Below are 144,179 nucleotides of genomic sequence, written 5' to 3' on the forward strand. Positions count from 1 at the left end.
CAGGCGGATTGGTGCAGCGACTGCCCTGAAGCAGGCATTGTACAGGTCCATCGTGGTAAAGAGAGAGCTGAGTCAAAAAGCGAAGCTCAAGATTTACCGGTCGATCTACATTCCTGCCCTCATCTATGGTCATGAGCTTTGGGCCATGACCGAAAGAACGAGATCGCGGATACAAGCAGCTGAAACAGATTTTCTCCACAGGGTGGCTGGGCTCTCCCTTAGAGATAGGGTGAGAAGCTCAGTCATCCGGGAGGGACTCAGCGTAGATGAGTTGTTTTAAAAGCAACACTGAGGATAAAGATTTCATTCGATTTAGTGATTTGGAGTGACACGGATGGTTTGGTGTTTACTAAACTTGTAAGGGTAAGGATTTAATGTTATGTTACTATATCAGGCACGTTATCAGTTCATTGTTCATTGTTCATGTAAGGTTAGCATACTGTACAATTATTAAGCCTGTTGTTGCTTCTATTTTTATTGCCTTTCAAGATGACATGTCTGTTCTTGGTGTTGGACTTTTTCAAATAAATTTCCCTCAAAAATGCAACTTATACTCCGATGAGACTTAAATATGTATTTTTCATTATGCATTTTATTACTGGTGCAACTTATATTCCGGACCGACTTATAGTCTGGAAAATATGGTATATTTAATAGTTTGCTTTTAAAGTAATCTTTAAGTAAATTTTAAATAATTTTAATTTGAGCACATATTTTAAAATATGCACAAAATATTTTTAAAAGCATGTTTCTTTTGTGCACTTGAGCAAATACATATTTTGTTCACTTAAAGTATACTTTTATTTAACATTGAAAATAATCCAGTCCTTGATAGTTTTCTTGTTTAATTTTTCAACTCTCTTCTGGTTTGTTTTTTATTTTTTGTAAAACTTTAACTAAAAGTACACATCAACCACAGGCAAGATACAGAAACAACTAGACTACAGCAAACAAATGACTCCCAATTAGTTAACGATGTAGCGTTAAATTTTGGTTGGGAAATATAAAACTTTTCTTACAAAATATTATACAATACTGAAATAATAATTAATGAAATTAACTTACAGACAAAGAGTGTCCAAGGAACAAACGTGTATGAAGGTCAGTCGAAGACACAAAGCCTACTGCTGCAGGAGTTCTGCTTGTCTGACCAAATTAAATACGCAAACAATGTCCACTTGGTGACATCTGACCGTATTTAGCCAGTTTTGTGCTTTGAAAACCCAAAGTCATACAATGAATTTATTTATGTTAAATGAAATTTTTAATTTATTTACTTAAAGTAGAAGTAGGTGGAAATACTTTCCTCCAGTGAGGTATGAGCATCTTGACAGCCGAATCTCTGAATGGTTCTCTGAAACAGAGCGTGTTGACATGTCAATAGAAGGGGACATACAGTAGATAGAGACATCAGAAGCAGTCTCACCTCCATCCCTGTCAGATGCTCCTCTGTGGATTTCATGAAGAGGAGTTCATATAGTTTGTATTTCAGAATAAGACTGCACAAAAATGTTTACAGAATGAGTTTAACAGTATAGGGAATAGAGCAAGGAAAAGTCAAAAACTGGATGCATATTTTGACCGTCATCTTGGAGATGAACCAAATGTTTTTGTTGGCAGCAATTGAAGCCCACCAAAACTGCCAGCACAGACAGGTTCCGGTGTTCTGTCAGACCGTCATGCTTAGTACAAACTGACAGCTATATCTGTCAGACAAGTGTACACTGTCATTACCATGTGGTTTTATTTAATCGGCAACATAGAATCATGATGTAGATTGTAATACTCTTCATTATTAACAGCTGTATGACATCCTGACTTAGCGTTTAACTTCTCAGACCATCATCAAGCAACGGGGGGGCAGGTTTTTCACAGGTATATTTTGTAGTTGACTGCAGGTTTAGCTTTAAATAGACTTTGAAACCATCACAATGCATGTATGTCTATCTAGTTATCATTGAAAACAATTTATTGACTTATATTTGTCGTAATTTGTCACATATGCTGAACTGACAGGTCCTCCGACGCTCGGACTTCTTAATGCGCCTACGCAGGCATGCATACTCACTGCATGTATGCTATTCTGACAGCACATGATGATCTAATAGAACACCTGGCGAGTTACAGGTAGCAACTCTAACATTATTCAGTCACAATGTGTGAGTTAACTGTAGACTGACTGTTATGCTTCTCCATTAGCCAGTGTTTGCACAAATAATAACCACTCAGCATATTTTCACCTAGGTCGTGGACCCCGCCAGGGTTGTCCACTCTTTCCTCTTTTGATTATTGTGATTTATACTTACTTAATATATACTATAAGTAGTTAGACATAATGCATATCTGGGAAATATATCTTAAATTGAATGATCAAAGCACCAGGGTATTTGTAGAAAACTATCCAGATTTTGTGTGTGTGGTTTTGGAGGCTCTATGTCAGGGATGTCAAAGTCAAATACACAGAGGACCAAAACACCAAATTTGCTACAAGCCGTGGGCCGGACTGGTTCACTGTTTACTAAAACATATTAAATTAAATGATTGCACATAGCCTATTGAACGAAGACCTAACACAGTGTATATTATTTAATAATTAAATGAATAAAGCGATATTTTCTTATGGAAACCATTTTTCAACAGGCAAACAGACAAAAACAAACTTACTTCAAAGAAAATATGTTCTGTACGTTAAAAGAACAAAGCACTGTTTTATTATGACTGAGTAACCGCAAGGGAAAATATTTCCAACATGCAAACAGCAAAAAAAACAAATTTTGAAAAACTAAATGTTTCTTAAGATAAATACATAAATTAAAGTGCATGTAGTATAAACTGAAAATGCATTATTGTGCTCCTCTATGATGTCCATACGCTTGTCTTTGTCCATATGTTTCTGAGAAGCTTGATAGTGACTGCTGAGATTCTATTCTTTTATCACAGCCAAACTTTCTCTACACAGAAACACACAGGCACTGATGGCATAGTTACTTTAATCAGATTACTGATTACTCCTTGAAAAAGTTACTTATATTACTAATTACTTGATTTGGAAAGTAACTAAGTTACATTAAAAGTAACTTTTTTAGTTACTTTCAGCAGTTGTTGTTAGTTAGCCTAACAACAATGCTCCGCCACCTGTGAAAATCACATCGATCTTCGCCAATACTTTATTGCAAGTTATTTTATAATAGTAACATCAACAATATGACTCCACTTATATGGTTGAACAGAAGGGGAGATTGTTTAATGGTTACAACAGTACAAAAAGAAAAAAAAAACTTTGTAATTTGTGCATGTTTTTGTGTTTCTATATTGTCTGAAAAACTAGGACTTTAGACCCCTGTCCCGCGCCCCAGTCTCCAGGTTGAGCACCCTGCGTTAGCTGTCAGCGCAGCGCACAGATCTCCACCTGCCGCTCCGCATGTCAGATAGCTGCACAGATTTGTGACACTTATCTTAATATTAGTAAGATAAGTGCAAGTAATGGCATTTAGATGCACAACTTTACGGATGTTCATTCGTGGCTGTTTTCACGTTTATTGTGCTGTTGATATTAGTTTCGATGTTTGTTATTTTCTGGAGCTTGACGTCATTCAGGGGTAAAACTTGACATGATCAAAGACACAGCGGGACGGATTATGAGTCTGACTAAAACTGACTGGATGTCAGACAAATTCTGGGTTTATGTCTCCTAATTAAGCCCAGAAACCACAACCAGCGACTCATTAAATCTACAAGAGACTTTACAAAAAAAAAAACAAGCCCAAAGCCGCTTATAATAATCGCACTTGGTGAGTGAAACTCAAAATAGCTGCTGTTTTTCCAGTAACAAAATGCGCTTCTCCCTCCATTGTTTCTGTTTCTGTCGCAGCTGATACTGCCGCATAGACTCTCCCAAAGCCGCGGAGAGGAAGTCAAATATAGCTACAAGAGAAAAAAGTAAAGCAAAGTGATTTCGACAAGTAACTGTAGTCTGATTACTGGATTTGAAATAGAAATGTTAGATTACTCGTTACTGAAAAAAGCTGTCTGACGTCAGTGACGCGTTACTGACGTTATTGCACACAGGTTTGTCTTTTACCTCCATGAACATGAACTCTGCTCCCCACCTGGCTTGAAAGCCTCTGTTCTCAGCGTCCATTAACCATTTAGACATTTTTGAGGAGGGGAACCTTAAAGTTGATCTCTGCTCTGATTGCTGATGAACAATGAAGCCGCTTGTGAGCTGCAGTGACTTTGCGGGCTACTGTTGCATTGTGGGGAATGTAGTGTTGGTGCGTGCAAAACGTCAGATTCTTATAGTAATTAAATATCATCCAGAGGGCCACAGACAATTAATTCACGGGCCGGATGCCTTGACTTTGACATATGTGCTCTATGTTGAAGATAAGAAATAAAGACACTTTTTCCTGTATTTCTGTCTCTGCTCTGGGCTCCCACACACTGAGCTGTTAGCGAGTTGAACGCTTAGTTCCTCCTGTTTCAAACTCTTCTCATTAATGTAAGAGTTAAAGAACTAAATATAATTGAGATATTTGCTATCTTCAACAAAAGTCTATCAAACCAATGCAGCCAGTTTTGTTCATTTTGATTTCCAAGGCATAAAAGGCAGTTCATCATTGAGAAGTGAAAATAAATAAAAGGTGTTATATGTATTTTGCTTTAAGTATTTTTTTACTGGAGGCGTTTTAGGGTTAGTGTTGCAGAGCCACAGTTGTTCTGCTGTTGCTTCTCCTAAAATTTTGGACTGATTCTAACAATGGCAGGGGTAGACGTAAAAGTGTATTTTTATTTTTTTCTTTGATGAATGGCAGATTTGTATTATTTGTTTATTTCACCTTTTTTATATTGATATTGTTTTAATACAAAGATTATTTGCATGATTTTTTTTTTTTGGGGGGGACAATTCTACACTTCACCAAGGTTGGAGTGGGCCCAAACCCTCTGTAACCTCTCTGGAATTTCTACCTCTGGGCATCACTGCTCTACAGAAATAATTTATGTAGATCAGTACATAAATTATTTCTATTAGTTTATGTAGAGTGTTAAAGTTCTGAAACTATTGTGACTATTACTAGAAATCATAAATATGGCAGTGATGTGGGTAGAGTCTATGTTTTTTAAAGTTTGGTGATCAGTTGAATTATTTAATTTCCCTTTAGGATCAATAAAGTATTTTTGAATTTGAATTTGACTGGCTTGGTCATGCTTACCTTTTTGCAACATAGCATATCAGTGCTTTGGCTTCATCATTGTTCAAAAGTGAAGTGCCATCTTCTTCAGAAGAAGCACAGTGGCAGGCAGCAGTCATGGCTTTCATGAACACCACCATATTATCCACTGAACTCATCTGTTTTTCTGAGAAAGGAAGGAGAAGCACAAATAAACTGTAAGTCTATTAGACTTTTTTTTCTTACCAAAAAAAAAAAGTGAATGTTAGAAGTGTGGATACAATGCAACTCATCAGCTTGAAGAACCAACATTCTGCATTTCCCACCTCTTAGATTTTCCAGCAGTAGATGGAGTACAGCCATAGTGAAAGAGATCTGTGTGGGGCTAAACTTGGTATCTTTAGCCCACCAGAATCCAGACAAATAGTACTGAAGGAGGACAGCCTCTCTGATACAGGTCTGGTGGTTTGTGAAACCCAGAATATTCTCCATTTTACTAAAAACAGAGAGTGGACTTAGATTACACTGTAGTCGTGGTAAACAGTCAGATAACACTGCTAAAGCAGAAGGTTAGTGTGCTAACATTCCCGACTTGATAAAATAATCTTACAAAAACACAGCCCATCTTACAGGGAAATGTGTACCACACTCAGCACAGATGTTTCTGTTCACTGTTCCAGTCTATTGCTCATGGTTGACTGCATTTTTTCCAGCTTGAATCTGGTAGATCGTGGTCTCTATCAAATGGTAAAAATCAGTTTGAGGAGTTTCGGTCAGGCTTCAGGGCTCATCACAGCACTGAAACAGCATTGTTGAAAGTTACAAATGATATTCTCTTGGCTTCAGATAATGGACTTATGTCTGTTCTAGTTTTGCTAGATCTCGTGGTGCTTTTGAAACAGTCAACCACAATATTTTCTTAAAACCAGGGGTGGGAGCCTCAGGGGAGCTGGGAGAGCGGTGGGCACCCAGCCCGGGCATAAAGGGTGCCTGAACGAATAGGATTTCAAGGATCCAAGTTGACTCATGGTTGAGTTAACTTGGAATCAACTCGGTTTTTAGCAATATGTTTAAACAACATATTGCCAAAGACGTTACAAGACCGACTAATTGTTCTGTAAAATGTTGAAGAAAACGTTGTGCTGGCTTTATTTTCACTCTTACATTTAACTCTATGACACGTGGCTCATCCACGTGTCATATATTTTTTAAATTTGACGCCAGCTCTCCACCAACATCATCATCAGTCACTTGAATACAGATGGCAAACAAGGTAGAGCATTTTTATGGACTAAGTAGCTTTATAGAGCAGCAAAGTGAAAAGGATGGGGAAAAAATATTCATATATTTAACTTGCCCCTGTACCTTGCATTACACTTAACAACAGTTGAATCAGTCAGCAGCAGCTCTGATCACCATACCAGTATAAGTATGTTAAAGCTGCATTATGTAACTTTTATATGAGATATTTATGAACATATTTGTTAGAACTGTCAATATGTTGTGACAAGTATGATATGAGAAATTATCTGTGAGAAACAAATTGAACTCCTCTGCCTTCTCCCAGTAATATCTAGAAACAACCAATGAGAGGCAGGAGGCGGGTTTTAGTGCTGTCAATCACAATCTCATGTGGTTATCTGATTATCTGTCTCATAGCAAACTGTCACAACATGGTGACAACTTCAACAAATATGAAAAAAGTTAATTATATGTAACTTATATCTATGTTATATACTGCAGCTTGAACAAAATACAACTACATAGTATTATTGAGAAGTCAACATTGTTATATTTTGCACATTGCCTGTGACTGTTTCTGGTTGGGAGAGACATTTTAGTAAGCTTAAACTGAAATGATAAATAAAAATTTGAGCAACCTATTTGTATACTGTTTGCCGACTGTTGGATTAAAATTCACTAGCAGTAATTATTGTGGTAGTATCAATGTTGGACCAAATAAAGCAAGGCAGTTGCAATCCTTTAAAATTGTGACGTTTTGATGGGTTAAATAGACTGAAGAAACAGTAACAGCAGTTGCGCAGGAGGGGCCCACTTTCATTTTTTGTCATGGGGCCAAGATTCATGGCAGCTCCCTTACACTGCGACACAATGTGCGTGCCACTGCATGCCTGCTTCAACATGTCGATAATAAACCTAGCATCAGCAGTTGGAGGCTGCTAAAGGCTCTGAGTTTAAATTGATAAAATGTCAAAATGATGGTGCCGTTTCATCTTTAGTGACCAGTAGCCTGATGTTTCTGTTCTTTTGGTTTTTATACTTCACGTTTGATGGATTTCAGAATGACAGTCACTCTCTGTGGCGCCAAAGCTTGTAAGCCCTACTGTTGAAAGCACATCTATGATGTAAAGTTATATTACTTAATATAACTTTATTTAATATTTACTTTAATATTTGGGTATGAAGAGCCAAGTCATTAGCCCCAGCCCAGGTTGTTGTGCTAGTGCTTAGAACAGCTTTAACATGTAGGTATCAAGGCAAACACAGAAGGCTGGCTTAAAAATGAATATTGCTAAAATTAGAAATATTCTGTCCAAGAGTGATGCTGAAAACTAGTCCATGCTTTTGTTACTTTAAAGCTGGACTACTGTAATTCTTTACTATCAGGAAGGCCACAAACTACAGGTAAAAACTTTCAGCTGATCCAAAATGCTGCAGCAAGAGTTCTGATGAAAATTAAGATCATATCCTCCTATTTTAGCTTCGCTTCATTAGCTCCCTGTTAAACACAGGATAGAATTTAAGATCCCCCTTCTCACATATAAAGTCCTTAATGATAACCTCTATCATTCAGAGATCTGATTGGTCCATATGTGCCTAAGGAGGAACAGCTTATCCTGCTCTCTCTCATCCTTACTGATGACAACTCTGCCTGTGAATTATTTTTAATTTTAAGGTGACAGTTTTTATAGTTATTTTTACATTATTGACATCTTAACTGGATTACTCCAAACCTAAGGACTGGGGGATTTTCTTACTTTTATTTTTACCTTACTTTTATTTACCTCCAAGTTAAACCAGGGCAAAATGCCTCCGGCTGACCTCAAGGACATGAGCAGTTTTACAACGACTTCAGTTTATAGAAATGAAGATTAAGCTACTGGAGGTGAACTTTGAGATCAACGCTACCTGTGGAAATGAAACAACTCTTCCTCAAATCAACGGAGAGGTTGTGCGCCCTGCACCGAGCAGCTCACCCTGGAACACTCTGGGTGCCAAGCCGAAACGGGAATCTCGCACTGCGGATCCGATGAGACGACTATCAGGTAGAACCCCGCACACGAACGAATCAGCGTGGCCGGCTCTGAGCCGAAACCCACCTTCAACTTCAACACCTGCTCCGCCAAAGAAAGACAAACAAGCAGCTGCAACCAAAACGCCTCCACCGACCCCGCTGACCCCGCTCCCAGGGACAAAGCAACCAGCAAGAGCCTCAAAACATTCTGACTCTGTGGGAATCCACTGAAAAAACAGATTTTCTGCACTCCAGCCTGAGCCTCTGAGTGAAACTTTGCCTTCAAATATCAACAATGAGGCAAGACCAACACATCCATCCCCCAAAGCTCCAAAGGACAAATGGACCACCAGGAAAACAAAAGATATCCCAAAAGTGCTTATTATTGGAGATGAGGCAGTAAAGGGAATCAGTGATGTTTGCAATCCCAGGAAAAGAAGAGTGATGTATTTTCCTGGTGACACTGTATTTGATTTAACCAACAAACTGCTCTCTCTAACCACTGATCAGCCAGATATTGAGACTTTAGTTGTGCATGTTGGAGCCAACGATCTGGCAAAGCAAAAGTCTGAGATTCTGAAAAAGGACTTTAATATTCTTCTGAACACTATAGGAAAATTAAAAATGAAGTTATTTCTCAGTGGTCCATTCCATCACCTCAATGGGGAAATGAAAATTCTCCAGTCTGCTCACGATCAACAAATGGCTGATTAAAAGCCGCACTACCAGCTCAGTGACCTTCATGATAACCTCTGGATCTATTGGCAGCGCTTTCTCCTTTTTGTAAGAGGAGGATGCAATCTTAATAAACATCGGATAAACATCGGATAAAGCTACTCACTGCAAACCTTTAGGACAGCAACAGGATCATCATCGTCAGAGAAGAACAGGCTCAAGGATGTCTGACTAGGATGGAGCCCGCCGCATATCAGGAGCATAATATTCCAAAACAAGCTGATAAATCGACTGGAGATGGAGCGACTCCTTCCCCCCTCCCTCTCTGCTCCTCCAATCATTCACAGGATTCAATAGATAAGAAGAAATGTCTTCCGGATCAGAGTTTCTTAAATTTACAGATGGAATGAATCAACAGATTCACCTCAGCACATCTCTCCTTAGCACTCACGTAGCAGACCTCACTACATTTAAGATCCCCTGACTTCCCAGAGGATCCATCACTCTGTTTTTCTGAGGTCTGAGGCCGGGGACCAGATATTATCTTTACACCTGTCTCCATCCAGAATGTGTCTGACCCCGGGTTCTGCAGAACAGGACATTACCTGTCCAGATCACTACAAGAAAATTTACAAAAAACAGAAATATGAAATACAGCGGTCCTAATTCAAACCTCAGACTAATTCCCTGCCTAAAGGAACCTCAGTCTGAAAATCTTCTGGCCTCCAAGCCACTTAAAGTAGCTCTTTTAAATATCAGATCACTCTGTGCTAAAGCTTCATTAATTAATGATTTTATCACTGAGTATATTATTGATGTTATGTTTCTGACTGAAACATGGTTGAATGACAATAATGACCAAATTGTACTAATTGAATCAGCGCCTCCTGACAACAATTTTTTAAGTGAGAATAGAAAACAGAAAAGGAGGAGGCGTGGCTTCTATATTTAAGAAAAACATAAACTGTAGTAAAATTTCTTTGGGTCATTTCACATCTTTTGAGTATCTTGGAATTCAGGTTAAAGGCTTCAAACGAACTTTGACACTAACTTTATACAAAACTCCAAATATGTGGAAAATTTCTTTACTTACTTGAATGATCTTCTTCTCTCATATGCATTGATTATGATTGTTTAATAACTGTTGGTGATTTCAACATTCATGTGGACAAACCCCAAGACACAGGAGCAAAAAAGCTCTCTGATATTTTAGAAAATGTTGGTTTAACACAACATGTCACACAAGCAACACACACTCAAGGACACACACTGGACCTGGTTATCAGTAAGGTTGTGAATATTTCCAATGTCTCTGTAACTGATGTCGCCCTGTCGGATCACTTTGCTGTTATCTTTGAAGGTTCTTTATCCTTTAATCCACTTGGACAAACAGCTACTGTCACAAAACGTTCTTTCACAGAAACATTTAATCAAATCTACTCTTCCTCCTCACCCTTAAGCTGTAATGATGTAGATAAGTTGGTAGATGATTTTTCAGGCTAAAGTTTTATATATCATTGATTCCATTGCCCCAATTAAAGTAAAGGTTGTGTCTGGTAGGAAGAAATCTCCATAGAGAAAAGCACAAACAGTTCGATCTGCAAGAGAAGTCTGTCGCAGGTCAGAACGAAAATGGCGTAAAACTCCACTTCACGTTCATAACGACATCTATAAAGAAAGACTACGTAACTATCACTCAACACTAAAACATGCAAGGGAGGCTTTCTTTGCAGATGTCATAAACAAAAACATCAACAATGCTGGAGCTTTATTTGCAACAGTTGACAGGCTCACAAACCCTCCTATGACGTTACCACATGAATCCAATCTAATGCTGATGGAACAAGTTTTCCAGCTTCTTTTCAGAGAAAGTTCAAAAAATCAGAGGATTAATCTGCACATCAACTCTAAAGCCAGAACCATTGCTGTACCCAAACAGAACAAATACAGGAAAAATGACCCATATTCAACTACTTCATTATAAAACCCTAGAAGAAATTATAAGTCAATTAAGTTCAAGCTCCTGCTGTCTGGATGTCCTACCCACACATTTCTTTCAGAAAGTCCTGCCTGTTATTGTTACTGATCTGATCCAAATAGTAACACATTGCTTACATCAGGTGTTTTCCCCCAGGCTTTGAAAACAGTAGTTATTAAACCACTGCTAAAAAAGAACAATCTGGACAAATCACTACTGCAGAATTACAGGCCGACCTCTGACCTCTGACCTCCCATTCATCAGCAAAGTTATTGAAAAAACTGTGTCAACAATTAAATAGTTTCCTCATGATGACCAACTGCTTTGACTCTTTCCAATCTGGTTTTTGTGCTCACCGTAGTACGGAGACTGGCCTAGTCAAAGTATTCAATGATATCCATATAAATACTGACTGTGGGAGAACCACAGTGCTGGTTCTGTTGGACCTCAGTGCAGCTTTCCTAGCTTTCCTCTGATGTTTATCCACTACGACAATGTCTGGTTGGTTCGCCATTACCATTTTGTCTGTCTGGATCTGGAAGTCCCACAGGATCTTAGCTCTGGCGTTCTCCACCACCTTTGGGGGTGTTTCCCACTTTGATCTTGGGGTTTCCAGTCCATATTCTGCACAGATGTTTCTGTACACTATGCCTGCCACTTGGTTATGTCGTTCCATGTACGCTTTCCCTGCCAGTATCTTGCACCCTGCTGTTATGTGCTGGACTGTCTCAGGGGCCTCCTTGCACAACCTACACCTTGGGTCTTGTCTGGTGTGGAAGATCTGGGCCTCTATTGCTCTGGTGTTTAGGGCCTGTTCCTGGGCGGCCAGGATGAGGGCCTCTGTGCTGTCCTTGAGTCCAGCTTTTTCCAGCCATTGGTAGGATTTACTGATATCAGCCACTTGGGTTATTTGCTGTGGTACATCCCATGTAGGGGCTTGTCCTCCCATGATGGTATCTCTGGCACCTCAACCTCCGTTCCCTGTTGTCTGAGACATTCACTGAGCACATTGTCTGTTGAGGCTTTGTCCCTGATGTATTTATGGATCTTAGTTGTTTCGTCCTGGACAGTGGTTCTCACACTCACTAGTCCTCTGCCTCCGTCCTTGCGGCTCGTGTACAGTCTCAGGGTGCTGGATTTGGGATGGAACCCTCCATGCATGGTTAGTAGCTTTCTAGTCTTAATATCTGTGGCTTTTATCTCCTCCTTTGGCCAGCTGATTATTCCAGCAGGGTATCTGATTACTGGCAGGGCATAGCTGTTTATCGCACGGATTTTGTTCTTGCCATTGAGCTGGCTTCTCAGGACTTGCCTTATTCGTTGGAAGTATTTAGCTGTGGCTCCTTTCCTTGTGGTCTCATCGAGGTTGCCATTTGCTTGTGGTATACCTAGGTACTTGTAACTGTCCTCTATGTCTGCTATTGTTCCTTCTGGGAGTGAGACCCCTTCTGTGCGGATCACCTTCCCCCTCTTTGTGATCAGCCGACCACACTTCTCTAGTCCGAATGACATCCCAATGTCCGTGCTGTAGATCCTGGTGGTGTGGATCAGTGAGTCGATGTCTCGCTCACTCTTGGCATACAGCTTGATGTCATCCATGTAGAGGAGGTGACTGATGTTGGCCCCATTTTTGAGTCGGTATCCGTAGCCAGTCTTGTTGATAATTTGGCTGAGGGGGTTCAGGCCTATGCAGAACAGTAGCGGGGACAGAGCATCTCCTTGGTATATGCCACATTTGATGGACACTTGTGCAAGTGGTTTGCAGTTGGCTTCAAGCGTGGTTTTCCACAGCTTCATCGAGTTTGCAATGAAGGCTCTCAGAATCCTGTTGATGTTATACATCTCTAGGCATTCAATGATCCAAGTATGCGGCATTGAGTCATAGGCTTTTGTAATCGATCCAAGCCATGCACAGGTTGGTGTGTCGGGTTTTGCAGTCTCGGGCAACTGTGCTGTCTACGAGGAGTTGGTGTTTGGCTCCTCTGGTATTTACACCGATACCCTTCTGTGCCATGCTCATGTGTTTATCCATGTGTTTGCTTATCTTGGCCGGTATGATGCCTGACATGAGCTTCCAGGTTGTGGAGAGGCAGGTTATTGGTCGGTAGTTGGGTGGGACTGGACCCTTTGATGGATCCTTCTGGATTAGGATTGTCCACCCTTCAGTTAACCATTCAGGGTGAGTCCCACTTTGTATATATATATATATATATATATATATATATATATATATATATATATATATATATATATATATATATACTGAAATTATGTTTATTGTACTAATAGAAAATGGGCAATATGCATAAAAACAAAATTTGACAGGTGCAAAAATTTGGGTACCCTTATCATTTAATTGATTTGAATACTCCTAACTACTTTTCACTGACTTACTGAAACACAAAATTGGTTTGGCAACCTCATTAAGCTTTGAACTTCATAGCCAGGTGTATCCAATCATGAGAAAAGGTATTTAAGGTGGCCGATTGCAAGTTGTTCTCCAACCTGGATCTCCTATGAAGAGTGGCATCATGGGCACATCAAAACAACTCTCATGATCTGAAAACAAAGATTGTTCAACACAGTTGTTTAGCGGAAGGATACAAAAAGTTATCTCAGAGATTTAATCTGTCAGTTTCCACTGTGAGGAACATAGTAAGGAAATGGAAGACCACAGGGACAGTACATGTTAAACCCAGAAGTGGCAGGCCAAGAAAAATATCAGAGAGGCAGAGAAGAAGAATAGTGAGAACTGTGAAGGACAACCTACAGACCACCTCCAAAGACCTGCAGCATCATCTTGCTGCAGATGGTGTCACTGTGCATCGTTCAACAATTCAGCGCACTTTGCACAAAGAGAAGTTGTATGGGAGACTGATGCGACGGAAGCCTTTTCTGCAAGCTGAGTCGCTTGAGGTCTGCAAAAGCACATTTGGACAAGCCAGCTTCATTTTGGAATAAGGTCCTGTGGACTGATGAAACAAAGATTGAGTTGTTTGGTCATAAAAAAAGGCGTTATGCATGGCGACAAAAAACACAGCGTTCCAAGAAAAACACTTGCTACCCACTGTGAGATTTGGTGGAGTTTCCATCATGCTTTGGGGCTGTGTGGCCCCAAAGCATGATGGGGCCACATCATGCTTTGGGGCATGATGTGGGGCATTCCCGGTACTGGGAATATTGTTAAAGTTGAGGGTCGCATGGATTCCACTCAATATCAGCAGATTCTTGAGACTAATGTTCAAGAATCAGTTACGAAGTTGAAGCTACGCCGGGGATGGATATTTCAGCAAGACAATGATCCAAAACACCGCTCCAAATCTACTCAGGCATTCATGCAGAGGAACAATTACAATGTTCTGGAATGGCCATCCCAATCCCCAGACCTGAATATTATTGAACATCTGTGGGATGATTTGAAGCAGGCTGTCCATGCTCGGCGACCATCAAACTGAACTGAACTGGAATTGTTTTGCAAAGAGGAATGGTCAAAAATTCCTTCATCCAGGATCCAGGAACTCATTAGAAGCTACAGGAAGCGACTAGAGGCTGTTATTTTTGCAAAAGGAGGATCTACTAAATATTAATGTCGCTTTTCTGTTGAGTGCCCATATTTTTGCACCTGTCAAATTTTGTGTTTATGTGTACTGCACATTTTCTTTCAGTCCAATAAACCCCATTTCAATATTGAAATGTTACTGTGTCCATAAGTTATTGGTTATAACAAACTGAAATAGTTATTGCAAACATCCAAATATTTAGAGATGAAAATAATTTAGATTAATAAGGGTGCCCAAACTTTTTCATATGACTGTATAAAAAATTCCCTTCTCACCCACCGCAGGTGGTTCTTATCCTCTGAGCTCTGGTCCTCTACCAGAGGCCTGGGAGCTTGAGGGTTCTGCGCAGTATCTTGGCTGTGCCAAGGACTGCACATTTCTGGACTGAGATGTCTGATGTTGTTCCTGGGATCTGTTGTAGCCACTGCTCCAGTTTGGGGGTTACTGCCCCGAGGGCCCCGATGACCACAGGCACCACTGTGGTCTTCACCTTCCAGGCCCTCTCCAGTTCTTCCCTGAGGCCCTGGTATTTCTCCAGTTTCTCGTGCTCCTTTTTCCTGATGTTGCAATCACTTGGTATTGCTACATCTACCACAACAGCTTTCCGCTGTTGTTTATCCACTACGACAATGTCTGGTTGGTTGGTTCGCCATTACCATTCTGTCTGTCTGGATCTGGAAGTCCCACAGGATCTTAGCTCTGGCGTTCTCCACCACCTTTGGGGGTGTTTCCCACTTTGATCTCGGGGTTTCTAGTCCATATTCTGCACAGATGTTTCTGTACACTATGCCTGCCACTTGGTTATGTCGTTCCATGTACGCTTTCCCTGCCAGTATCTTGCACCCTGCTGTGATGTGCTGGACTGTCTCAGGGGCCTCCTTGCACAACCTACACCTTGGGTCTTGTCTGGTGTGGTAGATCTGGGCCTCTATTGCTCTGGTGTTTAGGGCCTGTTCCTGGGCAGCCAGGATGAGGGCCTCTGTGCTGTCCTTGAGTCCAGCTTTTTCCAGCCATTGGTAGGATTTACTGATATCAGCCACTTGGGTTATTTGCTGGTGGTACATCCCATGTAGGGGCTTGTCCTCCCATGATGGTATCTCTGGCACCTCAACCTCCGTTCCCTGTTGTCTGAGACATTCACTGAGCACATTGTTTGTTGAGGCTTTGTCCCTGATGTATTTATGGATCTTAGTTGTTTCGTCCTGGACAGTGGTTCTCACACTCACTAGTCCTCTGCCTCCTTCCTTGCGGCTCGTGTACAGTCTCAGGGTGCTGGATTTGGGATGGAACCCTCCATGCATGGTTAGTAGTTTTCTGGTCTTAATATCTGTGGCTTTTATCTCCTCCTTTGGCCAGCTAATTATTCCAGCAGGGTATCTGATTACTGGCAAGGCATAGCTGTTTATCGCACGGATTTTGTTCCTGCCATTGAGCTGGCTTCTCAGGACTTGCCTTATTCGTTGAAGGTATTTAGCTGTGGCTCCTTTCCTTGTGACCTCATCGAGGTTGCCATTTGCTTGTGGTATACCTAGGTACTTGTAACTGTCCTCTATGTCTGCTATTGTTCCTTCTGGGAGTGAGACCCCTTCTGTGCGGATCACCTTCCCCTCTTTGTGACCAGCCGACCACATTTCTCTAGTCCGAATGACATCCCAATGTCCGTGCTGTAGATCCTGGTGGTGTGGATCAGTGAGTCGATGTCTCGCTCACTCTTGGCGTACAGCTTGATGTCATCCATGTATAGTAGGTGACTGATATTGGCCCCATTTTTGAGTCTGTATCCGTAGCCAGTCTTGTTGATAACTTGGCTGAGGGGGTTCAGTCCTATGCAGAACAGTAGCGGGGACAGAGCATCTCCTTGGTATATGCCACATTTGATGGACACTTGTGCAAGTGGTTTGCAGTTGGCTTCAAGCGTGGTTTTCCACAGCTTCATCGAGTTTGCAATGAAGGCTCTCAGAATCCTGTTGATGTTATACATCTCTAGGCATTCAATGATCCAAGTATGCGGCATTGAGTCATAGGCTTTCTTGTAATCGATCCAAGCCATGCACTGGTTGGTGTGTCGGGTTTTGCAGTCTCGGGCAACTGTGCGGTCTACGAGGAGTTGGTGTTTGGCTCCTCTGCTATTTACACCGATACCCTTCTGTGCCGTGCTCATGTGTTTATCCATGTGTTTGCTTATCTTGGCCGCTATGATGCCTGACATGAGCTTCCAGGTTGTGGAGAGGCAGGTTATTGGTCGGTAGTTGGGTGGGACTGGACCCTTTGATGGATCCTTCTGGATTAGGATTGTCCGCCCTTCAGTTCATTTGGGCTTCCAGTCGCTCATGGAGAGCAGTGAGTTTCTTTAGCCAGTAGGCATGGATCATGTCAGGCCCTGGTGCTGTCCAGTTTTTCATACCTGAGACTCTTTCTTGAACATCTGTCACAGTGATGGTTACCGGGGCTTGCTCATATATATATATAAGAACCACCCGCGGTGGGTGAGAAGGGAGTTTTTATATATATATATATATATATATATATATATATATATATATATATATATATATATATATATACAGTTAGGGCCAGAAATATTTGGACAGTGACACAGGTTTTGTTATTTTAGCTGTTGACAAAAATATGTTCAGAAATACAATTTATATATAATATGGGCTGAAAGTGCACACTCCCAGCTGCAATATGAGAGTTTCCACATCCAAATCGGAGAAAGGGTTTAGGAATCATAGCTCTGTAATGCAGAGCCTCCTCTTTTTCAAGGGACCAAAAGTAATTGGACAATGGACTCCAAAGGCTGCAAGTAACTCAAAAGGCCTTTCCCTCGTTAACCTGTAATCAAGTAAGTAGTTAAAAGGTCTGGGGTTGTTTCTAGGTGTGTGGTTTTGCATTTGGAAGCTGTTGCTGTGACCAGACAACATGCGGTCAAAGGAGCTCTCAATTGAGGTGAAGCAGAACATCCTAAGGCTGAAAAAAAGGAAAAAATCCATCAGAGAGATAGCAGACATGCTTGGAGTAGCAAAATCAACAGTCTGGTACATTCTGAGGAAAAAGGAATTGACTGGTGAGCTTGGGAACTCAAAAAGGCCTGGGTGTCCACGGAAGACAACAGTGGTGGATGATCGCCGCATACTTTCTTTGGTGAAGAAGAACCCGTTCACAACATCAACTGAGGTCCAGAACTCTCAGGGAAGAAGGAGGAAACCCAGCGTTTGGTGATGTCCATGGGTTCCAGACTTAAGGCAGTGATTGCCTCCAAAGGATTCGCAACAAAATATTGAGAAAAAACTTTTTTGTTTGGGTTATGTTTATATGTCCAATTACTTTTGAGCTCCTAAAATGTGGAGTGTTTGTAAACCATTGTGTACAATTCCTACATTTTCTATCACATATTTTTGTTCAACCCTTTAAATTAAACGTTACAATCTGCACTTGAATTCTGTTGTAGAGGTTTCATTTCAAATCCAATGCGGTGGCATGCAGAGCCCAACTCACAAAAATTGTGTTACTGTCCAAATATTTCTGGCCCTAACTGTATATATATATATATACAGTTAGGGCGATGTGTGTATTGGCAGACACACATCGACACACATCGACATCGACAAACTGAACCAAACAGCAGTCCTATGTTTGCGTCATGGTGGAAAAGCAATAGCTAATTCCCAGCACTTGTCCCTAGATGGGCACTTGAATAAATTATCACTTATTGAAGTGATAATCATTTAAAATAGCACAACATAATGTTGACAACATCTACAAACAAAAAAATATAGTAAGTCAATAATAGCAGCAAAATCACAAGAACAATAAAGGCTATCATTTGTCAAGTAATATATTACATAAAGTCCCTCTAATTAATTAAGACATTTACTGGCACGTTTTCTTGTTTACTTTCTGTTTCCAGGTTAACCGGGTTACTTACTGCAGAAGCTCCTCGGCGTTGTGTTCCTGCAGCTCCTGTATTAGTTGCACTGGCAGCGCGTCCCACTGAAGGAACTCTGCTTCTTGTTTCTGTCAAACAGAAGCACTTTTTGTATCATAAGTAAAATACATCAGCAATTCAGCACCGCTACAAACATTAATCTTAATGGATATTCATACCTCTTCTCCGGACATGTTAGCATTGCGGTGGTCATGGCAACGGGCAGTTAAATTGTTCTTCCTCATTTAAAGGGGAACTCCGTTTAATTAACAGTCTTTGATTGTTCGCTATTTAGCAATAAATTATTTTAGAAATAAATACATTTTATTTATTTAATGTTATTATTAAAAAGCAGATGTGTTGTCTTGTAGAAGTGCTTGATAACAAACAATTAGTGACAGGAGATTTAAAAAACGAAACAGTACCATATAGCTATGTAATACCAAAGTAAAAATGTTTAAATGAGTAAATTAATCTGAATTTATTGAAATATTGAAATAATCAAAAACCAAACAGCACAAATACTGGAAGATTTCAGACGAAGGAAGACGTTTGGAGATGTGGAGCCCTACCTCGGTCTAAAAGGTTCTGTCCTCCGTCAATGTTGTCTTGTTGCAAAATGCAACATTGTGTATGTTTGTGAAATGCAAAAATAGTTTAAAAGTGCAGGTCGCCAGAAGGCTGGCTCTGAAATAAATCTCCCCCAACACCTCCCAAGTCGTCCCTCACTGCTCTGCGTCACATGCGGCGCATCCTCACAGAAACCGAGCGGAACCACTTCCATTCTGACCTGGATTACAGAACGCGCTGTGGAACGGGGAAGACACGACCGCAGGTAAATTCCGCCTCTGCTTATCGTTATAAGGCAGCATCTTTAAAAGTAGCATCTGAGCCTGGGCAACAGACCTGCTCCTTTTTTAGATAATTGCCGTATTAAGTCAACTTAGGTGTCTTAACCTAAATGGAAATAAGAAAAGCAAAACGCAGCAAACGCCATGCATCCATGCGTGCTGATTTTCCTGCTTTCAGTCGTTTAGCAGACAGATTTCACTTTGTCTGTAAAGCATGCCTGTATTCTTAGTGTGAACTAAGATTTCGGTATTCTTAGTGTGAACTAAGAATACAACTATCCGCCTACGCTCATGTGTCACGCAGAGCTCGATAGAAGATAAAGCAGGCATGGATGTTCTGCCCTGACCGTCCGGATGGAGTCAGGAGAACAAGGCTGAAGCGGAGCCGCTGCGCTGCACGAACAGCGGTAGACAGCCGGAGACATAAGACCAACTCCCTGCTGAGACTCTTCTTTTCCCATGGATCTGGTACACGCAGGTTAGGGAAGGGCGTGGCGCAGTGGTTCTCAGTTCACAGCTCAAGTGCAACTTTGTTAAAGCTGATGGTAAGTATCTATGTCTTTTGTAACAAGCTCAAATTATATCATAAGAAGTAGAAGATCCATTCCGAACATAGGCAGAGCATCAGACCAGTGTCTTAATGAGTCATTTCTGTTTGAGTGTTTCCAATGAAGTTATCTCTACAAACCATTAGCTGGTTTCTTGGCTAATGAAGAAACCAGCTAATGGTTTCTTCATTAGAAACCATCTGCATCTCTGGTCTTGATGCAGAGAAAAGTAGCAGTAAACAAATCATACAAAAATGTTTTTTTCAAGATTTCGGGTGAAATTTTGGTTAAAGAAAATAATATACATAGTTGATTAATAGCATTACATCTTCCATTATTTAATCAATTTAAAATGTCTCAAGTAGACATTTTAAATTGCTAAAATTATGCAATGATTAATTACCTCAAAGTAATATTAAAGAGCTTAATTGTAATATTTTATAATGTAGCTGGGATTAGACGCAGTCACTCTGGGATCAGAGTTGTCTTTGCAGAAAAGTTTTTTTTTTAACCTCAACACAAAAAACTCTGCTTGGCTCACACTCAGTGCCTAACTGTCCTCAGCAGAACAAAGCAGTGCAATGACTCAAGGACACATTGCTGCAGCAAACAGAAAGGGGAGGGACGAACCGCTGTCAGCCTCAGACCTTATATGGAAATGTGACCATTGTACTCTGGAAGTGTAGGAGGCGCTATTTCTTATATTATCTACGGTCTCCCATTTTTATTTTCTTTTTTGATCTGTGATATAGCTTAATCTTTAGGAAAGATTTTCATTCCCAACATGTACTTCAACTTCTCTCTTTTATTTACTTCAGCGCAGCTCACAGTTTTTTTCAATATACTTCTAAATCTGCTTCTTGGTCGCATCTTTTCGGGCCTGCTACTGCCTCTACCGGTATGGGGGTGGTAATACAACTAATATAATTACGTCACTAAGGAGGATACCACAAAGTCTTTATTATTTACTATTAATTTTGCCATTACTGGCGATTTAGAAGATAAATTATCTTCTAAAACACCATATTTTTCCATTTTCTTCAGGATGTAGAGCTAATTAGGTTGTATAAAAAATATACCTTTATACATTATAAATCATATCTATATATCTCCACCAGTTATATGAGGAACAAAAGAAATAAGACATGAAAAACATAATCAACTATAATAAAATACCATTTACAATATATATATAAGAAATTGAATTGAGCAAAAGTCAATAATTAACAAATTAATTAGGTTCACAGACAAATAGCCAGGTTGTTAAACAGATACAAGCAATAATTAACATTTTTATTTTTACTGTGCCATGTATATTAGTCTGAAACATTTTGTTGGTAGAGTCTTTGTAACAGCCTTAATTGGGTAGTGTCTCTTTAGTCTGTTAGTTCTTGGGATGAACTTCATGACTCGCACATAAAGTCCAACAATTCATGTCCCACCCAGAACAGTAATTATCGATGACAATCCCCCATTTCAGGATGAACCCTGTGAAAATGACTGTGTGGAGTATGATCTTGAGTGTGGAACGATGACTCTGCAGAACACTCCAAAGCTCTCACTTAAGGAAAAAGTTGAAGACGCTAACTTAAATTCTGCAGAAAATGGAGGACTGTTAAAGTTGCTAGATAACTACATAGATCTGTTTAATGGTCACTTAAGTCGCTCTTCTCTGGCAGAACATGTCATCATCACCGGGGGTTGCAAAGCCAGTTAACCTACCACCTTACCATACCTCCCCAGCTAAAACACAAATCATTGAAGAACAAGTACAAAAAATGCTAAAGAACAACACCATTGAACCTGCATCTGGACTGTGGGCAGTCATTGTGAACTCTTACCCACTCCACTCCTACGAGTGGATGAATCATTGGACTTTTTATCAAGAGGGAAGTTTCTGACAACATTGGACCTTGCTCAAGGTTACTGGCAGGTCCCCATTGCTGAAGAGGCTAAACTGTTCTGTTCTGACTGGCCTGATTTATAAATTGTGTGGAGGCAGTGTATCTGGATGATATTGTTGTCACATCACCAACTTTCGAGCAGCATCTACTTGACCTTGAGGAGGCCCTTTGCAGGCTTAGATCTACTGGCCTTTCATTGAAACTGAGAAGATTACAGAACTCACCTTCCTCAGCTACCGCGTTACACCATCTGGCATTCATCCTGACTCTGACAAGGTGAGAGCTGTGACTAAGTTTTAAGTGCTAACCACGAAAAAGTCAGAAAGCCCTCTTCAACTCCAGAAAAAGAATATCTGGCTGTTATCTGGTTTAGGTTTACATGTGACTATTTACACTGACCACAGCAGCCTCAAGTGGTTGATGCCTCGGCCCATCCCCCTGGTAGCCTTGCCAGGTTGTCTCTCCACCTTCAAGACTTTGACTTCAGCATCATCCACAAACCTGGAAAACGTAATAAGGTGCCAGGTGCCCTTTCACGTAACCCCCTCCCAGATGTGAATGAACCTATAGATCTTCCTCCCTATGCCATGATTGGAAACATGGATCTCCGGGCTCTGCCTTCTTTAATTGTCTCGGACCATCCTCATGTTCGTCAGTTGCAGTTGGAGGACCCAGTCACAAGCACTTTGCTCCGTCAATTCGAAAATGACCAACAGAGTGAGGAGGATAACCAAGATCTGCAAAAGTACATTGTACAAGATGGACATAGACTCTATAGTTCATTGATCCAAAAACAGAGTGTGGTCTTCACCCATGTAAGCAGATCAAACTTTTTGCTCCTACTGCACTCTGTAGTTATCTGCTCAAGTACTACCACGATCATCCTAGAGCCAGACATCTGGGAAATGCAAAAACTCTGGCATGCTTGAGTCTCAGATTCTTCTGGCCAAACATGAACTCTGATACAAAGAAATATGTGGTGTCATGTTGTTCATGCCAAGCCAACCCAAAGAAAACCAGCAGGTCTTATGGTCTCAATTGAACCACAGAGATCATTGGAGTGCACGGGTGTGGACTACATCGGCCCACTACCCCGGTCACAAAGGGAAAATGCATAAATCCTTGTTTTTGTGTACTATTTCTCCAAATGGATTGAAGTGAGCACTGTGAGGGAAGCAACAGCTCAAGCTGCTGTTAAGTTCATCACCGACATATTTCTCTGACATGGTTCTCCATCCTACCTTATTTCAGACATGGGAACACCTTTCAACAGTGAACTGTTTGAGTATGTTGCGTCACCACTTGGAACTGAGCACAGACTGACAAATGCCTACCAAACATGTAACTGAACATATAAATCACATATTGTAAACAGCCATTAGAGCATATATTGAGGATAAGCACACTTCCTGGGACAAATATCGTCCCGAGATCTGTTTTGCACTGCATACTGCACCTCACAAGAGTACAGGTTTGAGCTTATCAATGATGCTCTATGGACGAGAGTTGGACACTCCCTTGGACCTCATCACTCAGCCATCCTGGGAAGCAATGGGAATGAGACTTCTTACTCACCTGAGAGCGTCGATTTGGGATGCTCATGATCATGCTCGTTTGGTTCTCACAGAAAATCATTCAAGGCGAAAGCATTGCTACAATCTGAGACGGCGCCCAGTCTCTTTTAAAGTTGGAGATTTGGTCAGAGCAAAATTACAACCAAAGTCAGATGCATCGTCTAACTTTTCTGTAAAGCTGGCACCTCTCTACACAGGTCCCTACCGTATCTACAAAAGGATGTCCAATGTGAATTATTGTTTTACCAAAGCAGACACTGGAGAGAAAGCTGGAGTTTTTCATGTTGCAAACTTTCAACCATTCTACACCTGGGCTATAGCTTCATCTGACAAATATGCAAAGCGAAAGGGTTCTGCAGATTTGGATTTCAATTTTCCAGACAGCAGTTTGCCCCCTGATCTTTTTTTGACCCAGAGCCTGTCTGTGATATTGTTGACACTGCTATTGTCTCTCTGGGGACATCCCAGCTGGTCCTCTGTGGACCAAAACTCTATTCAAGACACTAACACTGCTTTGGAGACAGATGTTAACATTTCACCCCCTGCTGACAATGAGTGTGCTGTTGGTGTTTCTTATAACTTTAGAGCAAGATGTGTTCCGAGGGTCACTACTGACTCGTCAGTCTATAGGTGGACCAATCATTTTCATACTTCCAGGTTTGACCTGAAGTGACCTTATTTACATTTTATGTTCATTGGTGTTATGTGACTGTTGCTTCAGTTTTATGTGGATCATGTTTAAATGTTTCTCACATATTATGCTAATTGTTCTGTCATTCTAAAAAAGTACAAAATGGGAATTTCATTTTGTAATTGTCCTGAATGGCCCAAATTTATTTTTGTTTTACAGTATTTGTCCAAGTAGACATTCCCTTTGTTGGAAACTGTCATGTATGCCGGTTTTTTACTATTGTGCTGTGTATTCCCTGTTTACTTTTAGCAGCTTACCCATGCATGGAGGCTTATTATGTATCGACTGTGCCTTTGCTGTGTACAGCTGAGGGCAGCCTTTTTTGACTGGGGGGAATATGTAACAGCCGTAATTGGGTAGTGTCGCTTTAAGATCGCTCATGATGTCACAAGTATGCGCCGTTGCTTCCCTGTGAGCTTGGGAGAAACGTGCTACAGATCACTACACGGACTGAGATGGACATGGTAGCTCCCTAATTTTCAGTAACGTTACGGGTTGTATTTTTTTCATGTTTGCTATTATAGCAGCTGTTCAACTGGGCTTTGTAAGGTTGGTGAAGAGGACAACACTGTGGAATTCTTATATATAGGAAAAAAATAAGGTTAAACTATTTAATCTTCCAAGGTGGAAAATTTTCTTTGACTCTAAAACAATAAAAAAAACCTCAGTCATATAATCACAATATCAACAATTTGTGCACCGAGTAAAACATTTAGCATACTATAGGTAAATATTACCATTTAGTTTGGCTAAGAAGAATTTTTGCACCGTCCATAAATTACTTCTCGTAAATGTTTTATGTACCAGAGGAACACAATAATGCCTTCATGAGCTCAAATGACACATTTTACCTGCCATTGGAAGTATTCTTAAAAGATTGTCTGTTAGTCTGCAGCTCATGTGACCAAACCAGCTGAAAAGATGAAAAGTTAAAACATTCAACAGTTAAACTTGAGATGAGTTAAAACTCGTTAAAATGTTAAGTTTTAACATTCTAACTCAACAACCTCTACACATTTAGAGGTTGTACACGACCTTTAGTTAGGCAACCCCAAAATCACTGGGTCTTCTAAAAAGATAGTCTTTGAAAATGGAGCCATTTTCAGGTCTAGCTTATGTCACTTAATTATCTCTACTTCCCAAAGAAACTGAAAAGATGGTGTTCTGTGAGGGACTTTTATCTTTTACGGTTTCAGTAAATCCAGAATTCATAATAAATGATAAAGATTTTGCGGTAAGTGTTTAAGGTAGGAGTACCTTGTGGTACTTTGCTAACCCTAAAACTGTCTTTATGTTTTATTGTTGAATATCACATACACACAACATGGCAAATTGTTGCACAACAACTTCCTTATTTTTAGCATTTTCTTGTACCTACATATAATAAAATATCTAAATATCAATGTATAAATAGTAGTTACCACCTTATAGTTATAACCACCTTATAGTTAGTATAAATGGTAGTTCCATAATTTATACTTAAATGTCAAATTCTCACATTAAATTGTATAGAGTTTACAAATGCATATTACAATGCTGTGAAAATTCCAATGGAATTTTTTTCAATGGCCAATTTTGTCATCATCCTGGGTTGTTTAGGTTTTTGTCACTTTCATGTTTTTCTGTCATCAGCTTTCATTTCAGCATTAAATTTTGAACAGTATTTTCTTAATAGTATTTGGGTTAGCTCTGTTGTTCATTCTTTGTGTTTAGTTAGTCTTTGAAACAGTACAATTATTCAACCAAATTTTATCACGTGGCTACATTGTAAAGAATTGTTACAAAGTGTTGTTTTTCTTTTATCTTATAGTAGCAATGCTACTGAGTTATATTGGTTCAGTTATGTAATTTTATTTGTTTTTCACATTTAAATATGTTCAGGTCGTTGGTCTGGGGTGCTGTACATTTTGACCACCAGAGAGCAGTGTTTCAAGGTGATTACTGTTTCCCAAGGCAGGGAAGAAAATACACCTGTTTTTCTTCCTGTGTTGCTATGCAACGCGCTGAACTTGGACGTGAACTGTACGTGTTTTATCTGCAAGAGATAGTTTTGGCAGAAAATCGGTAAATATATACATCACTTGTTGAAATATGTCGGTACATTCTCATTTATGTAATAAGCAGCCAGTATTTTAATAAGATGGTGTATTTCTGAAACGGATGGTTCAGGAAATCGTATGTATGTGCAGTGCAGAGCGGCCATTTCCTGCACGTGATAATAAGATGTCCGATCATCGGTGTGCTCCAGCATTAAGAGTGAATGAGATGTTAATGTTGATAAAATAAGTCATATCACAATTCCATGTGTTCTAAATCAGTGTGGTGTAATGCAGCTCTGATTTAATGTATTTTGTTTGTGCAGCCAGAGGCCACTGCCTTATTTCTTTTCTTTTCTATCTTTTATTTGCTTTTTGTGCATTTTCTCTGTTATTTTGGAGACATAACATTTTTCAACAGTAGTTATCTAATGTTTGGTACACATAAGTTCTGATTTTTGAACAAAAGTAAGAAACAAGAGTTTTGTTTCATCTGTCTCAACTGAAAAAAATATCTATATACTGCACATTAAGAACCCCAGTTCTTGTGAGGCTAAGTATTTCCCGGTCTACAATCACTAAACCCAATTTCAGTGTTACTCCTCCTTGCTTCCAGTGCCATACTCGCACTCGTCTTGTTCCTGCCTGATCCCATCACTCAGCAACACCAAGGCTGTTTTGTAACGGAGGCTATTTTACCTTCCCAGGTAAAAGTTGGAACTCGGAGATGGGTTTGACGTCAAGTTAAGAAGTCTGGATTTTAATAATTGTTTGTGGTCCCTTAAAAACATAATTTTAAGCTTAACTTTCCTTAAGTAAACATCACTTTTAATTTGTTTATATTGTCAGGTACTACATGTACTGTTGCTTTAAGTATATTTGTGAGTCTTGTAAACATGTTTCCACCACATCTTGCAAGGAGCGCAATGCTCCTCATGTTCCATGCAGTGGCCATGTTGAATTGCAAATGCCATCTTACAAGTCATAACTGGAGGTAGTCAGAACTGTTCCTGATTTCCCAGTGGGAGATCTGACTTTGGAGGGAATTCCAGTTGATTGGGTAGTAGTACAACTGAAATGCAGCATAAGCGCCTCTCTTTCACTTCATATCCTTGTGGGATCAATAAATTCATTTTGAATTTGGTTTCACTGCCAAAATTTTTCAGTTTTTTTTCAGTTGAGACAGAGTAATGTGATGGACTCTGACTGGAAAGGCTGAAGGTTTGACTCCAGGTTAACACATATTAAAACCTGTGCTGGGTTTTAATACCCCTGCTATGTTGGGCGAGGAACCCATTATAACTGCCTGCAGTTCTAGTTCAGATCTTAAAATCACTTACAAAATGTTGTCCACAAGGCTTGAAAAGATGAATCTTCATAATACAGTCTGCCCTGAGCAGACTAGATTTATTTTAAAAATCAAGACCAGCTTGACCAGACTATAGTAGATGACTGGCCAACTCATAGAATTCTGACCCATAATGAGAAAGAGAGAGAATCTAAGAATGTGAATGTCAGAACACTGCCTTTTTCCAGCCTGGGAATGACCACCTCATCTGATGTTCCTGAACTTTAACACATTTCAATTAATCAGCATATCTGTTTTAAAAGCCTGGTGTGAAACTATGATTTTATTTTATTTTATTTATTTTTTTTAATACTTAGCCTCACAAGAACTGGGGTTCTTAATGTGCTGTATATAGATATTTTTTTCAGTTGAGACAGATGAAACAAAACTCTTGTTTCTTACTTTTGTTCAAAAATCAGAACTTCATACAACTATGAAGTGTTATGGAACAATAGGTGGACCACTGTGTTTTTGGATTTGACAGAAAATTTGAAAACATGTCGAGGCTATTATGTGTCGATGTTGTTGGACGACATCATTGACAATACTTAACACCAACTATATAGACTGACAAAAGAAAAACATAATAAAATAATTTTAAGTAAAAGGTGTACAATTTTTTAGTTTAGATATTTGTTTTATTTTAATTGCAATTTCTCTGAAACCCACATTGTACACTTTTGTTTCGTCTTCCACCGCTTTAATATAAAATAGAAATCCAATTTACAAATGAATTGCTTGCAATCCTTCATCAAATAGTCCTGAATTAAACAGTTCCTAGAACCTCAATAGCAGAACTCTGAATGTTAGGTGTTGATATTCCAGCAATTAAAAAGAGGGGAAATTCTCTGAAATGTCTTCTACTATCAGGAAAAATTTCAGAGCTCCAGTTTCAGTTGGTGGAAGGCCTTAATTTTCTAAAGGCTGGGTTTATTCATCAAAGCAGAGGTATCAGCCATAAATGGAATTAGATTGTCTTGCAAAATTACTCCATAAATGATCAGTCAGCTGAGGAAAATCAAGTTCCTCCCTCAGATCTCTGCTATTATGTGTGTCAACTCCTTTCTTAGTATGTGTATGTATGAGTGTGTATCCTGCATTTTATGGAATCTGAGAGCATTTAAGCAGTCATGCTTAGCCTAATTGATGGTTTATTCAGTGGAGCAAGATGAGAAGCCCCATTTTCATGCAAAGATGTGGATGAAAGGGAGAGATAATAGGATCTGTAAAACACTCAGGCTTGGAACACAGAGGAAAAGTAAGTTGACACGATTAAGACAAAGCCACCAGCATGCAACTATTCTTTGAACAAGCACACTGTCTTTTTCCCACTGAGGGAAACCTACATCATTTCTGGACATGCACATCACTCTGTGTGTGATGTTGGTTTTGAAGAAATATTGGACTCACGTGCAAAACATTATTAGAAGAAGGAGAATTTAAGGACCTTTAATAAATTGAGAATTGTGAAGAGATGTGCCCAGGAGTGGAAATGGTTCAGCGGAGCGTTCAGGGACGGGGGAGGGGAGAGTTCACTGATTCAGCAGAGGACAAGTGGCAGTTCTGGAAAGCAGAGGCAGACAGGTAAGAGGTGATCATGATAATGAGAAAGCCTTAGGATATGATGTTCTTATAGAAGAGATGTTGGTGACTGGATGGAGGATTCAGCCCAGGAATCCTCCTGGCCTCTAGGCGGGAACCTGTATGAGCAGCCGTGTTAAGGTGTTGTGGGAGGTAGAGATGGACCCTTTGAGGCATGTACCAAAGAAAAAAGGGGATGTGTCAGATGAAGCCCCGCTTCGATGCTTGTGTCTTGCTGAAAATCACGTGACTGACAACAAACAATGCCTCGCATTCAGGGCCGGCCTAATGCACAAGTAAACTAAGCGGCCACTTACAGCCCTGGGGCACTGAAGGGTTTCTAAGTGGAACAGATTTTTTTTTTTTTTTTTTTTAGTAAAGATTTTGTTGAGTTTATTTTGTTCCCCAACCTGCAAGAATCAACCAAAGATACAAATTACTTTTCGGCAGAAAAGGGGAGAAGAGCTCGACGCGGAGAGAACCGCTGCCAAACGCTGTCTGAGGTCAACTCTGTCGGCTCTCAGTCCCCAACTGCCTTTTATTATCATGTGAATACACAAAGAGGTTGGCTTTCTCACTCAGACATGCAAACAATTGACCAATACACTATCCTACAGGATGTTCTGGAAGTCTTCCGTTGATGTCCCATTGTTGGGACACAAAGATGACCACTCTCAGGATACAGATAGAGATCATTGTGGCTCCTTAACACAGAAATGTGTGAGACATTTCCAACCTTCAAGAGAAAACTCTAAAAGACAGTTAAGAATATACAATAAAAGAAAGGGAAAGAAAACAACACACGGAATAATATGAAAACATAACCATTCAAATGAAAGTAAATGAATTACGATAATAATTTTCCTAACAGATTTCCATGGCATTATATTAACACAGACATACAACTTCATTGTAAGTTGTGATTTTTTTATTTTATTTACAATAATCTATATCATAATGTATGTTTTGCTATACATTATCATAACATAAATTATGTTATGATAATGTATGATACTGTGCAGTGGTAGGTACCTCTCTGCACAGTAATGTGAGCAGTGCACATCCAAACCACAAAAGCACCGGTAGAAGATAAGTTATGAAAACAATTTTGCAAAAGAAAGAGAAGAATAGAAAAAAAGCCAAGATTAAGGAATGTTTTAATGTGTCTGTTATTTACCAGAAAGATGTGTGTTATTCTACATTCGGAGTCAGAAGAGTCGCTTTCAAACGAAAGATTTCTTTGCATTTAGTGATTTGGAGTGACACGGATGGCTTGGTAAACTTGTTAGTATGTTATTTATGCTACAGTTATCTGAATAACTCTTAATATGTTATGTTAATATACCAGGCACGTTATCAGTTCATTGTTCATGTGTCATGTAACGTTAACATACTGAACAATTATTCAGCCTGTTGTTGCTTTTATTCTATTTTTCTTGCCTTTCAAGATGACATGTCTGTTCTTGGTGTTGGATTTTATCAAATAAATTTCCCCCAAAAATGCGACTTATATATGTATCTTTCTTCTGTGATATTCTTGGGTTGGAAGAATCACACAGAAAACATGTGGATTTTTGTCATGGAACGAAGGGAACATACAGCCACATCAATACTGATTTTCAGCAAACACATTGCAATAAATTGGCTGACTCAGAACTATACCTGGAACTGGTATATAGGTATTTCTTACCAGTAGAGGGCAACAAACCACTCTATTACATTCCTCCCCTTTTAGATTTCTACTGCAACTAATAAGTAGGGAAGAATGCATACTAACAGCAAATAAAATATCCTACTGCCTTCACTAAGAATTTACCAATTTAGGCTTTACTAAATCCTTATCAACTCAAAAATCACTAGCAGTAACTAAATTATACTTTATACATTTTCAAAGATTCAGTCTCTTTAGAGAAACTCTGTGTCTTACATTGTATCTGCACTCTGCTGATGGGCTTTGGGTTGTTTTAGGGGTAGATACCAATAGTTCTTCTGTTGTCTGCCCAGGTGATTCAGCAGGACAACACAGTCGCTGATCTCTTCGGGTTCCTCCATGAGAACTGGGGAAGACATAACTGGAGATTTCCCCACAGCTTGTTTCCATAGTAACATGTGATCAACATGGATGGTGCGCGTTCTCTGTCCATTTTGTACCTGATAAGTCACGCTTCCCAGTTTCTTCAGAACTGTTCCACTTCACAAATACTCCTCTGAAATTTCAGACACGAACAGTCTCTCCTTCTGAAAAAACACGTAAAGGTGGAGCTCTGCGATCATGATGTTGCTTTTGCTTGAACTGTCTCTGTTTAATCTGTTGGGCCAGTTCAGGTTTGAGAAGACTGAAACGGGTTCGGATCTGATGTTTCAGGAATAACTCTGCTGGTGTGCAACCTGTCACAGTGTGTGGTGTGCTGTGATACATGATAAGGAAATTTCCCAATCAATGACTGAGTGGCAATGTAGCTTTCCCATCACTTCCAGTACGTTTGTCATTAAAAATAATTTCAGGATTTGTACTGATCTCTGCTGCTCTATTTGACGCAGGGTGACATGCAGGAACAGCTGTGTGACGGATCCCCTTTAATTCCAAAAACTTGCTGAATTCTTGTGATACCAACTGAGGTCAATTGTCTGAAACAAGTTCTTCTGGAAGTCCATATAAGGAGAATAACCTTCTCAAAATTTCAATGGTATTATGTGATGTGATGGATGCCATTGGGAAAACTTCCAACCATTTTGAATGACTGTCAGTGACCACTAAGAAATAGTGTTTGTCCATTTCAGCAAAGTCAATGTGAATACGTTGCCATGGTCTTTCAGGCCATTTCCACGGGTGGAGTGGTGCGACCGCCAGCAACTTCTGCACAGTGTGAAGTACATAATTCAGAGACTGAGGTCCAGACAAAAGTCAGGGAGCAAAACAATCTTTAATACATCTGCAGACGGAGAGAAAGAAATCCACTGCATTAGGCACAAATTAGGATCCGCTCTGAGGAACTCAGAGTTGCATAGTTACTTTATTCATCTCTCTTTACTACCGAGGCGGAGACTCAATCTTCTAAGACCAAACAAAAGAAACAAAGGAAAACATACGAAACCTTGTATGCTCATTCACTGTAGTGTCTATGGGAGGTGAAAACTAAACACTCTATCTCCATGCAGGGAAGGTCACGGGAAAAACAGCAAGTTCCCAAATAACTGTCTGGGGAAGTTCAGCAACCCTGGAAACTTACTGCAGTAGACACATCTTGGTTCATTAGTTTGTACACCTTTTCCAGCTGCACAGAAAAACACCTTGACTGTGATACAAAGAACATTACATTTATATGACACATAAAGGAAGACTATTTAATACGAATAAAACCTCTTCACAATTTGACACCTTTGGACCAGTTCTTGTATGTCACCATCACACCCTGGCCACCACAGGTAACTGCGGGCGAGAGCTTTCATATGCCTGGATGTTCATGATGCAGGTCTTTCAGCACTTTCTGTTGGTAACTTGGTGGGATGACAACATGCTGTCCTCAAAGAACACATCCTTGTTCTGCTGACAGTTCATATCTGCAAATGAAATAAGGTATGCCCAGATAGAGCCTCTTTCTCTATCTGGGCATACTTCCGCTCAGCATCGGTTAGCGTTCTTGATCCAAATGCCACAGGCTTTTCCTCTCTGTTTTCCAAAATATGAGAAATGACTGCACCTACCCCATAAGGTGAGGCATCACAGGCTAATTTCAATGGCAGGTGTGTGCTACAATGCACTAACACTTTGTTCTGCAGCAGTAGTCTTTTTGCACCTTCAAATGCTTGTGAGCATTCTGTTGTCCAAAACCATATTTCATCTTTTCTCAACAAGTTGTGGAGAGGCTGAAGGATAGTGGATGGATTGTTTAGAAATCTACTGTAGTAATTCAGAAGACAGTTCAGTGACATTGGTTGGTTCTGGTTATGGCTGCAACTTTTTTCTCCATGGGGTCCAGTCCATCTTTGTCAATCCTGTGTCCCAAATATTCCACACTAAGCTTGCAAAGGAAACAACACTTTGCAAGCTTAACTCTCACACCATGCTTCTCCAGGCGTGTGAGAACTTCTTCCAACCTCTGTAGATGTTCCGTCTCAGATGAAACAGTGATAAGAATATCATCCAGAAAACAGGTGAAATGATCCATCCCTTGAAAAATCTGATCCATCACAGACTGAAAAAGAGCAGGAGCGCTGGAAACGCCATAGCTGAGGCGAGTGTACTTGTTGAGGCCTTTGTGGGTGTTGATAACCAGATATTTCTCTGACTCTTCATCTAACTCCAACTGTTAGTAGGCATGCAAAAGGTCCAGTTTACTGAATTCAAACTGACGAGCCCCCATATGTCACGCCCCACCGGTAGGCAATGACAAAAATTGGGAAACAGACAAGCGAGAAAATGAAGAACAATCATTTAATCTGTTCCAAACATGATTCGGAAAACTACACAGCCAGTCAGAGAGAAGCGTGGACCGATGCTGCTCGCTCCGGTCTGGTCCGGAGGCCAATCAAGCAGGCCGATGACTGACTGAATGTCAGTATTTAACAGCCTCCTGGTGCATTCAATTAGCAGCTAATCCTCTGCTTCCTGAAAAGAACAAAAGAGTAAACAAACTGTAGACTGGAGACATCTGGTGGACAGGAGGGGATCGTCACACCGTCCCCCATAAAAATGGAGTCCCTAATGGAACTCCAAAAACACAGCAATCCAGCTAAATAACTAGGTGACATTCACAATACTGAGCCTTACCACAATCACTCAATCCCACCTCACCCACTGGAGAAGCCTATAAGAAACTTATAGAGAAGGGAATGAAAATTAACTACGTAGTCATTAAATCTAAGAACAAGGTGCTCTGGACAAAGCATCTGCCACAATATTATCCGAGCCTCTAATATGGCGGATATCCAGGCAATAAGGCTGCAAAAACAACATCCACCTCATTAGTCTGCGATTCGGACACTGCAGTGAATGCAAAAATGTTAAAGGGTTGTGATCAGTATACACCACCAGGGGAACACTGCCAGAATCCAAATATACTTCAAAATGCTGTAAAGCCCAAATTAATGCCAATGTCTCTTTTTCAATGACAGAATAATTCACCTGAAAATGGTTGACTTTTTTGGAATAGAAACTCACAGGTCGCTCAACCCCATCATCATCTTGCTGAAATAAAACAGCACCTGCACCTACATCACTCGCATCCACATGCAGGTTAAAAGGATGATCCAGTCGTGGAGCTGCAAGAACAGGGGAAGAACAGAGAACAAATTTGACATAATCAAAAGCTTCCTGACAGGAAGCTGACCAGGTGTACTTCACCTTATCCTTCAGCAAATCTGTCAATGGAGAAACCACAGTAGAAAAGTTCTTACAGAAACTGCGGTAATATCCCACAAGACCCAGGAACCGCTGGAGTTCTTTTTTCGTAGTTGGTACAGGATACTGCAAAATTGCAGTTACTTTGGCTTCCACAGGACGTACTGTCCCTTGCCCCGCCACCTTACCCAGATAGGTAACAGTAGCCTTAGCAAACTCGCACTTCAACAGGTTAATGGTCAGGTGTGCTTCAGCCAGTCGTTCAAACAGCTTCCGTATGCGAGTCAGATGTTCTTTCCACGTATCACTAAAAACCACCACATCATCCAAATATACGGCACACCCCTCTAGTCCAGACACCACCATGTTCATGAGACGCTGAAATGTTGCCGGTGCATTTCGCAATCCGAAACTCATCACAGAATATGAGAACAGTCCAAAGGGAGTTATAAAGGCAGAAATCTCTCTGGCTTTCTCAGACAACGGAACTTGCCAATAACCCTTCAGTAAATCAAATTTACTGACAAACTGAGCCGAACCCACCTGATCAACACAGTCTTCCATGCGTGGCATAGGATAAGCATCAGATTTTGTAACTGCATTTATTTTTCGGTAATCCGTACAAAATCTAAAACTTTTGTCGGCCTTCTCCACCAACAAACAAGGTGATGCCCAGCTAGATGCAGAGGGTTGAGCAATACCATTATCAAGCATGTACTGAATTTCCCCTTCCATAACCTTCCGCTTCTCTGCAGATATCCTGTAAAAGCGTTGGCAAATTGGTTGCGCCTCACCTACATCAATGTCATGTCTGATTAAGTGAGTTCGACTGGGCACATCACCAAACAAACAATGATATTCATTCAACACAGCAGTCAACTCAGCACCCCTCTCCTGAGACAAGTGTGCCAAAAAAGAATCCAAATTTCTCAGGACATCAGAATTTTTCAGCCTGCCAGTCAACAAACTCTCATCAGGTGGAATTACTCCATCACAAGAAACCCAAACCACCTACTGTAGCTACTGAGCGAGTTTTAACCCGTGCATCCTCACCCTTAATAGCAAATGCCTGTGAATCCCGGGTATAATATGGCTTTAGTAGACACTTAAGGCAAAGTTGTGTTGCCTTCCTACGCCTTGGTGTTGATAGCAGATAGTTTTGGTCTGACAACTTGCGCAGAACTGTAAATGGGCCTGTAAATTTAGCCTGAAAGGGGGAGCTGACAATTGGCAATAACGCCAATACCTGATCACCAGGACTAAAACACCGACGTTCCACCTTACGGTCATACATGCGTTTCATTTTCTCCTGAGAAGAGGTCAATTTCACCTTAGCCATTTCCACCCCCACATACAAGCGATGCCTAAAACCATTGACATAGTCAATTAAGTTACCCGGAGGTTGTGAAGGACTCACAGCCTCATGCAACAATTTAAGTGTCCCTCGCACTGCATGTCCAAAAACAAGTTCATTTGGAGAAAAACCAGTGCTCTCCTGCACCACCTCACGAGCAGCCAACAAAAGCCACGGTAAACCATCCTCCCAATCCTGGTTTAACTCCACACAGTAGCTACGCAGCAACGACTTAAGGGTCTGATGGAACCTCTCAAGAGCACATTGACTCTGAGCATGATACGCAGAAGCCTGATTATGTTTTATTTGTAAAAGCTTCAAAACTTGGGCAAATAAATGAGACGAAAATTTTGACCCTTGATCAGACTGGGCAACTTTTGGAATACCAAAGATAGAAATAAACTGGGTCAAAGCCTACACCACATTCTTGGCAGTAATAGTACGGAGTGGATAAGCAGCTGGATATCTTGTTGTCTGACACATTACTGTCAACAAATAAGTACTCCCAGCCTTAGAGCGTGGTAAAGGACCAACACAGTCAATAATAAGATATTGAAAGGGTTGCATAATTACCGGAATTGGATACAAAGGAACTGGTTTAATGTTCTGGTTTGGCTTCCCTGCCATCTGACATGTATGGCACGTTTTAATATATTCAGACACATTTTTTTTCAACCGGGGCCAGAAAAAATAACGCAGGATATAATTATAAGTTTTGTGGACCCCCAAATGCCCTGATCGGTCATGGGAAGTCCGCAACACTTCACTGCGAAATTTTGAGGGAACAACAGTCTGCCAGAGTGGACCACCAACAAAATCTTCCCCATGTAACAGCCATTTCCGCACCAACAATCCTTCCTTCAACACATACCCACTGGACACAATCTCTTCCTCAGCGACAACCTGATCAAACAGATGACAAAGAGAAGGATCTGCTCTCTGCTCCAACATCAGGTCACTAAGAGAAACAGACAAAAGAGAATTGGGGACATATGTAGAGAAAAAGTCACTTTCCTCTGCTCCAGTACTTTCATGATCAGGGATAGCTGCAGAATCAGCACGGCACATAGCTCGCGTCACCGCACAAGCTGTAAAAACCTCAGGGAAACACTGAGCACTCTCATCCAACTTCCCTAAAACAGGAGAAGAGGTTACTATGGGTGCAGGTGGTGGACAATCAACCCACACCCGGCCACCAGCCAGATCATTGCCCAAGATTACCTCCACTCCCTCAAGAGGCAGGGCAGGGCGCACCCCCATGATAACCTCTCCTTGAACCAATCCACAAGTCAACATCAATTTATGCAGTGGAACTGGTTCCACCGAAAGCCCCATTCCCCGCATTAAAACATGGTCTCCAGTGTTGGTTTCTTCAGAAAAGGGTAATACAGAGCTCACAATATATGAATTAAAAGCCCCAGTATCCCTCAAAATTTTTACTGGCACTATAGCATCACTCCCCACAATGGACACATGGCCATCGGAAACAAATGGTGAAAACTCCCCATGGTCCGAAATGTACGTCCGTCCTCTCTCCACCTGCTTAGAAGAAACAAAATTAGCATGATTTCCAGAGGCAGCAAAAGCAGCAGATTTCACCTGAGCACTCCGTTTAGGACATTCACGCTTCCAGTGGCCCCTGGCTTTACAATAATGACATATGTCAGTTGGGTCCAAATAAACATGTCTACTTGAAGTCCTTTCTGACCTACTGTTCATATCAGAACCAATGCCTTCCTCCTTTGCATGACTCCCCACAAAAGATTGATTGCTGCTCCTACAACCAAAATCATTACCAGTATGATAGCCACGACCACCCCTGTGTAGGAGAACATACTCATCTGCTAACTTAGCCGCTTCAGCAGCTGTCTTCACATTATGTTCACTGATGTATACAGCAATATGACTCGGAACAGAGTTTTTAAACTGTTCTAAGAGAACCAAATTACAGAGGTCCACAAAAGTAGTAATTTTTAAGGAAGCACACCACCTATTGAAATGGATACTCAGCTCCCTTGCAAACTCAACATGGGTTTGTTGTCCCCCCTTCTCCCATGTCCGAAACCTCTGTCGGTAGGCCTCTGGCACCAACTCATAAGCTGTTAAAACAGCCTTCTTCACAGTGGCGTAAACTTTACTGTCATCCACTGAGAGAGCAGAGTATGCTTCTTGCGCTTTGCCTGTGAACACACACTGTAAGAGCAGTGTCCGATCAAGATCAGACCAACCTCTACTATCAGCAACCCGCTCAAACAGGGAGAAAAATGTGTCTGGATCCAATTCCGAAAACTGAGGAACTAAACACAAATTATTTCCAACATCAAACGGGCTAAAAGTTCTGCTACCGAAAGCATCAAGGGGGGCGTGGCCATCACTAGTTGAACTCAATCAGCGTTCTTCCAACTCCAGTTTTTTCACATCTAATCTTTTCTGTTCTATCCCGGCCTGCAGCAAAAGAAGCTCCCGCTTCTGTTCAAAAGTCAAACTAGTGTCAAAAATGTCAGTGTCCAGCCAAGTCCCACCAGTAGCCTGCAACTTAGCTGGTACTAATACACCGGAGTCTGTTAGGTTAGCTTTAATAATAGCCCTGATACTGTCCTTTGACCGCTTATCACTGATCTCCAATTTAAAATGTTCAGCAATCTTTAACAATTGTTCACGTGTGCAGCGTTCCAAGCCCTCCTCAGACGGACATCGCAAAAAATCATCAACAGCAGCCATAATTATTCTCACAACACCTGAATTCCAATCTTACAAATAGCAATCTGAGCTCCCACAAACCCAAAACAACCACAGCGTCACAGCGACCCCGTCCCTCTAACTGCCTAACCAGAATCTAACTAATCTGCCCCCTAGTCTTCGGGTGTTACCGTGATGGGTTCTTATGCACTGACGCCCGAGAGTTCGGAAAAGCAACCATTACATGGCGACTCCCTGCAACTCCGGATGTGCACCCGAGACAACTGCTCTACCCACGTTCACACCACACTAAAATCCCCCACAACAAACTCCATAAGGGAAGTCGTTGTTAAGCCTAACAGGGACAGAACCACCGCGACTAGCTACGATTGCATATGAGCGATCCCTCAAACTGCTACACTCTCTCAACAGATGTGCAATGGCTGCTTCATTCACCAGATCAAGCTCATCAACGTCCCCCAACACAACAGAGTTCACAATCAAAACACACTACCTGACAGTAGATCTCCAATCCGGATTCAAACTGACGAGCCCCCATATGTCACGCCCCACCGGTAGGCAATGACAAAAATTGGGAGACAGACGAGCGAGAATATGAAGAACAATCATTTAATCTGTTCCAAACATGATTCGGAAAACTACACAGCCAGTCAGAGAGAAGCGTGGACGACGCTCGCTGCCGGGGGCCGGAGGCCAATCAAGCAGGCGATGACTGACTGAATGTCAGTATTTAACAGCCTCCTGGTGCATTCAATTAGCAGCTAATCCTCTGCTTCCTGAAAAGAACAAAAGAGTAAACAACCTGTAGACTGGAGACATCTGGTGGACAGGAGGGGATCGTCACAGGCTTAATACAAATTCTGACCTTAAATCCCTTGATGCAGCCTTGGTCATCTGAAAACACTGCTTGATGGCGTAGGATCACTTCCTGTAATCCTGGTTTTGCATCTTTTGGCACTAATACCTTGTGTACTGTGAAGATCTGTTTCCACTTTAGCTGTAGCTTCTTTAACCAGTTTTGTCCAATCAAGGATGGTCTGTTTCCCTGAACAATGATCAGTGGTAAAATAGTCTTTTACCATGCCATTACTGGTACAACTACATAACCATGAACAGCGATGCTTTGGCCTGAGTAGGACTTCAACTTTAAACCAACTGTTTTTATAGGGAACTGGGTGAGATGTGACTGGTAATACTTGTCACTTATCATTGACACTGCTGATCCTGTGTCCAGCAACATGGTGGTGTTTTTGCCTCCAAGTAACACGTCAACTGTGTAACCTTTGTCACTGGAAGCGACAGAATAAACTTCAAAAAGTTCAGCTTCATCATTTCTTGTTGATGCATCGTCGTCAGTTTCCACATATTGAGTTTGCTATCTGTTTTTTTTCATTCCTGCAAGCACGAGCAATGTGTCCTATTTTTGCACAAACTTGACATTGTTCATTTCTAAATCTGCAGTCGCGTGCCAAATGTTTTCCACCACATCAATAGCATGGTTGCTTTGTTGCTGTATCTTTTTTAGACCCCATCCGGCTCTTAATTTTATTTTTTTCCTCTTTTGTGTTTTGTCCCTTCCACCCTCTTGTAGAAAAAATGGAACATTTGTCAGGGCATTTACTTGGTGAGGATCATGGTGTCCAGAAAACTCCATAGTATTCTTGGAAGCAAGTTCCATGCTCACGGCAATCTCACACGCACGTGAAAAAGTAAGATCTTTTTCTGCTAGGAGCTTGTGCTGCACAGCCTCCGAGCGCAACCCTCTAACAAAACGATTTCTCAGCGCCTCATCTAAATATTGTCCAAAATTACATGTGGCTGACAACTGCCTCAAGGCGACAACGTAGTCTGATACTGGCTCCCCCTCTTTTTGGTTATGTTTTTGGAAGTGAAAATGCTCAGCTATCACCACTGGTGTCGGCTTATAGTGTGTTTGTAACACTGCAGTGAGCGCTGCATGCTCCATTGTGCTTGGTACTTTCGGAGACACAAGATTCTTTAGCAGCCCGTCTGTATCTACTCAGATCACAGAAAGAAAAGTGCAAACCATCTTCTCATCCGGAACATCATTGGCCAACATCGATTGCTCTAAATGTTCCAAATATGACTGAAAATATTCCTTCGATTTATCATATTCAACTACACGACCCACGTGCATAGCCATATTAGCTTCTTGATGCTAAATCTTGTAGCCTTGAAAATAAAAACATACGGTTGTTTCCCTTACTGCCAAGCTCATATCTTTTATGCTGTGGAAATCTTTATCATCCTCGTCAGCAGTTGTGATATTCTTGGGTTGGAAGAATCACGCAGAAAACATGTGGGTACGATGTCTTATTATCGTGGAACGCAGAGAACATACAGCCACATCAATACTGATTTTCAGCAAACACATTCCAATAAATTGGCTGACTCAGAACTATACCTGGAACTGGTATATAGGTATTTCTTACCAGTAGGGGGCAACAAACCACTCTATTACATCTTCTTTATTATGCATTTTATGGCTAATGCGACTTAAACTCTGGAGCGACTTATAGTCCAGAAAATATGGTACACCTTATTTTTTGATGCTAAGAAAAATGTAACTTTGTATGCATTGCGTCTTAAGTTGGGGTGCACCGATTGCAGTTTTCTGGCTGATCGCCGATTACCAATCTCTTAAAAGCCTGGCATGCCACTTTTGATTTTGGTTGACACCAAGTTTTGTCTTAAATGTCGCTAAATATAGCAAAAACCTTGCTGAGTTTGCAACAGGGCCACTATTGTTATCTCTAAACATGCAGACCTGACCTGGTGGTCCGGTCTATCAGTTAAACCTCTCTCATAGCAGAGCAGAAGAGAACAGTGACTCATTTTTAAACCACTTCTGAGGTAGATAAGATCGGTGGATACGATTGGCTTCACATGCAAGTATTGGCCAATCAATACTTGCAAATTTAAGGTAATCAGTGCCGATAAATGGGCCAATGAATGTATCCTATATTCTACTGCCATGAAGGATATAATGTAAATATCAATGTCAGAGATGCAATAATCTTAGCAGGTGTGCAAGAATGATCAAATAACCTAACTGTTGATTGTGTCCAGTCCACATTATTAGCAGAACCAGAGGGCCCCAAACCCAAACTCTGTTTAGGGCCCCATGGAGTCTCTGGCTGGCCCTGATCACATTACATGGGACACGTGACTGCTTCATTTTGTGTAACAGTTTTCAAAATAAAAGGACGATGAGCCAGCCTTAGAGTATTGTACAGAATAGGCTGAGCATCAGAGGAGAGAGTTTGTCTTCAGCAGTGGCTGAAAAAAAAAGGTACATTTACAGACATATTTTATGTTTTGGCAATTTTGATGATGGTACCAAAATGTAAAGTTTGTCACCTTTTTTCTCAGTTGTTGACTGCATGGTGTTTTTAGACTATATTTCTGTTTTTATGATATAAAGCACTTTGAGCTGCATTGTTGCTGAAATGTGTCACTGCCGTGGAAAAAACTATTTTACAAAGCACTGTCAGGTGAAATCACTCAATCAGTTTTATTCATCTATTGAGCTTGTAGGACAATCAATAATGAAGTAGGTCAATAATGAAAAGCTTTTCAAAAATGAAAAGCTCTGCAAGGCAGGAAAAATGCATGAGTTGTATAGCAAGGCTAAGGAATTCAAAACAAGGGGCGAGACAGTGATTCTGATGCAGCTGGAGGAAACCACTTCCGACCTTTTACATGAAACCCAAATAGTTCTTTTGGTGAGAGTTCACAAGCATTTCATATAACATGAAATGCTGACGTTAAATTTAAATAAACTTGACTGAAATGAAGTCAACAGGAGTAGAAACTGTGATATTTGAGAATACATTGAGATGACCACTCATCTCAATGTATTGACCTCAGTCTTAATTGGTTTTAAGACTGGGGTCTTAAAAACAATTAACCCATCTAACCTATACAAATTCTCATCCTCTGGAAATTTCCACTATTAATATATTATATTATCAGACTTGCACAACAGAAACAGGCTTAAAGATGTTGGAAGAGTAAAATTTTGAAATTCTGTCTGTAGCAACAAGCACTGTACTCCTAAAACAGCAAATGTCTTTAATGTCAAAGCAGTCTGCGACAAACGGAAACACTACTGACAGTCAACATACACCAGAATTAGTTTGACTACAAATGGTTTTAATAACTAAAAATAGATGACAGTTAAATAGGCTTTATTTGACTCTCCTGTTACTAAACATGGATTTGACAAAAGCATTATGACAATTTTACAAATACAAATCTTTTCAATCAATCAATCAAATTTTATTTGCATAGCACATTTCAGCAACAAGGCATTTCAAAGTGCTTTACATCATAAACACAAAGTCATGCAACATAAAATAAACAATACATTCTTACATATTATTGCAAATACAATTCTAAACCTGTGCATTTGTCGTTGAGATTTAAAGGAAGTCAGGGTTTCTGCTGTTTTACAGTTTTCTGGAAGTTTGTTCCAAATATTTGGTGCATAGATGCTGAAAGCTGCTTCTCCTCTTTTGGTTCTGGTTCTGGGGATGCAGAGCAGAACCAGAACTAGAACCTGAGAGTCTGGAAGGTTGATACAACAACAGCAGATCTTTAATGTATTGTGGTGCTAAACCGTTCAGTGATTTATAAACTAACAAGAGTATTTTAAAATCTATTCTTTGAGCTACAGGGAGCCAGTGGCTCAAAGAATAGATTTTAAATTTATAATTTCTTCTAGGGTTTTATAATGAAGTAGTTGAATACGGGTCATTTTTCCTGTATTTGTTCTGTTTGGGTACAGCAATGGTTCTGCTTTAGAGTTGATGTGCAGATTAATCCTCTGATTCTTTGAATTTTCTCTGAAAAGAAGTTGGAAAACTTGTTCCATCAGCATTAGATTGAGTTCATGTGGTAACGTCATAGGAGGGTTTGTGAGCCTGTCAACTGTTGCAAATAAAACTCCAGCATTTTGTTTATAACATCTGCAAAGAAAGCCGCCCTTGCATATTTTAGTGTTGAGTGATAGTTACGTAGTCTTTCTTTATAGATGTCATTATGAACGTGAAGCTGAGTTTTACTCCATTTTGGTGCTGTTCTGTCTGCAAGACCATTGCACCACCACCAATCTAAACTGTTGATACAAGACAGGATGAATTTGTTGATGCCAAATTCTGACTCTGCTATCACAGCAGAAATCGAGACTCATCAGATCAGGCAACCTTTTTCCAATCATCTATTGTCTAATTTTGGTGAGCCTGTGTATATTGTAGCCTCAGTTTTCTGTTCTTAGCTGATAGAAGTGGCACCCGGTGTGGTCTTCTGCTGCTGTAGCCCATCCTCCTCAAGGTTTGACATGTTGTGCATTCAGAGATGCTGTTTTGCATACCTCAGTTGTAACAAGTGGTTATTTGAGTTCCAGTTGTTGTTCTAAAAGATCAAATCAGGTCATTCTTCTCTGACCTCTGGCATCAAAAAGGCATTTACACCCACAGAACTGCCACTCTCTTTTTCCATCCATTCTCTATGAACGCTAGAGATTGTTGTGTGTGAAAATCCCAGTAGATCAGAAGTTTCTGAAATACTCTGACCAACCCATCTGGCACAAATGACCAGGCCAGTCACTTAAATCATCTGATGCTCAGTTTGAACTGCAGCACATCATCTTAGCCATGTCTACATGCCTAAATGCATTGAGTTCCTGCTGTGTGATGAGCTGATTTGACATTTGCGTAATGAGTAGTTGGGCAGGAGTACCTAATAAAGTGGCCAGTGAATGTGTATCTTAGGTCAACTATGCTGCTGCTGTCAGGTTGTTGTTATATTAAGGCCTGTTAAGTTCTAATGTAATTAGATTTGAATAAACCCCTTGATATCAGTGTTGTTGTTTAAATGGTTATAACCTTTCATACTGTTTATTTCAGTTAGATGTTGGTAACTAAAACTTTAAATTTAACATAAATAGATCTCTTATGTGCACCTGTTCTCCAAACATTTTGAAAATAATTAACTAATTTCAAGTGTGATTTTTTTTATTTTTATTTTTTTATTTACCAGGATCTAAAGAGAGTGCTGTCCTTCCCCCCATACCCTAGGGATTATCTACATCCTGTGGTATATGCCTGTACTGCTGTCATGCTGCTGTGTTTGCTTGTCTCCATCGTGACATACATTGTACACCACAGGTAAGAGTCGTTCTATGACTTTTTGTTTTTTACCCAAATGAGCTGTTTGCATTATCAGAAACATTAGCTTAATTGGAATCTTCAAACTGCATGTTAAATTCCATCTCAAAGTTAAGAATTATTTCCATTTAGTTGGGTGCATTACCAAAGGCCCTTTCTCCCAGGAGGAGATTTTATAACAATCAACAAATTCAAACTTTCATATTTAGTGTGTTCAGAATAAGATCAAACTGCAAACAGGAGAATGGAATAGTCATATGAGCCACTGTATATTGAACAAAAGGCAAAAAGTACGAAACGTGAACCCAGAAAAGAGCAGAGCAGTGTAAAACTGAGTCAATGAAAGCAACCAGTGAACAGTAATGAATCAGAAAGGTAGATATACAGAAGAGGGAGTCAAGGTGACAAAGGGACTAATTAGTACAGTGGCCAACAGGTACAAATTTGCAACAACCTGCAAAACAAACTTCAAACATGTTAAAAACAAAAATGCAACAGAAAGGCACTCCAAAAAAATGCTTCAATCAAAAAACTCTGTAATCACAGGGAAAAGGAGCAAGAGGGTGAAATGCTGCAAATAGCAAGAACACACTTAACCCTCTCCAGGCAGGTGTTGCAGATTTGCAACAACTTTAAACAATCTTTTCAAGTAATTTGAGCCTAAGAGGGTTAAAAAAATTAATTATAGAATAGAATTCAACTTTATTGTCATTGCATTGTCACATGTACAAAGCAACAAAATGTAGTTTGCATATATCCAGAAGTGCTATACAGGATATAAATATTTATTAACAGTTGTACAAAGAAGAAACCCCTTGATATACGTATCTTGATATTCAGTGTTGTTGTTTAAAAGGTTAACTTTTCATACTGTTTATTTCAGTTAGATGTTATAGAGGTTTATAGAGGTGCTATAAATAAAATGTTTTGTACAAATACAAATATAAATATGAGAGCTATGTACATATTATACACATTACACAGATTATATGGAATGTTCAGGAATATGAAGAATGGATTGTATATATATTAGTTGTTTTATAATACAGGATAAATAATGGCAAATTAGATTTATAGATTATATGAAGATTGTATACAGATCGTGTATGTGAGGGGAACAGTCCGAGGATGGGGGTACAGTCCTTATAGTTTGTGTCCGGAGGCGTTCAGGAGCGTGACAGCTGTGGGAAAGAAGCTGTTCCAGTGCCTGGTGGTTCTGGTCCGTGGGCTTCTGTAACGCCTCCCAGAGGGCAGGAGAGAGAAGAGCGTGTGTGCAGGGTGAGCGAAGTCCTTGGTGATTTTCCAGGCCCTTTTCGGACGCCGCTTCCTGTAGATGTCATTGATGGCAGGGAGCATCTTAAAATAGTTTTCTTACTGAAAAACATCCCAGGAAAGGAATTAAAGTTATCGGTATTAGAAGAAAAGATTGGCAAAATTTAGAAGATACCTGGGTCAGGTTGGGTGCGGATGCCTGGCTGGTAAGACTGCATGTGTTTTTTTTGTGGACAGGCAGACAGACTTGGTGTTGGCCGGGTGGTTTGGCAGACTTTAGTTTTCTGCCCCTACCGTCACTATGGGGATGTAGACCCAACTGATTGGGAGATGCAACTAGCTGTAATGTGTGCTGTGTGGCAGAAACACAGCACAACTGCTATGGTACTACTGACGTTTTGCTTGGTTTGGTGATGACCATAACGCTGGGCTTGGTAATGGATGTGTGTGGAGCTTGAGTTGCTGCTTCAACAAACCCACTGTCATCTGGACAAAACAGGCAGCATGGTGAAGATCATGTTCTTTGATTTCTCCTCAATTTGGCCTGATCTGCTCTGTGACAAACCCCAGAAGGCACATGGAGGCCTCAACAATCACCTGGATCTGATTGTTTGTGAGACAAGAATAACACAGGAGAACCACCGGGGACTGTACTCTCACCATTCCTTTTCACTTCTTGTACACTTCAAACTTCCAGCACAATTCTGACTTCTGTCATTCATGATGGCTGTCTCATGTCAATGGTGTAAAAGTTGGGTTAGGGCATTGTGAAAGTTGTAAAAGTGCAAAAGTTGGGCATACTGAGTGCAGATGCTTTGAAAACTGGTGGACAAATGACTATAAAGGCAAGGTGTAAATAGGTGTAAATAGTTACAAAGATGCATTTCGTCCTGGAGAGTCAGCAAACTGAAGGAGAAATGATCAGGTATTACACATTTAAGCGATACGACAGTTCAAAGAGCTTTACATTATGAAAACGTCACACAGACATCAGATATGAAACAAGCAGCAAACATTACATTTGATCAAATTCCATAATCAAATTTGTTGAGCATTGTTCCAGTCATGGCTAATCAAAGCAATGTGCAGGATTTTGTAGAGGATTAAGTGACTTCAGAGCAGTGTTCTGTTTACCTGTGCTACCCATGATTCCATCCTACTTTGTTGATGCTACATACTGCTTACTCAGCAGATTTCTTATAAGTACTTTCCACCTGTGGAAGTTTGATGACCTTCCACAGTTCATTCAACTGTGGAAGTTTGATAAATTTCCACAGAACGTTCATTTTATCAAAAGTTACGGTAAGCTTTATTTAATTTATTTTATTCCTGGCTTTCATTAAGCTGCTGTATTCTTCATGTTTTTACTTTGCATGACAGGCAGCTTATAGATGGCTATAGTTTGCCGACTGCAAAGTAATTACTACTGTAAACAAGTCATTGTTAGGCTGTTAATCAGGGCTATTTTGCCCCCATATTTTACACTTTTTTATTATTAAACTTTGCTCAATAAATGTTAGCGATACTATGTGGGATTGAAGCTGTGTAACAGGCCTGTAATATCAGTGTATATTAATCATATCCTATCATTTCAGGAACACAATGACCAGTGCAGTTCGGTGGACACATTGTGGTTTCACTGCATTTGATAAAGTCTGTCATACAATGTATTTATGGGCAAAAAAGAGTTGCAGTGATCTGTATTTGTCTGTGTTTAATTTAATTCCAATAAAAACGTGTTTCTCCTGTCTGATACTGTTTTATTCTTACAAACATCTTTGTATGTAAAATACAGGATATTAGGATATTCTAGTAAAAGGAGTAGTACATACATCTATAGCTTTTCATTTTAAAGATGTAAAATATTCGTATAAAGGAAAGTGGTCTTCTGGCTTCGTCATGTAGCTATAGAAATTATTCCAAAGCTAAGCTAATCTAAGCATAACTCCTAAGCTTCCACTTCAGTCCCTTTACTTAAGTAATGTTATCCAATATGCATATTTAACATTAACAACCCGCTATAGTTTTCTGTTTGTAAACATGATGGTAGCAGTTTTGGACGAATAGTACTGACAGATGAACTTGGCTATCTATTCGTGCTATGGTTGAAAAATCTTATAGTCAACACCAAGAAAGAAAACCTAAAGATGCTGCAGAAAGTTTCTATCATCCAGCAGGAAAATGTTTTTGGCAAAGAAAAATTTCAAATAAAATGTTACTAGTTCGCACAGCATTTGTAATAAAGATTTTTGCTTGATTTCCACAAATTTTTTATAATTGTAATGCTTACAATCCACATATTCAGAAACTGTAAATAACTCAGATTCACAGCAGCAGACCCAGAAACAGTGAAATGATGAGTTTAATGGTGAAAACACGACACAAACACAACAAAAGTCCAAAACCCAGGCAGCACTGCTGAGCAGAAGACAAGGGCTCATCACAGGTAGCAGCTGGTATACAACTGGACAGTAGACGACACACTAAGAACACACTGACAAACGACTAGGACCCAACAGAGACGGTGAGACACAGGTGACATTAAATACACAGGAGGTAATCAGGGAACGAGACACACCTGGAAATAATCAAGGGGGAGAACTCAGAAAACACAGAAACTCAAAATGAACACAGAAAAAGACAGAACATGACAGATTTGTATTCAAAGTTTTTAGTGGTATTCTAGGTTTTTTATTTTTCCAATAGAATTGAGAAATGCAAGTGTCAATTGATTTAAACCAGTTTTCTGTAGAAATAATTGGGAGTGATAAAGAATAGCTAATTAAGATGTGGAAGTGCCTTCATTTTTATTGTGGATATATGACAAATGAGTGAAAGTGGAAGTTTGGTCCAGTACATTAGGTCACCTTTAATCTTTTTAAGTAGTGGGATATAATCAAGAGCAAATAATTCTGACAGCCTGGGGGAAATATTTATTTCTAGATATATTGTGTTCCCCATTGAAAGAAGTATTGTAGTATTTTGAGATGCAGTGTCCCATGCTCCATCAGATAGTAGGAGGATAATGGATAACTGGGAACCATAAATGTTCCCAGTTTATGGTCGAGTCTGAAATTTTAGAAAAGTAATTTATGATATTAAAAGTTTCTTCAAGAGAATAATATGCATCTTGTAAAAATAAGAGGATACCATCCTCTTTTTTATGTTCAATAGCTAAGTCATGGATTCCTTTAATTTTGCTATTTTTCCTTATTTCTACAGCAAGCGGTTCAATGAAAAGAGCAAACAGAGAGATCATATAATTCCACTTGTGCTTAAATGTAGGTCTTGGTGCAGTGTGAAGTGTTTTATCCACCTAATAAACGACTCTCCAAATCCAAGTTTTTCCAATATCTTGAGCAAGAATTTTCAGTTGACTTTATCAAAAGCTTTCTCTGCATCCAAAGAAACTATCACAGTTTTTGCTTGCTTTTGGTGGGCGATATTAAGTTAAATAATCTGCAGGTACTATCAACTAGACATAGGTCAACATAGTTGACCTATGTCAACTAGGTTTCTTTTTTTGATAAAGCCAGTTTGGATTTGGATAAAACCCAAATCCAAACTATTCTTGCTGCAAGTGCTTTAGTGATTATTTTTAAATCTGTGTTACTTAAAGAAACAATGTTATGCCAGCTGTGTTCATCATTGGTGGTATGGAAGAATTAGATTTCATTTCATTTATTATCTTATAGAAAAGTGGTGATCACATGAGCTAGAATTGTTTGTAGAACTCAGCAGGAAATCCATCAGGTCCAGGTGATTTGTTGTTGGGCATTTTAAGAAGTGTGTTTTGAAGAGAGTGGAAGCTCTAGTGTATTATTTTTTTTATTAAATAAATGAGGAAGAGCCATCTCTTTTAGGAAGGATTCTATTTGAGTATCTTTTGGATTATTAGCTGGTGTCTATAACTGAATATAAAAAGATTTAAAGATATTATTAATTTCTTGAGGGTCTTGAACTGTTTCTCTTGTTGAATTTAAAATGGCTGGAATGATGGATTTTTCTTTCTTATGCTTCAGCTGATTCGCTAAGTATTGACCAATCTTTTACTACACAGCAAATTGTGAAGTGTATATGTTACACTTTAAGAGTAAAGTTTACACCAAACTTGGTGATCATTTGGGTCCAAATTCCCAGTGTTGAAAGAACATTGGGCATTGGAGTTAAAAAAAATAACCCCGGAATAGTGTGCAATTCTAACAATTTAGGAGTATAAATGAGCTCTTTTACCAATACATTTTGACTCTTTCAAGACTGATAGAACAAAAAATAAAACTCTGTCAGAGTGTCTAAACTATACGATATAGAGTATAATGTACCATGGAAAGGAGAGTTTATCCATCACCAAAACACAGTTTTAGCTTTAAAGAGTTGATTTTTGACACTTGTATCATTGTGTACCATAGCTCTAAATGCTCTCTTACAAAGATACATTAAAAACATTAACACTTATATTAAAAATAATTACACATGAATGAGTGAACAGAAAATGCAAGTATACTTTATTTTAGTTTGCAGCATTATACGTATAACAGTAACTGAAGCAAATTAAAGGACATCCTTAATATACAAATCTCATTTTAAATTCCAGAATTCTCTAAACTTCTAGCACTGAACTGCACCATGGTCATTAGTGATTATGAACACAGACAACCCCAATTAACAAAATATGAAAGAGTAAAAAAATAGTACACTAAATAGCTTCAAAATAGTACACTAAAGCCGTATTGTATAATTTTTTCTACAACATACACATCTAAGTTTTTCAAACAAGTTAATATGAAACAGAGTTTTTCTAAAACCTGACAGAGCAAATCTTGTCTCAATATCTTCTACAACAGTGTGTACACAAGAACCACATACACATCATTCCTCTCAAAACCGTTTTTTGTCTTAAGGTCAAAAAGTTAGAAAAATGCAACTAGTCAACACTCAGCAGAGAACCATGAAACAAATTTTCCTTCACCACATAGTCGGAGCGAAAATGTTAGCCAAAACTAAGAGTTTCAAAGCATTTGACACCAAGAGAATAATTCCCAGCAAAAACAATAATGTCACCGAATTGACAAAATATTAACATTCCCTCTTCAAACTTGGAACCCACAATGAGACCAGGACAATACCCCATGCCATCACATGCAACCCAATTCAAAGTCACAATTTATGTCAGTGTGCAAGAAAACACCTTGCGGTTGATGAATGACTTTTTCACTCTCTACAAAATCAATGCAGTTAAAACTCCCAGTGGTATGCGATTGCGATCTGTTTTGGGAGCATCAGTGCACATACTGTTCTATAAAGCTGAAATTTAAGACTTAGCTTTGCAGGGAATGAGTTGACTATCCACAACTAAATAGTAGTCACTGATGGTGTGATGCTCCAACTGCTAAAACATAGTTGGGCTGCCTCCCCTGGACTGAGCTTGTCTTCTCTTCAAGGGTGCGACATGACAAAAAAAAATTTCAGTGGAACGAAACTAAATCAGATAATAGCTTTTCAACTTTGCAGTAAGCTAACCGTTCCCTAACCCTAACCCAGCCTCCATTAAAAATTTCTGCATTTAAAATGTCTACATTGGAATGGATAAAGGCTTTCATGGCGTTATATTGACTATGACTGGCACTCTTAAGGTGTCGTAAGTTGCATTACAATATGAAGTAGTAACTGTGGCACTGTTACCAGTTGGTGCTAGATTTCAACAGCAACCGGAGAGAGAGCGGGAGAGAAGGGCAAACAGAGCGAACATAACATTGGGGGAACTGAAAGTACAGATTTTGAGAAAAAAATAGTGGAAATATTGATAGTATAACTACCTTGTGAAAAAAATCCACTAGAACTGATAAATTTTTCTATCTTAAGTCGACATTTAGGTCGACACCATCTCTGGTGGCACATTTATTAAACTGGCACTAACATTTGGTCAAAATTATATGTACAAACAAAAATTACCTGTGTTTTTTGTTGTCTGAGAAGATGCATCGCTCTGTCCACCAACTGGTTAATCCCGCTGAAAAATAACTGACACCAGTAGGTGATCCTGTCCCAACATGGGAAGTATTTCTAATTACTAATAAACTCTAAAGTGTAAAAAAAACCAACAACTCTGCATACTCAAAGTATGAAAAAGTAACATTCTTGAATTTGCTGTATACATTGGAAGTTATTATATTTTCGTTGCTGAAAACAAATGATTTTATGGATAATTAAGTTTCCATTGATGTTTTAAATTAGTTAGATCCTCCTTAATTTGATCATCTGGATTTGTATTGTAAGAGTTAGTAAAATAAGTTATTTGTTTTTCTACATTTCTATTTGTTTTTTCTTGTGTGATGAATACGCTATTATTTTAACTCTCAATATTGCTTTTTCTGTTTCCCACAATAAAGATGTTGCTTTATTTCATCCCAAGAAATAATGCCCTCTCTTTTTTCAAGTATAGTTAAGTTAGCTGGTATTGGACCATGCTGCAAATGTAGATTCTCTCCAAATACTGACCCACTTCAAACAGTTTCTTGATGTTCAATGCTTCATTTCACACAAACTTTTGTGGACTGCTTTACTATTTTGATTTATTTGTATGTGTGCATTACATAAGTTGTTTCTCACATCTGGGATAAATTAGTTGTCAACAGATTTTCTAGAAATCAATCAACTGAGAAAATGTTGACATGTTCAATATCTGAAGTATCAGCTGTATACATGTTTTGTTCAGCATTTTTAGAATCAGTAATAGTAAAAATTCTGATAAACCCTTAAAATTGCAGCTACAATTCAACTACTTCAACCAAATTGCCTGTTGAGATTACTGTGCTCAGGTCCAAAAACCTCTCCTATTAAATCAGATGTAGATTATAGGTATGTGGACTGCAGTCTAACTACATGTTTACTTTACATTCTTTATTCACTGTTTCCAGTGTCATCCGCATCAACAGGAAGGGCTGGCACACCCTCCTCAATTTCCTCTTTCACACAGGCCTGACATTTGGGGTGTTTGCTGGAGGCATCAATCAGATCCACTTTCCTTTGGTTTGTCAGATTGTAAGTGTGCCATCTTCTGCTCCTTTGTGTATCTAATATTTTACAATTACAGTACAGACCAAAAGTTTGGACACACCTTTTCATTCAATGAGTTTCCTTTATTTTCATGACTATGACATTGTAGATTCACACTGAAGGCATCAAACTATGAATTAAGATATGTGGAAATATATACTAAACAAAAAAGTGTAAAACAACTGAAAATATGCCTTATATTGTAGTTTCTTCAATGTAGCAAGATTTTGCTGTGATTAGTGCTTTGCACACACTCTGCATTCTCTTGATGAGCTTCAAGAGGTAGTCACTTGAAATGGTTTTCACTTCAGAGGTGTGCCCCGTCAGGTTAATAAGTGGCTTTCTTGCCTTATAAATAGTCATGAAAATAAAGGAAACCCATTGAATGAGAAGGTTGTGTCCAAGCGTTTGGTCTGTACTATATATATTTTTGTGGAGCGCAGTAATTATAACCTTGTCTGTACATTGCTTGGAGCCAGCCATTACTTAAACAACTAACAAGCATTAAATCTGAATCTGGAACCATCATTTGTAAATAAATTTGAAGAAAAAGACACATTTTTAACTGTCTACTAACTTTCAAGAAAACCAATGTTTTCAAATCTAATACTAATCATAGTATAGATGTGCAGTACAGCACTCTCCTTGATTCCTTTAAGTTGAACAGGGTGTCAAGGGATTTTTAATTAGAAATCCATAATGATCTGGGCCTCTTTTCCTTTACCATTTTTCACTTTGAAAAAGTGAAGGGAATGTATATGGTAAAAGTGACATGTCAGAAAATTACTACAAGAAAATATCGACTTACCTAAATTTGTTTGTATCTACAGTCTGGGCAATCCTTAAAATGACTTTAACCAACTGAAAATGTGACAAACAAGGCTGGACTAGAGTTTCAAGCTTCATTTCCAGAAAAGCTGAGAGCAAATGTCTCTTGTGAATGAGATTATTACTATAATATGTAATTTTTAACTGTATTTCCTTCTTTGGTGTGGTAGGTCGGCATTGTACTCCATTATGCTTCATTGTCCACCATGATGTGGCTGGCTTTTACTGCAAGAAACATTTGTAAAGATGTGTGCAAAGAACCACTTCAAGCCCAGGACAGGAGTGCTCCAGTCCAGAAACGTTCCAAACCAACCATCCTGAGGTAGAATTTTATTTTAAAATAATAAAAGACTGGCAACTCTTGAGAGGGTTTAAGCATAGTGACTATTGTCTTAAAGCCTCTGAATCTTTCACCAGATTCATATGCTTCTATAGGCTTAATCAAAAACTAGAAAACTGCGTAATCTCACTGCTGTATGAGAATGCGAGAGGAACTCAAGGTAGATCAGAAAAAGCCTCTTTTTGTGGTAAATCAACATCTAACCCTAACCCAGTCATTAATTTTTGTCAAGTTAGTCCCAATTTCAGTTTGGTATAATTTAAAAAATTTTGAACATAATAAATTTCTTAGCACTTTACGGGGTCAACTGTAAAAAATGTCCAGTTCTATGACTGACATAGAACCTCTAATATTGGTCAAGTTCATATTTTATTTGAACAGCCCTAATTACAGTTGTGTCTAAAATAGGAGTAAATCAATTTTACAATTTTGTTAAGCCAGTGGTATCATTATTGTGAATCAGGAGGAACAATGATTACTATTTCCTAAGCGTTTGCTAAGCAACTTCCTAAGTATTTTCATCAAATGGCAAAAAGACCATACTGCCCTGCATCAACACATTTGATTAATAACTTTTTTAACTTTTTTTCTCAGATTTTATCTTGTGAGCGATGGAGTACCTCTGTTAGTTGTAGTCATTACGGCTGTGTTTGGCATGGATAACTATGGCAGCAGAGACGGAGCATTATAGTAAGTACAGATTCGATATATTCATTTAATTCATTTATAATTTTATCTCTGCAAGGTTAGAAAATAGTTTTAAGTGTCTGTTTATCATTTTCAGCTGCTGGATGGCATGGGAACCTAGTCTGGGAGGCTTTTATGCACCAGTAGGTCTTCTGGTCTTAGTCATGTCTTTGTACTTTTTGATTACCTACATCCAGCTGAAGCGCCACCCAGAGAGAAAGTATGAATTGCGACTTCTAAGAGAGGATCAGCAGATGTCGTCGTCCAGTGAGTCAAACCATCATTGTCAAAGTGGCAGTGGTGGAGCTTCAGTGTCTGCTGGAGACTGTCTGACATTTTCTACTGGTGCATCTGTACTGGCTAATGAACACTCTTTTAAATCCCAACTACGTGCTACCATCTTCACACTGTTTGTGTTCCTGTCAACCTGGGCTTTAGGAGCATTGGCTGTATCACAGGGACATTTTCTGGATATGATTTTCAGCTGCCTCTATGGGGCTTTTTGTGTCACTTTGGGTCTCTTCCTTCTCATCCAGCATTGTGCCAAACGGGATGATGTGTGGAATCGTTGGTGGGTTTGTTGCCCATCTAAATCAAAGATAGAGAATGTCAATACTGATGGACAGAGTCAAACACAACAACTCCATCAACCACACTGCCACTTGAGCTCTCCGTGTTCAGGCAAGCAGCCACTGCTTTTGCCACAACTCTTGCAGGGTTCTTCAGAAAAAATTACACCACCTCCTCAAAGCCCAACTCCAAGTAACACAGGTCCTTGTTGTGTGGCTGTTATGAGTCCAGCATCCCCTGTCCAATCTCTCATTGAGCCAGAGTTCTCACCACGTCCTCATTCTCTTCCAGATGAGCTCCCTCGGCCAACTCTTCCCCTACAGAGATGCCTTACTGAGAGAGCAAAGTCACGCTCCTTTAACCGCCAAAGACCATGCTTCCAAGACTACCGCTCACATCTGGCTTCACTGAGTATGGATGGAAGTGTGCACAGCTCCCACAGGGATCTAGAAGGAACACCGTTAGTTTCCAAAAGCCCACTTCCAGATCATCAGCTTCTTTGTCCTAGTCCCCACTTGGGTAAGCAGATGGCTTCCAGCCACACCTTTCAATGCCAAACCTCCTGCCAGAGTATACAAGACCCAGTGACTTCCTGTCACGGCCATGTTCACAGCATGCATGACAGCATAACTTCCTGTCACAGCCTCCTGCCTTCTCAAGGGGTCCATTCTTGCCAGTGGCACATGTATGGTTCAGCTACTCCCTCTGCTAATGCAACCTGCTGTGACAAACTTGATTCATTTACAATGAAATGTGAGCAAGACCCCAAAACATACAACTGCACATTAAAGACAGAAGATGAAGACACAGAGATGCATTCTTTGGACATAAAGCAGAGAGGTTTTCCACGAAATACTCTGCCTCGACAGCATTCCAAAATTAGTCGCCGAGGGGTCATTGGTCGAAACAGAAGTTTGCAAGAAGATGGCTTGTTTGGCTCAGATGCTACAGGAAATATTCGGACTGGCCCTTGGAAGAATGAAACCACAGTTTAGATGTGATGTCAGTTTAGCCTTCCAATAACTCTGTCTTTATAGATGACATGTATGTGTTTTGGTCTTTATACTGTATCCTAAAATAACCTCAATGAGTCCTCACATAATTTAGGACTAAATTAAGTTGTTAAATAAATATTTTTTTAGTTATATTTGATTATCAAATACAGGTGAATCTACATTATGCTTTAAATCTGCAAGTAATATATCATGAATTCTCAGGGGCACAGTGGTTCTTTAATTAGAAATGTGAGTGAAAAAAAGGGACCAAGAGGTTAAACCACATCAGTTCCACTTAGATGTTTCATGTTAGTTTATATAAATTGTTTTATATTAATCTAAAATGTCTACAAAAATTAAAATACTAGCACTCACTGAACTTTGCATAGGAACACAGACCAGGTACAAAATATGTGTAGAACCAACTGCCCTTGATTTTCTTGAAAAGACATGTTAAGGGACTTGGCCTCTTACTTCATATGCATGAGAGAGCTTCAAATAACTCTTTATAGATACAATTATCTCAAAAACACAGATAATAAAACCCCTTGCAACCAGAATAGCAGGGATCTCCCTCGAACTGCTCAGTGTCTAAGACACCTTCTCTGAGTATTGGTGCTCATGCAAAAGAATTTTAAAAATTTTACTTCCTGCCTTTAGCTCTGTAGACATGACAATGTATCATGTCTCTTTTTAGCTTTGTATCATATTCCTGTGATGGAATGGTGACCTGTCCAGGGTGCCCCCACCTCTCGCCCATTGACTGTGGGAGACGGGCACCAACACCCCGGTAACCTCACTAGGAATAAATGTGTTGGATAATGGACGGATGGATATCCACATGTCCACATATTATTCCCTGATGAAAAACAAACCTGGAGTGCTGCTTTGTTTCTGTCATGTATATTTGAAACATATTGGAATCTCCTGTGGCAACCATTCTGCAGTGTCTGAATGATTGCTCGAGCCAAACACCATCTTTTTCCAAAAAGCTCTTCATTGGTAGTGCAGACTCCAGCTGAGTTTCCACCTCACTGAGCACCTCTCCTCCTGGCCTCCACCGTTCAGCTCCTCCAGACTAGCGGCAGCAGCAATTAGTAAACACCAAGTGGAACTGCGAATCTGCTGAGCTTATTAAATAAACTACATCTCAGTCCTATGCTCCTAAGATCGTTTGTTCATGGTATAATTAGAACCATTGTTGTCATGACGGCAGGGTATCAGAAGGAGCAGGAGTTTCTCAATGAGACAGAGGCCCAATTTCAAGAAGCTAAGATACAAATTCAAATTTCAAGTCATGTTGCATACATACAGCACTTTCCTAACAATTGAAAGTAACAGTTACTTCATTATGGGGGTGGGCATTCATCGTTTCAGTTATCGTTAATTTCTTTTTGTCATATTAATAATTTTGATTTAACATCACCATACATTTTAGTAAACATTAAAAACTTTTACTTAATGTGATTTGCACTATTTTTCTCCTTGTTTCTCCACAACAATACCAATAACTGTCAATAAATTTGAAAATGATTATTCTAAGTCTCTAAGTGATACATTGTTCAAACAATTAATCCACATGTATAGACATGTGCAACCATCAAATTGTACAGGAAAATAACAGGTTCTCTGTCCCAGGAATAAATATGTAAATATGCAGATAGACCCCAGAATAAAAGCTAAAGATGCTACTGTATTTTTTCAAACAGTCATTATCCCCAGTGAAACATGCCCTGTTCTGATTTGATTAAAATTGTTTATTTTAGCAAAGGCCACTCAGCTTTTACTTCAGAAGAAACATAAAAAGTTAGATTTTTTTGTAGATGCACACAGAGATGACAATCTTAATTTCTGGACAAATGTCCTAGTGAAACTAAAGTGAACCTGTTTGGCTATAATGTCCGTTGGAGGAAGATTAGAGATACCATTTTACCTTTGAAGTTTGGGGGTGGCAGCATCATGGTGCTGGGCTAATGTGCTGCGGGAGGAACCGGTGCACTTCATGAAATAGATGCCATCATGTGGAGAGAACCTTATGTGGAAATACCGAAGCAATATCTAAAGAAATCAGCCAGTAAGTAAAAACATGGGAACAGATTTGTCTGTAAATCAAAATCTACAACCAAAGAGGTTATAGAATGGTTTAAAGACAACAAAGTCAGTGTTTTGGTGTAGCTGTCAAAAAGCCCTGAGGGCTACTTCACAAAACTGTACAATACAGTTTGTCTCTATCAAGGGGCTGATAATGAGTTACATTGTGTAAGCTGCATTACAATTTATCTTCTGTCTTTTAACACCCATTAAGCTTCAACATACTGCAAAATATACTTATATTTAATCTCGATCAATTGAAATCAGTTGATAAGAAGTGGAACAAAAAGTAACATGAATGAATCCGCTCTCAGATTGGCTTCCACTGTTCATTGATTTGATTAAAGTTGTTTATTTTAGCATATGACAGGTATGACTATGATGGTTCTTAGTTAAGTTATAGCTTGGAAATATATTTTTGGCTAGTTACGCCTTCAATCGACCCGCTACTGTTTGCTACTGTAGCAGCAGTTTATTTTCCTTTTGAGCAATGTGCTTTAATTCTTCATAATCCTCAGTCAAAAGATCTTTGTTTTGTGTGAAGCATGGAATATGCAATTTATCTAGCCATCATGAGCATCAGTGAATCTGTGATTGATCTCATGATCTACTGAAGAAATCTGTGAAGGCGTATTCACCTGAATTACTAAAGTCTGGGCCAACGTAGCTGAACCTCCTGAAAGTACATAGTATTGCCCATTTAAAATATGTGAGGACCTACCATAAAATGATAAATGTATTAGTATTTTAAAACTTTTGGAAAAATAGATAAACAGCTTTCAAAATGCACAATATTAAACCCATTATATTGCTAATAATTACAAATTTCCTCAGCTTTTGAGCATGCTCTTTCAGATTCCAGAGACTTCAGATAACCTATACTGATCTTGATCTTAAGGATCCAGCATCTCTAAAGTTTACACCCTTAAATTCCAACATTTAAACATTTCAAGTCTGTATCTGTTATTTTTGGATTTCATCTGACTATAACACAATTATTAAAAAAAATTAATTGAGTCATATACAACACATTGATAGTATGATAGACTATGTGTGTGAGTTTTATGTGTACAACGGTGCATGAATTATTAGACACAGATGTGGTGTGTTTGTGTAACATGTGCTTACACCTTGACCCGACATTTTTAAGTTTATTGATAAAGTTGTATTTATGAAGTTTATACATATTTTTTCTTCAGTGATACTTTATTTATGCTACCAAGTTAAGTCAAACTGAACTTTTAGTTTGACAATTATTGCACTAATGTGCACTATAGGACCCCTCACCTTGTGAGATATTTAAAAAGTGCAATGTGCAATAAGCACAATGTTTTTATAGTGCCAAAATGATGTGCCAGTTTTCACTGTGATGACAAACACATTCTCATTGAGAAACTGCAGTTTGTAGCATAATGCAAACTTTTACTCAGGTTTTAGAATATCATCAGCAACACTTTAAAGAGCTCTTCAAAATGCATGTTTTCTAAAGCTATGCATTTTTAAGTTAAGCGTGTTTCTGTGAATCTGTCTCATCCTTATTCTTATTTAACCAACTAGGAATTTTGCTGTTCCACCAAGCACTATTCTCATGGATTTACATTTGTGTGGTATTGCAGTTGCTCCCTCAGGTCAACATACCATATTTTCTGGACTATAGGTCACTCTGGAGTGTAAGTCGCACCAGCCATAAAATGCACAATAAAGCAGGAAAAGGCCAAACTATGAAAAAAATTGTGATTTATAGTCCGGAAAATATGGTACATGTGACCAGTTTTATTTTTTATTGAGAATTACAAGAAAATAAATCTAGTGACTATATGAAGTTGGTATTATTTAAAGCACTAAAATATTAATTTGTCAAAGTGAATTTGACCAAAACATTATTTATTAAATTTAAGTCCTTGGAGTTCACTGTTCTGCATGTATTCTGGTATTAGGTCATCCAATTCAATGCAACAGATATGAAAAAACTTCTCAAAGAATATAATGTTCAGTGGCACCTTGCATAGAAAGCAAAATCACATACTTTTTGATCTGAATCAGTTTGTCATCCTTACAAGCTTTTATAGCTAATGCCTGCACACACATCCACCTGTTATAACTGTTTTAACACTGAAATATTTTAAGTTAAACATTTTCACTGATCTAGTGACAACTATGATGTCATCATAGTTGTAGTAATTAAATTGCAGTGAGCAAGCTGTTAAATGATGTTGATGATTGTGTACATGTAACGTATAGTCCCAGTGTTTCCACAGTATAACATGTCTTCCTACACAATGGTCAGAAGTCATCTGACAGGTTGTGTTTGAACATATAACCATTTTCATGTGGATTTGCTTTTGTTTGGTTTTTTAACCTCTGTTATGAATTTTTAAAGATGTACATCCTTAAAAATAAAGTGACTAGCTAATGGAGCACTATGTTGTCTGCACTAAAAATAAATATTTGCTGTGACATGCGCCACAAACCTGTTCTCCCATTCTTTTTAGAACATATGGCAACTTAGGCCCTGTTTTACGGAAGAGAATGAGGACCACTGAAAAAAAAAAGATTCTCACTTTTTTCTTAGAAAATGACAGAATTTGTTTTTTCTTTCTGGGCCACTGAATTTTTTTTTTTTTTTATCTGAGATAAAAATGCTGACTTTTATCTCAGAAAAAGGAAAAAACAAATAAAATAAAAAAAATCAGTGACCCAAAAAAAAAATCTCAGAAATCAGAGGGGAAAAGTCAGACTGATGGACGCCAGCTTTTAATTTTACCCTCGGGTAGGATATTCTGATGTAGAAACTGATATTCTTGTGGTATTGTCGTGTATATAAATCAGTGGTGCTCAAATCAGTCCTTTAGGGCCGGCATCTTGCATGTTTTAGTTCTCTCCCTGGTTTAACGCACCTGGATCCAATAGTGGCTCATTAGAAGGCCTAAGAAGAACATTGGTAAGCTGAAAAGGTTGTTACTAACACCAGGGAGAGAACTAAAACATGCAGGATGCCGGCCCTCGAGGACCGACTTTGGGCACCACTTATATAAATTGTTCCAATGCAATGCTAACCATTACTCCTATGCTTCTGCTTCAGTCCCGTCACTCAAATAACATTAACATTATTCACAATGTTCATTATTCAATATCACTGACATGATAGCTATCTGAGCTGACTGCGAGTTGTAAATTATTTCATCATAAATTGAATAATGTATTCTTGTCTCCAATTTGAAAGCAACAAGCGTATAGAGTGGCTGCTGATGGAACTTGAAGTCGACTGATAATCCCTGTATCGCACATCTCGGTAACAAGTCAGTCCAAGGGCTTTCACCAGCAATAAGCAATAAATTGCTCATAAGCAAGCAAAAAATTCTCATTTTGTCAAGAGGAATCATTGGTACACATTAAATTTGTTGATCAGTGTTCTGTTCACCACTAATCAAAGGGAACTATAAACAGAAGGTGGTTAAGCCTAAATTTAAAAGAATACATGTTTTGGCATCTCACTTATGAAAATTTTTCCAGATTCATGATGCATAGTCTGTCAAGGCTGATTAATGTTTTATGTTTTATTCTGGAGATGCAGTACAGAGTAAGCCGAAAGACCTCAGTGGTCTGGCAGGTACTGTTTCATCAGATCTTTAACAAAGTGTTCACTTCTTATTTGGTAAAGATTTAAGGTTCGTCCAAGTTGAGCTTCAGCAGCTCGAGTCCTCTGCATTTTATGAAATCTGTTCCATTGCCATGCCTATTTTGATATCAGTCTCTTTTCAGATCATGTTCCATCACCTTGCAAATGAATCCAAGACATGCCTTATTCAGTTTGTCCTTACGATATCTTTCACATTCCCTTAAGCTTCACTCCGCTCTCCATCTCAGTCCATTTCTTTACTTCAAAGTTCTTTTGTCTAGCACCTCAACTTTTAGTCTGCATGGAATCTTTTTCCATCCAGAAACCTAGCTGTAGAAATCATTTTGATTTCTACAGTTTATCTCTGTAGAATCAGAAATCAGAAAGCACCATCATTGTAGCCCATAACTATGGTCCATTCTGACCCAACATTTCTCAGCTTATTCCTTCAGGACAGAGACAGCCACTTCCACAGTCACACAGGGAATGAAATCATTCAGCATCACTCCAACAGCTTTTTTTCCCAGAGGTACAGCTAGCCTCCATCTGCTAACTTCACATCATTTCAAGTCACTGTTAGGTCCTCATAGCTGGCCTTCATCTACCACTTCACATCTTTCTATTAGCTGATCTTCTCAATTTCCATTCTGCCATCCTCTCTTTATCACCATATTATCATCCTTAACTACACCATTCATGTCAGATCCTTAAGTTGCATTAGATTAGTTTCCCCTCTCATTCCCTTTCTTGGCCATGGCTCTCTCTTTTGGGGGGGGGATGACATTCCTAATCAAAATCGGAAAAGCTCATCTAAACTTATTGCATTTCATAACACAATGTCTTCCATTGCGGTTCAAGTGCCAAATAACTTCAAATCATACATTCATGAAATCAATAAACTTTTTCAATCACTGTTTTTCTCTATCTGAGTCTCTTCAGATTGAAATGAAGCCTTGGTGTAAATTAAAACTGAAAGACTCTTCAGCCTCACCTGCATCATCAAATCAGTGCATCATTTGCAGTCAGCCTATCAGCATCGGATCATGCCCTGTCTTTGCTATCACTGATCAAGCTCCGGCTTATAAGGACCTTCATCCATGGCATCATCCACTCTCCAGCAGTGCTCAAACCCACCTCCACCCCTTCTCCAAATCCATGTTCTCGGCTCTCTCGGGGGAAGCCATCCCTAATCCCAGTCCAGAAAGATCTTTGTCTCCAGTCTAGTCTGACGTGTTCTCATGCAATTGCATATTTATTACATTGAGTTGCTGTTCAGTTACAAATCATTTGCATAGAAGTAGTGGAAAATAGTGAATACAACTATCAGATTTCAGTCACAAGTCTCTACTCAAACAATGGTGCCATGCTGTATTGATGCAGTCTTCAAGCATAGCTTCGTAGCTTCTGAAGGTCTTGTGTGTGCATCTCCTGAGGTTGTTTGTTGTCTCTGCAGTTCTCAGGAAACTCTAGGTTATAAACTAGAGTGTTTGATCCTCTCTCCTGTTAAGTGTCAACGTTGGCCCCAGAGTGGCATCTGTTGTCCATTTGTCTTTGATGTCCTGCTATCAGGGAAGCTATGGCTGCAGGTTTTCTGTCACTCAGTTCGGCCTGCTTCTTGCTGCTACAAACACATTCCAGGAACAGACATAGAATCCTATATACGTTTTAGTATTTGTATCTATAATTAATTTGAATCCATCACCTACTCCTCTGCCTTCCAATTGATGCAACCCCATTAGATCTTGATAAAAACGCAGCCGAAAGATCAATGCCGTTTTTTTCTGCTGTTGTCTTATATTTTATCCTTACTCATAATTGGATATGATTTCAAATGTAACTGAGTAATTTTACTCAAAACAAATTCAAGTAAAAATAAAAGTACAGATTTTGTGTACTAAGGATGCACAATAGGCAAATTGTAATTACACAGCAATATGAGTAAGTGCAACTAATTACTTTCTACCCTTTTTGCCAGAACCAATTTTTTTTCCCCATTCTGAAGTGCTTATACTTTCTGCATTATCCCTACAGGTAGCTTATATTATAGTAAAAATATTTATATTTTAATTTGTTTTAGTTTGCGCAATGAGCCACTGACAATTTTCGTCATAATACCATCAAGAATTTAAAACTACTTTCACCCCTGTATGTCATGGTGTATGTCACCTAATACATATGAGGTAGGAATCTTAACTTTAGATTTTCTTTGAGGAAAAAATTGACTATGTTTCTCTTTCTTTGCAAAGTTACTGTTGAGGCGCTTACCGAGGTCAAGTACACACATATGCTTCTACACACCTTACATTTGCTAGTACACACATTACACTCTCATACTTTCACACAAAGGCCTTTGTATTTGTAACAGAAACAGAAACTGAATCATCTCCTCACTCCCATCTCCAAGAAAATAGAGACTTAGGTGACGCAGGACATCGGATGACCACTGGCTGTGTTCTTAGATCATAAGCAACAAATCTTCCCGTTTTTAAGTATATGCTGTATAGACTCAGGGCCCCGACGTAAAGTCTGATTATTTTGTGTTGGATGATTTGCTGCTTGTGCGCTTGCAAGTTTTTGGTCTATCGGGTTTAGAATACATGATGTTTTTCACAACAATTGGTAGCATAGGATGGTTGTGTGTTGAGACACGAGCAGAGATTGGACTGGCCGTTTGGGCGCAGCCTGCCGGATACAGTACTCTGGTGTTGGGTCCACAAAAGGTGAGAAAGCTTTTTCCTTAATACACACCATTGTACTGTTTCCCTGGGTTGTCTAAATTCCAGTTATCAGCCGTTGTTAATATTGCATTTCACTGAGTTGTCTAAGTTATCAGTACTGCTTTCCGCTGGTTTGTCACAGTGTCCCATTATTCATAGGAGTATTAAAAAATAAAATAAATTAAAGCTGCAAGCAGCCTCGAACGGCCCTCGCAGCCAAGCGCGCTCCGGCCTATTGCCACCGCGGGGCACGAGCAACCGCCGCCTCACGCCAGCCACCACAAAAGCTCTCACGCAGTTTTCAGCGCCTCCGCCGCACCGCGGAAGCTGTTGCTCAGTTTAAACTTCTCCAACTCCGGTCCAACAGAGCCTTCTTGCTCAAAAGCGTGGTTCGGATTTGCAACTCCAAAAATCCAAGCAAAATGTTGAGCGTAGTCCAGTTCTGTGGCTCCAAAAAGCAGGCAAAATGTTCAGGAAAACTTCGCAGCTCCAGCTGCCGGCTCACTGTTATTACGTAGCGTCGATCTGTTTTCTCATTGATGGAGTACCACTGCCTCCTGCTGGGGCAATACTGGTATTGCACTAGCAGTACCAGTATATCGCCACAAGGTGCCAGTGGTACTCCATCAACACTGACCCCAGTGTTTTCTTACTTCGCTGTCATAAGTTTTGCTGAATGACTTTGTTTGTATTATTTCTAGCAAAAATGAATGAATGTTTGTACTTTAACCCACAAAATAAACTTATATATATATAAAAAGTTATAATAATGTATATTTAAATAATTAATAACAACATAACCTATGGGCTGCTGTTTTCTAGGGGGCGCTATAGAGAAATTAGGCCACGCCCTCCAAATATTGTGATGGATTCCTGTCGGGGAGTTGATGGGAATCCATCCTTGTGAGTTTGGAGCAGCTGGGCCCAAAAATGTGGAATTGAGAGCCAAACGTATGGCGATGGCGTTACAGGTCACTTCGCCACGCCGCCACGCCCATCTGCTCCATCGAAGCTGGTCGGGGTTGGAATCCTCAATACACCAACATGTTTTCTGTGTCTTGGCACAGTTTCATGTTGATGAGGTCAAAGGGGTCAGATAGCGACCATTCACAGTAAAACATTACACTTCCTGTTCTCAGGGAGCGTGGCCTAAGTGATGTCATCACTCGACCATAGGATGTTGTAGGACACCCTATGATGATCAATCACTGAAACTTTGGTGCCTTTGTGAGTTGCTGTGTAGGAGATATAGCAGTTTATTTTTTATGGGGAGTAGGTGAACTTTGACCCCTGCCAACCCCCCTTCAGCATACTCAAAAACTCACTGTTTTGATAACTTTAGATGGGACATGCTTTATGAACAGACTGACTGAGTTTGAAGCCGATCAATCGAAATCCCTGGGAGGAGTTCGATCAAATACGAAGGCTGCAAACTGCAAAAATGGGTCAAAATCCGAACTTCAATCCAAAATGGCCGACTTCCTGTGGGGTTTAGACCATGGCTCCAAGAGACTTTTTTGTAAGTCCTGACAAGGTACACACGTGTACAAAGTTTCGTAATTGTAGGTTAAAGCATGGCTTGGGGCTGATCATTTAAAGTTTTCTAGGGGGCGCTATAGAGAAATTAGGCCACGCCCACCAAATATTGTGATGGATTCCTGTCGGGGAGTGGATGAGGATCCATCTTTGTGAAATTGGAGCAGCTGGGCCCAAAAATGTGGAATTGAGAGCCAAACGGTATTGTAGGGCAGCCGATGATGATCAATCACAGTAACTTTGGTGCCTCTGTGAGTTTCTGTGTAGGAGATATAGCAGTTTATTTTTTTACGGCGAGTAGGTGAACTTTGACCCCTGCTAACCCCCCTTCAGCATACTCAAAAACTCACCGTTTTGATAACTTTAGATGGGACATGCCTTATGAACAGACTGACCGAGTTTGAAGACGGTCAATGGAAATCCGTAGGAGGAGTTCGATCAAATATGAAGGCTGTAAACGGCAAAAATGGGCTCAAAATTGGACATTCAATCCAAAATGGCCGACTTCCTGTGATACTTGCACTATGACATTAATTGTAAATTTTGAGCATCTTGGGGAGCTCTACAAGTGTACCAAATTTCATGTCTCTAGGATAAAGTAAGTGAATAGCAAAGGGTCCTTTGAAAATTTGTAGGTGGCGCTATTGAGCCATTTTTTATGGGATTTTTGCAATGACCTTAAAATACAAAATTTTGAAACTCCCTTTACGCGTCCGCCAAGTTTGGTGAGTTTTTGAAAATGATAAAGCCCCCAAAAAGGCCCCTCTTTAGGGGGGCAGAATAATAATTAAAGCTGCAAGCAGCCTCGAACGGCCCTCGCAGCCAAGCGCCGCTCCGGCCTATTGCCACCGCGGGGTACGAGCAACCGCCGCCTCACGCCAGCCACCACAGAAGCTCTCACGCAGTTTTCAGCGCCTCCGCCCGCACCGCGGAAGCTGTTGCTCAGTTTAAACTTCTCCAACTTCCCAACCAACAGAGCCTTCTTGCTCAAAAGCGTGGTTCGGATTTGCAACTCCAAAATCCAAGCAAAATGTTGAGCGTAGTCCAGTTCTGTGGCTCCAAAAAGCAGGCAAAATGTTCAGGAAAACTTCGCAGCTCCAGCTGTCGCCTGCTGACTGTTATTATGTAGCGTCGATCTGTTTTGTCATTGATGGAGTACCACTGCCTCCTGCTGGGGCAATACTGGTATTGCACTAGCAGTACCAGTATATCGCCACAAGGTGCCAGTGGTACTCCATCAACACTGACCCCAGTGTGTTCTTACTTCGCTGTGTCATAGGTTTTGCTGAATGACTTTGTTTGTATTATTTCTAGCAAAAATGAATGAATGTTTGTACTTTAACCCACAAAATAAACTTATATATATATAAAAAGTTATAATAATGTATATTTAAATAATTAATAACAACATAACCTATGGGCTGCTGTTTTCTAGGGGGCGCTATAGAGAAATTAGGTCACGCCCACCAAATATTGTGATGGATTCCTGTCGGTGAGTTTATTAGGATCCATCCTTGTGAGTTTGCAGCAGCTGGGCCCGAAAATGTGGAATTTAGAGCCAAACGTATGGCGATGGCGTTACAGGTCACTTCGCCACGCCGCCACGCCCACCTGCTCCATCGAAGCTGGTCGGGATTAGAATCCTCAATACACCAACATGTCTTCTGTGTCTGGGCACAGTTTCATGTTGATGAGGTCAAAGGGGTCAGATAGCGACCATTGACAGTAAAACATGACACTTTCTGTTCTCAGGGGCGTGGCCTAAGTCATGTCATCATTCGACCATAGGGTATTGTAGAAGACCAGATGATGAATCACAGAAACTTTGGTGCCTCTGTGAGTTTGTGTGTAGGAGATATAGCAGTTTATTTTTTTACAGCTAGTAGGTGAACTTTGACCCCTTGCAGCCACCCTTCAACATACTCAAAAACTCACCGTTTAGATAACTTTAGATGGGACATGCCTTATGAACAGACTGACCGAGTTTGAAGCCGATCAATCAAAATCCCTAGGAGGAATTCGATCAAATACGAAGGCTGTAAACGGCAAAAATGGGGTCAAAAACCGAACTTGAATCCAAAATGGCCGACTTCCTGTGGGGTTTAGACCATGGCTCCAAGAGACTTTTTTGTACGTCCTGACAAGGTACACACGTGTACAAAGTTTCGTAATTGTAGGTTAAAGCATGGCTTGGGGCTGATCATTTAAATTTTCTAGGGGGCGCTATAGAGAAATTAGGCCACGCCCACCAAATATTGTGATGGATTCCTGTCGGGGTCGATGAGGATCCATCGTTGTGAATTTGGAGCAGCTGGGACCGAAAATGTGGAATTGAGAGCCAAACGTATGGCGATGGCGTTAGAGGTCACTTCGCCACGCCGCCACGCCCACCTGCTCCATCGTAGCTGGTCGGGGTTGGAATCCTCAATACACCAACATGTTTTCTGTGTCTGGGCACAGTTTCATGTTGATGAGGTCAAAGGGGTCAGATAGCGACAGTTCACAGTAAAACATTACACTTCCTGTTCTCAGGGGCCGTGGCCTAAGTGAGGTCATCATTCGACCATAGGGTATTGTAGAAGACCCGATGATGATCAATCACAGAAACTTTGGTGCTTCTGTGAGTTTCTGTGTAGGAGATATAGCAGTTAATTTTTTTACGGCGAGTAGGTGAACTTTGACCCCTGCTGACCCCCTTCAACATACTGAAAAACTCACCGTTTAGATAACTTTAGATGGGACATGCCTTATGAGCAGACTGACCGAGTTTGAAGTCGATCAATCAAAATCCCTAGGAGGAGATAGATCAAATACAAAGGCTGTAAACGGCAAAAATTGGCAAAAATGGGGTCAAAATGGTAACTTCAATCAAAAATGGTTGACTTCCTGTGATACTTGCACTATGACATTAATTATAAATTTTGAGCGTCTTGGGGAGCTCTACAAGTGTACCAAATTTCATGTCTCTACGATAAAGTAAGTGAATAGCAGAGGGTAAAAAAGGGTGTTTTTCCAATTTCTAGGTGGCGCCGTAGAGACATTTCTGTTGCAATTTTTGCGACGACTTTAAAATACGTAAATTTGAAACAGGCTTAAGGCCTCTGCCAAGTTTGGTGAGTTTTTGAATATGATAAAGCCCCCAAAAAGCCAATTCATTTGGGTGGAAGAATAATAATAATAAACAATAGGAAAACAATAGGCCTTCGCAGCGCTTAGCTGCTCGGGCCTAATAATAAGAAACAGTACAGAAACAATAGGCCTTCGCAGCGCTTAGCTGCTCGGGCCTAATAATAAGAAACAGTACAGAAACAATAGGCCTTCGCAGCGCTTAGCTGCTCGGGCCTAATAAACAATAGGAAAACAATAGGCCTTCGCAGCGCTTAGCTGCTCGGGCCTAATAAGAAACAGTAGGAAAACAATAGGCCTTCGCAGCGCTTAGCTGCTCGGGCCTAATAATAATAATAATAAGAAACAGTACAGAAACAATAGGCCTTCGCAGCGCTTAGCTGCTCGGGCCTAAAAAAAACATTTATGCACGCTATGCGCACCATTTCTTTTATCACGGTCCTGAATCATGTGTAACTCATTTTATTTTATGATTTTAACTAAAGTGGCAACATTACTGTTCAGCTCACCTTCGTTTTAGTGGGAACATTTTGATGCGCAAATCCGGTTAATACGGGGTTGCGCTGTGGAGCGGTATAACCGCAGATCATCTTCAACCAGCAGCCCTGACCGGGATTTGCTTTTCATCTCTGCGAGAGCGGAAAACCCACATTCACAGAGATAGGTTGAAGTGAAGGGAATGAGCAGGTTTACTAAAAATTTGTCCATTTTTTTCCTCTCACATCAGTAGACAGCAAGAGGATTGCTTCTTCTTCGGTTTATTTTTTCCCTTGCACCGCGCCTCCCCTAAAGTGCTCTGGCGCCCCACAGGGGAGGCGCCTCACACTTTGAAAACCGCCGATATAAAGGGGATTTTATTTGGCTTTGCCATTTGATTGGTTATTAATACAGTCCGACTGGGGCGTGACTCCTGATTGGTGGAGAGAAGGGAAGGGTGGAGAGAGAAGGAGAGGAGTGAGGAGAAGAAAAATGGTGAATAGCGGAGGGTGAGGCGAACCGATCAGAAAGGAAGAAGAAAACAGATTTGAGCGATAGAGAACGGGAGAAAAAAAAACACACTGGAGAAGACGAAGTTCGGAAGAAGTTTGAGGGACTTAGGTCGCCGCGAGAGGGACTGAACAAGAGGAGATAGACGGGAGTAGTCCGGACGAGTTTGGCTAAGCTAAAGGAGCTAGCCACTTCAAGCTAAAGGAGCTAGCCGCTTTGGACAAGGGACTTCAATCCACTGAACACAGTCCAGTGGATTTGCAGCGCTCTCAATGTTTTTGTGAAGTGCAACGCTCTCAATGTTTTGGTTTTTTCTTCGGGACTTCAACTCTTTGTTTTTGTAACAGGCCTGCAACGTTTTTTCACACTCTCCTGGAGGTCGTGAGTAACCCAACTGCCAGGGTTACATTTGTTTAAGACTGTTGTTGTGTTCTGGTTCATTGGAATCAAAGGTGGACATTAATGTCTTCATGTTTTTTGCCTTATATTTTTGTAAATATTATTGAATGGTCGTTCAACTTTGAAGTTACAGGGGTGACTAACTAATAGGTTTTCTGTCACTTTAGTTTAATAAAGTTAGGCTGAACCATTTCGCCTAAAATTCTAAACTTACTCTGGGTCATATTTTGTCATAAGTTGGTAATCGGTGCCGCACAACAATTGGGGTACGGGAGGTACATGGAACCCAGCACCCTCCATTTTAGTTTCTTTACATAGATGGAAGAAGGTGCTACACCTGTTTTATCAAAGATACAACAACTTTGGGCTTCTTCACGGTCCAGATTATTAAATTATGATTACAATTATCATCTAATTCCATGTACAGATTTAACTCTAATCTTAATTTAACTGGAACCTGAAAAAGTCTAAACGTGTTAAATCACGTTTTTCATGTTTGGTATGAAAACTAGTGATGGTGAGATGAAGCCTCATGATTGAACCACTTGATCCAAATGGTTCGAGAAAGGGTTCATTTCTTGAAGCTTCATGTGCTCACGAAACCACCTACTGGCCAGGTGTATAATCACAGCCAGCTGTATCTCAACACGTGTGATGCATTGAATATTTGTCTATTATGGCTCTTGGGAATGACGTCACAAAAGGTGTAGGACGAAATCCTTTGCGTACATAAATTATGTACATACATATGTGTACAATAAAATATTGTTTGAATGTATTCTCTGTGTAATTTTTCTCCAAATAGTCGTGTCATGTGATATGGCATGTTGTAATAATGTTTATCTGTGGCTCTAGAAAAATGGCTTAATCAGGCAGAGGACAGTGAAAGTGCTTGTGGAACTAGGGAGGGGGCAGTGAATAGGCTAATGCTTGTGTAACTTGGATGATTTCATACATTTTTATTAAGAAACAACAATTTCTCCACAGTTTTTGGTTTCAAACAATTCCTCTTTTTTGACACTACTTCTCCAGCCTTTGAAAAGACACGCTCCTAAATCTCCGATCTCTCTCTTTCTCCTAAACTCCTAAACACCAAACTAACTGTCTCAAACTAAATAACCACTATCCAAACTCTGCTATCCAAACTATCAAACCTCTATCCACTCTCTCAACTGACCCCTGGAAAATGGAGGGAAAATGCCAATTAATTTCACAAGTTTAACAATAAAACTGAACATTGTTGGAGTTTATAAACTGTTTTGGGGACGATTTGCAGTGACCAACTGACCTGACCTGCATGTTTTAGAGGGTGGGGGGAACCGGAGCGCCGGGGAAAACCCACGCAAACACGGGGAGACCATGCAAACTCCACACAGATGGTCTCTGTGAAGACGCAGCGCTAACCGCTGCGCCACCGTGCTGCCCACCATTTTTCTTTTGGGTTGGGAGGATCTATTGTCAATCGGGGGAAAAACTGTCTTTTTAAAGACAAAGTTCTGTCTTTAAAACTTTGTTTTAAAACTTTAAAGTTTTAAAACTTTAAAACCATAAAGTTTTAGAACTTTAAAACTATAAAGTTTTAGAACCATAAAGTTTTAAAACTAAAGTTTTTGATAAATACCAAATTAATATTCCTTATTCTTCTAATTCTTTGTTTTTCTTTGATTTAAAACCTAGAAATCTTTTATTCTTTTCCAGATAGTTTTTTTCGGTTTCTTTTTACCATCTATATCCTGAAAATCACTTTCTTCTTGAGTCACGATTTTCTCAATGGTGTCAGAGTCCTTAGAACAACCTGGTTCTGATTCTGGTTCTTGTTCTGGTTTTGGTTCTTGTTCTGGTTCTGGTTCCGGTTCCTGTTCCGGTTCTGGTGCTGGTTCTGGTACTGGTTCTTGTTCTGGTTTTGGTTCTTGTTGTGGTTTTGGTTCTTGTTCTGGTTCTGGTTCTTGTTCTGGTTCTTGTTCCGGTTCCTGTTGTGGTTCTGGTTCTGGTTTTGGTTCTTGTTCTGGTTCTGGTTCTTGTTCTGGGTCTGGTTCTGGTTCTTGCTCCGGTTCCTGTTCTGGTTTTGGTTCTTGTTCTGGTTCTGGTTTTGTTTCTTGTTGTGGTTCTGGTTCTTGTTCTTGTTCTTGTTCTTGTTCTGGGTCTGGTTCTTGTTCTGGTTCTTTTTCTGGGTCTGGTTCTTGTTCTGGTTCTGGTTCTTGTTCTGGGTCTGGTTCTTGTTCTGGTTCTGGTTGTGGTTCAGGTTGTCCAGGTTGTTCCTCGTCTGAATCCATGTTGTCATTTGATTCATCAATCGGGTCAACATGGCCGACTGATGTTTCCTCTTCTTCTTGAGGACTCGCCGTGTTGGTTGACGGTAAATCGTTCGAAGACTCAACAATATTTTGCACAGAAAAACTTTTAAATTGGTTTCGTTCAGCTGATTTTTTAAGTGAACTGATTTCTCTTTCATATCTGATTGAGAGGTCTTCATACAAAATGTCCACTTTTTTTACTTCTTCCATGACGTTGCTCAGTTTGTCCTGCAGGCATTTTATCTCAACTTTTGATGTTTCTTGCAGGACAGTGTTTTTCATTTCCAGTATGTTGATGAGCTTCTTTTTCTCCTCTGTGTTCTCTAGGTATAATCTCCTGTCTTCTGTTATTTGCTTTCTCAGGATTTCTGCACTTTGTCTCTCGGCTTTAAGTTCGTCGGTCAGCTCCTTAATTTTTAAGAGGTTTTCTAAATTATTTTCTTTTTCTTGCCTTAGCTCCTGTTGGCATCGCTCCAGGTCTTGTTTCAGGATTGCGATTTCCTCTAGGCCTTTTTCTTCTCTTTCTCTTGATGAAGTTCATCCAGAAAAGCTTCAGCTGTGTGAGAGCAGGAGACCCTCACCTGTTTATATTTTTGCTGTATTTCTTCCTTCTCCAAATCTTTCACTTCAATCTGAGCCTGAGAAGCGATCTCATCAAATTTCAGGACTTCCACGTCTCTGAACTTCTGCAGGCTTTCCAGTTCGGCCTTCGCTCTGCAGGCCTGATCAAAATAGCCAACTTTCAGTTCCTCCTGCTTCTTGACTTGGAACTCCATCCCTTGGAGCTCTTCCTCCAGTTTCTCTCTCACTGAAAGCCTTTTGGCCTTTTCCTTGTTCAAAAGGCCGTTAAGTCGATGGATCTCTCTTTCCATAACATCAGGGTTGGCAGTAGAGCTCCTGCCTTGGGGGTGTTGGTGGTTTCCCCTCCTTGGATTAAATCCCATCATCGTTGATCTTGCACCTTGCCGAGACATTTTCTCAAACACTATCAATGAAATCGTCAATAAAATATCTCAGAGTTTGCGAGCGTCTGAACTGGTCAGTAGTATTGCGAGCAATGACAAATATGCAGAATTGTGTTACATACAATTCTGCAGTTGATGACATCACAGACGGCATCGCCAGTGACATCACAGAATCTCCCTTTGCTGGCGGTGTGACATCATTCCACCTCCAAATATCTTGTTTACAGTCAAAATAGTCCATGATTCTTGTCTTATGTCAGGGACATCAAACTCATTTCCATTTGGGCCCAGATCAAAAATCTGAATGTTGTGCCAGGTTGCATAAAAACCAATTCAATTGTTAAAATATCAATGAATAGGTGTTTCAGCATTCAATAAGTGTTTAAAATAAAATAATATTGAACATCTTTTCACACTAATCAGTCCGTTTGCGATTGTTCAAACTATTGCAGCACCACTCTTTGGAGATTAAAATGAACTAAAATAATCAAATGTATCTTTTAAGACTCCCAGTGATCTTGGGGTTTCCCAACAAGACAATGTTGACTGTTTTAACCTTTCACCTCCTCGCCTGCTTTGGTCACATGAGCTGCAGACTAGCAGACAAACTTTAATAAAACTTTCAATGGCGGGTAAAGTAGCAGGTCAATGGTGGAGAAACCAAAAACAACTCTGTTTCCACTGTTTGCTGAAAGAACATGGAAGATGGCGAGGAATATTTTAGCAGAGAGCATCCATCCTCACTTTTCATCAGTTTGAACCTCTGAGCTGATAAAGGGTGTTATTGTTGCTCTGGCAACTAACAACATGCATTAGAAGTCATTTATTGATAGTACGATAATTATTCTTAACCAAATTAAATAACATTTACCTTAGTATGTATGCTAAGTGTATTTCTCGATGCACAAAGTGTTGATATTGTTCAGGATTAAAGGATTTTATTGTCATATCACCCACTGGCCACCAGGGGCTCCCAAAGCGCCCAGCCTGGCTCTAGGGTGTACGGTGGCCCTGAGGTTCAAATTGAAACCACATTTACAAAAGCTCTATAACATGAACGAAAGCACAACAACATTAATGAAAGCGTTTTAATATCACCGAGAACGTTCATGTTTATTAATAAAAACACGTTAAAGACAGAATAACTTCCGATTCAAAGTAAAAACGAGCCGCAGAGCAATCAGCCATTTCTTAGGTCTCCCACTGGGACATACCTGATCCATTTCGTCAACGTTTTTTAGTGCCTTCATTCATGTTTTGGCGCTTATGTAATTTGTAATCATGCTTTCAATATGCTGAAGTGGTTTGCACCTCAGGGCCTCCGTAAGGGTAGGATCTCCTGTATGGTTGAGTACAACCTGTTTCAATGGTTATTGATCATATGGCATCTTTGGGCTGCGCTTGGTCTGGTGCCTCACCTTGGACCCGTCTGCATCGGGTGGCCCAACCAGAGGCATGAAGCCCCGACAGCATAACTGCTTGGATCACTGGGACACTCAAACCCCCCACAACGATAAGATAGCAGCCATGGAGGGGATGTGTGCATGTGTGTGTGTGTGTGTATTAAATAACCTGTTAATTATGTAGGAAAAGAAAAAGAAACTTGTTAACATGAGGAAACGAGCACAATGTGGAGGTAATCATATTCTGACTTTTGGTCCATTTGTTTATTTTGTAAAAAGTTTTAGGCTCTAATAAAGTGTTTTAGACTCTAGTAGCCGTTATTTTACAGTGATTGAACAGGAAATTGGGAGGAGAAAGGAGGGAATGACATGCAGCAGATTCCCCAGGACTGGGAATTAAACCCAGGTTGACAAACAAAGCCTATAAGTAATGTCCTAAACAAAACATAATTTGCAGTCTGACTATAAAGCTGGTTAAAAAACTGATGTAGGCATTTCTAAGCCTCTTTTTCTTCTCTTTTATACAAGCAGACAACTATAAGCTCAACAACATAAAAGCTTCATATTTATTACAATTTATTTATCTAAGAATTGATTTCTTCCTGTAACGGAAATGATTTCTGATTAAGTTCTCTGTTTTCATACTTTCATGGATTGTTCTTGTTTCCCTTTTCTACACAGTTTCATGTTGAATTGCACTTTTTTTGTTCAGTTCATCTTGAATTTGTTAGTCTAAATTAAGACTAAGAGAAAGATCACACAGTAACTTTTATCTTTGATAAAACCTTTGTATCCCAGTGTTATACGGAGGTTACTAATAACTATATGTTCGGATTAATAAAAGTTTTAATAGGTCACTACAAAACTTGAGGTAAATGTTTATTTACTAAAAATAACCCTTTTGATAACCAGGGACAACATAATCTTGTTTTGACAGAAAATATATTAGTATTCTTCTTAATATTAAATAATATAAAGCAGGGGTTTTCAAAGTATGAAAGGGTGAGCCCCCCCTCCAAGGAACACAATGTCAGCCTCCCCCCCCATAATCAACCCACACACAAACAACTGCCACTACAAAACACCTTCTAATTACTTTTAAAATGACACTTTATCTGAATGAAATTTAACACATGAACATTTTAAAACATTTCCTCCCATTTTAATTATTTATCAAGGCCTCTGTATGGCAAATATGCCCTTTAAAAAAAATAAATAAAATAATTTAATTATAAGAATAACCCCAAACTCATTTTTCATCCGTTTTCTCAAACAAACGTTACATCTGAGATTCTGAGTTTAATGTTTGAGATACCAACAGTGTTTTCACATCTTAACAAAAACATTTTGATCAGATCTTTGGAACACATCTGTAAATGTTGCACATTTCCTTGAAATTAAAAAAATAAACCAAAAACCATAAAAGTTGCAAAATTGTGGAGCTTTTTTTGTGGCTCATCTAAACAATTTATCTCGAGCTAAAAGAGCGTGCTGTATGAAAGAGCGGAGGCATACAAAGGAAAAAAAAACATTTATGCACGCTATGCGCACCATTTCTTTTTCTATCACGGTCCTGAATCATGTGTAACTCATTTTATTTATGATTTTAACTAAAGTGGCAACATTACTGTTCAGCTCACCTTCGTTTTAGTGGGAACATTTTGATGCGCAAATCCGGTTAATACGGGGTTGCGCTGTGGAGCGGTATAACCGCAGATCATCTTCAACCAGCAGCCCTGACCGGGATTTGCTTTTCATCTCTGCGAGAGCGGAAAACCCACATTCACAGAGATAGGTTGAAGTGAAGGGAATGAGCAGGTTTACTAAAAATTTGTCCATTTTTTTCCTCTCACATCAGTAGACAGCGAGCGGATAGCTTCTTCTTCGGTTTATTTTTTCCCTTGCACCGCGCCTCCCCTAAAGTGCTCTGGCGCCCCACAGGGGAGGCGCGCCTCACACTTTGAAAACCGCCGATATAAAGGGGATTTTATTTGGCTTTGCCATTTGATTGGTTATTAATACAGTCCGACTGGGGCGTGACTCCTGATTGGTGGAGAGAAGGGAAGGGTGGAGAGAGAAGGAGAGGAGTGAGGAGAAGAAAAATGGTGAATAGCGGAGGGTGAGGCGAACCGATCAGAAAGGAAGAAGAAAACAGATTTGAGCGATAGAGAACGGGAGAAAAAAACCCAAACTGGAGAAGACGAAGTTCGGAAGAAGTTTGAGGGACTTAGGTCGCCGCGAGAGGGACTGAACAAGAGAGATAGACGGGAGTAGTCCGGACGAGTTTGGCTAAGCTAAAGGAGCTAGCCACTTCAAGCTAAAGGAGCTAGCCGCTTTGGACAAGGGACTTCAATCCACTGAACACAGTCCAGTGGATTTGCAGCGCTCTCAATGTTTTTGTGAAGTGCAACGCTCTCAATGTTTTGGTTTTTCTTCGGGACTTCAACTCTTTGTTTTTGTAACAGGCCTGCAACGTTTTTTCACACTCTCCTGGAGGTCGTGAGTAACCCAACTGCCAGGGTTACATTTGTTTAAGACTGTTGTTGTGTTCTGGTTCATTGGAATCAAAAGGTGGACATTAATGTCTTCATGTTTTTTGCCTTATGTTTATGTTTTGTAAATATTATTGAATGGTCGTTCAACTTTGAAGTTACAGGGGTGACTAATAGGTTTTCTGTCACTTTAGTTTAATAAAGTTAGGCTGAACCATTTCGCCTAAAATTCTAAACTTACTCTGGGTCATATTTGTCATAAGTTGGTAATCGGTGCCGCCCAACAATTGGGGTACGGGAGGTACATGGAACCCAGCACCCTCCATTTTAGTTTCTTTACATAGAATGGAAGAAGGTGCTACACCTGTTTTATCAAAGATACAACAACTTTGGGCTTCTTCACGGTCCAGATTATTAAATTATGATTACAATTATCATCTAATTCCATGTACAGATTTAACTCTAATCTTAATTTAACTGGAACCTGAAAAAGTCTAAACGTGTTAAATCACGTTTTTCATGTTTGGTATGAAAACTAGTGATGGTGAGATGAAGCCTCATGAGGCATTGAACCACTTGATCCAAATGGTTCGAGAAAGGGTTCATTTCTTGAAGCTTCATGTGCTCACGAAACCACCTACTGGCCAGGTGTATAATCACAGCCAGCTGTATCTCAACACGTGTGATGCATTGAATATTTGTCTATTATGGCTCTTGGGAATGACGTCACAAAAGGTGTAGGACGAAATCCTTTGCGTACATAAATTATGTACATACATATGTGTACAATAAAATATTGTTTGAATGTATTCTCTGTGTAATTTTTCTCCAAATAGTCGTGTCATGTGATATGGCATGTTGTGTAATAATGTTTATCTGTGGCTCTAGAAAAATGGCTTAATCAGGCAGAGGACAGTGAAAGTGCTTGTGGAACTAGGGAGGGGGCAGTGAATAGGCTAATGCTTGTGTAACTTGGATGATTTCATGCATTTTTATTAAGAAACAACAATTTCTCCACAGTTTTTGGTTTCAAACGATTCCTCTTTTTTGACACTACTTCTCCAGCCTTTGAAAAGACACGCTCCTAAATCTCCGATCTCTCTCTTTCTCCTAAACTCTCCAAACACCAAACTAACTGTCTCAAACTAAATAACCACTATCCAAACTCTGCTATCCAAACTATCAAACCTCTATCCACTCTCTCAACTGACCCCTGGAAAATGGAGGGAAAATGCCAATTAATTTCACAAGTTTAACAATAAAACTGAACATTGTTGGAGTTTATAAACTGTTTTGGGGACGATTTGCAGTGACCAACTGACCTGACCTGCATGTTTTAGAGGGTGTGGGGGGAACCGGAGCGCCCGGGGAAAACCCACGCAAACACGGGGAGACCATGCAAACTCCACACAGATGGTCTCTGTGAAGACGCAGCGCTAACCGCTGCGCCACCGTGCTGCCCACCATTTTTCTGTTGGGTTGGGAGGATCTATTGTCAATCGGGGGAAAAACTGTCTTTTTAAAGACAAAGTTCTGTCTTTAAAACTTTGTTTTAAAACTTTAAAGTTTTAAAACTTTAAAACTATAAAGTTTTAGAACTTTAAAACTTTAAAACTATAACGTTTTAGAACCATAAAGTTTTAAAACCATAAAGTTTTAAAACTTTAAAACTATAAAGTTTTTGATAAATACCAAATTAATATTCCTTATTCTTCTAATTCTTTTTTTTCTTTGATTTAAAACCTAGAAATCTTTTATTCTTTTCCAGATAGTTTTTTTCGGTTTCTTTTTACCATCTATATCCTGAAAATCACTTTCTTCTTGAGTCACGATTTTCTCAATGGTGTCAGAGTCCTTAGAACAACCTGGTTCTGATTCTGGTTCTTGTTCTGGTTGTGGTTCTTGTTCTGGTTTTGGTTCTGGTTCTTGTTCCGGTTCTGGTTCTTGTTCTGGTTTTGGTTCTTGTTCTGGTTCTGGTTCCGGTTCCTGTTCCGGTTCTGGTGCTGGTTCTGGTACTGGTTCTTGTTCTGGTTTTGGTTCTTGTTGTGGTTTTGGTTCTTGTTCTGGTTCTGGTTCTTGTTCTGGTTCTTGTTCCGGTTCCTGTTGTGGTTCTGGTTCTGGTTTTGGTTCTTGTTCTGGTTCTGGTTCTGCTTCTGGTTCTTGTTCTGGGTCTGGTTCTTGTTCTGGTTCTGGTTCTTGCTCCGGTTCCTGTTCTGGTTTTGGTTCTGGTTCTGGTTTTGGTTCTTGTTGTGGTTCTGGTTCTTGTTCTGGTTCTGGTTCTTGTTCTGGTTCTTTTTCTGGGTCTGGTTCTGGTTCTGGTTGTGGTTCAGGTTGTCCAGGTTGTTCCTCGTCTGAATCCATGTTGTCATTTGATTCATCAATCGGGTCAACATGGCCGACTGATGTTTCCTCTTCTTCTTGAGGACTCGCCGTGTTGGTTGACGGTAAATCGTTCGAAGACTCAACAATATTTTGCACAGAAAAACTTTTAAATTGGTTTCGTTCTGCTGATTTTTTAAGTGAACTGATGTCTCTTTCATATCTGATTGAGAGGTCTTCATACAAAATGTCCACTTTTTTTACTTCTTCCATGACGTTGCTCAGTTTGTCCTGCAGGCATTTTATCTCAACTTTTGATGTTTCTTGCAGGACAGTGTTTTTCATTTCCAGTATGTCGATGAGCTTCTTTTTCTCCTCTGAGTTCTCTAGGTATAATCTCCTGTCTTCTGTTATTCGCTTTCTCAGGATTTCTGCACTTTGTCTCTCGGCTTTAAGTTCGTCGGTCAGCTCCTTAATTTTTAAGAGGTTTTCTAAATTATTTTCTTTTTCTTGCCTTAGCTCCTGTTGGCATCGCTCCAGGTCTTGTTTCAGGATTGCGATTTCTTCCTCTAGGGCCTTTTTCTTCTCTTTCTCTTGATGAAGTTCATCCAGAAAAGCTTCAGCTGTGTGAGAGCAGGAGACCCTCACCTGTTTATATTTTTGCTGTATTTCTTCCTTCTCCAAATCTTTCACTTCAATCTGAGCCTGAGAAGCGATCTCATCAAATTTCAGGACTTCCACGTCTCTGAACTTCTGCAGGCTTTCCAGTTCGGCCTTCGCTCTGCAGGCCTGATCAAAATAGCCAACTTTCAGTTCCTCCTGCTTCTTGACTTGGAACTCCATCCCTTGGAGCTCTTCCTCCAGTTTCTCTCTCACTGAAAGCCTTTTGGCCTTTTCCTTGTTCAAAAGGCCGTTAAGTCGATGGATCTCTCTTTCCATAACATCAGGGTTGGCAGTAGAGCTCCTGCCTTGGGGGTGTTGGTGGTTTCCCCTCCTTGGATTAAATCCCATCATCGTTGATCTTGCACCTTGCCGAGACATTTTCTCAAACACTATCAATGAAATCGTCAATAAAATATCTCAGAGTTTGCGAGCGTCTGAACTGGTCAGTAGTATTGCGAGCAATGACAAATATGCAGAATTGTGTTACATACAATTCTGCAGTTGATGACATCACAGACGGCATCGCCAGTGACATCACAGAATCTCCCTTTGCTGGCGGTGTGACATCATTCCACCTCCAAATATCTTGTTTACAGTCAAAATAGTCCATGATTCTCTTGTCTTATGTCAGGGACATCAAACTCATTTTCATTTGGGCCCAGATCAAAAATCTGAATGTTGTGCCAGGTTGCATTGATAAAAACCAATTCAATTGTTAAAATATCAATGAATAGGTGTTTCAGCATTCAATTAAAGCTGCAAGCAGCCTCGAACGGCCCTCGCAGCCAAGCGCCGCTCCGGCCTATTGCCACCGCGGGGTACGAGCAACCGCCGCCTCACGCCAGCCACCACAGAACTCTCACGCAGTTTTCAGCGCCTCCGCCCGCACCGCGGAAGCAGTTGCTCAGTTTCCATCAACGCTGCGCACGTGCTAAGACAGAAGTTGTTGCGCAGTTTCCGCGCCCGTCCTCCAGGCGGTACGCATCTATGTGTTCGGCGGCTATCCTTCAAGATGCAAAAAAATGTGGTATAGATTCATTGGTTTAGCGAGGAAATACAGCTGGCGGATTAATGTAGGGGCGTAGTGGAGTCAAAATACATTTCAATGCTGTTTTGCTCTTTAGAGGTCAACAAAGGTCATACGTATCCAATTTGGCGCCAGTCGGATGATCCATGTGTCATTTAGAGCCGATCATATGCACGTGGCGAAGTAATGCATTTCGTCATTTCTACACCCCAATGCGGTTCGGTCAGCAGCCAGCATTCATAGAGTTCATCATGTTATCGTTTTTAGTCAGTATTCACATGATGAAACCCATATAAATTATAGAATAACAGTAAAACATACAGCAGAAAAAACATGTGACTGCCTCTTAAAAGTGGGCGGGGCTACAGTGAGGTCATCAAGTGACCATGGAAATGTGTTCAGGGCTGTTCTCTAGAAAGACAGAGGAAGTGTGATGCAGCTGTGATCTTGCATTTGGAAGTCATTTAATGTTGATGTTTCATGGTAAATAGTGAAAGTTTTACACTAAGCCACACCCACATGCTTGATGTTAACTACAACTGAGATGTAAATGCAGTGCAACTTTAACATTATCGTGAAATGAGTCAGGAAAATGGTGAAGGTTAAGATGTATCAGTTTAATAAACCGCACTGTTCAGTAATAAACCAAGGGCAATGCACAATGACAGAGCACAGTTAACTTTCAGCACTTTAGAACAATAGCACAGACTGAATCCCATCCATTAATTAGGTATTAATCACAGGAAGTGCTGCAACTAAATATTACAACCCCAATGGATCTGTAAAAAGATACTTAGCATTTTCTCAGAGCTCTTTCAAACGACATTTTAAACATCTTCTATACATAATAACAAACAACTCTGAATTTATGAAACTGGATGTATCACACACACTATTCAGTTTATTGAATTAGTAAAGCGCTTCGTTAGCATTAAAAACGTTGCAGGCCTCAGGCATTGGGTTAGCATCCTCCTCAGAATAACTGTTCCAAACATGACGGCTTCCAGAACCAGCAGGAAGGAATAAATTACTCACCGCACCGCGAGTTACGACTGTTTAAAGTAAACGAACAGCAATGGGCTCTTTGCACCTGCCGCGCTGACGTCACAACTGTATACCCGAATGCTGCTCTTTTTTCCACTTTCAGAAACTATGACTGCTATAAAAGACAAAGTCGTACTTAAGACACAAATAAAACAATACTATCTACTTTGTTTAAGTTTTCATGGATTTCCAAGCCACCCTCAATTAAGAGAGCTTGTAAATATTCGTTGCTACAAGTTAAAGCTACCACTTGAAGCTAACGCCGTACACACCGCTCTAAACACCGTCTTAATGAGCCATTCACAACAAGCATGCAAAAGTAATAAAACGAAATAACACAGAAACCTTAAGCAACACGGCCATATTTTTCTAAAAGTAATAACTCTGAATCTGAACAGTCAGCTGAACTAGAACTCCGATACCAGAGTAAGCTCTGTGCTCGTTTTTCTTCGTCATACTTCAAGCAAAAAGTCTGAACTGTAATCTGCTCCCCCTCCCCCTCCCCGCTGCTTTATTGTCGTTAACAATAAACACACGTAATATGCTTGAAAATAAGGCACAAACAGTGTCCGTTAGAATGGCTGAGAAATCTTTAGATAATTAAATAGCAGATTTTTCCTAGAAAGCTAGCAGGCTTGTGCTAGCAGTTTAAAGAAAATAAAACTCACCTTCATATCTGTGAATGTATAACGAGGCGAACATCTTAAAACCTTTCTTTGCCTTACTTGTTGGGGTTTCGGATCGATGTACATTATTAATTGTTACCTTGGAAAAACATTTCAGCCGTGTTTCCCGAACGTGTAAGCTGAGGTGCAAAGAGCCCATTAAACTTCTCCAACTCCGGTCCAACAGAGCCTTCTTGCTCCAAAGCGTGGTTCGTATTTGCAACTCCAAAATCCAAGCAAAATGTTGAGCGTAGTCCAGTTTCTGTGGCTCCAAAAAGCAAACAAAATGTTCAGGAAAACTTTGCAGCTCCAGCTGTCGCCGGCTGACTGTTATTACGTAGCGTCGATCTGTTTTCTCATTGATGGAGTACCACTGCCTCCTGCTGTCGCAATACTGGTATTGCACTAGCAGTACCAGTATTTCTCCACAAGGTGCCAGTGGTACTCCATCAACACTGACCCCAGTGTGTTCTTACTTCGCTGTGTCATAAGTTTTGCTGAATGACTTTGTTTGTATTATTTCTAGCAAAAATGAATGAATGTTTGTACTTTAACCCACAAAATAAATTTTATATATATAAAAAGTTATAATAATGTATATTTAAATAATTAATAACAACATAACCTATGGGCTGCTGTTTTCTAGGGGGCGCTATAGAGAAATTAGGCCACGCCCTACAAATATTGTGATGGATTCCAGTCGGGGAGTGGATAAATATTCATCCTTGTGAGTTTGCAGCAGCTGAGCCCGAAAATGTGGTATTGAGAGCCAAACGTATGGCGAAGTTACAGGTAACTTCGCCACGCTGCCATGCCCACCTGCTCTATCGTAGCTGGTCGGGGTTGGAATCCTCAATACACCAACATGTCTTCGGTGTCTGGGCACAGTTTCATGTTGATGAGGTCAAAGGGGTCGGATAGCGAACGTTCACAGTAAAACATTACACTTCCTGTTCTCAGGGGCATGGCCTAAGTGATGTCATCATTCGACCATAGGGTAATGTAGGAGACCCGATGATGATCAATCACAGAAACTTTGGTGCCTCTGTGAGTTTCTGTGTAGGAGATATAGCAGTTTATGTTTTTATGGCGAGTAGGTGAACTTTGACCCCTGCTAACCCCCCTTCAGCATACTCAAAAACTCACCGTTTAGATAACTTTAGATGAGACATGCCTTATGAACAGACTGACCGAGTTTGAAGCCGATCAATCGAAATCCCTAGGAGGAGATAGATCAAATATGAAGGCTGTAAACTGCAAAAATGGGGTCAAAAACCGAACTTGAATCCAAAATGGCTGACTTCCTGTGGGGTTTAGACCATGGCTCCAAGAGACTTTTTTGTACGTCCTGACAAGGTACACATGTGTACAAAGTTTCGTATTTGTAGGTTAAAGCATGGCTTGGGGCTGATCATTTAAAGTTTTCTAGGGGCGCTATAGAGAAATTAGGCTACGCCCACCAAATATTGTGATGGATTCCTGTTGGGGAGTGGATGAGGGTCCATCCTTATGAGTTTGCAGCAGCTGGGCCCGAAAATGTGGAATTGAGAGCCAAACGTATGGCGATGGCGTTACAGGTGACTTCGCCACGCCACCACGCCCACCTGCTCCATCGAAGCTGGTCGGGGTTAGAATCCTCAATACACCAACATGTTCTCTGTGTCTGGGCACAGTTTCATGTTGATCAGGTCAAAGGGGTCAGATAGCGACAGTTCACAGTAAAACATTACACTTCCTGTTCTCAGGGGGCGTGGCCTAAGTGATGTCATCATTCGACCATAGGGTATTGTAGAAGACCCGATGATGATCAATCACAGAAACTTTGGAGCTTCTGTGAGTTTCAGTGTAAGAGATATAGCAGTTTTTTTTATGGCGAGTAGGTGAACTTTGACCCCTGCTAACCCCCCTTCAGCATACTCAAAAACTCACCGTTTAGATAACTTTAGATGGGACATGCCTTATGAACAGACTGACCGAGTTTGAAGTCGATCAATCAAAATCCCTAGGAGGAGATAGATCAAATACAAAGGCTGTAAACGGCAAAAATCGGCAAAAATGGGGTCAAAATGGGAACTTCAATCAAAAATGGCTGACTTCCTGTGATACTTGCACTATGACATTAACTGTAAATTTTGAGCGTCTTGGGGAGTTCTACAAGTGTACCAAATTTCATGTGTCTACGATAAAGTAAGTGAATAGCAGAGGGTAAAAAAGGGTGTTTTCCAATTTCTAGGTGGCGCCGTAGAGACATTTCTGTTGCAATTTTTGCTACGACTTTAAAATACGTAAATTTTAAACAGGCTTAAGGCCTCCGCCAAGTTTGGTGAGTTTTTGAATATGATAAAGCCCCCAAAAAGCCAATTCATTTGGGTGGAAGAATAATAATAATAATTAAAGCTGCAAGCAGCCTCGAACGGCCCTCGCAGCCAAGCGCCGCTCCGGCCTATTGCCACCGCGGGGTACTAGCAACCGGCGCCTCACGCCAGCCACCACAGAAGCTCTCACGCAGTTTTCAGCTCTTCCGCCCGCATCGCGGAAGCTGTTGCTCAGTTTCCATCAACGCTGGCCACGTGCTAACACAGAAGTTGTTGCGCAGTTTCCGCGCCCGTCCACCAGGCGGTACGCACTGATGCGTTCGGAGGCGCTCCTTGACGATGCAAAAAATGTGGTGCAGATTCATTGGTTTAGCGAGGAAATATAGCTGGCGGATTAATGTAGGACGCGCAGTGGAGTCAAAATATATTTCAATGCTGTTGTTCTCTTTAGAGGTCAACAAAGGTCATACGTATCCAATTTGTCGTCAGTCGGATGATCCACGTGTAATTTACAGCCGATCATATGCACATGGCGAAGTACTACAGTTCGTCATTTTTCATCATTTTCAGCTGTGTTTCTAAAGCACTCTATTTCATTGTTGGAGTAATTCTTACTCAGAGTGGCGAATTACTGAAATGGTTTGTAAGAAGTAAGAAAACGCTACATTTACTGCATGATTTAATTCAACAAAAATTATCTGAGACATTTCTATCCTTTTAGAAATTTCATGGCAACGCTCTCACAAAGTTTTCGCGCCCATCCGCCCATGGATCTGTTTATCATCGGTGGAGGAACACTGACACCTACTGGCGAAATACTGATATTGTTCTTCATCCTGTTTATCTGCTGTTTCATTTGTGGAGCAATACTGACCCCAAGTGGCGAATTACTGAAATGGTTTATAAACACCAAAAATAGGATCAAAATCTGAACTTCAATCTAAAATGGCCGACTTCCTCTGGGGTTTAGACCATGGCTCCAAGAGACTTTTTTGTAAGTCCTGACATGGTACACACGTGTACAAAGTTTCGTAATTGTAGGCTAAAGCATGGCTTGGGGCTGATCATTTAAAATGTTCTAGGGGGCGCTATAGAGAAATTAGGCCACACCCTACAAATATTGTGATGGATTCCTGTCGGGGAGTGGATGAAGATCCATCCTTGTGAGTTTGGAGCAGCTGCGCCCAAAAATGTGGAATTGAGAGCCAAACGTATGGCGATGGCGTTACAGGTCACTTCGCCACGCCCAGCTGCTCCATCGAAGCTGGTCGGGGTTGGAATCCTCAACACACCAACATGTCTTCTGTGTCTGGGCACAGTTTCATGTTGATGAGGTCAAAGGGGTCAGATAGCGACAGTTCACAGTAAAACATGACACTTCCTTTTCTCAGGGGGCGTGGCCTAAGTGATGTCATCATTCGACCATAGGGTATTGTAGGACACCCGATGATGATCAATCACAGTAACTTTGGTGCCTCTGTGAGTTTCTGTGTAGGAAATATAGCAGTTTATGTTTTTATGGCGTGTAGGTGAACTTTGACCCCTGCTAACCCCTTTCAGCATTCTCAAAAACTCACCGTTTTGATAACTTCAGATGGGACATGCCTTATTAACGGACTGACCGAGTTTGAAGACGATCAATCAAAATCCCTAGGAACAGTTCGATCAAATACGGAGGCTGTAAACGGCAAAAATGGGGTCAAAATCTGAACTTCAATCTAAAATGGCCGACTTCCTGTGGGGTTTAGACCATGGCTCCAAGAGACTTTTTTGTAAGTCCTGACAAGGTACACATGTGTACAACGTTTCGTAATTGTAGGTTAAAGCATGGCTTGGGGCTGATCATTTAAAATTTTCTAGGGGGCGCTATAGAGAAATTAGGCCACGCCCACCAAATATTGTGATGGATTCCTGTCGGGGAGTTGATGGCGATCCATCCTTGTGAGTTTGCAGCAGCTGTGCCCGAAAATGTGGAATTGAGAGCCAAATGTATGGCGATGGCGTTAGAGGTCACTTCGCCACGCCGCCACGCCCACCTGCTCCATCGAATCTGGTCGTGGTTGGAATCCTCAACACACCAACATGTCTTCTGTGTCTGGGCACAGTTTCATGTTGATGAGGTCAAAGGGGTCAGATAGCGACCGTCCACAGTAAAACATGACACTTCCTGTTCTCAGGGGGCGTGGCCTAAGTGATGTCATCATTCGACCATAGGGTATGTAGGAGACCCCATGATGATCAATCACAGAAACTTTGGTGCCTCTGTGAGTTTCTGTGTAGGAGATATAGCAGTTTATTTTTTTATGGCGAGTAGGTGAACTTTGACCCCTGCTAACCCCTCTTCAGCATACTCAAAAACTCACCGTTTTGATAACTTTAGATGGGACATGCCTTATGAACAGACTGACCGAGTTTGAAGCCGATCAATCGAAATCCCTAGGAGGAGTTCGATCAAATACGAAGGCTGTAAACGGCAAAAATGGCCCCAAAAATGGACCTTCAATTCAAAATGGCTGACTTCCTGTGATACTTGCACTATGACATTAATTGTAAATTTTGAGCATGGGGAGCTCTACAAGTGTACCAAATTTCATGTCTCTAGGATAAAGTAAGTGAATAGCAAAGGGTCCTTTGAAAATTTGTAGGTGGCGCTATTGAGCCATTTTTTATAGGATTTTTGCAATGACCTTAAAATACAAAATTTTGAAGCTCCCTTTACGCGTCCGCCAAGTTTGGTGAGTTTTTGAAAATGATAAAGCCCCCAAAAAGGCCCCTCTTTAGGGGGGCAGAATAATAATAAGAAACAGTAGGAAAACAATAGGCCTTCGCAGCGCTTAGCTGCTCGGGCCTAATAAACAATAGGAAAACAATAGGCCTTCGCAGAGCTTAGCTGCTCGGGCCTAATAATAAACAGTACAGATACAATAGGCCTTCGCAGCGCTTAGCTGCTCGGGCCTAATTAAAGCTGCAAGCAGCCTCGAACGGCCCTCGCAGCCAAGCGCCGCTCCGGCCTATTGCCACCGCGGGGTAATAAAAACCGGTGCCTCACGTCAGCCACCACAGAAGCTCTCAGGCAGTTTTTAGCTCCTCCGCCCGCACCGCGGAAGCTGTTGCTCAGTTTCCATCAACGCTGGCCACGTGCTAACACAGAAGTTGTTGCGCAGTTTCCGCGCCCGTCCACCAGGCGGTACGCACTGATGCGTTCGGAGGCGCTCCTTGACGATGCACAAAATGTGGTGCAGATTCATTGGTTTAGCGAGGAAATATAGCTGGCGGATTAATGTAGGACGCGCAGTTTAATCAAAATATATTTCAATGCTGTTGTTCTCTTTAGAGGTCAACAAAGGTCATACGTATCCAATTTGGCGTCAGTCGGATGATCCACGTGTCATTTACAGCCGATCATATGCACATGGCGAAGTACTACAGTTCGTCATTTTCATCATCTTCAGCTGTTTCTAAAGCACTCTATTTCATTGTTGGAGTAATACTTACTCAGAGTGGCGAATTACTGAAATGGTTTGTAAGAAGTAAGAAAACGCTACATTTACTGCATGATTTAATTCAACAAAAATTATCTGAGACATTTCTATCCTTTTAGAAATTTCATGGCAACGCTCTCACAAAGTTTTCACGCCCATCCGCCCGTGGATCTGTTTGTCATTGGTGGAGGAACACTGACACCTACTGGCGAAATACTGATATTGTTCTTCATCCTGTTTATCTGCTGTTTCATTTGTGGAGCAATACTGACCCAAGTGGCGAATTACTGAAATGGTTTATAAACGCCAAAAATGGGTCAAAATCTGAACTTCAATCTAAAATGGCCGACTTCCTCTGGGGTTTAGACCATGGGTCCAAGAGACTTTTTTGTAAGTCCTGACAAGGTACACATGTGTACAAAGTTTCGTAATTGTAGGTCAAAGCATGGCTTGGGGCTGATCATTTAAAATTTTCTAGGGGGCGCTATAGAGAAATTAGGCCACACCCTACAAATATTGTGATGGATTCCTGTCGAGGAGTGGATGAGGGTCCATCCTTGTGAGTTTGGAGCAGCTGGGCCCAAAAATGTGGAATTGAGAGCCAACGTATGGCGATGGCGTTACAGGTCACTTCGCCACGCCGCCACACCCACCTCCTCCATCGTAGCTGGTCGGGGTTGGAATCCTCAATACACCAACATGTTTTCTGTGTCTGGGCACAGTTTCATGTAGATGAGGTCAAAGGGGTCAGATAGCGACAGTTCACAGTAAAACATTACACTTCCTGTTCAGGGGCGTGGCCTAAGTGATGTCATCATTCGACCATAGGGTATTGTAGGACACCCGATGATGATCAATCACAGAAACTTTGGTGCCTCTGTGAGTTTCTGTGTAGGAGATATAGCAGTTTATTTGTTATGGGGAGTAGGTGAACTTTGACCCCTGCTAACCCCCCTTCAGCATACTCAAAAACTCACCGTTTTGATAACTTTAGATGGGACATGCCTTATGAACAGACTGACCGAGTTTGAAGCCGATCAATCGAAATCCCTAGGAGGAGTTCGATCAAATACGGAGGCTGTAAATGGCAAAAATGGGGTCAAAATCTGAACTTCAATCTAAAATGGCCGACTTCCTGTGGGGTTTAGACCATGGCTCCAAGAGACTTTTTTGTAAGTCCTGACAAGGTACACATGTGTACAACGGTTCGTAATTGTAGGTTAAAGCATGGCTTGGGGCTGATCATTTAAAGTTTTCTAGGGGGCGCTATAGAGAAATTAGGCCACGCCCCCACAAATATTTTTGATGGATTCCTGTCGGGGAGTAGATGAAGATCCATCCTTGTGAGTTTGGAGCAGCTGGGACCGAAACTGTGGAATTGAGAGCAAAAACGTATGGCGATGGCGTTACAGGTCACTTCGCCACGCCGCCACGCCCACCTGCTCCATCGTAGCTGGTCGGGGTTGGAATCCTCAATACACCAACATGTCTTCTGTGTCTGGCACAGTTTCATGTTGATGAGGTCAAAGGGTTCAGATAGTGAAAGTTCACAGTAAAACATTACACTTCCTGTTCTCAGGGGCGTGGCAAAGTGATGTCATCATTCGACCATAGGGTATTGTAGGACACCCGATGATGATCTATCACAGAAACTTTGGTGCCTCTGTGAGTTTCTGTGTAGGAGATATAGCAGTTTATTATTTTACGGCGAGTAGGTGAACTTTGACCCCTGCTAACCCCCCTTCAGCATACTCAAAAACTCACCGTTTTGATAACTTTAGATGGGACATGCTTATGAACAGACTGACCGAGTTTGAAGCCGATCAATCGAAATCCCTAGGAGGAGTTCGATTAAATACGGAGGCTGTAAACGGCAAAAAATGGCCTCAAAATTGGACCTTCAATCCAAAATGGCTGACTTCCTGTGATACTTGCACTATGACATTAATTGTAAATTTTGAGCGTCCTGGGGAGCTCTACAAGTGTACCAAATTTCATGTCTCTAGGATAAAGTAAGTGAATAGCAAAGGGTCCTTAGAAAATTTCTAGGTGGCGCTATTGAGCCATTTCTTGTGGGATTTTTGTGATGACCTTAAAAATCAAAATTTTTAAACAGGCTTAAGGCCTCTGCCAAGTTTGGTGAGTTTTCCAATATGATAAGGCCCCCAAAAAGCCCCCCAAAGAGGTGGGAAGAAAAATAATAATAATAATTAAAGCTGCAAGCAGCCTCGAACGGCCCTCGCAGCCAAGCGCCGCTCCGGCCTATTGCCACCGCGGGGTACTAGCAACCGCCGTCTCACGCGAGCCACCACAGAAGCTCTCACGCAGTTTTCAGCGCCTCCGCCCGCACCGCGGAAGCTGTTGCTCGTTTAAACTTCTCCAACTCCGGTCCAACAGAGCCTTCTTGCTCAAAAGCGTGGTTCGGATTTGCAACTCCAAAATCCAAGCAAAATGTTGAGCGTAGTCCAGTTCTGTGGCTCCAAAAAGCAGACAAAATGTTTTCAGGAAAACTTCGCAGCTCCAGCTGTCGCCGGCTGACTGTTATTACGTAGCGTCGATCTGTTTTCTCATTGATGGAGTACCACTGCCTCCTGCTGGGGCAATACTGGTATTGCACAAGCATACCAGTATATCGCCACAGGTGCCAGTCGTACTCCATCAACACTGACCCCAGTGTGTTCTAACTTCGCTGTCATAAGTTTTGCTGATGACTTTGTTTGTATTATTTCTAGCAAAAATGAATGAATGTTTGTACTTTAAACCCACAAAATAAACTTATATATATATATAAAAAGTTATAATAATGTATATTTAAATAATTAATAACAACATAACCTATGGGCTGCTGTTTTCTAGGGGCGCTATAGAGAAATTAGGCCACGCCCTACAAATATTGTGATGGATTCTAGTCGGGGAGTGGATAAATATTCATCCTTGTGAGTTTGCAGCAGCTGAGCCCGAAAATGTGGTATTGAGAGCCAAATGTATGGCGATGGCGTTACAGGTAACTTCGCCACGCCGCCATGCCCACCTGCTCTATCGTAGCTGGTCGGGGTTGGAATCCTCAATACACCAACATGTCTTCTGTGTCTGGGCACAGTTTCATGTTGATGAGGTCAAAGGGGTCAGATAGCGAACGTTCACAGTAAAACATTACACTTCCTGTTCTAAGGGGGCGTGGCCTAAGTGATGTCATCATTCGACCATAGGGTATTCTAGGAGACCCGATGATGATCAATCACTCAAACTTTGGTTCCTTTGTGAGTTTCTGTGTAGGAGATATAGCAGTTTATTTCTTATGGGGAGTAGGTGAACTTTGACCCCTGCTAACCCCCCTTCAGCATACTCAAAAACTCACCGTTTTGATAACTTTAGATGGGACATGCCTTATGAACAGACTGACGGAGTTTGAAGCCGATCAATCAAAATCCTAGGAGGAGTTTCATCAAATAGGAAGGCTGTAAACGGCAAAAATGGGTCAAAATCCAAACTTCAATCCAAAATGGCTGACTTCCTGTGGGGTTTAGACAATGGCTCCAAGAGACTTTTTTGTAAGTCCTGACAAGGTACACACGTGTACAAAGTTTCGTAATTGTAGGTTAAAGCATGGCTTGGGGCTGATCATTTAAAGTGTTCTAGGGGGCGCTATAGAGAAATTAGGCCACACCCACCAAATATTGTGATGGATTCCTGTCGGGGAGTAGATGAGGTCCATCTTTGTCAAATTGGAGCAGCTGGGCCCAAAAATGTGGAATTGGGAGCCAAACGTATGGCGATGGCGTTACAGGTAACTTCGCCACGCCGCCATGCCCACCTGCTCTATCGTAGCTGGTCGGGGTTGGAATCCTCAATACACCAACATGTCTTCTGTGTCTGGGCACAGTTTCATGTTGATGAGGTCAAAGGGGTCAGATAGCGACCGTCCGCAGTAAAACATTACACTTCCTGTTCTCAGGGGGCGTGGCCTAAGTGATGTCATCATTCGACCATAGGGTATTGTAGGGCAGCCGATGATGATCAATCACAGTAACTTTGGTGCCTCTGTGAGTTTCTGTGTAGGAGATATAGCAGTTTATTTTTTTATGGCGAGTAGGTGAACTTTGACCCCTGCTAACCCCCCTTCAGCATACTCAAAAACTCACAGTTTTGATAACTTTAGATGGGATATGCCTTATGAACAGACTGACCGAGTTTGAAGCCGATCAATCGAAATCCCTAGGAGGAGTTCGATCAAATACGAAGGCTGTAAACGGCAAAAATGGGGTGAAAATTTGACCTTCAATCCAAAATGGCTGACTTCCTGTGATACTTGCACTATGACATTAATTGTAAATTTTTAGCATCTTGGGGAGCTCTACAAGTGTACCCAATTTCATGTCTCTACGATGAAGTAAGTGAATAGCAAAGGGTCCTTTGAAAATTTCTAGGTGGCGCTATTGAGCCATTTCTTGTGGAATTTTTGCGACGACTTTAAAATATGTAAATTTGAAACAGGCTTAAGGCCTCCGCCAAGTTTGGTGAGTTTTTGAATATGATAAAGCCCCCAAAAAGCCAATTCATTTGGAGGGAGAATCGTAATAATAATAATAATAATTAAAGCTGCAAGCAGCCTCGAACGGCCCTCGCAGCCAAGCGCCGCTCCGGCCTATTGCCACCGCGGGGTACTAGCAACCGTCGCCTCACGTCAGCCACCACAGAAGCTCTCACGCAGTTTTCAGCTCCTGCGCCCGCACCGCGGAAGCTGTTGCTCAGTTTCCATCAACGCTGGCCACGTGCTAACACAGAAGTTGTTGCGCAGTTTCCACGCCCGTCCACCAGGCGGTACGCACTGATGCCTTTTTTAGGCGCTCCTTGACGATGCAAAAAATGTGGTGCAGATTCATTGGTTTAGCGAGGAAATATAGCTGGCGGATTAATGTAGGACGCGCAGTGGAGCCAAAATATATTTCAATGCTGTTGTTCTCTTTAGAGGTCAACAAAGGTCATACGTATCCAATTTGGCGTCAGTCGGAAGATCCACGTGTAATTTACAGCCGATCATATGCACATGGCGAAGTACTACAGTTCGTCATTTTTCATCATTTTCAGCTGTGTTTCTAAAGCACTCTATTTCATTGTTGGAGTAATTCTTACTGAATTACTGAAATGGTTTGTAAGAAGTAAGAAAACGCTACATTTACTGCATGATTTAATTCAACAAAAATTATCTGAGACATTTCTATCCTTTTAGAAATTTCATGGCAACGCTCTCACAAAGTTTTCACGCCCATCCGCCCGTGGATCTGTTTGTCATTGGTGGAGGAACACTGACACCTACTGGCGAAATACTGATATTGTTCTTCATCCTGTTTATCTGCTGTTTCATTTGTGGAGCAATACTGACCCAAGTGGCGAATTACTGAAATGGTTTATAACGCCAAAAATGGGATCAAAATCTGAACTTCAATCTAAAATGGCCGACTTCCTCTGGGGTTTAGACCATGGCTCCAAGAGACTTTTTTGTAAGTCCTGACATGGTACACATGTGTACAAAGTTTCGTAATTGTAGGTTAAAGCATGGCTTGGGGCTGATCATTTAAAATTTTCTAGGGGGCGCTATAGAGAAATTAGGCCACACCCTACAAATATTGTGATGGATTCCTGTCGGGGAGTGGATGAAGATCCATCCTTGTGAGTTTGGAGAAGCTGTGCCCAAAAATGTGGAATTGAGAGCCAAACGTATGGCGATGGCGTTACAGGTCACTTCGCCACGCCGCCATGCCCAGCTGCTCCATCGAAGCTGGTCGGGGTTGGGATCCTCAACACACCAACATGTCTTCTGTGTCTGGGCACAGTTTCATGTTGATGAGGTCAAAGGGTCAGATAGCGACAGTTCACAGTAAAACATTACACTTCCTGTTCTCAGGGGGCGTGGCCTAAGTGATGACATCATTCGACCATAGGGTATTGTAGAAGACCAGATGATGATCAATCACAGAAACTTTGGTGCCTCTGTGAGTTTCTGTGTAGGAGATATAGCAGTTTTATGTTTTTTATGGCGTGTAGGTGAACTTTGACCCCTGATAACCCCCTTTCAGCATTCTCAAAAACTCACCGTTTTGATAACTTCAGATGGGACATGCCTTATTAACGGACTGACCGAGTTTGAAGCCGATCAATGGAAATCCCTAGGAGGAGTTCGATCAAATACGGAGGCTGTAAACGGCAAAAATGGGGTCAAAATCTGAACTTCAATCTAAAATGGCCGACTTCCTGTGGGGTTTAGACCATGGCTCCAAGAGACTTTTTTGTAAGTCCTGACATGATACACATGTGTACAAAGTTTCGTATTTGTAGGTTAAAGCATGGCTTGGGGCTGATCATTTAAAGTTTTCTAGGGGGCGCTATAGAGAAATTAGGTCACGCCACCAAATATTGTGATGGATTCCTGTCGGGGAGTAGATGAGGATCCATCCTTGTGAGTTTGGAGCAGCTGGGCCCGAAAATGTGGAATTCAGAGCCAAACGTATGGCGATGGCGTTAGAGGTCACTTCGCCACGCCGCCACGCCCACCTGCTCCATCGAATCTGGTCGTGGTTGGAATCCTCAACACACCAACATGTCTTCTGTGTCTGGGCACAGTTTCATGTTGATGAGGTCAAAGGGGTCAGATAGCGACCGTCCACAGTAAAACATGACACTTCCTGTTCTCATGGGGCGTGGCCTAAGTGATGTCATCATTCGACCATAGGGTATTGTAGGAGACCCGATAATGATCAATCACAGAAACTTTGGTGCCTCTGTGAGTTTCTGTGTAGGAGATATAGCAGTTTATTTTTTTATGGCGAGTAGGTGAACTTTGACCCCTGCTAACCCCCCTTCAGCATACTCAAAAACTCACCGTTTTGATAACTTTAGATGGGACATGCCTTATGAACAGACTGACCGAGTTTGAAGCTGATCAATCGAAATCCCTAGGAGGAGTTCGATCAAATACGAAGGCTGTAAACGGCAAAAATGGCCCCAAAATTGGACCTTCAATCCAAAATGGCTGACTTCCTGTGATACTTGCACTATGACATTAATTGTAAATTTTGAGCATCTTGGGGAGCTCTACAAGTGTACCAAATTTCATGTCTCTAGGATAAAGTAAGTGAATAGCAAAGGGTCCTTTGAAAATTTCTAGGTGGCGCTATTGAGCCATTTTTTATGGGATTTTTGCAATGACCTTAAAATACAAAATTTTGAAACTCCCTTTACGCGTCCGCCAAGTTTGGTGAGTTTTTGAAAATGATAAAGCCCCAAAAAGGCCCCTCTTTAGGGGGGCAGAATAATAATAATAAGAAACAGTAGGAAAACAATAGGCCTTCGCAGCGCTTAGCTGCTCGGGCCTAATTAAAGCTGCAAGCAGCCTCGAACGGCCCTCGCAGCCAAGCGCCGCTCCGGCCTATTGCCACCGCGGGGTACGAGCAACCGCCGCCTCACGCCAGCCACCACAGAAGCTCTCACGCAGTTTTCAGCGCCTCCGCCCGCACCGCGGAAGCTGTTGCTCAGTTTAAACTTCTCCAACTCCGGTCCAACAGAGCCTTCATGCTCAAAAGCGTGGTTCGGATTTGCAACTCCAAAATCCAAGCAAAATGTTGAGCGTAGTCCAGTTCTGTGGCTCCAAAAAGCAGGCAAAATGTTCAGGAAAACTTCGCAGCTCCAGCTGTCGCCGGCTGACTGTTATTACGTAGCGTCGATCTGTTTTCTCATTGATGGAGTACCACTGCCTCCTGCTGGGGCAATACTGGTATTGCACTAGCAGTACCAGTATATCGCCACAAGGTGCCCGTGGCACTCCATCAACACTGACCCTAGTGTGTTCTTACTTCGCTGTGTCATAAGTTTTGCTGAATGACTTTGTTTGTATTATTTCTAGCAAAAATGAATGAATGTTTGTACTTTAACCCACAAAATAAACTTATATATATATAAAAAGTTATAATAATGTATATTTAAATAATTAATAAAAACATAACCTATGGGCTGCTGTTTTCTAGGGGGCGCTATAGAGAAATTAGGCCACGCCCACCAAATATTGTGATGGATTACTGTCGGGGTGTTGATGGGAATCCATCCTTGTGAGTTTGGAGCAGCTGGGCCCAAAAATGTGGAATTGAGAGCCAAACGTATGGCGATGGCGTTACAGGTCACTTCGCCACGCCGCCACGCCCACCTACTCCATCGTAGCTGGTCGGGGTTGAAATCCTCAATACACCAACATGTCTTCGGTGTCTTGTCACAGTTTCATGTTGATGAGGTCAAAAGGGTCAGATAGCGACCGTTCACAGTAAAACATGACACTTCCTGTTCTCAGGGGGCGTGGCCTAAGTGATGTCATCACTCGACCATAGGATGTTGTAGGACACCCGATGATGATCAATCACTGAAACTTTGGTGCCTTTGTGAGTTTCTGTGTAGGAGATATAGCAGTTTATTTTTTATGGGGAGTAGGTGAACTTTGACCCCTGCCAACCCCCCTTCAGCATACTCAAAAACTCACCGTTTTGATAACTTTAGATGAGACATGCCTTATGAACAGACTGACCGAGTTTGAAGCCGATCAATCGAAATCCCTGGGAGGAGTTCGATCAAATACGAAGGCTGCAAACTGCAAAAATGGGTCAAAATCCGAACTTCAATCCAAAATGGCCGACTTCCTGTGGGGTTTAGACCATGGCTCCAAGAGACTTTTTTGTAAGTCCTGACAAGGTACACACGTGTACAAAGTTTCGTAATTCTAGGTTAAAGCATGGCTTGGGGCTGATCATTTAAAGTTTTCTAGGGGGCGCTATAGAGAATTTAGGCCACGCCCACCAAATATTGTGATGGATTCCTGTCCGGGAGTAGATGACTGTCCATCCTTGTGAATTTGGAGCAGCTGCGCCCGAAAATGTGGAATTGAGAGCCAAACGTATGGCGATGGCGTTACAGGTCACTTCGCCACGCCGCCACGCCCACCTGCTGCATTGAAGCTGGTCGGGGTTGGAATCCTCAATACACCAACATGTCTTCTGTGTCTGGGCACAGTTTCATGTTGATGAGGTCAAAGGGGTCAGATAGCGACCTTTGACAGTAAAACATGACACTTCCTGTTCTCAGGGGGCGTGGCCTTAGTGATGTAATCACTTGACCATAGGATATTGTAGGAGACCCGATGATGATCAATGACAGAAACTTTGGTGCCTCTGTGAGTTTCTGTGTAGGAGATATAGCAGTTTAATTTTTTATGGCGAGTAGGTGAACTTTGACCCCTGCTAACCCCCCTTCAGCATTCTCAAAAACTCACAGTTTTGATAACTTTAGATGGGACATGCCTTATGAACAGACTGACCGAGTTTGAAGCCGATCAATCGCAATCCCTAGGAGGAGTTCGATCAAATACGAAGGCTGTAAACGGCAAAAATGGCCTCAAAATTGGACCTTCAATCCAAAATGGCTGACTTCCTGTGATACTTGCACTATGACATTAATTGTAAATTTTGAGCGACTTGGGGAGCTCTACAAGTGTACCAAATTTCATGTCTCTATGATGAAGTAAGTGAATAGGAAAGGGTCCTTTGAAAATTTCTAGGTGGCGCTATTCAGCCATTTCTTTTGCAATTTTTGCGTCGACTTTAAAATACGTAAATTTGAAACAGGCTTAAGGCCTCCGCCAAGTTTGGTGAGTTTTTGAATATGATAAAGCCCCCAAAAAGCCAATTCATTTGGAGGGAGAATCGTAATAATAATTAAAGCTGCAAGCAGCCTCGAACGGCCCTCGCAGCCAAGCGCCGCTCCGGCCTATTACCACCGCGGGGTACGAGCAACCGCCGCCTCACGCCAGCCACCACAGAACCTCTCACCCAGTTTTCAGCGCCTCCGCCCGCACCGCGGAAGCTGTTGCTCAGTTTAAACTTCTCCAACTCCGGTCCAACAGAGCCTTCTTGCTCAAAAGCGTGGTTCGGATTTGCAACTCCAAAATCCAAGCAAAATGTTGAGCGTAGTCCAGTTCTGTGGCTCCAAAAAGCAGGCAAAATGTTCAGGAAAACTTCGCAGCTCCAGCTGTCGCCGGCTGACTGTTATTACGTAGCGTCGATCTGTTTTCTCATTGATGGAGTACCACTGCCTCCTGCTGGGGCAATACTGGTATTGCACTAGCAGTACCAGTATATCGCCACAAGGTGCCAGTAGTACTCCATCAACACTGACCCCAGTGTGTTCTTACTTCGCTGTGTCATAAGTTTTGCTGAATGACATTGTTTGTATTATTTCTAGCAAAAATGAATGAATGTTTGTACTTTAACCCACAAAATAAACTTATATATATATAAAAAGTTATAATAATGTATATTTAAATAATTAATAACAACATAACCTATGGGCTGCTGTTTTCTAGGGGGCGCTATAGAGAAATTAGGCCACGCCCACCAAATATTGTGATGGATTCCTGTCGGGGAGTTGATGGGAATCCATCCTTGTGAGTTTGGAGCAGCTGGGCCCAAAAATGTGGAATTGAGAGCCAAACGTATGGCGATGGCGTTACAGGTCACTTCGCCACGCCGCCACGCCCACCTGCTCCATCGTAGCTGGTCGGGGTTGAAATCCTCAATACACCAACATCTCTTCGGTGTCTGGTCACAGTTTCATGTTGATGAGGTCAAAAGGTTCAGATAGCGACCGTTCACAGTAAAACATGACACTTCCTGTTCTCAGGGGGCGTGGCCTAAGTGATGTCATCACTCGACCATAGGATGTTGTAGGACACCCGATGATGATCAATCACTGAAACTTTGGTGCCTTTGTGAGATTCTGTGTAGGAGATATAGCAGTTTATTTTTTATGGGGAGTAGGTGAACTTTGACCCCTGCCAACTCCCCTTCAGCATACTCAAAAACTCACCGTTTTGATAACTTTAGATGGGACATGCCTTATGAACAGACTGACTGAGTTTGAAGCCGATCAATCGAAATCCCTGGGAGGAGTTCGATCAAATACTAAGGCTGCAAACTGCAAAAATCGGTAAAAATCCGAACTTCAATCCAAAATGGCCGACTTCCTGTGGGGTTTAGACCATGGCTCCAAGAGACTTTTTTGTAAGTCCTGACAAGGTACACACGTGTACAAAGTTTCGTAATTGTAGGTTAAAGCATGGCTTGGGGCTGATCATTTAAAGTTTTCTAGGGGGCGCTATAGAGAAATTAGGCCACGCCCACCAAATATTGTGATGGATTCCTGTCGGGGAGTGGATGAGGATCCATCTTTGTGAAATTGGAGCAGCTGGGCACAAAAATGTGGAATTGAGAGCCAAACGTATGGCGATGGCGTTACAGGTCACTTCGCCACGCCGCCACGCCCACCTGCTCAATCGAAGCTGGTCGGGGTTGGAATCCTCAATACACCAACATGTCTTCTGTGTCTGGGCACAGTTTCATGTTGATGAGGTCAAAGGGGTCAGATAGCGACTGTCCACAGTAAAACATTACACTTCCTGTTCTCAGGGGGCGTGGCCTAAGTGATGTCATCATTCGACCATAGGGTATTGTAGGGCAGCCGATGATGATCAATCACAGTAACTTTGGTGCCTCTGTGCATTTCTGTGTAGGAGATATAGCAGTTTATTTTTTTATGGCGAGTAGGTGAACTTTGACCCCTGCTAACCCCCCTTCAGCATACTCAAAAACTCACAGTTTTGATAACTTTAGATGGGACATGCCTTATGAACAGACTGACCGAGTTTGAAGCCGATCAATCGAAATCCCTAGGAGGAGTTCGATCAAATACGAAGGCTGTAAACGGCAAAAATGGGGTGAAAATTTGACCTTCAATCCAAAATGGCTGACTTCCTGTGATACTTGCACTATGACATTAATTGTAAATTTTGAGCATCTTGGGGAGCTCTACAAGTGTACCAAATTTCATGTCTCTACGATGAAGTAAGTGAATAGCAAAGGGTCCTTTGAAAATTTCTAGGTGGCGCTATTGAGCCATTTCTTGTGGAATTTTTGCGACGACTTTAAAATACGTAAATTTGAAACAGGCTTAAGGCCTCCGCCAAGTTTGGTGAGTTTTTGAATATGATAAAGCCCCCAAAAAGCCAATTCATTTGGAGGGAGAATCGTAATAATAATTAAAGCTGCAAGCAGCCTCGAACGGCCCTCGCAGCCAAGCGCCGCTCCGGCCTATTGTCCACCGCGGGGTACGAGCAACCGCCGCCTCACGCCAGCCACCACAGAAGCTCTCACGCAGTTTTCAGCTCCTCCGCCCGCACCGCAGAAGCTGTTGCTCAGTTTCCATCAACGCTGGCCACGTGCTAACACAGAAGTTGTTGCGCAGTTTCCGCGCCCGTCCACCAGGCGGTACGCACTGATGCGTTCGGAGTCGCTCCTTGACGATGCAAAAAATGTGGTGCAGATTCATTGCTTTAGCGAGGAAATATAGCTGGCGGATTAATGTAGGACGCGCAGTGGAGTCAAAATATATTTCAATGCTGTTGTTCTTTTTAGAGGTCAACAAAGGTCATAGGTATCCAATTTGGCGTCAGTCGGATGATCCACGTGTCATTTACAGCCGATCGTATGCACATGGCGAAGTACTACAGTTCGTCATTTTTCATCATTTTCAGCTGTGTTTCTAAAGCACTCTATTTCATTGTTGGAGTAATACTTACTCAGAGTGGCGAATTACTGAAATGGTTTGGAAGAAGTAAGAAAACGCTACATTTACTGCATGATTTAATTCAACAAAAATTATCTGAGACATTTCTATCCTTTTAGAAATTTCATGGCAACGCTCTCACAAAGTTTTCGCGCCCATCCGCCCGTGGATCTGTTTGTCATTGGTGGAGGAACACTGACACCTACTGGCGAAATACTGATATTGTTCTTCATCCTGTTTGTCTTCTGTTTCATTTGTGGAGCAATACTGACCCCAAGTGGCGAATTACTGAAATGGTTTATAAACGCCAAAAATGGGATCAAAATCTGAACTTCAATCTAAAATGGCCGACTTCCTCTGGGGTTTAGACCATGGCTCCAAGAGACTTTTTTGTAAGTCCTGACATGGTACACACGTGTACAAAGTTTCGTAATTGTAGGTTAAAGCATGGCTTGGGGCTGATCATTTAAAATTTTCTAGGGGGCGCTATAGAGAAATTAGGCCACACCCTACAAATATTGTGATGGATTCCTGTCGGGGAGTGGATGAAGATCCATCCTTGTGAGTTTGGAGCAGCTGCGCCCAAAAATGTGGAATTGAGAGCCAAACGTATGGCGATGGCGTTACAGGTCACTTCGCCACGCCGCCACGCCCAGCTGCTCCATCGAAGCTGGTCGGGGTTGGAATCCTCAACACACCAACATGTCTTCTGTGTCTGGGCACAGTTTCATGTTGATGAGGTCAAAGGGGTCACATAGCGACCTTTCAAAGTAAAACATGACACTTCCTTTTTACAGGGGGCGTGGCCTAAGTGATATCATTCGACCATAGGTATTGTAGGACACCCGATGATGATCAATCACAGTAACTTTGGTGCCTCTGTGAGTTTCTGTGTAGGAGATATAGCAGTTTATTTTTTATGGGGAGTAGGTGAACTTTGACCCCTGCTAACCCCCCTTCAGCATTCTCAAAAACTCACAGTTTTGATAACTTTAGATGAGACATGCCTTCTGATCAGACTGACCGAGTTTGAAGCCGATCAATCGAAATCCCTAGGAGGAGTTCGATCAAATACGAAGGCTGTAAACGGCAAAAATGGCCTCAAAATTGGACCTTCAATCCAAAATGGCTGTCTTCCTGTGATACTTGCACTATGACATTATTTGTAAATTTTGAGCGTCCTGGGGAGCTCTACAAGTGTACCAAATTTCATGTCTCTAGGATAAAGTAAGTGAATAGCAATGGGTCCTTTGAAAATTTCTAGGTGGCGCTATTGAGCCATTTCTTGTGGGATTTTTGTGATGACCTTAAAAATCAAAATTTTTAAACAGGCTTAAGGCCTCCGCCAAGTTTGGTGAGTTTTCCAATATGATAAGGCCCCCAAAAAGCCCCCCAAAGAGGTGGGAAGAAAAATAATAATAATTAAAGCTGCAAGCAGCCTCGAACGGCCCTCGCAGCCAAGCGCCGCTCCGGCCTATTGCCACCGCGGGGTACGAGCAACCGCCGCCTCACGCCAGCCACCACAGAAGCTCTCACGCAGTTTTCAGCTCCTCCGCCCGCACCGCGGAAGCTGTTGCTCAGATTCCATGAACGCTGGCCACGTGCTAACACAGAAGTTGTTGCGCAGTTTCCGCGCCCGTCCACCAGGCGGTACGCACTGATGCGTTCGGATGCGCTCCTTGACGATGCAACAAATGTGGTGCAGATTCATTGGTTTAGCGAGGAAATATAGCTGGCGGATTAATGTAGGACGCGCAGTGGAGTCAAAATATATTTCAATGCTGTTGTTCTCTTTAGAGGTCAACAAAGGTCATACGTATCCAATTTGGCGTCAGTCGGATGATCCACGTGTCATTTACAGCTGATCATATGCACATGACGAAGTATTACAGTTCGTCATTTTTCATCATTTTCAGCTGTGTTTCTAAAGAACTCTATTTCATTGTTGGAGTAATACTTACTCAGAGTGGCGAATTACTGAAATGGTTTGTAAGAAGTAAGAAAACGCTACATTTACTGCATGATTTAATTCAACAAAAATTATCTGAGACATTTCTATCCTTTTAGAAATTTCATGGCAACGCTCTCACAAAGTTTTCACGCCCATCCGCCCGTGGATCTGTTTGTCATTGGTGGAGGAACACTGACACCTACTGGCGAAATACTGATATTGTTCTTCATTCTGTTTATCTGCTGTTTCATTTGTGGAGCAATACTGACCCCAAGTGGCGAATTACTGAAATGGTTTATAAACGCCAAAAATGGGATCAAAATCTGAACTTCAATCTAAAATGGCTCACTTCCTCTGGGGTTTAGACCATGGCTCCAAGAGACTTTTTTGTAAGTCCTGACAAGGTACACACGTGTACAAAGTTTCGTAATTGTAGGTTAAAGCATGGCTTGGGGCTGATCATTTAAAATTTTCTAGGGGGCGCTATAGATAAATTAGGCCACACCCTACAAATATTGTGATGGATTCCTGTCGGGGAGTGGATGAAGATCCATCCTTGTGAGTTTGGAGCAGCTGTGCCCAAAAATGTGGAATTGAGAGCCAAACGTATGGCGATGGCGTTACAGGTCACTTCGCCACGCCGCCACGCTCAGCTGCTCCATCGAAGCTGGTCGGGGTTGGAATCCTCAACACACCAACATGTCTTCTGTGTCTGGGCACAGTTTCATGTTGATGAGGTCAAAGGGGTCAGATAGCGATCGTTCAGAGTAAAACATTACACTTCCTTTTCTCAGGGGGCGTGGCCTAAGTGATGTCATCATTCGACCATAGGGTATTGTAGGACACCCGATGATGATCAATCACAGAAACTTTGGTGCCTCTGTGAGTTTCTGTGTAGGAGATATAGCAGTTGATTTTTTATGGGGAGTAGGTGAACTTTGACCCCTGCTAACCCCCTTCAGCATTCTCAAAAACTCACCGTTTTGATAACTTTAGATGGGACATGCCTTATGAGCAAACTGACCGAGTTTGAAGCCGATCAATCGAAATCCCTAGGAGGAGTTCGATCAAATAGGAAGGCTGTAAACGGCAAAAATGGGGTCAAAATCTGAACTTCAATCTAAAATGGCCGTCTTCCTGTGGGGTTTCGACCATGGCTCCAAGAGACTTTTTTGTAAGTCCTGACAAGGTACACACGTGTACAACGTTTCGTAATTGTAGGTTAAAGCATGGCTTGGGGCTGATCATTTAAATTTTTCTAGGGGCGCTATAGAGAAATTAGGCCACGCCCCACAAATATTGTGATGGATTCCTGTCGGGGAGGTGATGTCGATCCATCCTTGTGAGTTTGCAGCAGCTGGGCCCAAAAATGTGGAATTGAGAGCCAAACGTATGGCGATGGCGTTACAGGTCACTTCGCCACGCCGCCACGCCCACCTGCTCCATCGTAGCTGGTCGGGGTTGGAATCCTCAATACACCAACATGTTTTCTGTGTCTGGGCACAGTTTCATGTTGATGAGGTCAAAGGGGTCAGATAGCGACCGTTCACAGTAAAACATTACACTTCCTGTTCTCAGGGGGCGTGGCCTAAGTGATGTCATCATTCGACCATAGGGTATTGTAGGGCAGCCGATGATGATCAATCACAGTAACTTTGGTGCCTCTGTGAGTTTCTGTGTAGGAGATATAGCAGTTTATTTTTTTACGGCGAGTAGGTGAACTTTGACCCCTGCTAACCCCCCTTCAGCATACTCAAAAACTCACCGTTTTGATAACTTTAGATGGAACATGCCTTATGAACAGACTGACCGAGTTTGAAGCCGGTCAATGGAAATCCCTAGGAGGAGTTCGATCAAATATGAAGGCTGTAAACGGCAAAAATGGGCTCAAAATTGGACATTCAATCCAAAATGGCCGACTTTCTGTGATACTTGCACTATGACATTAATTGTAAATTTTGAGCGTCTTGGGGAGCTCTATAAGTGTACCAAATTTCATGTCTCTAGGATAAAGTAAGTGAATAGCAAAGGGTCCTTTGAAAATTTCTAGGTGGCGCTATTGAGCCATTTCTTGTGGGATTTTTGCGACGACTTTAAAATACGTAAATTTGAAACAGGCTTAAGCCCTCCGCCAAGTTTGGTGAGTTTTTGAATGTGATAAAGCCCCCAAAAAGCCAATTCATTTGGAGGGAGAATCGTAATAATAATTAAAGCTGCAAGCAGCCTCGAACGGCCCTCGCAGCCAAGCGCCGCTCCGGCCTATTGTCCACCGCGGGGTACGAGCAACCGCCGCCTCACGCCAGCCACCACAGAAGCTCTCACGCAGTTTTCAGCTCCTCCGCCCGCACCGCAGAAGCTGTTGCTCAGTTTCCATCAACGCTGGCCACGTGCTAAGACAGAACTTGTTGCTCAGTTTCCGCGCCCGTCCACCAGGCGGTACGCACTGATGCGTTCGGAGTCGCTCCTTGACGATGCAAAAAATGTGGTGCAGATTCATTGGTTTAGCGAGGAAATATAGCTGGCGGATTAATGTAGGACGCGCAGTGAATTCAAAATATATTTCAATGCTGTTGTTCTTTTTAGAGGTCAACAAAGGTCATACGTATCCAATTTGGCGTCAGTCGGATGATCCACGTGTCATTTACAGCCGATCGTATGCACATGGCGAAGTACTACAGTTGGTCATTTTTCACCATTTTCAGCTGTGTTTCTAAAGCACTCTATTTCATTGTTGGAGTAATACTTACTCAGAGTGGCGAATTACTGAAATGGTTTGGAAGAAGTAAGAAAACGCTACATTTACTGCATGATTTAATTCAACAAAAATTATCTGAGACATTTTTATCCTTTTAGAAATTTGATGGCAACGCTCTCACAAAGTTTTCGCGCCCATCCGCCCGTGGATCTGTTTGTCATTGGTGGAGGAACACTGACACCTACTGGCGAAATACAGATACTGTTCTTCATCCTGTTTATCTGCTGTTTCATTTGTGGAGCAATACTGACCCCAAGTGGCGAATTACTGAAATGGTTTATAAACGCCAAAAATGGGATCAAAATCTGAACTTCAATCTAAAATGGCCGACTTCCTCTGGGGTTTAGACCATGGCTCCAAGAGACTTTTTGTAAGTCCTGACATGGTACACATGTGTACAAAGTTTCGTAATTGTAGGTTAAAGCATGGCTTGGGGCTGATCATTTAAAATTTTCTAGGGGGCGCTATAGAGAAATTAGGCCACACCCACCAAATATTGTGATGGATTCCTGTCGGGGAGTGGATGAAGATCCATCCTTGTGAGTTTGGAGCAGCTGCGCCCAAAAATGTGGAATTGAGAGCCAAACGTATGGCGATGGCGTTACAGGTGACTTCGCCACGCCGCCACGCCCAGCTGCTCCATCGAAGCTGGTCGGGGTTGGAATCCTCAACACCAACATGTCTTCTGTGTCTGGGCACAGTTTCATGTTGATGAGGTCAAAGGGGTCAGATAGCGACCGTTCAAAGTAAAACATTACACTTCCTTTTCTCAGGGGGCGTGGCCTAAGTGATGTCATCATTCGACCATAGGGTATTGTAGGACACCCAATGATGATCAATCACAGAAACTTTGGTGCCTCTGTGAGTTTCTGTGTAGGAGATATAGCAGTTTATTGTTTTACGGCGAGTAGGTGAACTTTGACCCTGCTAACCCCCCTTCAGCATTCTCAAAAAGTAACCATTTTGATAACTTTAGATGGGACATGCCTTATGAGCAGACTGACCGAGTTTGAAGCCGATCAATCAAAATCCCTAGGAGGAGTTCGATCAAATAGGAAGGCTGTAAACGGCAAAAATGGGTCAAAATCCAAACTTCAATCCAAAATGGCTGACTTCCTGTGGGGTTTAGACAATGGCTCCAAGAGACTTTTTTGTAAGTCCTGACAAGGTACACACGTGTACAAAGTTTCGTAATTGTAGGTTAAAGCATGGCTTGGGGCTGATCATTTAAAGTGTTCTAGGGGGCGCTATAGAGAAATTAGGCCACACCCACCAAATATTGTGATGGATTCCTGTCGGGGAGTAGATGAGGGTCCATCTTTGTGAAATTGGAGCAGCTGGGCCCAAAAATGTGGAATTGAGAGCCAAACGTATGGCGATGGCGTTACAGGTCACTTCGCCACGCCGCCACGCCCACCTACTCCATCGAAGCTGGTCGGGGTTGGAATCCTCAATACACCAACATGTTTTCTGTGTCTGGGCACAGTTTCATGTTGATGAGGTCAAAGGGGTCAGATAGCAACAGGTCACAGTAAAACATTACACTTCCTGTTCTCAGGGGGCGTGGCCTAAGTGATGTCATCATTCGACCATAGGGTATTGTAGGGCAGCCGATGATGATCAATCACAGTAACTTTGGTGCCTCTGTGAGTTTCTGTGTAGGAGATATAGCAGTTTATTTTTTATGGCGAGTAGGTGAACTTTGACCCCTGCTAACCCCCCTTCAGCATACTCAAAAACTCACAGTTTTGATAACTTTAGATGGGACATGCCTTATGAACAGACTGACCGAGTTTCAAGCCGATCAATCGAAATCCCTAGGAGGAGTTCGATCAAATACGAAGGCTGTAAACGGCAAAAATGGCCTCAAAATTGGACCTTCAATCCAAAATGGCTGACTTCCTGTGATACTTGCACTATGACATTAATTGTAAATTTTGAGCATCTTGGGGAGCTCTACAAGTGTACCAAATTTCATGTCTCTACGATGAAGTAAGTGAATAGCAAAGGGTCCTTTGAAAATTTCTAGGTGGCGCTATTGAGCCATTTCTTGTGGAATTTTTGCGTCGACTTTAAAATACGTAAATTTGAAACAGGCTCAAGGCCTCCGCCAAGTTTGGTGAGTTTTTGAATATGATAAAGCCCCCAAAAAGCCAATTCATTTGGAGGGAGAATCGTAATAATAATAAGAAACAGTACAGAAACAATAGGCCTTCGCAGCGCTTAGCTGCTCGGGCCTAATTAAAGCTGCAAGCAGCCTCGAACGGCCCTCGCAGCCAAGCGCCGCTCCGGCCTATTGCCACCGCGGGGTATTAGCAACCATCGCCTCACGCCAGCCACCACAGAAGCTCTCACGCAGTTTTCTGCGCCTCCGCCCGCACCGCGGAAGCTGTTGCTCAGTTTCCATCAACGCTGCCCACGTGCTAACACAGAAGTTGTTGCGCAGTTTCTGCGCCCGTCCACCAGGTGGTACGCATCGATGCGTTCGGCTGCGCTCCTTGACGATGCCAAAAAATGTGGTGCATATTCATTGGTTTAGCGAGGAAATATAGCTGGCGGATTAATGTAGGGGGCGCAGTGGAGTCAAACTACGTTTCAATGCTGTTTTGCTCTTAGAGGTCAACAAAGGTCATACGTATCCAATTTGGCGTCAGTCGGAAGATCCACGTGTAATTTACAGCCGATCATATGCACATGGCGAAGTACTACAGTTCGTCATTTTTCATCATTTCAGCTGTGTTTCTAAAGCACTCTATTTCATTGTTGGAGTAATTCTTACTCAGATTGGCGAATTACTGAAATGGTTTGTAAGAAGTAAGAAAACGCTACATTTACTACATGATTTAATTCAACAAAAATTATCTGAGACATTTCTATCCTTTTAGAAATTTCATGGCAACGCTCTCACAAAGTTTTCGCGCCCATCCGCCCGTGGATCTGTTTGTCATTGGTGGAGGAACACTGACACCTACTGGCGAAATACTGATATTGTTCTTCATCCTGTTTATCTGCTGTTTCATTTGTGCAGCAATACTGACCCCAAGTGGCGAATTACTGAAATTGTTTATAAACGGCAAAAATGGGATCAAAATCTGAACTTCAATCTAAAATGGCCGACTTCCTCTGGGGTTTAGACCATGGCTCCAAGAGACTTTTTGTAAGTCCTGACATGGTACACACGTGTACAAAGTTTCGTAATTGTAGGTTAAAGCATGGCTTGGGGCTGATCATTTTAAATTTTCTAGGGGGCGCTATAGAGAAATTGGGCCACACCCTACAAATATTGTGATGGATTCCTGTCGGGGAGTGGATGAAGATCCATCCTTGTGAGGTTGGAGCAGCTGCGCCCAAAAATGTGGAATTGAGAGCCAAACGTATGGCGATGGCGTTACAGGACACTTCGCCACGCCGCCACGCCCAGCTGCTCCATCGTAGCTGGTCGGGATTAGAATCCTCAACACACCAACATGGTTTCTGTGTCTGGGCACAGTTTCATGTTGATGAGGTCAAAGGGGTCATATAGCGACCTTTCACAGTAAAACATTACACTTCCTGTTCTCAGGGGGCGTGGCCTAAGTGATGTCATCATTCGACCATACGGTATTGTAGGACACCCGATAATGATCAATCACAGTAACTTTGGTGCCTCTGTGAGTTTCTGTGTAGGAAATATAGCAGTTTATGTTTTTATGGCGAGTAGGTGAACTTTGACCCCTGCTAAGCCTCCTTCAGCATTCTCAAAAACTCACCGTTTTGATAACTTTAGATGGGACATGCCTTATGAACAGACTGACCGAGTTTGAAGCCGATCAATCGAAATCCCTAGAGGAGTTCGATCAAATACGGAGGCTGTAAACGGCAAAATGGGGTCAAAATCTGAACTTCAATCTAAAATGGCCGACTTCCTGTGGGGTTTAGACCATGGCTCCAAGAGACTTTTTTGTAAGTCCTGACAAGGTACACATGTGTACAACGTTTCGTATTGTAGGTTAAAGCATGGCTTGGGGCTGATCATTTAAAGTTTTCTAGGGGGCGCTATAGAGAAATTAGGCCACGCCCACCAAATATTGTGATGGATTCCTGTCGGGGAGTGGATGAAGATCCATCCTAGTGAGGTTGGAGCAGCTGGAACAGAAACTGTGGAATTGAGAGCAAAACGTATGGCGATGGCGTTACAGGTCACTACGCCACGCCGCCACGCCCACCTGCTCCATCGAAGCTGGTCGGGGTTGGAATCCTCAACACACCAACATGTCTTCTGTATCTGGGCACAGTTTCATGTTGATGAGGTCAAAGGGGTCAGATAGTGAAAGTTCACAGTAAAACATTACACTTCCTGTTCTCAGGGGCGTGGCCAAAGTGATGTCATCATTCGACCATAGGGTATTGTAGGACACCCAATGTTGATCAATCATAGAAACTTTGGTGCCTCTGTGAGTTTCTGTGTAGGAGATATAGCAGTTTATTTTTTTACGGCGAGTAGGTGAACTTTGACCCCTGCTAACCCCCCTTCAGCATACTCAAAAACTCACCGTTTTGATAACTTTAGATGGGACATGCCTTATGAACAGACTGACCGAGTTTGAAGCCGGTCAATGGAAATCCCTAGGAGGAGTTCGATCAAATACGGAGGCTGTAAACGGCAAAAATGGGCTCAAAATTGGACATTCAATCCAAATGGCCGACTTCCTGTGATACTTGCACTATGACATTAATTGTAAATTTTGAGTATCTTGGGGCTCTACAAGTGTACCAAATTTCATGTCTCTAGGATAAAGTAAGTGAATAGCAAAGGGTCATTTGAAAATTTCTAGGTGGCGCTATTGAGCCATTTCTTGTGGGATTTTTGCGACGACTTTAAAATACGTAAATTTGAACCAGGCTTAAGCCCTCCGCCAAGTTTGGTGAGTTTTTGAATATGATAAAGCCCCCAAAAAGCCAATTCATTTGGAGGGAGAATAATAATAATAATAATTAAAGCTGCAAGCAGCCTCGAACGGCCCTCGCAGCCAAGCGCCGCTCCGGCCTATTGCCACCGCGGGTACGAGCAACCGCCCGCCTCACGCCAGCCACCACAGAAGCTCTCACGCAGTTTTCAGCGCCTCCGCCCGCACCGCGGAAGCTGTTGCTCAGTTTAAACTTCTCCAACTCCGGTCCAACAGAGCCTTCTTGCTCAAAGCGTGGTTCGGATTAGCAACTCCAAAATCCAAGCAAAATGTTGAGCGTAGTCCAGTTCTGTGGCTCCAAAGAGCAGGCAAAATGTTCAGGAAAACTTCGCAGCTCCAGCTGTCGCCGGCTGACTGTTATTACATAGCGTCGATCTGTTTTCTCATTGATGGAGTACCAATGCCTCCTGATGGGGCAATACTGGTATTGCACTAGCAATACCAGTATATCGCCACAAAGGTGCCAGTGGTACTCCATCAACACTGACCCCAGTGTGTTCTTACTTCGCTGTGTCATAAATTTTGCTGAATGACTTTGTTTGTATTATTTCTAGCAAAAATGAATGAATGTTTGTACTTTAACCCACAAAATAAACTTATATATATATAAAAAGTTATAATAATGTATATTTAAATAATTAATAACAACATAACCTATGGGCTGCTGTTTTCTAGGGGGCGCTATAGAGAATTAGGCCACGCCCTCCAAATATTGTGATGGATTCCTGTCGGGGAGTTGATGGGAATCCATCCTTGTGAGTTTGGAGCAGCTGTGCCCAAAAATGTGGAATTGAGAGCCAAACGTATGGTGATGGCGTTACAGGTCACTTTGCCATGCCGCCACGCCCACCTGCTCCATCGTAGCTGGTCGGGATTAGAATCCTCAACACACCAACATGTCTTCTGTGTCTGGGCACAGTTTCATGTTGATGAGGTCAAAGGGGTCAGATAGCGACCATTGACAGTAAAACATTACACTTCCTGTTCTCAGGGGGCGTGGCCTAAGTGATGTCATCATTCGACCATAGGGTATTGTCGGGCAGCCGATGATGATCAATCACAGTAACTTTGGTGCCTCTGTGAATTTGTGTGTAGGAAATATAGCAGTTCATGTTTTTATGGCGTGTAGGTGAACTTTGACCCCTGCTAACCCCCCTTCAGCATTCTCAAAAACTCACCGTTTTGATAACTTTAGATGGGACATGCCTTATGAACAGACTGACCGAGTTTGAAGCCGATAAATCGAAATCCCTAGGAGGAGTTCGATCAAATACCAAGGCTGTAAATGGCAAAAATGGGGTCAAAATTTGAACTTCAATCTAAAATGGCCGACTTCCTGTGGGTTTAGACCATGGCACCAAGAGACTTTTTTGTAAGTCCTGACATGGTACATGTGTACAAAGTTTTCGTAATTGTAGGTTAAAGCATGGCTTGGGGCTGATCATTTAAAGTTTTCTAGGGGGCGCTATAGAGAAATTAGGCCACACCCACCAAATATTATGATGGATTCCTGTCGGGGAGTTGATGGGGATCCATCCTTGTGAGTTTGGAGCAGCTGGGCCTCAAAATGTGGAATTGAGAGCCAAACGTATGGCGATGGCGTTAGAGGTCACTTCGCCACGCCGCCACGCCCACCTGCTCCATCAAAGCAGGTCGGGGTTGGAATCCTCAATACACCAACATGTCTTCTGTGTCTGGGCACAGTTTCATGTTGATGAGGTCAAAGGGGTCAGATAGTGAAAGTTCACAGTAAAACATTACACTTCCTGTTCTCAGGGGGCGTGGCCAAAGTGATGTCATCATTCGACCATAGGGTATTGTAGGACACCCGATGATGATCAATCATAGAAACTTTGGTGCCTCTGTGAGTTTCTGTGTAGGAGATATAGCAGTTTATTTTTTTACGGCGAGTAGGTGAACTTTGACCCCTGCTAACCCCCCTTCAGCATACTCAAAAACTCACCGTTTTGATAACTTTAGATGGGACATGCCTTATGAACAGACTGACCGAGTTTGAAGCCGATCAATGGAAATCCCTAGGAGGAGTTTCGATCAAATACGGAGGCTGTAAATGGCAAAAATGGCCTCAAAATTGGACCTTCAATCCAAAATGGCTGACTTCCTGTGATACTTGCACTATGACATTAATTGTAAATTTTGAGTATCTTGGGGAGCTCTACAAGTGTACCAAATTTCATGTCTCTAGGATAAAGTAAGTGAATAGCAAAGGGTCCTTTGAAAATTTCTAGGTGGCGCTATTGAGCCATTTCTTGTGGGATTTTTGTGATGACCTTAAAAATCAAAATTTTTAAACAGGCTTAAGGCCTCCGCCAAGTTTGGTGAGTTTTCCAATATGATAAGGCCCCCAAAAAGCCCCCCAAAGAGGTGGGAAGAAAAATAATAATAATAATTAAAGCTGCAAGCAGCCTCGAGCGGCCCTCGCAGCCAAGCGCCGCTCCGGCCTATTGCCACCGCAGGGTACTAGCAACCGCCGCCCGACGCCAGCCACCACAGATACTCTCAGCAGTTTTCAGCACCTCCGCCCGCACCGCGGAAACTGTTGCTTCGTTTCCATCAACGCTCCCCACGTTCTAACACAGAAGTTGTTGCGCGGTTTCCGCGCCCGTCCACCAGGCGGTACGCATCGATGCGTTCGGCGGCACTTCCTGACGACGCACAAAAATGTGGTGCAGATTTGTTTATTTAGCGAGGAGATATAGCTGGCGTATTAATGTAGTTGGCGCAGTGGAGTCAAAATACATTTCAATGTTGTTGGGGTGTTTAGAGGTCAACAAAGGTCATACATATCCAATTTGGCGCCAGTCGGATGATCAACGTATCATTTAGAGCCTATCATATGCACATGGTGAAGAACTGCAGTTCGCCATTTCTACACCCCAATGCGGTTTGGTCAGCAGCCAGCATTCACAGAGTTCATCATCTTGTCGTTTTAAGTCAGTATTCACATGATGAAACAAATATATATGATAGAATAACAGTAAAACTCACAGGAGAAAAAAACTGGTGATTGCCTTTGAAAAGTGGGCGGGGCTAGGGTGATTTCATCAAGTGACCATGGAAATGTGTTCAGGATTGTTCAATAGAGAAACACAGGAAGTGTGATGCAGCTGTGATCTTGCATTTGGAAGTTTTTTAATGTTTATGTTTCATGGCAAATAGTGAAAGTTTTACACTAAGCCACACCCACATGCTTTGATGTTAACTGCAACTGAAATGCAGTGCAACTTTAACATTTTCCTAAAATGAGTTAGGAAAATGGTAAAGGTTAAGATGTATCAGTTTAATAAACCCTTCTGATCAGTAATAAACCAAGGGCAATGCACATTCAGAGAGCACAGTTAACTTTCAGTACATTAGAACAAAAGCACAGGTTTAATCTCTCTCAATAATTAGGTATTAATCACAGCAAGTGGTCCAAGTAAATATTACAACCCCAATGTATCAGTCTTAAGAACTCAGAACGTTGTAAGATTGTCGCTCTCAACAATCGTAACCGATCATCCTGTAGTGTGTGGTGTGTTACGACCGATCGGGTCCAGTCGGTGGAACATCGGGACCGCTTTGATCTAAAATCGGGGATATTGACTGTCTTTAATCATCTTTGCTCATTCATCCAATCTCTGTGGTGTTCCTCCGACTTTTTTTTTTATCTTTTAATGAAAGATAATTATAAAATTATTGCACAGAGTACATCTGGTTGAGAAGCACATTCCAATCTTTGGTTGAAATGGCGCATTTGATTTTATTCTGCAGTCATAATACAATTTTAAACAATATAATAAGTTTCAATGAAAGGAGCTGGAATAGGCTACGTTAAGCTTTGGCGGTCAGTTGGGGAGAAAGGATAACTCCCATTTGATTTCTAAAAACATTGAAAACAGTATTTTTTATGAAAAAAAAAAAACTCACCTCCATGTTGCGATGCAACAAATATAATCCTTGCTTACGATATCTCCAGTTCTTAATCCAAGGCTTTGATTTTTGGTTACGTCTTTTTGGGTTAAAATAAGTCCGCAAACTAAAGTTACCACTTCAACGTCGTTGTCCATGTTTGTTTGTTTACTCCAAATTCAGCTGTGGTAGTGCAGAATTTTAATTTGAAGGTATTTCGTAGCTGGTATTAGAATGTGTTCGAGTGAAACCTCACACTCTTAGAACGAACCCGTTACACCTACGATTTTAAATAGGCTAGTGTGTGTTCTCTCACGTTTTCAGAATTGGCCGACTTTTCTAAAATCGTGTAGTGTGAACTGAGCTTCACTCACCGCATCTCCAGTTACCACTTTTAAGACGAACGGCAATAAAACTCCTCTCCAACAGACCGTTCCGGCTCATGAGCGTCATTCGGGTCTGCAGCTCCAAAACCGAAGCAAACGTTAGCGTGGTCCGGTTCTGTGGCTCCATAAACCAGGCATAATGTTCAGGAAAACTTAGCTGCTCCAACAGTTTAGCAAAAAAAATGTACAGTCCACAGCGTAATGCGCCGAAACTCAACCATGTACGATCTCCTGCCGACTGCCAGTACTTACAGTAAGTATTAGCACAGCTACAGTACGTGCAGTCCTTCTCAACCAATCAAATTGCTTAAATTTGTTTTTGCCCTTGACTGGCCATTAAGGCAGAGACGAGGGAAATGATGCATTTACTTGCGGTAGGAAATAACAGTCATTAACAAAACGCTACATTTACTCCGTGTTTTAAGCCAACAAAAATTATCTTAGGGCTTACATATAACATTTCAGGTTAAATGTAATCGCTGTCCTTTTGGAAATCTCACGGCAGACGCGCTGGAAACGTTTTCACGGCCGTCCGAAAAAAACCGAACTTGATTTGTTTTCTCATTGATGGAGTACCAGTGACTCCTGCTGGCGCAATAATGGTATTGCGCCAGCAGTACCAGTATTGCGCCACAGGGGCCAGTCGTACTCCATCAACACTGACCAGAATGTGTTACTCAGCGGAGCTGAGTAACACAATAAAGGTTTTGCTGAATGACGATGTTTGTATTATTTCTAGCCAAAATTAATGAATGTTTGTACTCTAACCCACAAAACAAAATTATTAAAAAAAATAAAACTTTAAAAATAAAATTGAGAGCCAAACGTATGGCAATGGCGTTACAGGTCACTTCGCCACGCCGCCACGCCACCTCCTCCATCGAAGCTGGTCGGGTTGGAATCCTCAATACACCAACATGTCTTCTGTGATTGGGCACAGTTTCATGTTGATGAGGTCAAAGGGGTCAGATAGCGACCATTGACAGTAAAACATGACACTTCCTGTTCTCAGGGGCGTGGCCTAAGTGATGTCATCATTTGACCATAGGGTATTGTAGTAGACCCGATGATGATCAACAACAGTAATTTTGGTACCTGTGTGTGTTTCTGTGTAGGAGATATAACAGTTATTTTTTTACGGCGAGTAGGTGAACTTTGACCCCTGCTAACCCCCCTTCAGCATACTCAAAAACTCACCGTTTAGATACTTTAGATGAGACATGCCTTATGAACAGACTGACCGAGTTTGAAGCCGATCAATCGAAATCCCTAGGAGGAGATAGATCAAATATGAAGGCTGTAAACGGCAAAAAATGGGGTCAAAAACCGAACTTGAATCCAAAATGGCTGACTTCCTGTGGGGTTTAGACCATGGCTCCAAGAGACTTTTTGTACGTCCTGACAAGGTACACATGTGTACAAAGTTTCGTATTTGTAGGTTAAAGCATGGCTTGGGGCTGATCATTTAAAGTTTTCTAGGGGCGCTATAGAGAAATTAGCTACGCCCACCAAATATTGTGATGGATTCCTGTTGGGGAGTGGATGAGGGTCCATCCTTATGAGTTTTGCAGCAGCTGGGCCAAAAATGTGGAATTGAGAGCCAAACGTATGGCGATGGCGTTACAGGTGACTTCGCCACGCCACCACGCCCACCTGCTCCATCGAAGCTGGTCGGGGTTGGAATCCTCAATACACCAACATGTTCTCTGTGTCTGGGCACAGTTTCATGTTGATGAGGTCAAGGGGTCAGATAGCGACAGTTCACAGTAAAACATTACACTTCCTGTTCTCAGGGGGCGTGGCCTAAGTGATGTCATCATTCGACCATAGGGTATTGTAGGACACCCGATGATGATCAATCACAGAAACTTTGATGCTTCTGTGAGTTTCTGTGTAAGAGATATAGCAGTTTATTTTTTTATGGCGAGTAGGTGAACTTTGACCCCTGCTACCCCCCTTCAGCATACTCAAAAACTCACCGTTTAGATAACTTTAGATGGGACATGCCTTATGAACAGACTGACCGAGTTTGAAGTCGATCAATCAAAATCCCTAGGAGGAGATAGATCAAATACAAAGGCTGTAAACGGCAAAAATCGGCAAAAATGGGGTCAAAATGGGAACTTCAATCAAAAATGGCTGACTTCCTGTGATACTTGCACTATGACATTAATTGTAAATTTTGAGCGTCTTGGGGAGTTCTACAAGTGTACCAAATTTCATGTGTCTACGATAAAGGTAGCGAGTCTTTTAGGTGGCGGAGACATGTTCGAGTAAAAAGGGTGTTTTTCAATTTCTAGGTGGCGCCGTAGAGACATTTCTGTTGCAATTTTTGCTACGACTTTAAAATACGTAAATTTTAAACAGGCTTAAGGCCTCCGCCAAGTTTGGTGAGTTTTTGAATATGATAAAGCCCCCAAAAAGCCAATTCATTTGGGTGGAAGAATAATAATAATAATAATAATAATAATAAACAATAGGAAAACAATAGGCCTTCGCAGCGCTTAGCTGCTCGGGCCTAATAATAATAAGAAACAATAGGAAAACAATAGGCCTTCGCAGCGCTTAGCTGCTCGGGCCTAATAATAATAAGAAACAGTACAGAAACAATAGGCCTTCGCAGCGCTTAGCTGCTCGGGCCTAATTAAAGCTGCAAGCAGCCTCGAACGGCCCTCGCAGCCAAGCGCCGCTCCGGCCTATTGCCACCGCGGGGTACTAGCAACCGTCGCCTCACGTCAGCCACCACAGAAGCTCTCACGCAGTTTTCAGTCCTCCGCCCGCACCGCGGAAGCTGTTGCTCAGTTTCCATCAACGCTGGCCACGTGCTAACACAGAAGTTGTTGCGCAGTTTCCGCGCCGTCCACCAGGCGGTACGCACTGATGCGTTCGGAGGCGCTCCTTGACGATGCAAAAAATGTGGTGCAGATTCATTGGTTTAGCGAGGAAATATAGCTGACGGATTAATGTAGGACGCGCAGTGGAGTCAAAATATATTTCAATGCTGTTGTTCTCTTTAGAGGTCAACAAAGGTCATACGTATCCAATTTGGCGTCAGTCGGATGATCCACGTGTCATTTACAGCCGATCGTATGCACATGGCGAAGTACTACAGTTCGTCATTTTTCATCATCTTCAGCTGTGTTTCTAAAGCTCTATTTCATTGTTGGAGTAATATTTACTCAGAGTGGCGAATTACTGAAATGGTTTGTAAGAAGTAAGAAAACGCTACATTTACTGCATGATTTAATTCAACAAAAATTATCTGAGACATTTCTATCCTTTTAGAAATTTCATGGCAACGCTCTCACAAAGTTTTCACGCCCATCCGCCTGTGGATCTGTTTGTCATTGGTGGAGGAAACTGACACCTACTGGCGAAATACTGATATTGTTCTTCATCCTGTTTATCTGCTGTTTCATTTGTGGAGCAATACTGACCCCAAGTGGCGAATTACTGAAATGGTTTATAAACGGCAAAAATGGGATGAAAATCTGAACTTCAATCAAAAATGGCCGACTTCCTCTGGGGTTTAGACCATGGCTCCAAGAGACTTTTTGTAAGTCCTGACATGGTACACACGTGTACAAAGTTTCGTAATTGTAGGTTAAAGCATGGCTTGGGGCTGATCATTTAAAATTTTCTAGGGGGCGCTATAGAGAAATTAGGCCACACCCTACAAATATTGTGATGGATTCCTGTCGGGGAGTGGATGAAGATCCATACTTGTGAGTTTGGAGCAGCTGCGCCCAAAAATGTGGAATTGAGAGCCAAACGTATGGCGATGGCGTTACAGGTCACTTCGCCACGCCGCCACGCCCAGCTGCTCCATCGAAGCTGGTCGGGGTTGGAATCCTCAACACACCAACATGTCTTCTGTGTCTGGGCACAGTTTCATGTTGATGAGGTCAAAGGGGTCAGATAGCGACCGTTCAGAGTAAAACATGACACTTCCTTTTCTCAGGGGGCGTGGCCTAAGTGATGTCATCATTCGACCATAGGGTATTGTAGGACACCCGATGATGATCAATCACAGAAACTTTGGTGCCTCTGTGAGTATCTGTGTAGGAGATATAGCAGTTTATTTTTTTACTGCGAGTAGGTGAACTTTGACCCCTGCTAACCCCCCTTCAGCATTCTCAAAAACTCACCGTTTTGATAACTTTAGATGGGACATGCCTCATGAGCAGACTGACCGAGTTTGAAGCCGATCAATCGAAATCCCTAGGAGGAGTTCGATCAAATAGGAAGGCTGTAAACGGCAAAAATGGGGTCAAAATCTGAAGTTCAATCTAAAATGGCCGTCTTCCTGTGGGGTTTCGACCATGGCTCCAAGAGACTTTTTTGTAAGTCCTGACAAGGTACACATGTGTACAACGTTTCGTAATTGTAGGTTAAAGCATGGCTTGGGGCTGATCATGTAAAGTTTTCTAGGGGGCGCTATAGAGAAATTAGGCCACGCCCACCAAATATTGTGATGGATTCCTGTAGGGGAGTAGATGAGGGACCATCCTTGTGAGTTTGGAGCAGCTGGGCCTGAAATGTGGAATTGAGAGCCAAACGTATGGCGATGGCGTTACAGGTCACTTCGCCACGCCGCCACGCCCACCTGCTCCATCAAAGCTGGTCGGGGTTGGAGTCCTCAAACACCAACATGTTCTCTGTGTCTGGGCACAGTTTCACGTTGATGAGGTCAAAGGGGTCAGATAGCGACCATTCTCAGTAAAACATGACACTTCCTGTTCTCAGGGGGCGTGGTCTAAATGATGTCATCATTCGACCATAGGGTATTGTAGGGCAGCCAATGATGATTAATCACAGTAACTCTGGTTCCTCTGTGAGTTTCTGTAGGAGATATAGCAGTTTATGTTTTTATGGCGAGTAGGTGAACTTTGACCCCTGCTAACCCCCCTTCAGCATACTCAAAAACTCACAGTTTTGATAACTTTAGATGGGACATGCCTTATGAACAGACTGACCGAGTTTGAAGCCGATCAATCGAAATCCCTAGGAGGAGTTCGATCAAATACGGAGGCTGTAAACGGCAAAATGGCCTCAAAATTGGACCTTCAATCCAAAATGGCCGACTTCCTGTGATACTTGCACTATGACATTAATTGTAAATTTTGAGCGTCCTGGGGAGCTCTACAAGTGTACCAAATTTCATGTCTCTAGGATAAAGTAAGTGAATAGCAAAGGGTCCTTTGAAAATTTCTAGGTGGCGCTATTGAGCCATTGCTTGTGGGATTTTTGGGATGACCTTAAAAATCAAAATTTTGAAACAGGCTTAAGGTCTCCGCCAAGTTTGGTGAGTTTTCCAATATGGTAAGGCCCCAAAAAGCCCCCCAAAGAAGTGGGAAGAAAAATAATAATAATAATAATAATAATAATAAACAGTACAGAAACAATAGGCCTTCGCAGCGCTTAGCTGCTCGGGCCTAATTAAAGCTGCAAGCAGCCTCGAACGGCCCTCGCAGCCAAGCGCCGCTCCGGCCTATTGCCACCGCGGGGTACTAGCAACCGTCGCCTCACGTCAGCCACCACAGAAGGTCTCACGCAGTTTTCAGCTCCTCCGCCCGCACCGCGGAAGCTGTTGCTCAGTTTCCATCAACGCTGACCACGTGCTAACACAGAAGTTGTTGCGCAGTTTCCACGCCCGTCCACCAGGCGGTACGCACTGATGCGTTCGGAGGCGCTCCTTGACGATTCAAAAAATGTGGTGCAGATTCATTGGTTTAGCGAGGAAATATAGCTGGCGGATTAATGTAGAACGCGCAGTGGAGTGAAAATATATTTCAATGCTGTTGTTCTCTTTAGAGGTCAACAAAGGTGATACGTATCCAATTTAGTGTCAGTCGGATGATCCACGTGTCATTTACAGCCGATCGTATGCACATGGCGAAGTACTACAGTTCGTCATTTTTCATCATTTTCAGCTGTTTCTAAAGCACTCTATTTCATTGTTGGAGTAATTCTTACTGAATTACTGAAAATGGTTTGTAAGAAGTAAGAAAACGCTACATTTACTGCATGATTTAATTCAACAAAAATTATCTGAGACATTTCTATCCTTTTAGAAATTTCATGGCAACGCTCTCACAAAGTTTTCGCGCCCATCCGCCCATGGATCTGTCATTGGTGGAGGAACACTGACACCTACTGGCGAAATACTGATATTGTTCTTCATCCTGTTTATCTGCTGTTTCATTTGTGGAGCAATACTGACCCCAAGTGGCGAATTACTGACATGGTTTATAAACACCAAAAATAGGATCAAAATCTGAACTTCAATCTAAAATGGCCGACTTCCTCTGGGGTTTAGACCATGGCTCCAAGAGACTTTTTTGTAAGTCCTGACATGGTACACACGTGTACAAAGTTTCGTAATTGTAGACTAAAGCATGGCTTGGGGCTGATCATTTAAAATTTTCTAGGGGGCGCTATAGAGAAATTAGGCCACACCCTACAAATATTGTGATGGATTCCTGTCGGGGAGTGGATGAAGATCCATCCTTGTGAGTTTGGAGCAGCTGCGCCCAAAAATGTGGAATTGAGAGCCAAACGTATGGCGATGGCGTTACAGGTCACTTCGTCACGCCGCCACGCCCAGCTGCTCCATCGAAGCTGGTCGGGGTTGGAATCCTCAACACACCAACATGTCTTCTGTGTCTGGGCACAGTTTCATGTTGATGAGGTCAAAGGGGTCAGATAGCGACCGTTCAGAGTAAAACATGACACTTCCTTTTCTCAGGGGGCGTGGCCTAAGTGATGTCATCATTCGACCATAGGGTATTGTAGGACACCCGATGATGATCAATCACAGTAACTTTGGTGCCTCTGTGAGTTTCTGTGTAGGAAATATAGCAGTTTATGTTTTTATGGCGTGTAGGTGAACTTTGACCCCTGCTAACCCCCTTTCAGCATTCTCAAAAACTCACCGTTTTGATAACTTCAGATGGGACATGCCTTATTAACGGACTGACCGAGTTTGAAGACGATCAATCAAAATCCCTAGGAGGAGTTTGATCAAATACGGAGGCTGTAAACGGCAAAAATGGGGTCAAAATCTGAACTTCAATCTAAAATGGCCGACTTCCTGTGGGGTTTAGACCATGGCTCCAAGAGACTTTTTTGTAAGTCCTGAGAAGGTACACATGTGTACAACGTTTTGTAACTGTAGGTTAAAGCATTGCTTGGGGCTGATCATTTAAAGTTTTCTAGGGGGCGCTATAGAGAAATTAGGCCACGCCCACCAAATATTGTGATAGATTCCTGTCGGGGAGTGGATGAGGATCCATCCTTGTGAGTTTGGAGCAGCTGGGACCGAAACTGTGGAATTGAGAGCAAAACGTATGGCGATGGCGTTACAGGTCACTTCGCCACGCCGCCACGCCCACCTGCTCCATCGAATCTGGTCGGGGTTGGAATCCTCAATACACCAACATGTCTTCTGTGTCTGGGCACAGTTTCATGTTGATGAGGTCAAAGGGGTCAGATAGTGAAAGTTCACAGTAAAACATTACACTTCCTGTTCTCAGGGGGCGTGGCCAAAGTGATGTCATCATTCGACGATAGGGTCTTGTAGGACACCGATGATGATCAATCATAGAAACCTTGGTGCCTCTGTGAGTTTCTGTGTAGGAGATATAGCAGTTTATTTTTTTACGGCGAGTAGGTGAACTTTGACCCTGCTAACCCCCCTTCAGCATACTCAAAAACTCACCGTTTTGATAACTTTAGATGGGACATGCCTTATGAACAGACTGACCGAGTTTGAAGCCCGTCAATGGAAATCCCTAGGAGGAGTTCGATCAAATACGGAGGCTGTAAACGGCAAAAATGGGCTCAAAATTGGACCTTCAATCCAAAATGGCCGACTTCCTGTGATACTTGCACTATGACATTAATTGTAAATTTTGAGCATCTTGGGGAGCTCTACAAGTGTACCAAATTTCATGTCTCTACGATGAAGTAATTGAATAGCAAAGGGTCCTTTGAAAATTCTAGGTGGCGCTATTGAGCCATTTCTTGTGGAATTTTTGCGACGACTTTAAAATACGTAAATTTGAAACAGGCTTAAGGCCTCCGCCAAGTTTGGTGAGTTTTTGAATATGATAAAGCCCCCAAAAAGCCAATTCATTTGGAGGGAGAATAATAATAATAATAATTAAAGCTGCAAGCAGCCTCGAACGGCCCTCGCAGCCAAGCGCCGCTCCGGCCTATTGCCACCGCGGGGTACTAGCAACCGTCGCCTCACGTCAGCCACCACAGAAGCTCTCACGCAGTTTTCAGCTCCTCTGCCCGCACCGCGGAAGCTGTTGCTCAGTTTCCATCAACGCTGGCCACGTGCTAACACAGAAGTTGTTGCGCAGTTTCCACGCCCGTCCACCAGGCGGTACGCACTGATGCGTTCGGAGGCGCTCCTGGACGATGCAAAAAATGTGGTGCAGATTCATTGGTTTAGCGAGGAAATATAGCTGGCGGATTAATGTAGGACGCGCAGTGGAGCCAAATATATTTCAATGCTGTTGTTCTCTTTAGAGGTCAACAAAGGTCATACGTATCCAATTTGGCGTCAGTCGGAAGATCCACATGTAATTTACAGCCGATCATATGCACATGGCGAAGTACTGCAGTTCGTCATTTTTCATCATCTTCAGCTGTGTTTCTAAAGCACTCTATTTCATTGTTAGAGTAAAACTTACTCAGAGTGGCGAATTACTGAAATGGTTTGTAAGAAGTAAGAAAACGCTACATTTACTGCGTGATTTAATTCAACAAAAATTATCTGAGACATTTCTATCCTTTTAGAAATTTCATGGCAACGCTCTCACAAAGTTTTCGCGCCCATCCACCCATGGATCTGTTTATCATCGGTGGAGGAACACTGACACCTACTGGCGAAATACTGATATTGTTCTTCATCCTGTTTATCTGCCGTTTCATTTGTGGAGCAATACTGACCCCAAGTGGCGAATTACTGAAATGGTTTATAAACGGCAAAAATGGGATCAAAATCTGAACTTCAATCTAAAATGGCCGACTTCCTCTGGGGTTTAGACCATGGCTCCAAGAGACTTTTTTGTAAGTCCTGACATGGTACACATGTGTACAAAGTTTCGTAATTGTAGGCTAAAGCATGGCTTGGGGCTGATCATTTAAAATTTTCTAGGGGGCGCTATAGAGAAATTAGGCCACACCCTACAAATATTGTGATGGATTCCTGTCGGGGAGTGGATGAAGATCCATCCTTGTGAGTTTGGAGCAGCTGCGCCCAAAAATGTGGAATTGAGAGCCAAACGTATGGCGATGGCGTTACAGGTCACTTCGCCACGCCGCCACACCCAGCTGCTCCATCGAAGCTGGTCGGGGTTGGAATCCTCAACACACCAACATGTCTTCTGTGTCTGGGCACAGTTTCATATTGATGAGGTCAAAGGGGTCAGATAGCGACCATTCAAAGTAAAACATGACACTTCCTTTTCTCAGGGGGCGTGGCCTAAGTGATGCCATCATTCGACCATAGGGTATTGTAGGAGACCCGATGATGATCAATCACAGAAACTTTGGTGCCTCTGTGAGTTTCTGTGTAGGAGATATAGCAGTTTATTTTTTTACGGCGAGTAGGTGAACTTTGACCCCTCCTAACCCCCCTTCAGCATTCTCAAAACTCACCGTTTTGATAACTTTAGATGGGACATGCCTTATGAACAGACTGACCGAGTTTGAAGCCGATCAATGGAAATCCCTAGGAGGAGTTCGATCAAATACGGAGGCTGTAAACGGCAAAAATGGGGTCAAAATCTGAACTTCAATCTAAAATGGCCGACTTCCTGTGGGGTTTTAGACCATGGCTCCAAGAGACTTTTTTGTAAGTCCTGACATGATACACATGTGTCCAAAGTTTCGTATTTGTAGGTTAAAGCATGGCTTGGGGCTGATCATTTAAAGTTTTCTAGGGGGCGCTATAGAGAAATTAGGCCACGCCCACCAAATATTGTGATGGATTCCTGTCGGGGAGTGGATAGGATCCATCCTTGTGAGTTTGCAGCAGCTGGGCCCGAAAATGTGGAATTGAGAGCCAAACGTATGGCGATGGCGTTAGAGGTCACTTCGCCACGCCGCCACGCCCACCTGCTCCATCGAATCTGGTCGGGGTTGGAATCCTCAATACACCAACATGTCTTCTGTGTCTGGGCACAGTTTCATGTTGATGAGGTCAAAGGGGTCAGATAGCGAAGGTCCACAGTAAAACATTACACTTCCTGTTCTCATGGGGCGTGGCCTAAGTGATGTCATCATTCGACCATAGGGTATTGTAGGACACCCGATGATGAACAATCACAGAAACTTTGGTGCCTCTGTGAGTTTCTGTGTAGGAGATATAGCAGTTTATTTTTTTATGGCGAGTAGGTGAACTTTGACCCCTGCTAACCCCCCTTCAGCATACTCAAAAACTCACCGTTTTGATAACTTTAGATGGGACATGCCTTATGAACAGACTGACCGAGTTTGAAGCCGATCAATCAAAATCCCTAGGAGGAGTTCGATCAAATACCAAGGCTGTAAACGGCAAAAATGGCCTCAACATTGGACCTTCAATTCAAAATGGCCGACTTCCTGTGATACTTGCACTATGACATTAATTGTAAATTTTGAGCATCTTGGGAAGCTCTACAAGTGTACCAAATTTCATGTCTCTACAATGAAGTAAGTGAATAGGAAAGGGTCCTTTGAAAATTTCTAGGTGGCGCTATTGAGCCATTTCTTGTGGAATTTTTGCGATGACTTTAAAATACGTAAATTTTAAACAGGCTTGAGGCCTCCGCCAAGTTTGGTGAGTTTTTGAATATGATAAAGCCCCAAAAAGCCAATTCATTTGGAGGGAGAATCATAATAATAATAATAATTAAAGCTGCAAGCAGCCTCGAACGGCCCTCGCAGCCAAGCGCCGCTCCGGCCTATTGCCACCGCAGGGTACGAGCAACCGCCGCCTCACGCCAGCCACCACAGAAGCTCTCACGCAGTTTTCAGCGCCTCCGGCCGCACTGCGGAAGCTCTTGCTGAGTTTCCATCAACGCTTCCCAAGTTCCAACACAGAAGTTGTTCCGCAGTTTCCACGCCCGTCCACCAGGCGGTACGCATCGATGCGTTCGGCGGCGCTCCTTGACGATGTAAAAAAATGTGGTGCAGATTCATTGGTTTAGGGAGGATATATAGCTGGCGGATTAATGTAGGACCCGCAGTGGAGTCAAAATATATTTCAATGCTGTTTTGCTCTTTAGAGGTCAACAAAGGTCATACGTATCCAATTTGGCGCCAGTCAAATGATCCACGTGTCATTTACAGCGGATCGTATGCACATGGCGAAGTACTGCAGTTCGTCATTGTTCATCATCTTCAGCTGTGTTTCTAAAGCACTCTATTTCATTGTTGGAGTAATACTTACTCAGAGTGGCGAATTACTGAAATGGTTTGTAAGAAGTAAGAAAACGCTACATTTACTGCATGATTTAATTCAACAAAAATTATCTGAGACATTTATATCCTTTTAGAAATCTCACGGCAACGCTCTCACAAAGTTTTCGCGCCCATCCGCCCGTGGACCTGTCATTGGTGGAGGAACACTGACACCTACTGGCGAAATACTGATATTGTTCTTCATCCTGTTTATCTGATGTTTCATTTGTGGAGCAATACTGATCCCAAGTGGCGAATTACTGAAATGGTTTATAAACGCCAAAAATGGGGTCAAAATCTGAACTTCAATCTAAAATGGCCGACTTCCTCTGGGGTTTAGACCATGGCTCCAAGAGACTTTCTTGTAAGTCCTGACATGGTACACATGTGTACAAAGTTTCGTAATTGTAGGTTAAAGCATGGCTTGGGGCTGATCATTTAAATTTTCTAGGGGGCGCTATAGAGAAATTAGGCCACGCCCACCAAATATTGTGATGGATTCCTGTCGAGGAGTGGATGAGGGTCCATCCTTGTGAGTTTGGAGCAGCTGGGCCCGAAAATGTGGAATTGAGAGCCAAACTTATGGCGATGGCGTTACAGGTCACTTCGCCACGCCGCCACACCCACCTCCTCCATCGTAGCTGGTCGGGGTTGGAATCCTCAATACACCAACATGTTTTCTGTGTCTGGACATAGTTTCATGTAGATGAGGTCAAAGGGGTCAGATATTGACAGTTCACAGTAAAACATTACACTTCCTGTTCTCAGGGGGCGTGGCCAAAGTGATGTCATCATTCGACCATAGGGTATTGTAGGACACCCGATGATGATCAATCACAGTAACTTTTGGTGCCTCTGTGAGTTTCTGTGTAGGAAATATAGTAGTTTATGTTTTTATGGCGAGTAGGTGAACTTTGACCCTGCTAACCTCCCTTCAGCATTCTCAAAAACTCACCGTTTTGATAACTTTAGATGGACATGCCTTATGAACAGACTGACCGAGTTTGAAGCCGATCAATCGAAATCCCTAGGAGGAGTTCGATCAAATACGGAGGCTGTAAACGGCAAAAATGGGTCAAAATCTGAACTTCAATCTAAAATGGCCGACTTCCTGTGGGGTTTAGACCATGGCTCCAAGAGACTTTTTTGTAAGTCCTGACAAGGTACACATGTGTACAACGTTTTGTAATTGTAGGTTAAAGCATGGCTTGGGGCTGATCATTTAAAGTTTTCTAGGGGGCGCTATAGAGAAATTAGGCCACGCCCACCAAATATTGTGATGGATTCCTGTCGGGGAGTGGATGAAGATCCATCCTTGTGAGTTTGGAGCAGCTGGGACCGAAACTGTGGAATTGAGAGCAAAACGTATGGCGATGGCGTTAGAGGTCACTTCGCCACGCCGCCACGCCCACCTACTCCATCGTAGCTGGTCGGGATTAGAATCCTCAATACACCAACATGTCTTCTGTGTCTGGGCACAGTTTCATGTTGATGAGGTCAAAGGGGTCAGATAGCGACCGTCCACAGTAAAACATTACACTTCCTGTTCTCAGGGGGCGTAGCCTAAGTGATGTCATCATTCGACCATAGGGTATTGTAGAACACCCGATGATGATCAATCACAGAAACTTTGGTGCCTCTGTGAGTTTCTGTGTAGGAGATATAGCAGTTTATTTTTTTATGGCGAGTAGGTGAACTTTGACCCCTGTTAACCCCCCTTCAGCATACTCAAAAACTCACCGTTTTGATAACTTTAGATGAGACATGCCTTATGAACAGACTGACCGAGTTTGAAGGCGATCAATCGAAATCCCTAGGAGGAGTTCGATCAAATACGGAGGCTGTAAATGGCAAAAATGGCCTCAAAATTGGACCTTCAATCCAAAATGGCCGACTTCCTGTGATACTTGCACTATGACATTAATTGTAAATTTTGAGCATCTTGGGGAGCTCTACAAGTGTACCAAATTTCATGTCTCTAGGATAAAGTAAGTGAATAGCAAAGGGTCCTTTGAAAATTTCTAGGTGGCGCTATTGAGCCATTTCTTATGGGATTTTTGCAATGACCTTAAAATACAAAATTTTGAAACTCCCTTTACGCGTCCGCCAAGTTTGGTGAGTTTTAGAAAATAAAGCCCCCAAAAAGGCCCCTCTTTAGGGGGGCAGAATAATAATAATAATTAAAGCTGCAAGCAGCCTCGAACGGCCCTCGCAGCCAAGCGCCGCTCCGGCCTATTGCCACCGCGGGGTACTAGCAACCGTCGCCTCACGTCAGCCACCACAGAAGCTCTCACGCAGTTTTCAGCTCCTCCGCCCGCACCGCGGAAGCTGTTGCTCAGTTTCCATCAACGCTGACCACGTGCTAACACAGAAGTTGTTGCGCAGTTTCCGCCCGTCCACCAGGCGGTACGCACTGATGCGTTCGGAGGCGCTCCTTGACGATTCAAAAAATGTGGTGCAGATTCATTGATTTAGCGAGGAAATATAGCTGGCGGATTAATGTAGGACGCGCAGTGGAGTGAAAATATATTTCAATGCTGTTGTTCTCTTTAGAGGTCAACAAAGGTGATACGTATCCAATTTGGCGTCAGTCGGATGATCCACGTGTCATTTACAGCCGATCATATGCACATGGCGAAGTACTACAGTTCGTCATTTTTCATCATTTTCAGCTGTGTTTCTAAAGCACTCTATTTCATTGTTGGAGTAATACTTACTCAGAGTGGCGAATTACTGAAATGGTTTGTAAGAAGTAAGAAAACGCTACATTTACTGCATGATTTAATTCAACAAAAAATTATCTGAGACATTTCTATCCTTTTAGAAATGTCATGGCAACGCTCTCACAAAGTTTTCACGCCCATCCGCCCGTGGATCTGTTTGTCATTGATGGAGGAACACTGACACCTACTGGCGAAATACTGATATTGTTCTTCCTTTTTATCTGCTGTTTCATTTGTGGAGCAATACTGACCCCAAGTGGCGAATTACTGAAATGGTTTATAAACCCCAAAAATGGGATCAAAATCTGAACTTCAATCTAAAATGGCTGACTTCCTCTGGGGTTTAGACCATGGCTCCAAGAGACTTTTTTGTAAGTCCTGACATGGTACACACGTGTACAAAGTTTCGTAATTGTAGGTTAAAGCATGGCTTGGGGCTGATCATTTAAAATTTTCTAGGGGGCGCTATAGATAAATTAGGCCACACCCTACAAATATTGTGATGGATTCCAGTCGGGGAGTGGATGAAGATCCATCCTTGTGAGTTTGGAGCAGCTGTGCCCAAAAATGTGGAATTGAGAGCCAAACGTATGGCAATGGCGTTACAGGTCACTTCGCCACGCCGCCACGCCCAGCTGCTCCATCGAAGCTGGTCGCGGTTGGAATCCTCAACACACCAACATGTCTTCTGTGTCTGGGCACAGTTTCATGTTGATGAGGTCAACAGGGTCAGATAGCGACCGTTCAGAGTAAAACATGACACTTCCTTTTCTCAGGGGGCGTGGCCTAAGTGATGTCATCATTCCACCATAGGGTATTGTAGGACACCCGGTGATGATCAATCACAGAAACTTTGGTGCCTCTGTGAGTTTCTGTGTAGGAGATATAGCAGTTTCTTTTTTACGGCGAGTAGGTGAACTTTGACCCCGGCTAACCCCCCTTCAGCATACTCAAAAACTCACCGTTTTGATAACTTTAGATGGGACATGCCTTATGAGCAGACTGACCGAGTTTGAAGCCGATCAATCGAAATCTCTAGGAGGAGTTCGATCAAATAGGAAGGCTGTAAACTGCAAAAATGGGGTCAAAATCTGAACTTCAATCCAAAATGGCCGACTTCCTGTGGGGTTTAGACCATGGCTCCAAGAGACTTTCTTTTAAGTCCTGACATGATACAAATGTGTACAAAGTTTTGTAATTGTAGGTTAAAGCATGGCTTGGGGCTGATCATTTAAAATTTTCTAGGGGGCGCTATAGAAAAATTAGGCCACGCCCACCAAATATTGTGATGGATTCCTGTAGGGGAGTAGATGAGGGACCATCCTTGTGAGTTTGGAGCAGCTGGGCCTGAAAATGTGGAATTGAGAGCCAAACGTATGGCGATGGCGTTACAGGTCACTTCGCCACGCCGCCACGCCCATCTGCTCCATCGAAGCTGGTCGGGGTTGGAATCCTCAACACACCAACATGTTCTCTGTGTCTTGGCACAGTTTCATGTTGATGAGGTGAAAGGGGTGAGATAGCGACCGTTCTCAGTAAAACATGACACTTCCTGTTCTCAGGGGGCGTGGTCTAAGTGATGTCATCATTCGACACATGGTATTGTAGGGCAGCTAATGATGATTAATCACAGTAACTCTGGTGCCTCTGTGAGTTTCTGTGTAGGAGATATAGCAGTTTATGTTTTTATGGCGAGTAGGTGAACTTTGACCCCTGCTAAACCCCCTTCAGCATTCTCAAAAACTCACAGTTTTGATAACTTTAGATGGGACATGCCTTATGAACAGACTGACCGAATTTGAAGCCGATCAATCGAAATCCCTAGGAGGAGTTCGATCAAATACGAAGGCTGTAAACGGCAAAAATGGCCTCAAAATTGGACCTTCAATCCAAAATGGCCGACTTCCTGTGATACTTGCACTATGACATTAATTGTAAATTTTGAGCGTCCTGGGGAGCTCTACAAGTGTACCAAATTTCATGTCTCTAGGATAAAGTAAGTGAATAGCAAAGGGTCCTTTGAAAATTTCTAGGTGGCGCTATTGAGCCATTTCTTATGGGATTTTTGCAATGACCTTAAAATACAAAATTTTGAAACTCCCTTTACGCGTCCGCCAAGTTTGGTGAGTTTTTGAATATGATAAAGCCCTCAAAAAGCCAATTCATTTGGGTGGAAGAATAATAATAATAATAATAATAATAATAATAAGAAACAGTAGGAAAACAATAGGCCTTCGCAGCGCTTAGCTGCTCGGGCCTAATAAGAAACAGTAGGAAAACAATAGGCCTTCGCAGCGCTTAGCTGCTCGGGCCTAATAATAAACAATAGGAAAACAATAGGCCTTCGCAGCGCTTAGCTGCTCGGGCCTAATTAAAGCTGCAAGCAGCCTCGAACGGCCCTCGCAGCCAAGCGCCGCTCCGGCCTATTGCCACCGCGGGGTACGAGCAACCGCCGCCTCACGCCAGCCACCACAGAAGCTCTCACGCAGTTTTCAGCGCCTCCGCCCGCACCGCGGAAGCTGTTGCTCAGTTTAAACTTCTCCAACTCCGGTCCAACAGAGCCTTCTTGCTCAAAAGCGTGGTTCGGATTTGCAACTCCAAAATCCAAGCAAAATGTTGAGCGTAGTCCAGTTCTGTGGCTCCAAAAAGTAGGCAAAATGTTCAGGAAAACTTCGCAGGTCCAGCTGTCGCCGGCTGACTGTTATTACGTAGCGTCGATCTGTTTTCTCATTGATGGAGTACCACTGCCTCCTGTAGGGGCAATACTGGTATTGCACTAGCAGTACCAGTATATCGCCACAACGTGCCCGTGGCACTCCATCAACACTGACCCTAGTGTGTTCTTACTTCGCTGTGTCATAAGTTTTGCTGAATGACTTTGTTTGTATTATTTCTAGCAAAAATGAATGAATGTTTGCACTTTAACCCACAAAATAAACTTATATATATATAAAAAGTTATAATAATGTATATTTAAATAATTAATAACAACATAACCTATGGGCTGCTGTTTTCTAGGGGGCTATAGAGAAATTAGGCCACGCCCTGCAAATATTGTGATGGATTACTGTCGGGGAGTTGATGGGAATCCATCCTTGTGAGTTTGGAGCAGCTGTGCACAAAAATGTGGAATTGAGAGCCAAACGTATGGCGATGGCGTTACAGGTCACTTCGCCACGCCGCCACGCCCACCTACTCCATCGTAGCTGGTCGGGGTTGAAATCCTCAATACACCAACATGTCTTCGGTGTCTTGTCACAGTTTCATGTTGATGAGGTCAAAAGGGTCAGATAGCGACCGTTCACAGTAAAACATGACACTTCCTGTTCTCAGGGGGGTGGCCTAAGTGATGTCATCACTCGACCATAGGATGTTGTAGGACACCCGATGATGATCAATCACTGAAACTTTGGTGCCTTTGTGAGTTTCTGTGTAGGAGATATAGCAGTTTATTTTTTATGGGAGAGGTGAACTTTGACCCCTGCCAACCCCCCTTCAGCATACTCAAAAACTCACTGTTTTGATAACTTTAGATGAGACATGCCTTATGAACAGACTGACCGAGTTTGAAGCCGATCAATCGAAATCCCTGGGAGGAGTTCGATCAAATACGAAGGCTGCAAACTGCAAAATGGGTCAAAATCCGAACTTCAATCCAAAATGGCCGACTTCCTGTGGGGTTTAGACCATGGCTCCAAGAGACTTTTTTGTAAGTCCTGACAAGGTACACACGTGTACAAAGTTTCGTAATTCTAGGTTAAAGCATGGCTTGGGGCTGATCATTTAAAGTTTTCTAGGGGGCGCTATAGAGAATTTAGGCCACGCCCACCAAATATTGTGATGGATTCCTGTCCGGGAGTAGATGACTGTCCATCCTTGTGAATTTGGAGCAGCTGCGCCCGAAAATGTGGAATTGAGAGCCAAACGTATGGCGATGGCGTTACAGGTCACTTCGCCACGCCGCCACGCCCACCTGCTGCATTGAAGCTGGTCGGGGTTGGAATCCTCAATACAGCAACATGTCTTCTGTGTCTGGGCACAGTTTCATGTTGATGAGGTCAAAGGGGTCAGATAGCGACCTTTGACAGTAAAACATGACACTTCCTGTTCTCAGGGGGCGTGGCCTAAGTGATGTAATCACTTGACCATAGGATATTGTAGGAGACCCTATGATGATCAATGACAGAAACTTTGGTGCCTCTGTGAGTTTCTGTGTAGGAGATATAGCAGTTTAATTTTTTATGGCGAGTAGGTGAACTTTGACCCCTGCTAACCCCCTTCAGCATTCTCAAAAACTCACAGTTTTGATAACTTTAGATGGGACATGCCTTATGAACAGACTGACCGAGTTTGAAGCCGATCAATCGCAATCCCTAGGAGGAGTTCGATCAAATACGAAGGCTGTAAACGGCAAAAATGGCCTCAAAATTAGACCTTCAATCCAAAATGGCTGACTTCCTGTGATACTTGCACTATGACATTAATTGTAAATTTTGAGCGACTTGGGGAGCTCTACAAGTGTACCAAATTTCATGTCTCTATGATGAAGTAAGTGAATAGGAAAGGGTCCTTTGAAAATTTCTAGGTGGCGCTATTCAGCCATTTCTTTTGCAATTTTTGCGTCGACTTTAAAATACGTAAATTTGAAACAGGCTTAAGGCCTCCGCCAAGTTTGGTGAGTTTTTGAATATGATAAAGCCCCCAAAAAGCCAATTCATTTGGAGGGAGAATCGTAATAATAATTAAAGCTGCAAGCAGCCTCGAACGGCCCTCGCAGCCAAGCGCCGCTCCGGCCTATTGCCACCGCGGGGTACGAGCAACCGCCGCCTCACGCCAGCCACCACAGAAGCTCTCACGCAGTTTTCAGCGCCTCCGCCCGCACCGCGGAAGCTGTTGCTCAGTTTAAACTTCTCCAACTCCGGTCCAACAGAGCCTTCTTGCTCAAAAGCGTGGTTCGGATTTGCAACTCCAAAATCCAAGCAAAATGTTGAGCGTAGTCCCAGTTCTGTGGCTCCAAAAAGCAGGCAAAATGTTCAGGAAAACTTCGCAGCTCCAGCTGTCGCCGGCTGACTGTTATTACGTAGCGTCGATCTGTTTTCTCATTGATGGAGTACCACTGCCTCCTGCTGGGGCAATACTGGTATTGCACTAGCAGTACCAGTATATCGCCACAAGGTGCCAGTGGTACTCCATCAACACTGACCCCAGTGTGTTCTTACTTCGCTGTCATAAGTTTTGCTGAATGACTTTGTTTGTATTATTTCTAGCAAAAATGAATGAATGTTTGTACTTTAACCCACAAAATAAACTTATATATATATAAAAGTTATAATAATGTATATTTAAATAATTAATAACAACATAACCTATGGGCTGCTGTTTTCTAGGGGGCGCTATAGAGAAATTAGGCCACGCCCTACAAATATTGTGATGGATTCTAGTCGGGGAGTGGATAAATATTCATCCTTGTGAGTTTGCAGCAGCTGAGCCCGAAAATGTGGTATTGAGAGCCAAACGTATGGCGATGGCGTTACAGGTCACTTCGCCACGCCGCCACACCCACCTCCTCCATCGAAGCTGGTCGGGGTTGGAATCCTCAACACCAACATGTCTTCTGTGTCTGGGCACAGTTTCATGTTGATGAGGTCAAAGGGGTCAGATAGCGAACGTTCACAGTAAAACAATACACTTCCTGTTCTCAGGGGGCGTGGCCTAAGTGATGTCATCATTCGACCATAGGGTATTCTAGGAGACCCGATGATGATCAATCACTCAAACTTTGGTTCCTCTGTGAGTTTGTGTAGGAGATATAGCAGTTTATTTTTTATGGGGAGTAGGTGAACTTTGACCCCTGCTAACCTCCCTTCAGCATACTCAAAAACTCACCGTTTTGATAACTTTAGATGGGACATGCCTTATGAACAGACTGACCGAGTTTGAAGCCGATCAATCGAAATCCCTAGGAGGAGTTCGATCAAATACGAAGGCTGTAAACGGCAAAAATGGGTCAAAATCCAAACTTCAATCCAAAATGGCTGACTTCCTGTGGGGTTTAGACAATGGCTCCAAGAGACTTTTTTGTAAGTCCTGACAAGGTACACACGTGTACAAAGTTTCGTAATTGTAGGTTAAAGCATGGCTTGGGGCTGATCATTTAAAGTGTTCTAGGGGGCGCTATAGAGAAATTAGGCCACACCCACCAAATATTGTGATGGATTCCTGTCGGGGAGTAGATGAGGGTCCATCTTTGTGAAATTGGAGCAGCTGGGCCCAAAAATGTGGAATTGAGAGCCAAACGTATGGCGATGGCGTTACAGGTCACTTCGCCACGCCGCCACGCCCACCTGCTCCATCGAAGCTGGTCGGGGTTGGAATCCTCAATACACCAACATGTTTTCTGTGTCTGGGCACAGCTTCATGTTGATGAGGTCAAAGGGGTCAGATAGCGACAGTTCACAGTAAAACATGACACTTCCTGTTCTCAGGGGGCGTGGCCTAAGTGATGTCATCATTCGACCATAGGGTATTGTAGGGCAGCCGATGATGATCAATCACAGTAACTTTGGTGCCTCTGTGAGTTTCTGTGTAGGAGATATAGCAGTTTATTTTTTTATGGCGAGTAGGTGAACTTTGACCCCTGCTAACCCCCCTTCAGCATACTCAAAAACTCACCGTTTTGATAACTTTAGATGGGACATGCCTTATGAACAGACTGACCGAGTTTCAAGCCGATCAATCGAAATCCCTAGGAGGAGTTCGATCAAATACGAAGGCTGTAAACGGCAAAAATGGGGTGAAAATTTGACCTTCAATCCAAAATGGCTGACTTCCTGTGATACTTGCACTATGACATTAATTGTAAATTTTGAGCATCTTGGGGAGCTCTACAAGTGTACCAGATTTCATGTCTCTACGATGAAGTAAGTGAATAGCAAAGGGTCCTTTGAAAATTTCTAGGTGGCGCTATTGAGCCATTTCTTGTGGAATTTTTGCGACGACTTTGAAATACGTAAATTTGAAACAGGCTTAAGGCCTCCGCCAAGTTTGGTGAGTTTTGAATATGATAAAGCCCCCAAAAAGCCAATTCATTTGGAGGGAGAATCGTAATAATAAGAAACAGTACAGAAACAATAGGCCTTCGCAGCGCTTAGCTGCTCGGGCCTAATAATAATTAAAGCTGCAAGCAGCCTCGAACGGCCCTCGCAGCCAAGCGCCGCTCCGGCCTATTGCCACCGCGGGGTACTAGCAACCGTCGCCTCACGTCAGCCACCACAGAAGCTCTCACGCAGTTTTCAGCTCCTGCGCCCGCACCGCGGAAGCTGTTGCTCAGTTTCCATCAACGCTGGCCACGTGCTAACACAGAAGTTGTTGCGCAGTTTCCACGCCCGTCCACCAGGCGGTACGCACTGATGCGTTTGGAGGCGCTCCTTGACGATGCAAAAAATGTGGTGCAGATTCATTGGTTTAGCGAGGAATATAGCTGGCGGATTAATGTAGGACGCGCAGTGGAGCCAAAATATATTTCAATGCTGTTGTTCTCTTTAGAGGTCAACAAAGGTCATACGTATCCAATTTGGCGTTAGTCGGAAGATCCACGTGTAATTTACAGCCGATCATATGCACATGGCGAAGTACTACAGTTCGTCATTTTTCATCATTTTCAGCTGTGTTTCTAAAGCACTCTATTTCATTGTTGGAGTAATTCTTACTCAGAGTGGCGAATTACTGAAATGGTTTGTAAGAAGTAAGAAAACGCTACATTTACTGCATGATTTAATTGAACAAAAATTATCTGAGACATTTCTATCCTTTTAGAAATTTCATGGCAACGCTCTCACAAAGTTTTCGCGCCCATCCGCCCATGGATCTGTCATTGGTGGAGGAACACTGACACCTACTGGCGAAATACTGATATTGTTCTTCATCCTGTTTATCTGATGTTTCATTTGTGGAGCAATACTGACCCCAAGTGGCGAATTACTGAAATGGTTTATAAACACCAAAAATAGGATCAAAATCTGAACTTCAATCTAAAATGGCCGACTTCCTCTGGGGTTTAGACCATGGCTCCAAGAGACTTTTTTGTAAGTCCTGACATGGTACACACGTGTACAAAGTTTCGTAATTGTAGGCTAAAGCATGGCTTGGGGCTGATCATTTAAAATTTTCTAGGGGGCGCTATAGAGAAATTAGGCCACACCCTACAAATATTGTGATGGATTCCTGTCGGGGAGTGGATGAAGATCCATCCTTGTGAGTTTGGAGCAGCTGCGCCCAAAAATGTGGAATTGAGAGCCAAACGTATGGCGATGGCGTTACAGGTCACTTTGTCACGCCGCCACGCCCAGCTGCTCCATCGAAGCTGGTCGGGGTTGGAATCCTCAACACACCAACATGTCTTCTGTGTCTGGGCACAGTTTCATGTTGATGAGGTCAAAGGGGTGAGATAGCGACCGTTCAGAGTAAAACATGACACTTCCTTTTCTCAGGGGGCGTGGCCTAAGTGATGTCATCATTCGACCATAGGGTATTGTAGGACACCCGATGATGATCAATCACAGTAACTTTGGTGCCTCTGTGAGTTTCTGTGTAGGAAATATAGCAGTTTATGTTTTTATGGCGTGTAGGTGAACTTTGACCCCTGCTAACCCCCTTTCAGCATTCTCAAAAACTCACCGTTTTGATAACTTCAGATGGGACATGCCTTATTAACGGACTGACCGAGTTTGAAGACGATCAATCAAAATCCCTAGGAGGAGTTCGATCAAATACGGAGGCTGTAAACGGCAAAAATGGGGTCAAAATTTGAACTTCAATCTAAAATGGCCGACTTCCTGTGGGGTTTAGACCATGGCTCCAAGAGACTTTTTTGTAAGTCCTGACATGGTACACATGTGTACAAAGTTTCGTAATTGTAGGTTAAAGCATGGCTTGGGGCTGATCATTTAAATTTTTCTAGGGGCGCTATAGAGAAATTAGGCCACGCCCACCAAATATTGTGATGGATTCCTGTCGGGGAGTGGATGAGGATCCATCCTTGTGAGTTTGGAGAAGTTGGGCCCGAAAATGTGGAATTGAGAGCCAAACGTATGGCGATGGCGTTAGAGGTCACTTCGCCACGCCGCCACGCCCACCTGCTCCATCGAATCTGGTCGTGGTTGGAATCCTCAACACACCAACATGTCTTCTGTGTCTGGGCACAGTTTCATGTTGATGAGGTCAAAGGGGTCAGATAGCGACCGTCCACAGTAAAACATTACACTTCCTGTTCTCATGGGGCGTGGCCTAAGTGATGTCATCATTCGACCATAGGGTATTGTAGAACACCCGATGATGATCAATCACAGAAACTTTGGTGCCTCTGTGAGTTTCTGTGTAGGAGATATAGCAGTTTATTTTTTTATGGCGAGTAGGTGAACTTTGACCCCTGCTAACCCCCCTTCAGCATACTCAAAAACTCACCGTTTTGATAACTTTAGATGGGACATGCCTTATGAACAGACTGACCGAATTTGAAGGCGATCAATCGAAATCCCTAGGAGGAGTTCGATCAAATACGGAGGCTGTAAACGGCAAAAATGGCCTCAAAATTGGACCTTCAATCCAAAATGGCCGACTTCCTGTGATACTTGCACTATGACATTAATTGTAAATTTTGAGCATCTTGGGGAGCTCTACAAGTGTACCAAATTTCATGTCTCTAGGATAAAGTAAGTGAATAGCAAAGGGTCCTTTGAAAATTTCTAGGTGGCGCTATTGAGCCATTTCTTATGGGATTTTTGCAATAACCTTAAATACAAAATTTTGAAACTCCCTTTACGCGTCCGCCAAGTTTGGTGAGTTTTTGAATATGATAAAGCCCTCAAAAAGCCAATTCATTTGGGTGGAAGAATAATAATAATAATAATTAAAGCTGCAAGCAGCCTCGAACGGCCCTCGCAGCCAAGCGCCGCTCCGGCCTATTGCCACCGCGGGGTACTAGCAACCGTCGCCTCACGTCAGCCACCACAGAAGCTCTCACGCAGTTTTCAGCTCCTCCGCCCGCACCGCGGAAGCTGTTGCTCAGATTCCATCAACGCTGGCCACGTGCTAACACAGAAGTTGTTGCGCAGTTTCCACGCCCGTCCACCAGGCGGTACGCACTGATGCGTTTTGAGGCGCTCCTTGACGATGCAAAAAATGTGGTGCAGATTCATTGGTTTAGCGAGGAAATATAGCTGGCGGATTAATGTAGGACGCACAGTGGAGCCAAAATATATTTCAATGCTGTTGTTCTCTTTAGAGGTCAACAAAGGTCATACGTATCCAATTTGGCGTCAGTCGGAAGATCCACGTGTAATTTACAGCCGATCATATGCACATGGCGAAGTACTACAGTTCGTCATTTTTCATCATTTTCAGCTGTGTTTCTAAAGCACTCTATTTCATTGTTGGAGTAATTCTTACTCAGAGTGGCGAATAACTGAAATGGTTTGTAAGAAGTAAGAAAACGCTACATTTCCTGCATGATTTAATTCAACAAAAATTATCTGAGACATTTCTATCCTTTTAGAAATTTCATGGCAACGCTCTCACAAAGTTTTCGCGCCCATCCGCCCATGGATCTGTTTATCATCGGTGGAGGAACACTGACACCTACTGGCGAAATACTGATATTGTTCTTCATCCTGTTTATCTGCCGTTTCATTTGTGGAGCAATACTGACCCAAGTGGCGAATTACTGAAATGGTTTATAAACACCAAAAATAGGATCAAAATCTGAACTACAATCTAAAATGGCCGACTTCCTCTGGGGTTTAGACCATGGCTCCAAGAGACTTTTTTGTAAGTCCTGACATGGTACACACGTGTACAAAGTTTCGTAATTGTAGGCTAAAGCATGGCTTGGGGCTGATCATTTAAAATTTTCTAGGGGGCGCTATAGAGAAATTAGGCCACACCCTACAAATATTGTGATGGATTCCTGTCGGGGAGTGGATGAAGATCCATCCTTGTGAGTTTGGAGCAGCTGCGCCCAAAAATGTGGAATTGAGAGCCAAACGTATGGCGATGGCGTTACAGGTCACTTCGCCACGCCGCCACGCCCAGCTGCTCCATCGAAGCTGGTCGGGGTTGGAATCCTCAACACACCAACATGTCTTCTGTGTCTGGGCACAGTTTCATGTTGATGAGGTCAAAGGGGTCAGATAGCGACCATTCTCAGTAAAACATGACACTTCCTGTTCTCAGGGGGCGTGGCCTAAGTGATGTCATCATTCGACCATAGGGTATTGTAGGACACCCGATGATGATCAATCACAGTAACTTTGGTGCCTCTGTGAGTTTCTGTGTAGGAAATATAGCAGTTTATGTTTTTATGGCGTGTAGGTGAACTTTGACCCCTGCTAACCCCCTTTCAGCATTCTCAAAAACTCACCGTTTTGATAACTTCAGATGGGACATGCCTTATTAACGGACTGACCGAGTTTGAAGACGATCAATCAAAATCCCTAGGAGGAGTTCGATCAAATACGGAGGCTGTAAACGGCAAAAATGGGGTCAAAATCTGAACTTCAATCTAAAATGGCCGACTTCCTGTGGGGTTTAGACCATGGCTCCAAGAGACTTTTTTGTAAGTCCTGACAAGGTACACATGTGTACAACGTTTCGTAACTGTAGGTTAAAGCATGGCTTGGGGCTGATCATTTAAAATTTTCTAGGGGGCTATAGAGAAATTAGGCCACGCCCCACAAATATTGTGATGGATTCCTGTCGGGGAGTTGATGGCGATCCATCCTTGTGAGTTTGGAGCAGCTGGGCCCGAAAATGTGGAATTGAGAGCCAAACGTATGGCGATGGTGTTAGAGGTCACTTCGCCACGCCGCCACGCCCACCTGCTCCATCGTATCTGGTCGTGGTTAGAATCCTCAACACACCAACATGTCTTCTGTGTCTGGGCACAGTTTCATGTTGATGAGGTCAAAGGGGTCAGATAGTGACAGTTCACAGTAAAACATGACACTTCCTGTTCTCAGGGGGCGTGGCCTAAGTGATGTCATCATTCGACCATAGGGTATTGTAGGAGACCCGATAATGATCAATCACAGAAACTTTGGTGCCTCTGTGAGTTTCTGTGTAGGAGATATAGCAGTTTATTTTTTTATGGCGAGTAGGTGAACTTTGACCCCTGCTAACCCCCTTCAGCATACTCAAAAACTCACCGTTTTGATAACTTTAGATGGGACATGCCTTATGAACAGACTGACCGAGTTTGAAGCCGATCAATCGAAATCCCTAGGAGGAGTTCGATCAAATACGGAGGCTGTAAACGGCAAAAATGGGCTCAAAATTGGACCTTCAATCCAAAATGGCCGACTTCCTGTGATACTTGCACTATGACATTAATTGTAAATTTTGAGCATCTTGGGAGCTCTACAAGTGTACCAAATTTCATGTCTCTAGGATAAAGTAAGTGAATAGCAAAGGGTCCTTTGAAAATTTGTAGGTGGCGCTATTGAGCCATTTTTTATGGGATTTTTGCAATGACCTTAAAATACAAAATTTTGAAACTCCCTTTACGCGTCCGCCAAGTTTGGTGAGTTTTTGAAAATGATAAAGCCCCCAAAAAGGCCCCTCTTTAGGGGGGCAGAATAATAATTAAAGCTGCAAGCAGCCTCGAACGGCCCTCGCAGCCAAGCGCCGCTCCGGCCTATTGCCACCGCGGGGTACGAGCAACCGCCGCCTCACGCCAGCCACCACAGAAGCTCTCACGCAGTTTTCAGCGCCTCCGCCCGCACCGCGGAAGCAGTTGCTCAGTTTCCATCAACGCTGCGCACGTGCTAAGACAGAAGTTGTTGCGCAGTTTCCCCGCCCGTCCTCCAGGCGGTACGCATCTATGCGTTCGGCGGCTATCCTTCAAGATGCAAAAAAATGTGGTATAGATTCATTGGTTTAGCGAGGAAATACAGCTGGCGGATTAATGTAGGGCGTAGTGGAGTCAAAATACATTTCAATGCTGTTTTGCTCTTTAGAGGTCAACAAAGGTCATACGTATCCAATTTGGCGCCAGTCGGATGATCCATGTGTCATTTAGAGCCGATCATATGCACGTGGCGAAGTAATGCATTTCGTCATTTCTACACCCCAATGCGGTTCGGTCAGCAGCCAGCAATCATAGAGTTCATCATGTTATCGTTTTTAGTCAGTATTCACATGATGAAACCCATATAAATAATAGAATAACAGTAAAACATACAGCAGAAAAAACATGTGACTGCCTCTTAAAAGTGGGCGGGGCTACAGTGAGGTCATCAAGTGACCATGGAAATGTGTTCAGGGCTGTTCTCTAGAAAGACAGAGGAAGTGTGATGATGCAGCTGTGATCTTGCATTTGGAAGTCATTTAATGTTGATGTTTCATGGTAAATAGTGAAAGTTTTACACTAAGCCACACCCACATGCTTGATGTTAACTACAACTGAGATGTAAATGCAGTGCAACTTTAACGTTATCGTGAAATGAGTCAGGAAAATGGTGAAGGTTAAGATGTATCAGTTTAATAAACCGCACTGTTCAGTAATAAACCTAGGGCAATGCACAATAACAGAGCAGTTAACTTTCAGCTCTTTAGAACAATAGCACAGGCTGAATCCCACCCATTAATTAGGTATTAATCACAGGAAGTGCTGCAACTAAATATTACAACCCCATTGGATCTGTAAAAAGATACTTAGCATTTTCTCAGAGCTCTTTCAAACGACATTTTAAACATCTTCTATACATAATAACAAACAACTCTGAATTTATGAAACTGGATGTATCACACACACTATTCA

General features: G+C 42.0%; 2 protein-coding genes across 2 annotated transcripts; one reads left to right on the top strand and one right to left on the bottom strand.

The window, feature by feature from the left end:
* Nucleotides 1-1,241: 1,241 nt before the first annotated feature.
* cabcoco1 (ciliary associated calcium binding coiled-coil 1) lies at nt 1,242-18,813 on the bottom strand. The gene is made up of 6 exons (XM_055024901.1): nt 18,748-18,813; nt 18,569-18,657; nt 5,498-5,667; nt 5,214-5,358; nt 1,427-1,499; nt 1,242-1,354 (listed from the first exon to the last, which is right to left on the bottom strand). Exons 1-6 carry the CDS (start codon nt 18,811-18,813, stop codon nt 1,274-1,276), a joined length of 624 nt encoding a protein of 207 aa, XP_054880876.1. The 3' UTR covers nt 1,242-1,273.
* Nucleotides 18,814-19,338: 525 nt separating this feature from the next.
* Nucleotides 19,339-60,988, top strand: adgra1a (adhesion G protein-coupled receptor A1a). Its single transcript, XM_055024900.1, has 7 exons — nt 19,339-19,403; nt 19,724-19,964; nt 44,560-44,687; nt 52,877-53,000; nt 54,014-54,165; nt 54,778-54,873; nt 54,968-60,988. Exons 2-7 carry the CDS (start codon nt 19,752-19,754, stop codon nt 56,433-56,435), a joined length of 2,181 nt encoding a protein of 726 aa, XP_054880875.1. The 5' UTR covers nt 19,339-19,403; nt 19,724-19,751; the 3' UTR covers nt 56,436-60,988.
* The last annotated feature ends 83,191 nt before the right edge of the window (nt 60,989-144,179 follow it).

The sequence above is a fragment of the Poeciliopsis prolifica genome, unplaced genomic scaffold (assembly GCF_027474105.1).
Source record: "Poeciliopsis prolifica strain line A6 unplaced genomic scaffold, Auburn_PproV2 SCAFFOLD132, whole genome shotgun sequence".
Taxonomy (NCBI): domain Eukaryota; kingdom Metazoa; phylum Chordata; class Actinopteri; order Cyprinodontiformes; family Poeciliidae; genus Poeciliopsis; species Poeciliopsis prolifica.

Excerpts from the sequence above, each read along its gene's own strand:
- cabcoco1 (XM_055024901.1), bottom strand. The coding sequence starts at position 18,813 with ATGAGGAAGAACAATTTAACTGCCCGTTGCCATGACCACCGCAATGCT. Across the intron at positions 18,658-18,747 it reads CTAACATGTCCGGAGAAGAG|AAACAAGAAGCAGAGTTCCT; the intron begins GTATGAATATCC and ends TCTGTTTGACAG. Across the intron at positions 5,668-18,568 it reads AACGCCGAGGAGCTTCTGCA|TAAAATGGAGAATATTCTGG; the intron begins GTAAGTAACCCG and ends CTCTGTTTTTAG.
- adgra1a (XM_055024900.1), top strand. The coding sequence starts at position 19,752 with ATGTTCTGCCCTGACCGTCCGGATGGAGTCAGGAGAACAAGGCTGAAG. Across the intron at positions 53,001-54,013 it reads TTCCTTTGGTTTGTCAGATT|GTCGGCATTGTACTCCATTA; the intron begins GTAAGTGTGCCA and ends TTGGTGTGGTAG. Across the intron at positions 54,166-54,777 it reads TCCAAACCAACCATCCTGAG|ATTTTATCTTGTGAGCGATG; the intron begins GTAGAATTTTAT and ends TTTTTTTCTCAG.